Raw genomic sequence first — 118,653 nt, 5'->3', positions numbered from 1 at the left:
ATTTAAACATATTTTGAAAACTGTATTTATGGTTATCAAATCTATACACCAAGATGCAAAGGTCTTTTACTCCATTATGTTTAATGGTTTAAATGTTTACATTTAAATGTAATTAGTTTTCTTTGTAATCTTACGTATTTTACTTTGTTTTTTATAAACATGATTCTGAGAAGGTGTCCTTAGGCTTCCCTAGATGTTAAAAGGGTCTTTGGCACAAAAAGGTTAAGACTTCCTGCTAGTCCATTATGTAGTTATGTACTGACTCCGTCATCACCAACTTTTGGTTTCTATGTGGTGCTGCTCTTATTTTGTTTGATATGTTACAATTGTCCCAAATGTTCCCCCAGGCAAGATAGCAATGTGTCTCTCTGCATTTTTCTGTAGATCTGACCACCTGCCAGTCTTTTGTCTTTTCACCTGGTCATCAAAAACCTCTTGTTTTGGAGAAAGCAAAATTAGCTCCGGCGGCCAGGGTGGCTCAGCAGTTTAGCACTGCCTTTAGCCCAGGGCCTGATCCTGAAGACCTGGGATCGAGTCCCACATTGGGCTCCCTGCATGGAGGCTGCTTCTTCCTCTGCCTGTGTCTCTGCCTCTCTATGTGTGTGTCTCTCATTAATAAATAAAACCTTTTTAAAAAAATTGGTTCAAGTATGTGTTCACTTGTTCACTTGCCATTGACAAACATTACTGAGCACAAGGTACTATGCTACCACTTGAGGGTGCAGCAGGTACCTCCAAGAGGTATTTATAGGAATTTATAGGAATTTATAGTTTGGGGAGTGGTCAAAAAAGAGGAGAGGCAGATTGAGGTACAAAGAGTTACTAGACAATGTGGAAGTTGCTTCATTAGGATATATAGAGGTTTATGGTACATGAGTTGCCAGGGGAAGACTTCATGCAGGAGGTGACATTGAAAGTAAAGAAAATGCCATTAAAGGGCTGAATTTGCTGAGACTGGATAAGTAATGTTCATGAGCCATTAACTCAGTTTTCTAAAATCTTGGACCATTAACCATAATGGAGTAAAAGACCTTTGCATCTTGGTGTATAGATTTGATAACCATATTTGATTGGCGCTGAGAACAAAAATTGAGGAAAGAAGTGAATATTTAGGATATTTTCTTCCCTCTATGCATTTGTACAGAGAAATAATATTCATAATCACCACAGATGAAAATATTAGGGAAACATTAACTTGAAAAGCATTTTGATATGAAGAATTGTCAGTTTTTCCTAGATGAGTGCATGACACCTGCTGGCCAAATTATATAATTTTTCTCTCCAAAGGAATGGTGAGTAATAAAGCTAATTAATTTTAATTAACTCTGTTTCTCTACCAAAGGAATTACAATTACATATTAGACTCAGGCTTTCCTTTAATGATCAGCAAGGGGGAGGTTTTTCTGAATGGTAAATGTGGTTCTTGTTTTGTTTTTCTAGCTTAAAAAGATCAAGAAGTTCAAAGAATTTAAATATTTAATGCAATTCTTTAACAGTGAGTTAACTAAGATTTGGAGAGAAGTCAGGCCTCACTCAAGGTCACATGCTAGTGGATTGGCCATTTGATACTAGAGCCCTTGTTTCTGTTCTTCATTCCAGAATAGGCAAGATATTCCAGGGCAAGGGTTTAGGTTAACTTCTCTTCTATCTCTCGTTATTGGACTCCGTTTTTCATAAGTTTTACTGCCAATGACATTACTAATATTTTGTATGAGTCTTTTATTTCTTCTTCTTGGCTAATTGCTGTGGTTAGGACTTCCTAATACTATGTTGAATAAAAGTGAGGAGAGTGGGCATCCTTTTCTTATTCCTGATCTTGGAGAAAAAGCTTTAAATCTTTTAAATAAATAAATAAATAAATAAATAAATAAATAAATAAATAAACCCTTCACCAATGAGTATGATGTTACCTGTGGCCTTGTCATTTATGTCCTTTTTCATGCTGAGGTACATTCCCTATATATGCACTTTGTTGAGAGTTTTTATCATAAATGGATGTTCAATTTTGTCAAATGTTTACTTTTTTTGAAAAAAAAAAAAAAAGCCTGGTTTATTGAGGCAAACTTTACGTGAAATAAAACTCACCAATTTTAAGGGTATGATTTAATGAATTTTGATATATTTAGTCACATCACCACCACCACCACACACAAGATCTAGAATGTTCCTATCAGGCCCCAAATTTCCTTCATGCCATTTGTACAGTCAAATCCCCCCTCCTACCCCCAGGCCTCAGTAACCACTGGTCAATTTTTTTCTACGGTTTTGCCTTTTCCAGAATGTCATATACATGGAATCTTTTGTGTCTGTCTTCTTTTACTTGGTTTAACTGATTTGAGATTCAGTCTTGTTGCTGCATGTATCAGAAGTCTGTTCCTTTTTATTGCTGAAAAGCATTCTAATGTATGGATAAACAAAATTATGTTTATTCTTTCACTAGTTGTTGGAAATTTAAATTGTTTTTTGCCTTTGATGGTTATGAATAAAGTTTCAGTACACATTTGTCTACAGGCCTTTGTGTGGATATAAATTTTCATCTCTCTTGGGCAAATACCCAGGCATGGGATTGTTAGCTTACATGGTAAGTGCATATTTAACTTTATAAGAAACTGGCTTTGGCTTTTGTAAAGGAAGCTTACACATATTTCTTTATTCTATCCCTATTTTAGACTAATTGTAATTGTGTCCCATATCATTGTTGTAGAACCCTTTTGTGCAAAATATAGCTTTAACTCCAATTATGACGAGAAAGCAACAATGAAAGGCTATTTCATGAGCCTCTTTAATACAAGCTCATGAAACAGCATTTTTAGCAGTGTATTTAGAGCCTGTATTAAAGAGGAGCCTGTATTAAAGAGGCTTGTGAAATAGTATTTTTAGAGATAAGAGTATTGCTTTAAGAGAAGAGTAAAACCTTGGAATTAGCTGCAGTCTGTCACTTTGATTTGCTGTGCAACCTTTATTTATTAGGCAAATTACCTACCCTCCCTGAATGTCAGTTACTGAACCCTCAAATGTGGGTGAGGCAGGTGTCTACACTGTAGGATTGTCACAAAAACTACATGGGATAATGGAAGTGAGTGCTCCTCACATGATAGGTGCTGCTGTTACTGCCATTAGATTAACAACTTTTGCTAAAAGCTCAAGTCTACATTCTACAAAACAAATGGTATCACACTCTAGATATTTTAGGATTCATTAGGAATTAATGTGTTTCTTCAGGGGTTGTAAATATGTCACACAGAGACAAATGAGTCTCGTTTGGCTCTAGCGTCTATGATGTGTGAGTTTAAAAACTACTGTTCTTACGCTTTACCACAGATTAGCATTTTGTACTAAATTACAATCATGTTTTTTATAGGTCACTGAGAAATGCTATTGTCACATAAATTATGATGAGAATACCAATTTGTTACAACTTATGTAATATGATTTACCTAGGCCAGGGCCCACTTAGCTTAGTAACTTCTGAGGGTCAGATAGTATTCTAGAGCTCCACTGAAGAAGATACTCTCAATCAAACACATTGACTGTAGGTTTCTAACTTTGCTATTTTAAGACACTTTTCATTTAGTATACTGGCAGGTATTTGAGTTGCTAAAAATGTTAATTAGGTTGCACTGACATCTGCTGGTCACACAGTAAATTCCATAAAAATAGTGTTTCATAAATGTCAATAGAATCTAATCATTTCATTTAGTCTTTATTTTTTTATTTGATTTTTTAAAAGATTTTATTTATTTATTCATGAGACAGATAGAGACAAGTAGAGACATAGGCAAAGGAGATCCCTGAACTCCAGGATCCAGATCCCTGGACCCCAGGATCATGCCCTGAGCCCAAGGTAGACGCTCAACCACTGAGCCACTCAGGTGCCCCTTATTTGATTTTTTAAAGGTTGAGTTTTCAAAACTTGTATCTGCATTTGGGTTTATCAAATTGGGGCCTGTACCCGATCATATCTGATTCAGAGTTCCATTTGATTCAAGTGGCTTGTTACCCTGTTGCATAACTCTGGGATCTTCATAAAGGCCAGGGCAAAAGAAGCTTGGTGGAGAAGTAACGTACCTTTTCAATAAATAGCAATCTCTTCCAGTCAGTGTTTACCACTGCCTGATGGCATAGTCTTCTTTGTCTTCATCATTGTCACATCACAGTCATTATGTCTTCTGGTTCAAAAACAATATGACAGTAGTGATGTGTATTAATTGAATTCATATTAAATTCATATGCACTTTGAGTAAAGGACTTCTGGGGAGATAGGCTGAGGGTGTAGGGAAGATAGTAAGGTCCAACAGACCTAGATTCTAAGGAATTATTTTTTTCTTGTTAGGAAGTATAACCTGGTTCCTTTATTTATATTTAAGATTGATTTATTTGAGAGAGAGAGAGAGAGAGAGAGAGAGAGCACATGAAACTGGGCAGGAGCAGAGGGATCTCAAGCAGACTTCCCACTTAGCATCAAGCTAATGTGAGGCTTGATCGCACAACCCTGAGACCATGACCTGAGTGGAAACCAAGAGTCAGATGCTCAAATGACTGAGCAACCCAGGTGCTCCTAACCTGGTTCTTTTAAAACCTACCAATTCGACAGTGATGTTGCATCAACAAATTTTACAGCAGGAGAGAAATTTACGGATCATTTAGTTCATTCCTCTCTTTTGTAGATGTGAAAACTAAGACCCAGATAAATTTACATAACCTAAATCATTACTTAAGCTTATATGAGAAAAATGTTTCCTAATTCTCCCACTGCAGTATTCTTTCCTATATAAATTGTCTTCACTAGCTGTTTATTACTTAAACCAAAAATACTTGAACACTCAAATATGATCATTTGAGAATTTATATTTAGCTTACATTAACTCAATCATCCTGACTTTCTCTAACTAGAGATGTGTTATTAAAATATACACTGTATTATGTAATATTGCTCAGTAGTGATTCAGAAATAGGTGTCTATCCATAGGTCCTCCCCAGAACCTGAAGATCCATTTCTTCAGATGTGAAAATAAAGATATGCAGATCAGGGTGGGTTGGGGGGAAGGCAGGAATAAATCCTAATCAGGGCCAGAAAAATTTCTGGCTCTTTGATCAGATTTGGGGTAACAATTATGTACCAGATGTCTTATCAGTAATATATGCACATTTCCTGCCCCCCTAGTTTTCTGTTCCAATAGGCACTGTTATATGGGATAAAACTTGAAAATGCAACTTGCATTGTGATAAAGTATGCACTCTATAGATAAATTACCAATCAAATAAACTATAATATAATGTCAAGCACATTTTTCCTCAACTTCAGCACTACTGACATTTTGGGATGCTTAATTCTTTGTGTTGTGGGGCTGCTGCATCAAGTCAGTAGCATGCCCCATTTTTTTTTAAAGATTTTTATTTATTTATGAGAGACACAAAAGACAGAGGCAGAAACACAGGCAGAGGGAGAAGCAGGCTCCATGCAGGGAGCTCGATGTGGGATTCGATCCCAGGTCTCCAGGATCACGCCCTGAGCCAAAAGCAGACGCACTTAACCACTGAGCAACCCAGGTATCCCGCATACCCCCATTCATAACAGCCAAAATGTCTCCAGACATTGCTGTGTGACCCCTGGGGGGGGAGGGTGATAAAAATCAGCCCAACTTAAGGACCACTGCTATAAATTAAAGCTCCTTCCCTCAGGTTTATTATGTTTTTTAACTACATAAAATATTCTGATCAAGAATTTGATTTTTTTAAAGATTTATTTATTTATTTATTTATTTATTTATTTTTTATTCATGAGACACACACACACACACACACACACACACACACAGAGGCAGAGACATAGGAGAAGCAGGCTCCAAGCAGGAAGCCTGATTTGGGACTCGCTCCTGGGACTCCAGGATCATGCCCTGGGCCAAAGGCAGATGCTCAACCGCTGAGCCACCCAGACATCCCAAGATTCTTTTTTTAAAATAAAATATTGCCATACAAAAAGAGAAGCCTCGAGTCATTTCTAGTTTAGATAAATACTTCATTTGAATATTCCATTCTGAGCCAGAGTTAATAAAGTGGGTTCCTTAAATTGTTTTCAGTACTTGCATATTCATTCTTGCTTCTTTTTATGCTCCAAGGTATAATTTTGACACAGCTACTAACTCACGACCAAGTTTCTTTAACTCTTGGCCAAGCTGCTCTTTCTTTATCTGTAACAGCTTTGGAAAAATTTGTGTGCTTTCCTAATGCTACAAAGTTTTCTCTACACTTTATGCCCTTTGAAACCAAAAGCAATCAGGGAAATTTTAGGGCAGGTATTTTCATCCCCATTCTCCAGATAAGGAAATTAAGTAGAGCCATGACTCAGTGCATGTTTCCAATGTATCAAATGTTCTTTTTTATTTCTTTTATATTTTTAGGTATTGAGAGAGCCTTCATGAAAGAAGAAAAGGAGTGATGGAAGTCAGGAGAAAAGGAGTAGAGAGAGCGAAGTTGGGAGAACCCTAACAGAGCAATAATCACTGGTTTATGAAATAGCTGTGGGGTAAGGAATGACTTCTCACCATTGAAGCACTAGCAGCCAGTGAAATTTGGCACCTCCCCTTCCCTCCTCCGTATCATGATCCTCCACTCCATCCTCCCCTGCCCATTCCCTCTACCTCCTGCCCTTCCCTGCATTTGAGAGCACAGCTTGCATACACACCTTTGGGTCAAAGCCTTGGGTCCTTCCAAGAGGAACAAATGTGAGTTGTTTTTTTTTTTTTTTTTTTTAAGATTTATTTATTTGAGGGGAGGAGGGGCAGAGGGAGAAGAGAATCCCAAGCATACTGTGCTGAGCATGGAGCCCCACGTGGGGCTCAATCCCATAACCCATAAGACCATGACCTGAGCAGAAACCAAGAGTTGGGATGCTTAACTGACAACCACCCAAGTGCCTCCCCCATTTTTTTTTTTTTTTTTTTTTGCTGGATCAAGCAAAGGGTCAGCAATTCATTAACTACACTTCAAGCCTGGGAACAAAGAGTTTCTAGAAGCACTTCAGAAGCTTCCTAAAACTTACACTGCCTTTGAATCTTTTATTTGACAGTTGTGCTGCCTGTTTTTCAGCCTTCTTAACAGAGTTAACATAACCAAATCCTTCCAAATCCTGCGACCTTCGAGTATTTTGTACGGGGAAAAAAGAAAGAAAACCTTTAAAGAATATGCAAAGTTGGGAAGTCCGATGGAAAATAAGTGTCTTCAGATGTGATATGAATAGTGCAGCTATGGCAATGTTTCTAGACGCATATAGCAATATGTATCAAAAACCCCCAAAACACACATACTACTAGATAGGTCCAGGTATTGAAATTCTTGGCCTTATTATAAAGGAATCATTATAGATGTGCTCAAAGGCAAGGGCACTTACCCAAATGTTGTCCTAATAGTAAGAAATCAAACAAAATGGTAATATGATTGATTATATAAATTAGTTTATCTATCCAATGAAATACCAAATTAATCATGCTATTAAAATATATGACTTGGAAAGTCAGAAGAAATAGACACAAATATGCTTAGCCATTGTTAATGTGGTGGTGTGCTTTTCATTTCTTCTTTATGCCATTCTGAATAATCCAAAATTGCTAGAATGAATATGTAGGGTTTTAAGAATAAGGGGCATTTGAAATTTTATTTTATTTTTTTTAAGACTTTATTTATTTATTGAGAGGCCGGGGGTGGGGGGCCAGAGGCACAGGCAGAGGGAGAAGCAGTCTCCATGCAGGGAGCTGGACGTGGAACTCGGTCCCAGGACTCCAGGATCACACCCTGGGCTGAATGCAGGCGCTAAACCACTGAGCTACCCAGGGATCCCCTGGCATTTGAAATTTTAAAAAATGACATGAAAATTGCCATAGTTCTCTGTCCATTATTATATAGGAATAATTTATTGAATATCCACATGGTGGGCCCAGGGGTTTTCTAATACTTGGGTGGCGAGTTACAGAATTAACTGCACTTATTAGCAATAACACACTCCAACAGTTCTCATTTATTGGCCATGAAAATGGGCAAGGCATTGTGCTATATTTATATAAGCTATCTGTTTTATTTCTTAAAGCAAACCCATTGGTAGATAGGACTCTCATTTTTACAGATGAGGAAGATGATGCTCCAGGAAGTTAAATGTGAGATCTAGGAAGGACTTCAGTCCAAATATTCTCCTGGCACATTTAGCCTCTAAGCTACATTACTTTCTTCATGTAGTTTTAAAGCTGAGCATCATCTCTTCTCCTGATCATTTGGAGCAAGAACAAGAGGGGTACAGAGGAAAGCAGTTTTAGTAGAATCACAGCCACAAGGCAAAGGTCTCTGTATCACAGAATGAACTTCACTTTGTGATCATATTTGCTCTATAATGTCTGAAAAACATGATATGATTAACTTATGTGGTGCTTAAGACAAGTTTGAGAACACAAAATGGGAAAGAAAATCTGGGAGTATTTTCCCACTGGAGAATTTCCTCCTGGGGAATGCAGCTAATGCCTCTGCTTTACCTGAGCAATATATTAGAATAATTAGAAATTCATAAAAATACAGACCACAAAAACATTGATTCTGTTTAATTAACAAAACATCTGCAAGGGAGAAGTTTATTTATCTGCCAGTGGAATTCCAAGAGGCAAAAAAAATCACTATCAAGGTTGGCCAAAGCAGATAATGAACATCATAGATTTTTAGTGAGGTTCTGGATTCTAATGGTTTTACCTGACTGCATTAAGACATGTACACATGCCAATGTAAAGAAAGAACATTTAACTGAACTAACTGCACAGAGACCTCATTGTTGGAACATTAACCATGACTATTATTGTATTTTTGCAGCTCTGCAAAGGTGCGGATATAATGACATCATGGGAGGAGGAGGGGGAAAAGGAAGGGGAAGGTGGCAGACACGGGCTTGATTAAGTATTCCTTGCTGCTAGTATGAACAAGGACCAAACACAGACACTGTGTGGAACACAGATACTAATTCACATAACAGAGTAAGCAATTTAACAATTTACCGATGCAGACTGCCTATAAAATTCCTCTGCTATGATTCAGTTCTCTTATTTTTTTTCCTCTATGTAATCAAAATATTATCATGATGAATAATGCCTTGAGTCTTTTTTGGAAAAAAAAAAAGCAGCAGCAGCTCTGAATACAAGAGATCAACTCTGTGTATAATACGTATAACTCTTTAGTATCCACAAGATAACCTATGCCCTAACAATAAGAATTTTTCAATACAAGGGTTTTAACTTCCATCAGTTCCTAATGAATCATTCTTTCAGAAGATTATTTTTTAAGTTTCTTAAACAACACATAGTTCATGTAAAATATAAGAATTAACATAAGCTCTCAAGGTCAGATTCAGGGACATAATGCATTGCCTGAATCTAGGAACACATTTGCTCCTTGCTGCATATAAGCTGCACGTAAGAAACACAGGCTGCACTTTTTTGTGATCCATGCAGTAAATGTTCACAAAAATCAAGCAAACAACTAGACATCCTTCAGCTACTAAAATGAACTCTCTCAGTCACAACAGACTCATCAACGAAAATAAAAGCACTGATGGCTGCATCAAAACCATGCTGGGCTGAGTTAGTGCTGGAAAGGGCTGGCTGGAAAGACCACAATGAAAGCACTGAGAGTCATGAGTTGTCCACTTGTTTTTATAAGGGATTGAAGATTATTCTCCTTTCACATGGCTTTTCTCTACACCACAGGCTTTTGCAAACGAGGCATTTCAGGCTTCAAATGAAAACAGTCATCCTTTAATGAAAAATCTGAGAAATGCTTTTCTGGAGTTTCTGATCCTGGAGACAACTTGCTATAGGTCCTTAAGGCAAATGCCAGGAGTCAAAGAAATTGTAGAACAGTCTCGGAATGTAAACAATAAAATCACTGACCAAGGAGTTCTATCCATGGATGAAAACTCCTCCAAAAACACCTATCTAGAGAGTACCAGCTTCTTGGTTTTTGAAGTTCGTGTGAATTTTATGTCCTAGAAGCACTGTACATTGTTTCCTTTGTAGAGACTTCCGTAGTGGATAAAAGTTCATGATGTTGCTTAAAAAAACCCAAACAAAACAAAACAAAACACCAACCCTAGCAAAGAGAAGCTACTCAAATACTAAGCAGTTCTGAGGTTTGTTTTTGTTTTTGTTTCATATTTTGCTTTTGTGGTTGGCATAGGGAAAACCAAACTGAGAAATCATAATATTGGAGTATTTTAAGGGCATGCTATTGTAGATATTAACAAGCTTATTTATACAGTAAGACCTCTGCAAAAAGTGCTCAGCTCGATGCCACATTCCAGGATAGCCACCATTGGATTCTTTTTCTAAATTGCCCATGTTTACAGGTTTCACAAATACCCCTGAAGTCTTCCCGGTGTGCTTGGCAATGATAAAATTCATGGCAATATCATCACAGTTTTGGATTTCATCTATCAAAGCATGGACAGCTGCAGGCTGCCTCTGAAACAAGTCAAGGTATTTGCTATTGAAGAACGAGGCTCCAATCAGCACCATCGAGTACTGGTCACCATTCCCAAACCCTGGGGTTTGCAGTTCAAAACCTCCATAACTGTAGATGCCTGATGAAGTAGAGACATGCTTTCTAGGAACAAATCCTACAATTTGATCAGGAAATTGCTGAAAAGATGGAAAAAGAACAATTAAAGGTGGCATTTCATTAGAACAGACATGGTGAAAAAGGCAATGATTTATTACAGAGAGAACTAAACTGATTTATCAACTTTCTTTTATTCCTGGCTTCTACCTCTCAATTTCATCTAATTCCAGGCAACTTCAGAAATCTATGTCCTGATACATTTGTAGGTCAAAATTCCATCACAACCCAAACTGTTGACAAATTTTCTAACCTTACAAATGCTATCTTAATTCAAATGTTATCTGATATTAATAAATTCTAGTCACCAAAGAGTCTGGTTCTTCAAAGCTGATAGTATGAATGCTATTTATTATGGAAAATAAGAAGATATAGTATAATTATTTTGAAAACGTTTCAATCTCTTAAGAGTACATAAAACTATGGATCTACATGTATGATTTTACTGTTTCCCCATGTTGATTTCAAATTCTTGAAAGCCACTGTTGAATTTAAATAACGCTATATTTCTCTCCCTTTTCAGCTTGGGCATTTCCTTTTTAAAAATATGAGTAAAAAATATATAACGAGATATTGTCAGGATCTTTGAAGAAAGGATAGTAGTAAAATCATAATACTAAAATGAGAGTAACTAAAAATGAAACAATAAGCCAACAAGAGAAAACCAGTGAAGCATGGAAAAGAAGTAAGAATTTACATAGTTAAAAGGTTTAGTTCAATCTCATAAGTGATTCGTGCTTTACTCATTTACTAAAAAGACATTAAACTAGGGACACACACACACACACACACAAATCAGGCTAGGTTAAACCCCATTTCAAAAAATTCATCATCTGGGAGGGGTAGGATCCAGATACGGGAACACGGAATTCCCACGCTATGAGATGGTTGTATGAGCAGTTGGGTAAGTGTTCCGAAGTACCGAGGACATGATGACAGCTGTGTTGCTGGGAGGCAAAGGGGAAAGTCAGTGGGTGGAGGATAAAGCCTGGGAGGCTTTGGAAAGGATATGCCATTTACATCATCTAGGAGAATGAATAAAGTTCCACAGATAGCTAGAGGAAGAAAAGTCACACGCTAATTAGTGGTAACGGGGGAGTGCAAAGGCACGCTAGATGCCCACTCCCAGCCTTGCCTGCCTATGTACCCCAGATCGTTAGACTACACCAGGCAGTGATGGGGCTGAACTTTAGGAGTCAGGTTACCTTGGGCAATGGATTGAAACTATTCTTGTTTATTCTTCTATGAATAAAACCTAAAAATCATATTTATCCATCTTTAACGATAGTTTACTTGGATTGTTCTAATTAACCACGATTCTATTTTCCCCCCTACCCTGACAGTTTAGGGAAACTGATTTTTTACCTGAAAGAGAAGTTTCACAGCTGGAGTATTACATTAGATTTTTTTTGCCTAAGAAGCTTTTATTTACAGGGCTGGAAAAACTGCTATAGGGGAAAAAACTTGTTGATCGGTATACTTGGCATAAAGTTTTGAGAGTACTGGCAGCTTGCAGAGTACCGCGACCACTTACCATTAATATCTAATGTTCTCATATCCCATGTAGCTAATTAAGGAGAGTTACTATAGTGCAAATTAGACCATTTATTTGGTAGCACAGTGTTTAATTATTTGACACAGCTTCAGAATACTGGTGTGCAGTCCTGGTTTCAGGTAATTGTACTGCCACTTGTAAAAGCCAGTTACTATTAATTAACAGATTCAATAGCAAAGAATTGTTTTTATAGAATAGCAAACAAGTTATGCCTGTTTATTCCAGCTAGGATTTAGGGGAAAAAAAAACCCAAAATAAATTTAAAAAATGCATACATAAATAAATAAAACTGCCACCACAAAGATGCAAGTGGAATTAGTACTGCTACTAATTCCTAAAAAGTGGTCCCAGCATTAGGATTAAATTTTGCAGGTGTAATAAACACTTTCTTTTAAAGAAAGTTATATACAATATTAATATAGAAATACACTTCTCATTTGAGACACGTATCTGTGGCCTTGTAGAAAACTATCTCTAGATTCTAGTCTTTGCTATACCAGATCATTTCCTCCTTCTTCTCTGGAAGGTAGTTCTAGCTCTTTTCCCCAGTATATCAAATATAAATCAAATACAGATAAAAGATACCAGATTTTGCAGGTTGGCTTAACTGAACATGAGCCACCTTGACTGCCATGCAAGAACTGTATCTGCCTCTTAGATAAATAGTGTCTATGCTGTTTAAGATGACTCATGTTAAACTACACTGGCCAACTAAACCGTAGGTAAAACTTTATACTGATGAATTCATAGAGGAAAAGCAACATTACCTGCCAAACTGAGAAAGCAAAGACAAGGTCTTGGGCACTAATTAGCGTGTCATCATCTACCATTAACACTGCTGCAACAAAAAAGGAAAAAAATAATTATACCCAACAGTTGGAAATGAAAACAAAGCTAGTAATATACAATGGTGTCTAGATAGAGCGTTCTAATGAATAATTTTCTAAACAAAATTAGTAAATAAGAAATGTATTCTTAGAAAAAGTACTTATTTGAAATGTAATTGATATTTATAATTGCTTGAGGGGAAAATTATCATGCAGCTCTCATCCATTATCCTAGAAACGAATGAATCTATAAATAAAACTGAGGGTCTTTCAAGCAAATTACAACACTCATGAAACTGCTCTGACCGGGAGGAAAAGGTGGCAAAAAAATACATTTAGCATAAGCTGAATGGCATTTTACTACTTTCTGTGATACAACAATAGGTAATTATAGGGGATCTTTCACATTAACTTCTTTGCACTGTTGCAAGACCTATGGGATTTCTTCCCCGCAAAACTGCTTCTTGACAGCTTGAAAACTGCCCCTTATGTTTTTCAAAGTGCTTTCTTTTGATTCACTCCCCCTGCTTTCTCCACATAATAGGACAAGTAGAAGGCCCGAAAACTACACATCCGCCCCTGGCTCTGGTTAGCTGCAGCCCTAGCCAGCTAGGAGCCCAGCAGCAACTCACCATTGGTTTCTAGTTCAGGAAAGACCTGGAGGCGATTTCTCATCCTGTTTGTTGTCTGTAGTTTGAAGATCACAGGGACGGGATGAGGCCCTAGAGAATTCCATAACTCATCTGGTCCCTTCTCCCCAACATTGTTCCACACTACAATCACTTTATGCAGATATGGCACAGCCTGATAATGATTTAAGAGTCTCAGTAAGAGATCTGTTCTGTTGTATGTCTGCATTATTAGAGTAAAGGAATCCAGGGTGGACTTGCCCTGGGATTTTATTTCCCTACGCAAAGTGAGCATCTTGTCTTCCTTGATATTTGGAAGTAAAGTGGTCAAAGCCCCGGCTACAAGCAGCAGCACGAGGATGACCACCAGAGAGAAACGAAGGACTCGAATGCCCATCACTCGTCCGGGAAGTTTGCAGATGTGGCAATACCTGGAATAGAAATGGAAATAAAATACAGAGTGTTAGCATTCTTACTAGTTACCGTGCTTTTGGTTTTGCTTTTTTAAGGAGGATGGAGGTAAATCTTAGTTTAGGTGACTTAAATTCAGTTCTCCCTGCCTCTTTGATAAGGCAATTTGGCCTCAGGGAAAAGTGGAAAGCGCAGTGAATCAGCCTCCCCTTGGGCCTGCTTGCTTCGCAGTTGTGGACAGAAGCTCATTTACACACAAGCCAGAAGAGTTAAGGAGTGTATTTTAAAAATCTGCCCTCATTTTAATATGAAGAATTTGGAACTGGAGCTATTTTTTCAAATGATATTACATTTCTCTTAGGAGTGTACTCATTCTTTAAACAGCTTTACTGAGATATTATAGACATAAAAATTGTATATCTTTAAAGTGTACAACTTGATGTTCCTATACATGTAGACAGCTGACCTTTGTACAGCACAGGGCTGAACTGCATGAGCCCACTTAATATGTGGATTTTTTTCAATAAATGCAGCCTAGGACTGTCCATGGCTTTTTTCTTCCTTAGGATTTTCTTAACAACATTTCCACTTTTCTGGCTTAGTTTATTGTAAGAATACAGTATATAATACACAAAGTACGTGTTCATTGAAACATGTATGTTATAGGAAGGCTTCTGGTCAACAGTAGGCTATTAGTTAAGTTTTGGGCGAGTCAAAAGTTATATGTGGATTTTTGACTGTGTGGTGTGTTGGCGCTCCTAACCCTCACATTGTTCAAGGGTCATTTATATTCCAGAGTACTAAATTTAAACATACTTCTTGGTAGCAAACTTTTGTCCCAAAAAAAAACCATATGCAGATAACCCTAATACAAGAAACATAATAATGGTAGCAACAGCAGCAACAAACAATTATGCTGAGTTTACAACTTATCAGGCCCTGTACTAAGTGCTTTGCATGTCATAGTATGTACTTATTCACTCAATAAAACAAATAGCTACGAGCACTCATCGTACCAGGCACTGTTCTAGGATCTGTAGATACAGCAAAGAATAAGATAGACAAAGTCTCTCCTGTTAGACACAGAGAAAATAGTAGACAAAGGCAGACAAAAAGTAAACCCAAAGATAATTTAGGATAATGCTAATGAAGAGAATACATCAGAGTGACATAAGCAAGGGCCAGATTACCAGGGATTTTGTCAGCTGAGTAAGGAGTATGGATTTTATTCTAGTTGAGATGGGAAGCCATTAGAAAGGTTTGATCAGGATAGTGACACGATCTAGTTTCTTCTACTATAGTCTGGAAACTTACAGAAGTTAAATATCTTTCTCAAGATTGGACCTGGAATCTACACCCAAGAAAATCTGCTGCCAGAGCCAGGCTGTTCATCATTATGGGCTAAGGGAGGTATGTACCGCTAGATTTAAATTCTGGTTGAATTGAGGTAGGGCTCTGGAGCTTCTAGATCACCCTCTCTCACAGCACAAGAGTATCAGAAGGTACTGTAATCAGCTATATACTCTCTTACCCCTCACTATACCTAAAGGATCTGCCTAAGATGACTACTAGGTGAACACACATCTCATGAATGTGGCCTGGACATTCATTGGTCAAACATTACTGGCTGATCAGACCTCTCAGTCATGTATGTAAGAAAAGACTGAATCTCACAGGCAGTATTGCAGAGACCCAGAGCTCTGATTTCCTACCTTCTCATACAGTTCACCATCACCCCTGCTGCTTCCTCCTGGAGCACTGTTGACTTTCAATTGCTGCCATTTTTTTTTTTCCATTCTTCTAGTTCTGCTTCTGATTCCAGACTTTATTTACTCTGCCACAAGCTCCCATAAGCTTTTTAGGTAAGTCCTTATTTTATATTTTGGCAGCTGAGCCTTCATATACATCTTACCATGTATACCTTAGAACTATTCAACTGTTCTGTTCAAGTATGAAAGCAAGAAATGAGGAAAAAATATTCAAAGATCCCTACCTATAAAAAGACTGAAAACAAAAATCAACCAGAAGTTTCTAAACATTTAGAAAATAGATCTTAAAACCAGAAAGAATGAGATATTTTCTTTTTTGAGATCTTATTCTTTATGCCTTTAATGGATCTATCATCTACCCTCTCATTATTTTTCATACAATTTCTCTTCTCAGACTATACTCTCATCTCATGAGAAAAATACTCTCATCTATTCCACAATAAGACAAACATGATAAAGCTAGAGGAGACTGCTCCCTCACAGCTGCAGTATGCTAATCACACTGAGCCACTGTCGCTGTTCTTCTCTGTGTATCATTGCCTCTGTATAGTTTATTTTTGGTTGTCTTCATCTCCTTAGAAAAATGTGCTGTGTATGGATACCTAAGCTCTTGAGTTCACACCCTGTGGCTAACTGGGCATGTGCAGCCAGACTGCCATTCCATGGGCAATCCTAAGACTGTAGTCTAAATCTTCCCATCTCACAGATTAGATTCTCAATGAAGTCACACTTCAATTTCCAAATGATGTGCAGTCAACCTTTTGTTTTTCACTGAAGAGATTTAGCAGTGGTGGAATTCAAGTGACAATCCCATGCCTGTGATCTTATTTCATGTGGTAAGGCATGTTTTGTGACTGTAGAAACAGTTTCTCTATACATAGTTCAGCAAGGACATAGACCATCTAGACCATGCCTTTAACATCTCCCTTTGAAGCTTATGAGAATGGGGAATGGAATTCTAACAGGGCTAGGGGTATATGCTCTATGATTGGATAGTGTGCGGAGGCATGTGTAAGCAAAGAAGAGCTTATTCATAAGATCAAGGGGAGGGTCATTGTCATTCAACAACTCACACTTTTCAATAGTCCAGATTTGGAAAGCAATGTTACCTTGCAGTAACCTTTTTTAGTGAGTTTTCAAAGATATTCTCTCCTGGACTTTCTCTGTAGCCTGTTCTGTTGAGAAAAGCAATTTTGTGTTTCTCCTTTTATCATGGCCTCACGCAAGATATGAATAAAATGAATTATTTTTGAAGTAACCTCAGCTTACTGTGATTATTTTTCAAGGACAGTAATTTAAGACTCTAGAATACAATGTTTTCATTGCACGCACCCCCTTACTAAACACATACTGTTAATATAGGCAACCAAAGACAAACCACTATGAATTAATAATCTTGGTTCAAAGGCCTTGAAAAATCCTTCTAATCTACTGAATCAAAATCAGGTCTCATAAAACATATTTCAGTTCTGCATAAAAGCATAAAAATGGGTAGCTATAAGCACTTAAGAGCGAAGAATCATCTGACAATTGCATTAAAATACACCCTGATTAAAATCTATGTGTTCATTTTCCACAGCTGAGTAGGAATACCAAATTGTAAAACTTACACAGAAGTACTTCTAGTTTCTAAAGCAGATACAGGTAACTACCTGGCAATTTTAGTGTAGAAAAAGTAATGAAGATTAATTACTATGGCCTACCATAAATACAATTATATAATAATTATATATTTATGTATACAATATATAATAATTATATGGCCTATTATAAACATACATTGTCAAAGAAACTCATGAATATTTCACTTTTACCTATACTTTTAAGTAGGATTTATCCCCATGCTCTTCAGAGAAATTTCCTCTTTCAGGTAACTTCTAATCCTCTATTTTTACCTGTATCAAAAATGTGTTGGGAGATATGAATAATTTATCTTTAGAAACACAGTGTAAATATTTCATGTGATATTTATTAAATAATGCAACCCAATAAAATTATGTACAATTTTTAATCTGTATAGAAAGGCAAGAAGAGCAAGAACAGAGATTGTGGTACAAGTGGCACATCAGTACTCTGAGAACAGGTAAGTCTGGAACTCCACTGTAGGCCCACTAAAAACAGTTTCAGATCAGTTTGGAGAAGAACAATGACTTCACTGGCCATCTGGATTTCATTTTATAGTTTTCTTCTGTTCTTTCTCTAGAGAAAGAACTTATCTAATTCATAGTTTTGAGCTTTGAACACGAGATATGAGTAAGTACATACCTGGGGCAGTCTACATAATGCGTAGAAAGAACCAAGAAGTAAATGCAGGCACCTCCCAGTTCTCTTGCTCTCAATTCCTGCACCTTCTTCTTAGATTTGATTTTCTTATTTCTTTTTAATGTCTGTATCTATTTACTGACACCTTGTCTCATTCTAAAAAGGATCTGTTAGCTCTTAGACTATTGCTTCTCTGCCTTTCTCCAGTCCATGACTTACCATAGATTAAATGTAACTTTAATAAATATGGTAAATGTCACCAAAACAAAACGTCTCCCTCTTCTGATCATCTGAAAAAACAAAGACTCCCAAATGACATTTTATGCACATATGTTAACGTATTAGTTCTTCATAGAGAGAGCACATCCTTGTAATTATTTTCATATTGTTCTTCTAGCATCTTCTACCCCAGGGGTTTTCAATGGGGATGACTTTGTTCTCCAGGTGATATGTGGCAAAAACTGGAGACATTTTTGATTGTCAGAACTGGGAAAGAGATGCTCTCAGGTGGGCAGATGTCAGAGTTGCTGCTAAAATCCTGCAATGGACAGGACATCCCTCCACAGGGAAGCATTATCTGGCTTATGGCAATAATGCTGAGGTTGAGAGACCCTGCTTCACATATACTTTACCTAACAAGACATACCTGGACATGATTGAGGGAAGGACTGCTAGCCAGATGGCCTCTGAAAACTCCACTGCTTTGGTTCTACTCAAATAAGGGATAAAGCCATGGATCCAAATTGCCCCAATATTTATATGCTTTGCTGTACAAACACATAAAATGAAAGAGAGCTCTAAGTCAACTTCCTTATTTCATAAAGAACAGAAGGTCCAGGCATAAGGAACTTGCCTAGGCTCATGTAGCTGCATATAGCACATCAGCAGCAGAGTCAGGACAAGAATCGAGATCTCCTGATGGCACGAAAGAGCCCATGACTCTTTCCACTGTACTATAGTCAATTCTGCAAGGATGTATAAAAAAATCAGTACATAAGACCGTCACTATCTGTAAGATAATATTCATACTTGGTATGCTGGGGTATTTTTTACAACTACATCAAGATTTGTTTCCTATACCTTAAATTTCACCCATTTAAAACACAATTGACTCTTGTAGTAGGGGTACCAACCACTCCACCCCACATAGTCAAAACCCCATGTATAATTTTTAACTCCCCCAAGACTTAAATTCTAGTAGCCACTACTGACCAGAAGCCTTAGCGTAACATAAACAGTGGATTAACACATATTTAATATGCTATACATATTATATACTGCATTCTTACAGCAAAGTAAGCCAGAGAAAAGGAAATGTTATTTTAAAAATCCATCTATAGCACTGTACTGTATTTATCGAAAAATATCTGCATGTAATGGGATCTGTGCAGTTCAAACCCATGTTGTTTAAGGGTCAACTAAACACTTCAGTGGCTTTCAGTATATTCACAGAATTGTGCAACCGGCACCACAAATGAATTTTATAACATTTTCAACACACCAAAAAGAAACCCCCAGACCCATTCATTAGCAGATACTCCCCATTTTCATCTCCTCCAGCCTCCCTCCCTGACCAGGAAATCACTAATTTACTTTCTGTCTCCACAGATTTGTCTGTTCTGGACATTGCATATAAATGGAATCAAACAATATGTGTCCTTTGTGTAAGGCTTTTTTCCCTTAGCAGAATATCTTCAAGGTTCATCCATGTCACAAAACATACATTAGTGCCTCACTCATTTTTTTATTGCCAGATAATATTCCATTTCCACATAGATATAACACATTTTGTTTATCAGTTGCTGGACATTTGGGGTGTTTCCACATTTTGCTATTATGAATATTGCTGCTATGAACATTCATGGACAAGTTTTTATATGACATATGCACTCATTTCTCCTGGGCATATATACTTAGGAGCAGAACTATAGGGTCACTATGTCAAAAATCTTTTAACATCTGAGAATTGAAGAGCTTTTGGAAGAGCATTATTTGAAATGTGAAAAAATTTTTCTTAAATGTGGGTATAAGAGTAAGAAAGTAAACAATGCACACATAGTCTATAAAGCAACAGTTGCAAATTCTCTAATGGGTATCTCTAAATAGACCAGGCAATTTGAATTTTCAAAGACCCACTATGCAGTTATTTACTTATATTATCTATCAACATTCCCTGGAAGGAATGCTGTTGAATGAAAAATCCTTTTTTCACGGCTAGTTCCTTCAGACTGAAAAAGCAACAATTATCCAGACTGAAGCTGAAAACAAATATGCCATAGTATGAACAAAGATTAGTTATGTCCTCTGACTCATAAAGTAGGGAAGTAGGGAGCAGCCTGACGTCGTGCATTGAGAAGCTGTCATTTTCATTTTGATGCCACAGATGGCGGAGGAATGATAACTCTCCTGCCATTTCACTACTAGATTTGTCTCATATCATACAGATTGTTTTCTCCTCTGGTTCATCCTGCAAAATATGTACTTGCCTAAAAACTGATGATCATAGAATATAGATGCTCAGAAAAGGGCCCTCAGCTGCCAAGACATAAAATCATCTTCAAAGTGGAACGCAGAGGCCAATTCAGAACCTGGGCTTTCCTTCCGTGAACATGTAAGACCTGGAAGAGACAGCTATGCAACTGGTGAGTAGTTTCTGACCAGGTTCATGGCATGCGGATGACACACTCACTGCTCAATCCCAGGCAAAGAGACACGTGGTGCCAAATTCCAGGACTTTCCTCTCATGGTATCAATAGCCAGGGTGCTGGCCTAGGACTTCAAGTGTTAGTACACGCTATTTGCCCCACCTACAAAGCCCATTCCTGTCCCCAGCTGACAAATTCCTATCCCCAGGGTGACTCCCAAGTCTCTTTCAAACATCCTCTCCCCTGCAAACACTCCTTGCACTCTCCATCTTCAGTATGCCTGAGAACTAGAACATAGTGCTACTAGGCTTTGTTTCCAGGTATTACAACCATTGACTATGCTCCTTTTTGAGTCTGATTGCATCTGGAAGGCAGTTCCCATCAGTCTTTGTAACCCAGAACAGTCCCAGGCCCATTTTCTGAGCAAGTGCTCCCAACTCTTTGTGGTTAAATGGGGTAGGGGCATCCCTGTTCAAATGGTCTTCAACTCTACAATGGATAAGAAATGTTTGAAACTAACAGAACAAACTTAAATTAAATGCGAATAAAGGCCCAGTTAAGACTAGCCCCAAGAAGCCAGTCCCTATGTAAAAGACCTGAGGATAGTATCCCCCATCTGGTGACCAGCACAGCCAGTCATGAAATGTGGTCTCAGGCACAAGCCACTTCTCCACCTTCAGTTCTCTGGCCAAGCTACTTTGATAAATAAAAGAGATCCCAAGACTCTCTCCTTTTTTCTTTTCTTTTTTTAATCTTTTCAGAGATATTCTGCATTAAAATACCTTTGCACATCCTTGTTTCTATGGAAGCTCTTAGAGAATGAGCTGATTTGCCTTGAGGGGGAAATCATCACTTCTTAGATAATATCGCCCTTGTGAATTTCCCCAAACTTTTAGAAGCTAACAAAAATTAGAAGCTAGATGACTTCATCTGGCAGGCAGCATACATGATTTTAAACCAACAGAAAATAAAATCTAGTTGAGAAATGGGTCCAGAAACTGACCAAAAAAACCCCTTAGACTTGAGGATGATTGGCAGAAAAAGAAAATGAAGTGAGAACACTGCCACCAAGTGTCATTCACTATTGCCCATAGTAAGCCTCTTCCATTAAAATTTGAAGCCGCATACACTAGAATTTACTTCACAGCAAAACACAGAATGCCAGAAATAGCACATGAAAGGTCATTTTTCTTTACAAGTCTTTTCTAGGTGCTACACAGTATTCTGGGAAGAGTTCTCCCTTTAGTATTTTCCACATATTCAAGAAATTCATTCTTTTCACTGTTATTTTAGAAGTGCCATACCACTTTTCTCATCCTTTACCAACTGCTATCTTCTGCTTCCTAAATGATTTTCCCTCATTTTTCCTCCTGAAGAACCCATCTGTTCTTATAAGGCTCTTCCTAACTCCCATTACTTTCTTCACAGGTCTAAATACATCAAAATAAGTTAAATCATTTTGTTACCAATAAATATTCTTTATTATTCGTATTTAGTAATAGGAAATTATTTAGGACTAGGAAAAACAGGAAAACAGACTTATAGTAATAATAAATAATAAAAGTGTTCATGCTGTTGGACTCCTCTTGTGATCCTCCTGTACTTATGATCGATTGTACAGTGTTCTGAATGGATCATTTAGATGACCACAATCTGGATCAAATTAGGATGAATACCATTAGTCTTTTCTAGTCAACTATACCTGACTACATGTATAAGATCACTGATAGCCGGGGATCCCTGGGTGGCGCAGTGGTTTAGCGCCTGCCTTTGGCCCAGGGCGCGATCCTGGAGACCCGGGATCGAATCCCACATCAGGCTCCCGGTGCATGGAGCCTGCTTCTCCCTCTGCCTGTGTCTCTGCCTCTCTCTCTCTCTCACTGTGTGCCTATCATAAATAAATAAAAATTAAAAAAAAAAAAAAAAAAAAAAAAAAAAAAGATCACTGATAGCCAATTTAAAGTCTTTCGTTCAGAAGGTTTGGTTTTGGCCCTCATTGCACTTTGAAACTGTAGTTCTGAAACAGTACTGCTAAAGCAGACTGATAAATAGCTACATTTATGCAATATCCCATTTGAATAGATATATACTGTGACAGTTCATTTCTCACTATAGACTATAAGGAAAGAATTTCTGTACTGGGCACATTAAAGATCAAGTCCTCCTGATGGCAGCCAGGCAGAGCGAGCCTTTCCTTTGTAGGGAAATCAGGTTTGATGAACACCAAGGGCAGCATTTTAAAGCAAGGATAACAGACTGTAAGTACCTGCATTTCCAATTCCCTCCCCAATCCCACCCCTTTATTTATAGCAAAAGCTGCCCAATAGTCCTGGCATTTTTTTTCTTCCTAAGTCTATACAAAGCATCAGATCCTTTTCTATATTTCCTCAGACAGCTATTATCAATTAACTAGATTTGCTTCATTATCACGAATTTAAGAGGAAATAATGTATAAATATCACATGGAAAGTTTTTTTTTAAGTACTGCCTTTTTAAATCCAGCCATTTGCTACTGAAGCAGACAGCAAGACAGCGAGGTCCTGTCTACCCTCAAAGGGCATGGGTTATGCTAGATAAAACTATCCTAGATAAAAGTTCACTTTAGCTTTGCATCTTTCTCACGGAAATGCCAATTAATTGTAGCTATGATGAAGATAATGATGATAATGATGTCTGGAGATGACCAATTCCTTGGACATGTGTTAGGGCAGGAGTAAGAATGGTCTTATTTCTAAGAGTAACATCCATGACTTGTAAGGATCCAAGGAGTCAAAGCATCCCAAGAAAGCCTAGAAATAGAAACGCATTTTTAGCTCAGTACAGTGCCATGCAAAATTAGTTCCAGAAATGGGTCAAAAAGAAACCAAGTACATCTGCAAATATATTACTTTTACCATTCTAGCATAATAGAGTTTTTCATTTGGACTTCTGTTTCAGTCATAGGAAAATGGAGAGAAGGTTAAGATTGTTAGGCAACAGATCTCTGGAATATGTTCTATGTAACCTTCTTTTACAAAATAGTGGTTTTCAGCAATAAACTCACATTCCAAAATTGCTAAGAGAAACAGACTTCATACATATGAATTATAATTTATGAATAGTCTCAAATATCAGACCTAACATCAAAGCAATCCTGATTCATACAAGCTTTCTAACTTTCTTCGAGGCAGGTCAAAATACCCATGGTGAATATCCATCAGGCAACAAACATTTACAGGTACTTATCCTGTGCCCAGCTCTGTCAGGCACTAGGGATGGTAATGCAAAGAGAGCCCAGCTCCTGCCCCCCCCCCCCCCCCCCCCGTCCCTCGGAGCTCAGGAATAGTAATGAAAACTGTCAGACCTCAAGCCACTTGTATGTTATATAATTTCTCAAATCAGTAATGTTTCAAATCTTCTGAGACAAGGAAACTAAAATCTATCCATCCCATTTTATAGATGGAATAGCTGAGATTGAGAATATGAAATCATTTTCCCTGAGCCACAGAAAGAGTGGTAGGTGACACCAAACTCCTGACTCTCACATTTCTTATCCTCAGCTTTGTTCTAATCTATAGGAATATTTCAATTTTAGGGGTATTGGCTTTATTACATAAGCTGAGCTATTTTCATGAGTAAAACTAAAGGTGTTGGCCTTACAGTGTTTTCTAACAGGCCCTTGGCTCAAGTAGGAATTTTATTTCCAAGGACATAAGTACCTCTAGAGGAAATAACTCTTCTCAGATAAAAATATTGATACTACATTCATGTTCACAGCAGCATTGTTCACAAGAGTCAAAAGGTGGGGGGCACCTGGAGAGCTCAGTCAGTTAAGCATCTGCCTTCAGCTCAGGTCATGATCCCCGGGTCCTGAGATTGAGCCCCCTCAGGTTCCCTGCTCAGCGAGGAGTCTGCTTCTCCCTCTGGCCCTTCCACCTGCTTGTGCACACGCACTCTCTCACTCTCTTAAATAAATAAATAAAATCTTAAAGAAAAAAAAAAAAAGAGTAGAAGCAACCCAAAATCCGTTAACAGAGGAATGGGTAAATAAAATATGAGATAATTATTTAGCCTTTAAGCAAAACAATGAAATATTATTTAGCCTTCAAAAGGAAGGAAATTCTATCACATGCTGCATCATGGATGAACCTTAAGAATATCATGATAAGTGAAATAAACCAGTCATAAAAAGACAAATGCTTAATAAGGTATCAAGATAAAAAAAAAATAAGGTATCGAGATTAGTCAAATTCATAAAGATAAAAAGTAGAATGGTGGTTGCCAGGGGCTGGGAGAAAGGGGAAATGGGGAGTTGGTGAATGAGTATAGCATTTCAGTTCTGTAAAATGAAAAAGTTCTGGAGAATGGTTGCTCAACAATGTAAATATTCTTAATACTACTTACTATACATTTAAAAGTGGTTTAGATAGCAAATATTATGTGTATTTTACTACAATTTTTTAAAAAACAAATAAAAAACCATACTGGTACTTACCTCATTATGGTAAAGTTTTAACTTTTTAAAAATTTTCTTTATGGCTTCTGTAACTGATAGGAACAGGATCTCTTGGTGCTATTAGGGGAAATCAAAGATTTTTCTGTGATGCTTTTTGTCAGTCAATGGGAAATTTTAAAAAATGCCTTTATTGCCATTGCCTATAGGCTTCAAATTATTTTTAGAAATTAAAATGAGCTATTCTGTGTTCTAAAAATTACATTTAGGCAGTGAGATAGGGAACATCCTCCTGTGAGGTTGGAGCTAACCCTGCTACATTTTTGTTTTCACTTTTGGGAAGTATGCAGAAGCAGAAAAAAAAAAAAAAACCTATCATCCCGCCTATCAATGTGTTTACACATCTGAAATCTCTATGCCATATATATGTGCCGTGGAGCAAAACCTTGGAATGTCCTAGCAATTTACACTTATATTCGATTTCTAGATTTTTAAGAATCTGTAGTTTTATCCACCATCACAGCTTCTTAATTCAGTCGAGGTTCACAGGGCATTCGATTTTAGTATCTAAAACAGCGTAAGGTTTAAAATAGGGCTGCAGCTAAATGCCAGGGTTGATTACTGAGGAATGACAGATGGCATCCTTCCTATTCCTTACTAACTACTGCCTCAAAGGAGCTGGAACTCTGACTGGAGATAAGCGTCTGCCTCTTCATTCTCCCTGAGTTCATTTCTCATGGTCCTCAATCACATGTCTGGGAAGCTGGGTTTTTTTTCCCACCGTACAGTTTGCCTAATTAATCTAATACAATTAATTAGTAGAAGATGATCTAAATAAATACTTAACAAGTTGAGGATGGAAATCCATTTATTAATTTAAAAATGTTCATGACTACATCTATCTTATAACCATGAAACCCCCATTTAGTTTTTTAAGACATGCAGGAATTAAGAATTATGATTGGAATCTTTCAAATTTTGATTGGAATCTTTTAAAATCCTGAACTGAGCTGAAGAATCATTTTTGATTTTCCAAAATAATGTTCTTTCATGAAAAAAGTTACTGAAGGGGCAACCAGATGCCTGGGACAAAAGACTTCAATATATATCAAAAGACTCACTGAGTGACAGTTGTCTCCCTTTGATATGCTAAGGGCTTACCTTGTGCACATATAAAACATCACGATTCTAAAATCCTAGACTGATTTGCCTGTTACCCTCTCTCCTCACATCAGCTTGTTCTGACCATAAAATTCTTCCAGGCAAAAAACTTTGACTTAATTGGCTTTATAATTATTTTTCCTCCTCCCACCCTGTACCCAGCACAGAGCCTAGCAGATAGCAGACACTCACTGAATGACTGCTGAATGAAAGAAACGAACTTTAACTTTGATATGACAATATATGTTGGCCAATATGTACGGAAGAAATATTATTTCAGAATGACAAAATAAGTGAGATGCAAACATTTTCAACTCCTAGAACTTTTCCTGCTTTAAATAGCGTCCAATTTGTATTTCCAATAAAATGCCTTTAGTATTGAAGTTAGTAATTATACCGTCTAAGAGTGAAAGATGTGAAGTGGCATTGCCACTTTTTGAAAGGAGAAAGCCCTCACGGGAATATCTTTATCTTTGAGGTAAGGAGTGAGGCAATTAGGGAGTCCCAGGAAACCAATATAACTGAAATTAAACTTCAATTTCTCCGACGTATGTCAAGAGTATTTGAAAGGGGTAATGCGGCTCCACAAACCACAAACCAGCTGAGCAATTTCTGGTTCGTAGCAATATAGGATAAAATGCAGAATTCATTTTCAAAGGCGGAATGCAAAAATACAGGCTCAAATTGCAGCTGACCTTGATGAATGGAAAGAGAATGCTAGAAATCAGTTACTGAAATTTGGTTATACCTCTACCGCCCTCCCCAATTACATCATGTTGAAATAAAGCCGTTTTGGAGAAAAACCCAATCACCATGGAAGTATTTACCTTTAATCTAGTTGGCCACCCGCTTAATATTTCCCCAGCAGTGCAGTAAAGTAAAAATCAAAGTCCGCGGCTAAGATACAGGCTTCCTAAAAAAAAATGTAAGTAAATTCTACTCATTTAAGATATTTCTGTTTTAAGTTAAAATAATGAAACACAGGACAAGAAAGGCAAAGAGAAAATATTCTTTAGAGAACTTAATTTCTGGGATCTAGCTGTTTTGCACATCAGTTTTAATTGACATGAGCATCGGGAAAAAATCACATTTTCAAAAATAAAGCCAACGAATCACTACGCCAGTCACGCACAAAGTTCCAGGAACGAGAGCAAAGCATGCATACATCCCCACGCAAAAAAAAAATTTTTTTAACACGAGAGCGTTTGCTCCCTCCTTACCTCGAGTGCAGAAGATTGCAGCGGGGCCCGCCGGCTTATTCGCTTGCAGCTTGGATCTCACAAAACGGAAGGGGCGTCTCGCTTGCTCATTTTTTGTGTTTATGGTGTGTGGGTTTTTTTGGTTTTGCGTGTTTTTTTTTTTTTTTTCCTTCCCCTAATCCCAGACGCGTGCACCCATCCTGCCTCATTCGCCGAGAGATAACCCGGGAAAAACACCGCCCGCACCGCGAGCGCCTGGAGCAGCGGACGGTCCCCCGCGGCCGCCCCGCCCTCCCGGTGACGCTCCACTTCCTGTGAGGCCGAGAGGCAGCTCCCGAGAAGCTCGGTTTTGTAGTTTCCAGCCCACGTCCACAAGCCAGCCCTCCTCCCCCCGCCTTCTTCCCCAAGGTAACAACTTTTAATCCTTCACGTGACGGACCACCTGACCTGGCCCCAACAACTTTCCGGAAGGGCGCCGCGGGCGTCCCGAGCACGGGGCGGGGCCAGGGCGGGGGCGTGGCCTGTGCGGGGGCGGGGCCGGGCCGGGAGCGGCCTCGGCGCCCCCCCGACGGGTCCGCTCCTCCAGCGCCGCCCCCCGCTGCGCGCCGAGCTTCCACCGAGATCCCAGCGCCCCGAGATGACCTGGAAGTGAAGGCGCCCTGCACGAACTCGAGAGTTTTGGGGCGGGGGGGTTCGCGGGTCGAGACTGTCCGGGAAGCAAACCTCAATTCCGACACGATCCCGCAGGGGGCTCCTTTCAAGGGCTTCTCCTGGGTTCACTTGACCTTCTTTCGAAAGACGTGTACTGATTTGCCCCCTTACCTGGCACTACGGAAGGCCGGGCGCTGGGACTGGGCGTACTAGGATTTGGGAGCCCACTGAGCTCGCCCCGCAGCACCATCACTTGCCGTCCTGCGGGCTGGGCGGCTGCAGAGCGCGCTGCCGCCTGGATCCTAAAGCAGGGCCATCGAAGCGCCGGGATTCATGCTACGGGGGGGAAATGGCGAGAGGGCAGGCGCTGGACGCCAGCGCATCCGGGCACAACAGTGGGAGGCGGGCGAGGCGGGCGACAGCGGGCCCTCCAGCCCCCAGCCACCCGGGCCGCGGGCCGCCACCGCCTGCTGACTGCATCCCAGGCCTGCGCACCAACCAGCTAGTAGTTGCCACCTTTTTCTGCCCCCGACAGCCCCCCGGGGGCTCCCCCGCCGCCCCCGCCGCGCAGGCCCCGCCCCCGCCGCGCAGGCCCCGCCCCCGGCCCCGCCTCCCCTCCGCGTCCCAGGACGCGTTGCGCGGCCCGGGCCGGAAGTCGGCGAGTTCCCGGGTGTGTGCCTCCGTCTGTCTGTGTCTGGAAGCGGCGCGCGGCCCGGGACAGACGCCGGGGAACCCCGTCGGAGGCGTCGCCGCTGCACCGCCGCCGCCCACGGAGCCGCTGGCAGAGCGGAGTAGACCCGGCCCCTCGCCGGGCAGAGAAGATGTTGCCCCTGTCCATCAAGGACGATGAATACAAACCACCCAAGTTCAATCTGTTCCGCAAGATTTCGGGCTGGTTTAGGTGCGGGCTGCTGATTTTGCGGGAAGGGGGTATCGGCCGAGGGCGAGAAGGCCCGAGGTCCGGGCGGGGGCGCCGGGGACACCTTCCTTCCCCGCGGGGACTGGAGCGTTTGGAGCGGGGCGGGGGGTCTGGAGAGGGGCCCGGGGCCCGGGTCCTGGCGCTCCCTTGACTCTCCCGCCTCTTCTCCACTTTTACCTCTGCCAGGTCTATCCTGTCGGACAAGACGTCCCGGAACCTGTTTTTCTTCCTGTGCCTGAACCTCTCTTTCGCTTTTGTTGAACTACTGTACGGCATCTGGAGCAACTGGTAACCGAAGGGGAAGGCAGGGCGGAAGCGGGCGGGGGGGCGAGCAGTGTTTGCCGGGTGCCACGTAGCTCCGCGCCGGGAGGTCCAGGTCTCGCTCTGCCGGCCGGTCCGCCGCCGAGCTGCTCTCGCATCCGCACCAATCTGGCAAGGCTACGTTGGCGATCCGGGGCCCGTCACGTGCAGCAGCGTTACGATTTGGGTTCCGCCCTCCCAGGCCTCCCGTCAAACAAGAGTGACAAGTCTCCCTTCATTTTGGCCGGTGGAGAGTCCTCCCTAACTACAAACCGTAGCTTTGCTCACTTTCTTGGAATTGGGAGACAACTGTGTCCTGCCTCTTTGGGGTGGGAGTGTTCCTTGCTTCCCTTGCGGGGGAGTGGCATTCGGATCTCACCCTTAAGGTTCCGACAGGGAGTAAGACCTGAGATGTTCAACTTGATTCATCAGGCCTTGGAATGGGAAGGAGCTCCGTAAAGGGGATTTCCGGGGAAATGTGTGTCATTCTCTTCTCCTTAGTTTTATGTTGCGACTGTCTCGTGATTTTCCTCCGGGCTTCCTGCAGAAGAAGATCCCGTATAGTTTCCCACAAACTTATATCTCTTGAGTTCATGGGTTTCTGTGCCATCTTTGGGTGGGTTCGTTTGTTTTTTGAGACTGCGTTGGGAAGAGGCAAATTCAGGGACTCTGGAAATGAAGTACCATTACCCGGGCGTTTGCTGTTGAGTAACTTAGGGTCTTTGTAAAACTGTTCAGCGAACAGTAAGATCATTACACTTCTAAGTGTGCTGATTGCTCTTTAAATCTCACGCTCATTTGAGAATCTGATAAAAACCAACACTCAGAATTTTATATAAAACTCAGGGTGATACTGGGTTCCTTGAAATCGACCATGAACCCTAGCTTAAGAGCTTATGCCATTTATGCTTTATTTTCTATTAATTGGAGTTAGTCTCCATATAGTCCTTTTTCAGAGAGAATTGCCGTCCTTGATCTTTATTGAGATTGAACAATGATATTAAATAAGATCAGCCATTTTCTGTTGCATTTTTATATGAAAAAGTGGACTTCTTTTCAGATGTCAACTCAGTTTTATAAAAAATACCCAGCACATTATTGAAGGTTACTGATTTACTCACCACTTTAAAATTGAAACATAATAAAATCTTGGTATATGTAATAACCGTTTTGAAACCTCTGGGAAGCAGATATGTGTATTCCATAATACGAATATCCTTCAACGTAAGGTGCATGTAGTGATCGTGCTTTATTATAAATACACAGTACAATATATTTTGCTCTTCTTAAATTAAGCCATATTGTGGCATATGTACTGGCTGTATCAAGACTGTAACTTGGTTGCATATGTACACTTCGGCTACATTATTATATAATTGCCTTATATTACAATACATTATCTTTCACTATGGCCTTCCATTACGTAAATTACTATGTGAAATGCCTTGTTCAAGGGAATTATATTTGAAGTATCTAAACCACTTCTTTCATGGAAAGTTAGGTATAAAGTAAATTTTTTGATCTGTAGGGATCTATTGAGGAAATTACAGTTGGCGTTTGAACAACACGGGGTTTAGGGGCATGAACACTGTGCAGTCGAAAATCTACATATAAACGTTTGACTCCCCAAAAACTTAACTTCAAATAGCCGACTGTCAGCCGTAAGCCTTAGTGATAGCATAGTTGACTAACCCGTGTTTGTATATTATGTGTATGATGTACTGTATCCTTATGATAAAGTAGGCTAAAGAAAAGGAAATGTTATTAAGAAAATCATAAGGAAGAGAAAATACATTTATGGTGCTGGTGCTGTAGTGTATTGAAAAATATCTGCCTGTAAGTGGACTCGCGCAGTTCAAGCTTGTATTGTTCAAGGGTCAGCTGTACTAAAGCCATTGTCTTCTAAGCCATGCGTCAGTATGCATCAGTACATAAGGAAAACGTCAGTGGTACATGATTTTTTCTTCTGCCCTTTGGTGGCTTTTTCCTCTGATCTTACGATCTGTTTTTCCTCCAGTTTACTCTTTTCGACTGTGATATTTGTATCTTCCACATTTGAAATCTATTTCTGACCTAGTGTCTTATACCTAAACCATTCAGTAGGTATTCATCATTATGTTAACCTCCATATCCACTTATTCCCCAATATTAATTTTTATCAGTGGATTGGGAATACAACCACATTGTTCTTGAAGCCTTGGCAGATTTAAAAATTGCTTGGGCCTTTTCATAATCTGGATTTCTGTGTCTTACTTAGATATCACAGTTTTTAGTCCCTTTTGTTGACTGATCAACAATTTCTTTATATGACTGGATTATCTATTCCTAAAGTTTCAATTAGATTTTAAGTTCCTTGAATAAATGCGTCACCAAAATTCAGTTTGTTTGTCATAGTCATTTCTGTGTTCATTTTCATGCTATAAGAATTAAGTTTCAAGATGTTATGAACATGAAATGTCAATTTTTTCCATTACAGAATTAAAAGATGGATAAAACATGCTCTTTCTTCACAAGTAAAGCTTTATAGGAACGGTTGGTCTAGTTGCAAAAAATGTTAAATAGTTCTGCTTCTTGTTTAGGGCCTTCATTATTTAAAGAAAGAACTTAGGGATGCCTGGGTCGCTCAGTTGGTTAGGTGTCTACCTTTGGCTCAGGTCCTAATCTCAGGGTCCTAGAATCAAACCCGATGTCAGGCTTCATGCTCAGCGAGGAGTCGGCTTCTATCTCTCCTCTGTGTGTGTATGTTCTCTCTCTCTCTCTCTCATATAAGTAAATAAAATCTTTTAAAAAAATAGAGGAAGAACTTAGTTATAGTTGGTTTACATTTTTGAAGGTGAGAATGTGTCATCAGTGGAAGCATAGCTAAACTCTTTGTGTGTTTTCCCCCATTAGATACCCAATGCTTTTTACTTTTCCACTAGAATGTAAACTTTATTAAAGTAGGGATCTTTTCTATCTTACTCAGGCACCTCAATACATGGCACATAGTGTGCTTAATACATATGTGCTGAATGAAGAATGAGCGAATAAAGAATGTATGGAGTTAATCTACCTATACTAAATGTACTAACTAACCCTGTTAGAAAGGAAGAAAACCATTAAACTTTTCTCTTATTTTTTGAAGTTAGTAGGAAAGGTAGGAATACCATATGTGATCTTTCCTTCTAGGGTTCTTTTTCCTTTTAGTATTTCATTTTTATTGCTATTTATTGTTGAGTAACTAGTTAATCTCAAGTTAATATAGTATAAGTATGTGATTTTGTACCATCTAGGATTAAGTTCTTTTTCAAGCTACAGAAAAATCTCCAAATAATGATTTCTTAAATAAGACAAAACTTTGTTTCCAGGATGGCTGTTTTGAGTTCCAGCCATCCTTACCATCGGATTATCCAGAATGGAGAGAAAAAGAGGTAAAAAGTGTACATAGTGTCTTTTAAGGAGATTTATCTGGACAGACTTAGAGGACTTTGACTTATATTTTAGTGGCTAAACCTTTAGTCATTTTGGTCATGCCTAGTTGCAGATGTCATCATTGTTCCAGTCAAACAGGTATTCTGCTGTAAGTCAAGGATTCTTTACTAAGAAAGAAAGGGAGTATCCGGATACTGTAGGCTCAGGAAGTGGGACTAGAAAGAGATAAGCTAGTCTCCTATAGATAAAAAACTGAGGCCCAGGGTTTTTTTCCAGAGTAGCAGCAGAGCCTAGAAGCACCTGTCATCCTGGAGGTTTTCTTTTTTTTTTTTTTCCCCCTGCTAACCATGATTCTTTTCTAGTATTTCTGTATTGTTTCCTTTGTTCTTATGCTCTTTTGTTCTATGTACTTCATTGTCTGTTAGAAAATTTAATTTCAGTAATATTTCTTACCAAAGGTGTTGCAGTCATTTTCCCCTTAGGCATAGAGCGAATTCAGATAATTCTAAAGGTAAATGTCTTTGTATTAACAAAGTAAATATTTGTTCAGGAAATGTTTTAGGCTATACCGGACATTGATTTGTTCCTACTTCTGGATAGTATATCATAACATATGTTTCCAGTGTAACTCCTTGGTAAAGAAAACGATTCTATTAATCACATTTTTCTATAGAATTAAAACAGATACATCTTAGTCTTTTGTCAGTTTTCCCCTCTCAAAAGACAACATTAATTACCAGTTCCTGGTGATGACTTTTGCTTTCCTCAGGTTTTCGTTTTTTCTTTTTCTTTTTCTTTTCTTTTCTTTTCTTTTCTTTTCTTTTTTCTTTTCTTTTCTTTTTTCTTTTCTTTTCTTTTCTTTTCTTTTCTTTCTTTTCTTTTCTTTTCTTTTCTTTTCTTTTCTTTTTCTTTTCTTTAATATTATTCATGAGAGACATGGAGAGGGAGGCGGAAACACAGGCAGAGGGAGAGGCAGGCTCCCCGCAGAGAGCCCCATATAAGACTCAGGACTTGATCCCAGGACCCCGGGATCATGCCCTAAGCCAAAGACAGACGCTCAACCATTGAGCCACCTAGGCGTCCCAAGGTTTTATTTTTCACCTTAAAAATGCAGATAAATGTTCCATTTTGCTGAGAATTTTCTTAAGTAAGGGATTATATAATGGAATGTAGTGGAGTTGAGGGTTTTTCATCATAACTCTCCTTAGTTTAGCAACTTATGCAAATGTCAGGATTCTAATTTCTTGCTAATAAATTGGTAGTTAATAGTTTTTTCCACCTTCCCAACTCTTGGGATCCAATCTTGATTATTCCTTATCTTCAGTTTTGAATTAATCTTTAGCAACCATTATAAATATACTGTTAGCTTAGTTACCAATAGACTTTAAAAATTTTTTTTACTATGGGGACGCCTGGGTGGCTCAGCAGTTGCGCACCTGCTTTTGGCTCAAGTCATGATCCCGGGTTACGGGATCGAGTCCTGCATTGGGCTCCTTGTGAGGAGCCTGCTTCTCCCTCTGCCTATGTCTCTGCCTCTCTTTTTCAGTCTGTGTCTCTAATGAATAAATATATCTTTTAAAAAAAAATTTTATTATGGAAAATTTTAAACATAGGTAAAAGTAGAGAGGTTAATAAACCTCATGTCCCTATCACCAGATTTAACATTTATAACATGTAGCCTATTTCATTTCCTCTTGCTTTTACCTTCCTCATGCTCTTATCTGTCCCACCACTGGGTTATTTTAACACAGATACCAAGTATAATTTCTTTCAAAACTACTTCAGTATGAGTCTCTAAAATATAAGAGCCCCCCTCCCCTTTTTATACATTACCCAATGCCATTCTCATCTTTAAAAATTAGGAATTTATTAATATCAAATGTCCAGTTAGTGAGTGTTCAGATAACTCTTATTATCTCATAATTTCTTTTTACAGTTGGTTTTATAAATAATCCAGACAAGATCCAATCCAAACAAGATCTATAGTATTGGATGGATATGTCTGTTAAGCCTCAATTTATGGGCTCTCTTTCTTCCTTTCTTTGTTTTTGCCTCCAGTAGACCTTTTTTGAAAGCTTCTTTTGCTAAATGTTCTATTCATGTTTATTATATTTTGCTTCAATGATCAGATTTCTCTTTTATATCCTAAGAAGTTTTCATTGTTAAAATATCTTTAGAAAATAGTCAATTTTAAAAGAGTTTAAAAATTAATCTTAGAGAAACTAGAAACTGATAGTGTTTATAGATCAGAGCCTAAAACAAGAATGCTGCTTTTAGCAACTCATTTTTCTTCATCAGGTTACATTTGGTATGTAAATCAGAAAGCCTGAAATATTCTCTATGCTGTTTATATTTATAAGGAAATTTATGCCATGTAATTTAAATGATAATTCAAAATAAGAAACATTTGCTGATACTGAAGATGAGCAATAAAATTGACATTTCTCATGAGTAGCCTTTTGATACATGATAGCTGAACAGAGAACTAAGTAGACTTTTTCTTATTAGTTTGCCTACATGGTTGCAGTTGAGCAATTTTCAAGTCACGATAACAGTTTTAAAGGGCAGCCCTTGTGGCTCAGTGGTTTAGCGCTGCCTTCAGCCCAGGTTGTGATCCTGGAGACCCGGGATCGAGTCTCATGTCGGGCTCCCTGCATGGAGCCTGCTTCTCCCTCTACCTGTGTCTCTGCCTCTCTCTCTGTTTCCCTCATGAATGAATAAATAAAATCTTTAAAACAAGAACCAAACAAACAAATAAATCGATTATATTTCAATGCTTTAAGAGAACATGATGTTCTTCCATTTTAGAAGAGGGGGTGGTTTTTCAGGTAGAATCATATTTTAGGGGATCCCTGGGTGGCGCAGCGGTTTGGCGCCTGTCTTTGGCCCAGGGTGCGATCCTGAAGACCCGGGATCGAATCCCACGTCGGGCTCCCGGTGCATGGAGCCTGCTTCTCCCTCTGCCTATGTCTCTGCCTCTCTCTCTCTCTCTCTCTGTGACTATCATAAATAAATAAAAAAATTTAAAAAAAAAGAATCGTATTTTATAATATACTGAAAATGTTAACATTTTAATGAAAATTAAATCCACTTAAAATTTAAATAAAATTGGGATCCCTGGGTGGCGCAGCAGTTTGGCGCCTGCCTTTGGCCCAGGGCGCGATCCTGGAGACACGGGATCAAATCCCACATCGGGCTCCCGGTGCATGGAGCCTGCTTCTTCCTCTGCCTATGTCTCTGCCTCTCTCTCTCTCTCTCTCTCTGTGACTATCATAAATAAATAAAAATTAAAAAAAAAAAAGAAAAAATTTAAATAAAATTAATATCTCCTTTTGATGAGTATTAAAATTCCCAAGCTATATCTATGCCTTTTGGAAAGGGAACGTAATTGCTGGTTTATACAGAAGAGGTTTATCATTTTTCCCCCTTAGGGCAACATTTGGTGTCTACTAAATATATTTAAAATGAATTTGTCATAAAAAAGATAGTGTGTATTAATTTGCTAGGGCTGAGAACCCTGGGTGGCACAGCGGTTTAGCGCCTGCCTTTGGCCCAGGGCGCGATCCTGGAGACCCGGGATCGCATCCTATGTCGGGCTCCCGGTGCATGGAGCCTGCTTCTCCCTCTGCCTATGTCTCTGCCCCTCTCTCTCTCTCTCTCTCTCTCTCTGTGACTATCATAAATAAATAAAAGTTAAAAAAGAAAAATAAATTTAAAAAAATAATTTGCTAGGGTTGCTGTAACAAAGAACCACAGTAGAAAGTTACTGTCTTGTAGATCTGGAGACTAAAATTCTAAGATCAAGGTATTGGCCATGTTAGTTACTTCTGAGGTCTGCAAGGAAGAAGCTGTTCATGCTTTCTCTTAGTTCCATTTGCTTCTCTGGCAGTTTTTCACATTCCTTGGCTTGTAGAAGTCTCATCTGATACTTTACTCTCTTTGCACATCTATCTCCACGTTTCCCCATGTTATAAGGTCAACAGTCATGTTGGATTGGGGTCCACCTTACTGACCTTATTCTAATGAATTCTGTCTGCAGCGACCCTGTTTCCAAATTAGCTCACACTCTGAGGTAGTGGAGATGTAGGACTTCAAATTAAGAATTTGGAAGAGGACACAATTCAACCCATAGCAGGTTTTACTAAATATATATGTACATCAGTGTATCAGTAAACATTTTTAAATTTATATTTACTTAGAATGAATGTCCTGCCTTCTTCTACAGCTAATTTATGGCCACCTAAAAGAAAAGTCTCATATATAATAAAATCCTTAAATTAAATCCTTGAAGTAAAAATGTCAAGACCCATGGATAAAGTGGAAAAAATAAGCATACTAAGTATGTAAGTTAATGTAATTACTGAAATTGACTTTTAAATTTAGTTATAAAATTTCATAAAGTTAAGGCAGGATGGGTAATAATTCTCATTGTCAAGTTTTACTCTAATACAACTACATTGTTTTTATCTGTAAAGAGAGGTAATTTTCTGAAACCTAAATTTTATTTTTAAAGATTATTCATGAGAGAGACAGAGAGAGATGCAGAGACATAGGCAGAGGGAGGAGCAGGCTCCATCCAGGGAGCCCAATGTGGGTCTTGATCTCAGGACTCCAGGATCATGCCCTGGGCTGAAGGCAGACGCTTAACTGCTGAGCCACACAGGCGTCCCCTGAAACCAAATTTTATTTATTTATTCATGAGAGACACATTTTATTTATTTATTCATGAGAGACACAGAGAGAGAGAGAGAGGCAGAGACACGGGCGGAGGGAGAAGCAGGCTCCATGCAGGGAGCCGGATGTGGGACTCGATCCCGGGTCTCCAGGATCACACCCAGGCCAAAGGTGGAGCTAAACCACTGAGCCACTGGGGCTGCCCTGAAACCAAATTTTAAAAGTAACTTACCAGATTAGTCCTTTATCATAGCATCGAAAATAAAATCATAATGTCTTTATTGTTGGTTTTATAATACTAGAGCTGTTCTTCAAATGGGTCTTTCATACTTCAAAATACAATAAAGTTATCTTTTCAGTGTTACGTGACTATTAAGGTTCAAGTGTGTAGTGTTGTGAAGATCCAGTTATTCAAGGAAAAATTTTAAATAACAGATCTCGGAGAATGGCATGAATAATAAGACCTTTACTGTGTCCTCCTCAGGCATCAGTTTTCTCATTTAGTCTTTTTATTTATTCCTTCTCATTCTGCTTTGAGTTGGGTATTACATGGGCACAGACAGTGCTTAAACCTATTATGCATCTATATTTGAATAAGATGTACAAAGTTCATGATAAAATTTAAGACATTTTCCAAAATATTTTGTGATGACTTGAAGAGTCATCTTTTATAAAAGATAATTTATAAATTTATAATTTATAAATTATAATAATAAATTTATAATTTATAAAGTCATCTTTTATAAAAGATAATTTATAAATTATCTTTGGGGGAGCACCTGGGTGTTCAGGCGGTTAAGTGTCTGACCCTTGGTTTCTGCTGAGGTCATGATCTCAGGGTCTCAGGCCCTTTGGTGGGGCTCTGCACTGCTTGTTACAGCCCCTCTGCTTCACCTCCTTTGTGGGCTTGTTCTCTCTCTCTCTCTCTCTAAAATAAATAAGTAAAGTCTTTTTAAAAAGTTATTGTATTTTTTGTTGTATTGTTTTACTTCAGTTTCTAATTTTATAATTATTCCAAATTATGAGAACATTTTAAAACTGCCTTTTCTACTTAGGTGAGGAATGTTTTTCACTTTTAGTTTGTAGCACTTATAATTAAGGAAGACTAACCAGATTATTAAGAGCTATAGGTCATGCTGAGAACACTAGATATTATGAGTTAATTAATATTTAATATAGTGATTGATTGATAGTAATGGTAATAGGAATATTGATATAGCTTTAATGTGGCAAGCACTGTGATAATATGTTTCACTTATATTAATCATTTTAACATTTATGACACTTTTTATTATTACCTTAAGTGATGGCTGAATTGAGGTACCAAGTAGTTAAGCAACTTGAGATTCACAAAACTAGTAAATAGTGAAAATGGGATTTGAACGCAGGTACTCTGACTTCAGAAGTAGTACTCCTAACCACCCTAATACTCCTTGGTTTTAAATATTGAGCTGTTGATATGCTTGCTTTCAGACATTTCTATTGGGCTGTCTTCAAGTTCACTGATTTCTTTTCCTCAACTGTGTCCAGTCCTCTCATAAACCAATTGGAAGAATTCTTCAGCACTGATAAACTTGTTTTTTGTGTCTTCCTTTTCCATTTAATTTTAATTTTAAAAAAAAATTTTGTAATAAAGGTTTTATTTATTTGAGAGAGAGTGCGTGTGTGGGAGCAGAGGAAGGGCAGAGGAGGAGGGAGAGGGAAAGAGAGAAACCCTAGTGGACTCCTCACTGAACGTGGAGTCCCTCATGGGGCCTGATCTAACTACCATGAGATAATGACCTGAGGAGAAACCAGGGGTTGGATGCTCAAACAACTGGTGCCCCTTCCATTTAATTTTTTAAAAAACATTTCAGGTGCTCCTGGGTGACATAGTCATTGAGCATGGGTCTCTTTGGTTTTGGCTCAGGTTGTGATCTCATTGTCATGGGAGAGAGCCCCATGTTGATCAAGCTTCTCACTCAGCTCGGCATCTGCTTAGGATTCCCCTCGCCCCTGCCCATCCCATTCATGCTCACTCTTTTCTTTCTCTCAAATAAATATTTTTTAAAATTTCATATTTTTATGCTGAAATTCTCTAGTAAGTCTTTTTTTTTTTTGTAAGTCGTATGTTTTGTTCACCTTTTTCCATAGATTCTTTAACATATTAATTACTATAGTGATAGTTCCAGTATCTGAGGCAGAATCTTGGTCTGGTTCTGTTGGTTGCTTTATTTCTTCACAGTGAGTTCTTTCTCTTGCTCTTTTTTTGTGTATCTTGAAACTTTTGACCAAAGACTGGATATTAGGAATAAAGAGCTATGATTATTGGGGTAATAGTATTTATAACTAGAAATAGTCCTCTGTCAGGCCATAACTGGGTTAAGTTTTTGCATGTGTCACAGAAGCTCTCCATATTCATGGCATTCCCACCCCCATCCCGACTCCCCCCAAGCTGTAGACTGCTGTTTCTTGTCACTCAGGGTTAGGTTTGTGGTGAATGACTAGGGGCATTCATTAACTTAATCCAGCCTCAGTCTTAGGCAGGCCCTGTGAGCCTGGGCCTTGAGAGTATGGTTTTGTTTTTTTTTTTCTCTCAACATTTTTGCCCGTCCTGTGAAAGCAAAACTCTGCTGTGTACATGTGGATAGTCTTGGGTGAGAGTGAGTTTCCTGCTCTTTTTCCAGTAGTAGTAGAACATCTGCTTTGTATTGATACAGAATTCTGTGTCCCTCCTTTAGTGACTTTTTTTGGTGGTTACTCTAGCCTGCATAATATGAATTTTTAACAGAAATAATATGTTTATCTTACAATAATATACTCCTATTTTCATCTATTCTGTGTGCTTTTATTGTCATTTATTTCACTTTTATATATTTTAAGCTCCACAATATGGTACACCTATGTTTGCTTTATACCAGCGGTTAGTGAACTTTGTGTAAACAGCAGATGGTGAATATTTTAAGCTTCAAGGGCCCTAACGTCTCTGTCATGATTTCTGTATTCTGTTAGAGCACAGAAGCAACCATAGACAGTATTTAAACAGATGAGTGTAACTGTGCTGTAGTAAAATTCTGTTTACAAAGATAGATGGTGCTCTGGGTCATAGCTTGCTGACCCCTGCTTTAGATAGTTATCATTTTAAGAAACTAGCTTTATTGAAATATAATTCATATACTATACAATTTACCCATTTAAGGTAATGGCTTTTAGTTGATTGGCTATTAGTATACTCACAGAGTTGTAAAATCATCCCAACAATCAATTTTAGGCAAGTTTTATTACCCTGAAAGGAAGCCTTGCACTTGTAGCCATCACCCTCTAATTCCTGTCCAGATTTACCCTAATTCTAAGCAACCACTAATCTACTTTTCTGTCTCTACGTATTTGCCGACTCTGACCTTTTTATATAAATGGTGTCACGTAGTGTATGATCCTTTGTGAGTGGTTTGTTACACTTAGCATAATGTTTTCAAGGATCATCTGTATTCTACATGTATTAGCATTGATTTATTTTTATTGCCAAGTAATATTCCAGCAGCGTGTGAGAATTCTGCTTTCTCCACATCCTCACCAACACTTGTTATTGATCTTTTCTTTTTTTGGCGGGGGGAGAACCAGCTCATATTTAATTGTAACATTTTAAAATCGGACAAGTGTTTTGACATCTGCCCACAACCCCATCCCCCCGACATATTTAGTCTCTTTAAAATGACAGGAAAACACCAACCAATCACAGGGTCAATGGGTTTAATAAGTTTACCCCTTCAGTTCCTATTTGCAGCACCCAGTAATCCTTTGAAATACCAGACAGACCTGGCAGTGGCCAGCAGTACACTTCAGATCTCCAGAGTTAAAAGTTCAGGTTCTCTGAGCCTACGGTGTTGCAGTGGCACTTGTCCAAAACTGGTACCTCCCTACAGCTGGGGAACTTAATGTACCAGTGATCTTTGATTTAGCTATGGTAGAGTGGGTATAAAGTTTTTTCTCATTGTTTTGATTTGCTTTTCCATGAAAGGTAGTTAATGATGTTGAGTATCTTTTGTGTGCCTATTAGCCATTTGTGTGTCTTTATTCGGGTTCTCCGATCATTTAAAAAATTGGATTATGTTGGGTCTTTGGGCATAGTTGATTAAGTGACCGCTTAGTTTCAGCTCAGGTTGTGATCCCAGAATTATGAGATCAGACACTGCATCCAACTCCATGCTCAGCACAAAGTCTATATAAGACTCCCCTCCCTCCTGTATGCTCTCTCTCTCTTTTTCAAATAAATAAATGTATCTTTTAAAAATATTGGATTATTTATCTTTTTGAAGACTTTTAAGAATTCTTCATATAGGAAGTGCCTGGCTGGCTCGGTCAACGGAGCATGCGACTCTTGATCTCAGGGTTGTGAGTTTGAGCCCCATGTTGGGTGTAGAGATTACTTAAAAATAAAATCTTCAAAAAAAATTAAAAAAAAAAAAATAAAATAAAATCTTCAAAAACCCAAAATAGAGTTCTTTGTATATTCTGAATATAAGCCCCTTGTCAGATATATAATTGGCAAATATTTTCTCCCATGTGTGTATTTTTTTCACTTTTTTAAAAAAAGATTTTATGGGGGTTTATAGATTTAAACCACTATGGCTTAGTGGTTTAGCGCGACCTTTAGCCTGCGGGTGTGATCCTGGAGACCCGGGGATCGAGTCTCACGTCGGGCTCCCTGTGTGGAGCCTGCTTCTCCCTCTGCCTGTGTCTCTGTATCTTTTTTTAAAAAAATATTTTATTTATTTATTTATTCATGACACACACACACACACACACACACACACAGAGGCAGAGACACAGGCAGAGGGAGAAGAGGGATTCTGACATGGACTCGATCCCGGGTCTCCAGAATCACACCCCGGGCTGAAGGCAGCACTAAACTGCTGGGCCACCAGGGCAGCCCTTTTTCACTTTTTTAATAGTATTCTTTGAAGAACAAAAGCTTTAAAATTCCAGTGATGTCCAGTCTGTGTTTTCTGTTTTTTCTTTTGTTACTTGTGCTTTCGATGTCTTATTGATATAAGAAACTATTGCCTAATCCAAGGTGGTGAATGTTTTTAGTTTTCATGTTTATTAGGTTTTTGATCCATTTTGAGTTATTTTTTTATGTATTGTGTGACATAAGAGCAAAAATCATTTTTTCATTGTGCGTATCCAGTTGTATCAACACATTTGTTAAAAGTATTCTTTCCATCTTGTCATTCTTGTCAGAAGTTAGTTGACCATAAATGTGAAGGTTTATTTCTAGATTCTAAATTCTATTCCATTGCTCTATAGGTTTACTTTTGTGCCAGCACCACACTATTTGATTACTGTAACTCTATAGTAAACTTTGAAATTGGGAAGTGTGAGTCCTCCAACTTTGCTTTTCATTTTCAATATTTTGTCTATTCTAGGTCCCCTTTTTTCTGTATGAATTTTAAGACCAGTTTCTTCAAAGAAGTCTGGGAATTTGATAGGATTGAGTTGAATCTGTAGATCAATTGAGGAAGTATTGAATCTTAACAGTATTGTCTTCTGATTTGTAAACATGGTTTTTTTTTTTCCATTTATTTAGGTCTTTTTAAAAATTTTCAACAATATTCTATAGTTTTAGAGTATAAGTTTTACACTTTTTCGTTAAATGTATTTTTTGATGCTATTGTAAAGGAAAATGTTTTTTTATTATTTTTTATATCACTACTACATAGGAATACAGTTCATTTTTGTTTTTTTTAATAATAAATTTATTTTTTGTTGGTGTTCAATTTGCCAACATACAGAATAACACCCAGTGCTCGTCCCGTCAAATGCCCCCCTCAGTGCCCGTCACCCATTTACCCCCACCCCCCGCCTCCTCCCCTTCCACCACCCCTAGTTCTTTTCCCAGAGTTAGGAGTCTTTATGTTCTGTCTCCCTTTCTGATATTTCCTACCCATTTCTTCTCCCTTCCCTTCTATTCCCTTTCACTATTATTTATATTCCCCAAATGAATGAGAACATATAATGTTTGTCCTTCTCCAATTGACTTATTTCACTCAGCATAATACCCTCCAGTTCCATCCACGTTGAAGCAAATGGTGGGCATTTGTCATTTCTAATGGCTGAGTAATATTCCAGTGTATACATAAACCACATCTTCTTTATCCATTCATCTTTCGATGGACACTGATGCTCCTTCCAGTTTGGCTATTGTGGACATTGCTGCTATAAACATCGGGGTGCAGGTGTCCCAGCGTTTCATTGCATCTGTATCTTTGGGGTAAAATTAACAAGGCAGGAAACCGCAAATGTTGGAGAGGATGTGGAGAAAAGGGAACCCTCTTATACTGTTGGTGGGAATGTGAAATGGTGCAGCCACTCTGGAAAACTGTGTGGAGGTTCCTCAAGAAGTTAAAAATAGACCTGCCCTATGACCCAGCAATTGCACTGCTGGGGATTTACCCCAAAGATACAGTTCATTTTTGTATGTTTATATTGTATCCTGCAATCTTGCCAAACTCAATTATTCTAATAGGTTTTTAGTAGAGTCTTAAGATTTTTATACATGATATCCTGTCATCTGCAAATAGTGATAGTTTTACTCCTTCACTTCCTATCTAGGTGTCTTTTATTTCCTGCCAAACTTCCCTTGTTAGATCCTCCAGTACAATGTTAAATAGAAGTGGTGAGAGGGGACATCTTCATCTTGTATCTGATCTTAGGGGAAAGCATTTAATCCTTGGCCATTAATGGTGCTGTGGGTTTTTTGTAGATGCCGTTTAAGAACTGAGCAAATTCTCTCTATTCCAAGTTTGTTGAGTGTTTTTATTACAAAGAGAAGTGTTAAATTTTGTCAGACTCTTTGCACCTGTTGAAGTGTTCATGTGGCTTTTGGTTTTAATCCTATTGATACAATGGGTTAGATCAATTGATTTTCACATTATTGAACCAACCTTGCATTGTTGGGATTAATCCCACTTGGTCATAGTGTGTATTTTTTAAAATATATATCCTTAGATTCCATTGGCTAGTATTTGTTGAAGATTTTTGTATGTGTATTTGTGAAAGATTAGTCTGTTTCATTTCTTGTGGTGTCTGTTGTCTCATTTTGGTATAAGGGTAATAATACTGCTTTTAAACAATGAATTGGGAAGCATTCTTTCGACATTTTTTTTTTTTTTTTCGGAGTCTTTGTAAGGGATTGATATTTATTGTTCTTTAAATGTTTGGCAGAATTTACCAGTGAAGCTGTCTGGGCATGGCCTTTTCTTTGTTGGAAGTTTTACAATTGTTCATTCAATCTGTTAGCTTGTTATAAGGCTATTCAAAAAACTTTCTTGAGTCACTTTTGCAAGATTGTTTCCAGGAATGTGTCTTTTTCATCTATGTTACATAATTTGCTGGCTTGTAACTGTAGTATTTTCTTATGATTCTTTTTATTTATGTAAAGTCAGTAGTGTATTTTTTTCATTCCTCATTTTAGTAATTTTAGTCTTTTCTCTTTTTTCATGGTCAGTCTACTTAAAGGTTGTGAATTTTGTTGATATTATCAAAGTTTTTGTTTTTTTCCCTCTTTTTTTCCAATGATCTTTTAAAGTTACTAAAAATAAGAAAAAAAGATCTTTTGTATTTACCCACTAATTTTCAGTGATCTTTGTTTCTTTACACAAATCTAAGTTTCCATCGTAACATATTTCTGCTTGGAGAACTTTAATTCCTTTAACTCAGATCTGCTGGCAATGAGTTCTCTCTGCTTTGGTTATCTGGAAAAATCTTTGTGTTCATTTTTGAAAGACATTTTGCTAGATACAGAATTTAAGGTTGACATTTTTTTCCCAATGCTTTAAGGACATCACTCCATTATTCTGTCTTGAGTAGTTTGTGATGAAAAATATACTGTTAGTCTTATCTTTGTTTTTCCTTTTTCTGGCTGTTGTCAAGATTTTCTCTTTCTCTTTGGTATTGAGCAGTTTGTGAAGTGTGGAGAGATTTTCCTCAGCTTGGGATATTTTATTTTATTTTTAAAAAGGTTTATTTATTTTTTATTAATGAGAGATAGAGAGAGGCAGAGAGACAGAAAGAGAGAAGCAGGCTCCATGCAGCGAGCCCGACGCGGGACTCGATCCTGGGTCTCCAAGGATCACACCCTGGGCTGAAGGCAGGCACCAAACCGCTGAGCCACCTAGGCGTCCCAGCTTGGGATATTTTAAATGTCTTGAATATGTGGTTTGTTTTTAAAAATTCTCAAGCATTTCCTCTTTAAATACTTTCTCTATTCTTTCTTCTCCAGTACTGAGAGTCCAAATATTTGTATTTTAGTCTCCTTTATACTGTTAAAAACTTTTACTGCTTTGTTCTGTTTTTGTTTTTGTTTTTTTTTTTTTCTACTCCTTTTCTTCTTTGTGTTTTACTTTGGATAATTTCTCTTGACATGATTCTTTCGTGTTCCTTCTGCTCAGAAGCCCATGTAGGTTATTATTTATCTTCAATATTATGATTTTTTAAAAATGTTTTTGTCATTTCCATTTGATTCTTTTATAGTTTCTATCTCTGTGAAAAGTCCCCAATTTGTTCATGAATTTTCTCCAACTTTATGCAACATCCTTTAACATATTAGTCATATTTGTTTTAAAATTTTTTTTTAATTTTTATTTATGATAGTCACAGAGAGAGAGAGAGGGAGAGACGCAGACAGAGGGAGAAGCAGGCTCCGTGCATCGGGAGGCCGACGTGGGATTCGTTCCCGGGTCTCCAGGATCGCGCCCTGGGCCAAAGGCAGGCGCCAAACCGCTGCGCCACCCAAGGATCCCTGTTTTAAAGTCTCCATCATAGTCCAATCTCTAGGCCTTTTCTGATTCTGTTGATTGCTTTAGCTCTTGACAGTGGGGTTATTTATTGAATGTTGGATATTATGTTTAAAAAAACAAAGGGACCAAGGTTTTTTCTGTTTTATTTTGTTTTGTTTTTAAGACTTTATTTATTCATTTGAGAGAGCATGAGCAGGGGAAGGTAGGGACCAAGGTTAATTGTATTGATGCCCAGAAATGTGCACACTTATTATTTTGTCAGGCCATTAATGTGAGGTTTTGAGTCTGATCAATAGTTGACTAGCTGGGTTTGTATTTTTGTTCTTGATAGTTAATTTCAGTAAGTCACTAACTTATTTTTTAGTGGCTTTTTTAAAGTGAGTTTTACCACCTTATGTTTAGTGTAGGGTTTGGGACCCTGGAGGGTTTTTCTCAGTGTTCTTGCTCCATTGTCAGTTTTCAGCAGGCCCTACACACCTTGCCACAGGGGAATCTCTGTGCTCTTGCTCAGCTCTCAGAGGTAGATTGCTCTGGTTTTATATTCTAGTCAAGACTTCGGTTACGGAGGAGAGAGAATTTGGTTCTCCTCCTGGAGCCTTAGTTTTAGGCAGTCCCTTGACACCTGAGTGCCAGAATGGGCATTATTAATGTTCCTTCCCCTTCTCCCACCTCTCTCTACAGCTTGGTATCAAGAGAAGGAAAAACTGTCTTATCCCTCTTTAAACAGCAGCAACCTTAGCTTTTTATCAGTGTAAGATCTTGGGCCCAACCTGGCTTTAGACTGCCCCCAACAGCAGGTGGCTGGTTTTTTTTCCCTCTCTTTCAGTGACAGCTGACCTTTGCCAGTGACCAGAGGGTGGGCAGATTCCTGCCCCTCATCCAGTAGCAGCTAGCTTTGTTTCTACCCATCTTTCACCAGAAGCTCGGTTTTTTTCTTAGGCAACGGGCGTCAGAGTCCTCAGATATTTAAAACTTACCGTTACTATCTCTCTGTGTATCATATTTCAGGGTTGTCTATTTAGAAGATTAGTTACCTGGTAAGCACAGGACATTTAAAGAATTAGAGAAGAATGCTCACTATTTGATTATTGTTATAATATGCCAATATGTCTGTTCTTTTACAGCTTAGGCTTGATTTCCGACTCTTTTCACATGTTTTTCGATAGCACTGCCATTTTGGCTGGATTGGCAGCATCTGTTATTTCAAAATGGAGAGATAATGATGCTTTCTCTTATGGGTAAGACTTTTAAAAAACTTTTTTATTAAAGTGTAAGAAATACAGAAAATACACAAATCTTAAGCACATGAATGTTCACAAATTGAACACATTTGTGTAACTTGAACCTTTAAAGCCGCTTCTCATGACTCCTCCTCATTTCTTCCCATGTAGCACCCCAAGGGTAACAACCACTTCCCTAACTTAGTAGATTCATTTTTACCTATTTTTGAATAGTCTTTAATTGGAATATACAACACATACCTCTCTTTTTATTTTTTTATTTTATTTTATTTTATTTTTTGTATCTTAAGTACTTTTGCTTAAAGGTAAGACAGATTTTTTGCTAGATGGGGGATTTTCTTAACTCTTAACCTATTTTTTTTTTTTTTAGAAGAAGAAGATTTCAGTATATGAAAACAGTCATGTTTCTTTTTCTGTTGTAAAGGGATATTTTGCTATTAATTTATTTAAAATAATTGTTTCCTAATATGATTTTATATTACTTACCCTCTTCAGCTCTGCTTTTATGAAAAATACTCCTTTTTATACTCTTGCTCAATTTGGATAATTAATCAAATATTTGGAGAGTGTTTCTATGCTGGAGAGACTATATTGGAACATCTGCTCTCACTTCTGAACCTAGTAGTATTTAGAGGCCAAGTTGGCCTTTTGCCATCTCTGATTGGGAGAAGCAGTAGAGTGTCCAGTGTTTGACTCTGCCCTGAGTGTTTTCTTTTTTGAAGTCATACAATATTTTGCAGTGCAATTATTATTTATGTGTACAGCTCTCAAGGATAATATCCTCTATCTCTGTCTCCCCCCTCCTTCTCTTCCCAGCTCCCCATTCTCCCTTCTCACTTGTTGACCCTTTCCTCTCTGTCCCCCTTCCTTGTGAGTGCTTTCTCACAGTCTCTCCTTTCTTTCCTCCCCTGTTTTCTCTTTCACTCTCATCCCCATACTTATCCTCTGTCATCTCTCCTGAATTCCCTTCTCCCCTCTCTTGTTCTCTCTTCCCTGTTCCTTGTGTCCGTGCTCATGGTCTTTCCAGAGTCCTCAGCCTTCCACTCTCCCCTCCCTCTTTCTCTCCTGCACATCTCTCCCTCTACCTGTAACCACTGTATCTCTCAGGCTCTTTCTTGTTCCCCCTCCCTCTCTCTGAATGCCTTAGTCCTAGTTCTTTCCTATTCTCTTTCCTTCTCTCACTGATCCTCCCCTGAAGTGTCTCTCATTCTCTCCTGCCTGCGTCCATCCACTGTCTTAGGCACACTGCCTTTTGTTCTCTCTTTTACTCTTGTTCCTTCTCGGGTTCCTCTTTCCCTTCACCTTTGCTTTTGTTCTTGAGCCAGCATGCATGCACTTTCTCTTGTACATGTTCTTGTTCTCTTCAGATATTTATTGAGAGCCCACTAGGAGTCTAATCTTTTGCTGCTTATAAAGACAAATAAGATATGGCTTCTGCCTTGGAGGAACTTGTGCTCTAATGGGAAAATAGTGCTGTAAAAACATAGTAACTATGTTGTGACAAGTGCTGAAACAAGGGTATATAAAATTCTGTGACAGAACTTACTGATTTGGGGTTTAACTGAAGTGATGTGGTTATTTGTAAAATTACAAAAAGTCAGACAAAAACCACTAATTCTAGTGTTTTTGTAGACTACAGTGAGGGATCTGTATATCTATAAATTCAAACAGCTCAAAAGAGAACATCTTCCATGACTATGCAATCAAAAAATTATTAGTATATTTTGAATCATTAAAGAAAGATTGCGTGTAAGATTCTAATCTTGTGTTGGAAAATTAATAATTTATATATATTGTATATCAAAAATCTGATTAGAATATCTTAACAAGTTTTTGAGAAAAATTTTTTTAAAATTATTTTTCAGGATAAACAGGTAACTATAAAAATTCTCAGTTCCTTAAATCTAAGTGTATCTATTTTCTATTTAGAATACATAATCTCCCACTGTAAGATGGTTTTTAGGAATAGCTTTGAATACCTTCAGTACCATAGCAGGTTTTACTATTCAGCGTTAACTAGTTTATATAAAGGAGTGATATGCCACCTTTTTTGCCATCTTTTTGTTTCTTGTTTTATCTTCTTGTTTGCTTTTTTCTTTTGAGAAGGGAAAAATTAGGGAGTAAAATCTGATGCAACATTTGAATCTATTAATCATTGCTACAGTAGTTAAGTAGCAGAGCCAGTAAAATGTTAAGTACCAGTACATCAAAATGACACTGAATAGGCTAAGCCTAAGGATGAATCCCCAATACCTGCCCTGTCTCCCACCCCTGGTTCAGTATGATCACAGAAGCCAACTGACTGCAATAGAAAAATAATAGCAGAGGGGCACCTGAGTGGCTCAGTGGTTGAGCATCTATCTGTGTTTGGCTCAGAGCCTGATCCCGGGGTCCTGGGATCGAGTCCCACATCACGCTCCCCACAGGAAGCCTACTTCTCCTTCTGCCTCTCTGTGTCTCTCATAAATAAATAAATAAAATCATTAAAAAATAATAATAATAGAAGAAATCTGAGAGGCAGAAGACTTTTCTGTATTTGTTTATAGAAAAATCATCTTTGTGTCTGGTCACACTCCTATTTTTGAAATAGTAGTGCCAGCATAAAAGTAATATATGTCTGATAGCTACATGCATATGTACGTGCCTATGTATATATGTACATACACTGTATCTTTTTTTTTTTTTTTTGCCCTGGCTAAAGAATTCAGATGTCTTCATACTTAATGAGGCAGTAGCAAATTTATGAATGTGGTATGTTTTAATTCCAAGACTCACTGTGTTCAAGTAAACAGTCATTTGTAAAGGCAAGTATGTCTAGTTTTCACAAGTTTTTCACTTGAATTCTGTAACCAAGTTCAGCAAATATCTTAAGCCTAATTAAATCACTTTAGACCAATAGTTTGTCAGAATTTATGGAGTACCTACTGAGGTAGACATTAGAGACAAAAAGATGCCTGAAAAACATTTCTACCTTTGATCTTGAAGTCTAATGGAACTCAAGGACAAAAGGCTTTTGCATTAACTATGGGAGTAGAAGAGTGGGTTAAAAGAAAATGCTTTTCATTTTAGGTTACTAACTCTGCTGATATATTAGATAAGTTCCTAAGTGTTTGCTATGGAAAGCAAGCTGAATTTAATGAATGTTCTCTCATGAAAGATAAAAAGGCATATGTTCTGACAAATATTATGTAAATTTAATTCATTTGTATGTGTTAGAAGGTAGAAGTATGCATTATTTCTGAGTGCAGAAATATATGCTATGTTGGAGTGTACTGACAGAGCAAACTCCAATGTAACTGAATAGAGTACATTTTAAAGAGTTTGTTCTCTTAAAACATTTTTTATAGTAAAAATTGTATTATCTAGAAGTTGACATAGAAAGCTAGAAAAAGCGGTATTTTTGATGCTCCTATTATTTTGTTTATGGACCAGAGTAATTAACTGCTGTCAGCACCCTTTGAATAATGTTAGGACATGTAAAACTGCCAGGTTAAAGTTGGTTCTCATGACTTTAACTAAGCCAGATAATACCTTATGGAAAAAATAAAATCTTTCTCCGATGCTTCATGCAGGTAGGAAGCAGAAAGCTTCAGAAGTCCATGGAGGAAAAGACAGATCTTTTAAAAATAATTTAAGTAGTATCATATGAAGCTAGAATTGATTCTAAAAATAGGTAATTGAAAATTTTTTGTTAGATTTATTAATTTTAGAAAAGAGTGGTAGAAGTATAAATCTCAAAGTTGTCTCTAGGATGACTCAGAAATAATTTTATTTTCCTTCAAATCAAAATTCCATTTTCCAGAGATTTGAAAGCTGAAAGGTACAAAACAAAAAGTATAAGAAGTTCTTAGAAAAGAAGCAGTAAGTTCGAAAAACCCTTCTTTTTCTTCTACTTTTTATCTCTCAATCTTTCCTTCTGTGCCTATTTGTCTAGTCCAGGGGCGACTTGAGATTTACATTTCTGTGGAAGAGGTCTTTCTAAATCTACTTACTCTAAGAAGATCTTTTGATTGGCTTGTAGAAGTGAATGTATTTTGTGGTATTGTGCTATTATACATAATTTGTAATAATTCATTTTCTCATTTCTACTATATATATAGAATAAAACACTATATTATAAATACTAGGACTTTGCTGGCTGCTTATATAATGTGGTTTAGAATCTCTGATTGTATATAAATTTGTGATTTGATTTTTAAGAAATGATAATTCAATTGTTTACTTTGCTCTTCCTTAGGTATGTTAGAGCGGAAGTTCTGGCTGGCTTTGTCAATGGCCTATTTTTGATCTTCACTGCTTTTTTTATTTTCTCAGAAGGAGTTGAGGTATTGTAAATAATGATTAGAGTCAGTAAATTGCATTTCTGTAACAAAAATGTTTATGAACTAAAGATACATGTGCACTGTTTTCACACTATTACTGAGGACAGTCTTGGGTTAGATAAATTATTGTATAAGAGGAGCTTACAAAAAAAAAAAAGAAGAGCTTACAAAGTAGTTGAAAAAATTAAATATATGTGAAACTACTTGAAATTCAAAACAATTAAATGGTATGAATGAAGCGTTAACTCTGAAAAGTAAAGGCACAATCCGGGTAGTGAGGTCTGTTGGGAAGAATTCTTAAAATAGAACCTGCGAGTTTTGCCAGTGAACTTTTGTATTTGGTATATTTAAAAAGAGAGAGAAAATTGAAAAATCAATGAACTTAAAATGAATGGCAGTATTATTTAAGATACCAAAGAGGGATGGGTTTAAGACCAAATAGTCATGCTTTTAAATATTGGTGTTTATTTAAAAATAGTAACTGTTACCTTGTCTGCATTAAGTGAGCACTGTTTTTTTTTTCCTCTATAGACTGTTTGGCATATATTTTTAGAATGCTTTTCATTTTGAAAATAACTGAAAAATTTTAAAGATTGCTTTTTGTTTTTACCAGTTGATCAATCAGAAATTATTTCAATTCCCTTTTTTGTATTATGTGTTTTCTAGAGAGCATTAGCCCCTCCAGATGTACACCATGAGAGACTGCTTCTTGTTTCAATTCTTGGGTTTGTGGTAAACCTAGTAGGAATATTTGTTTTCAAGCATGGAGGTCATGGACATTCTCATGGCTCTGGTATGATGGTTAGAACCCTTTGTTTCTTCATTTTCTCTTTTCCATCATAATTATCACTTTTGAAAATTGATAAATTCAAATTCTACGTTGATCTTTAATAACAGAAATAATATGTTAATAGATTCTTATTTATGTCTTCCAAAACCATCACTCCCACTTCTCCATGTTCTTCCATCTGAGTATCATCTCAAGATTACACACTATCAGTTTGGTGTGGATCCCTCCAGACCTCTGTAGCTTATCTGTTTAGTATGACACCACTTATATAAAACCAACAAATAAACTTTAAAAATCACAAAATAAATCTAGCTAGTAAAAACTATAGTGTTTGTGGGTATGAAATTTATTATACCATCTGTCTTTGAAATCCTGCTATTTGGTATGCATCAGTCCACTTTCTCTTGTTAACACATGAAACTCCATGGTGTGGGATACTGTGGCTTATTTAACTAGTCTTCTGTATATAGACTTTTTAAGTCCTTTCCATATGTATATCCTTGTGAACATATGCAAGTGTTTTTCCAAAGCTGTACTGTCCAGTTTGGTAGCCATTAGTCACATGTGACTGTTTAAATTTAAATTACAGTTACTTAAATTTAATAAAATTAAAAATGCACTTCTTCAGTTACACAAGTGATAGTTCAAGTGCTCAGTAGCCACATAGGGCTGTCATATTGGATAGCATATATAGAACATGTCCATCATCACAGAAAGTTCTTTGAATTGCACTGTGCTGGAATATAAATAGAGTTGCTGGAACACGGGAAGTACAGTTTTTAGTTTCAATAGACAATAGCAAATTGCCCTTCCAAAATGACTGTCATCCACATTTACCCTGGCAATGAATGCCAATGCTAATTTCTCCCACTCACATTAAAACTTATTATTATGGGTTTAAAAGTATTTTGCTAATACTTTGATAAAAATGATACCTCATTTTATTTATTATTTCTCTGACTAGTAATGAGGTTGAAAATCTTTATGTTTTTAGGCCATTCAAGTTCTTCCTCTTCTAAAATTGTCTATTTATTTTTGCTTGTTTTTCTATGGTCTTCTTAATTTATAATGATTTTTATATATCTTATATATTTATACATTTTGTATACTAATCTTTTTATGTGTTGCAAACATCTTTTCCCAATCTATGGCTTATCTTTAAACTTTTATGTAGGGGTTCTTAATTTAGATATAGTCTTAGTTTTTCTGTCTTACATTTTTTCTGATATGTTTTCTATTTTATTTGAGAAGTTTCCTATTAGTCATAAACATATACTCTTGTACTTTAATAGTGTTAAAATATCAGGGTGTTTCTCCTCATCCATTTTGCTCCTTTGTATGTAATTTGTTTTTGTGTTGGGGTGAGTTACGACTTAACTTTTTTTTTTTCAGTGTGAATAAACAGTTTTCCAAGCACCAATTATTAACCTGCCTTTTACCCCATTGAGGTAAAAGAACACTTTTAGCCTATTTTAAATTGCATTTCAAAGTTAGTTGGGCCTGTCTTGCTTAATTGATTTTTTTCATCAGCTTGTCAAGTTGTATGAAAAATCTTTTTGGGATTTTGATTGAAATGTTTAAAAAAATTTTTGTCTTTTACTAAATTGTCTTAGCTACTTTTTAATATTTTTATATTTTTTGGTCAGTTCATTTTTAGGTAGTTGAATGTTTTTATTACTATCAAGAATAAAAACTATTATTCCTGCTTGTCTTTTTACATAACCAGGACCTCTAGCACAGTGTTGTAGAAGAGACTCTATTTGTTGTTAAGTATTTGTTGATTAGAAATACTTAATTTGGGGACGACCTGGGTGGCTCAGGTCGTGATCCTGATGTGTCAGGCACCCTGCGGGGAGCCTGATTCTCCCTCTGCCTGTGTTTTTGCGCTCTCTCTCTCTCTCTCTCTCTCTCTCTCAGTCTGTGTCTCTTATGAATAAATAAATAAATCTTTTAAAAAAGGAAATACTTAGTTTGTATCCTTGTATCAACCTGGATGATCACCTGAGTAACTTAAAAAAAAAAAAAAAAAACTGATGCCCAGGTTTAATCCCAGAACATTTTTATCAGAACATCTGGAGGAAGACCCAAATATCAGCATGTTTTAAAGCTCTCCAGATGACTTTAATATGCATTCTTCATTAAATAAATAAAGAATGCTAGTAAAGTTTTGCCATTTGGTCTAATGTTTATGGTTTGTTTTTGATGAAACTACTTTATCAAATTAAGGATATTACTTTAACTGCATCTATTGAAGTAATATTTTCCTCCTTAATTAATTTAAAATTAGTAATTACATTGATAGATTTCTTTTAAGGAACCATCCTTAAATTTTATGGTTAAAATGTATCCATTTAGATGTGCTTTGAGGTATATGGTCCATTTTCAGTCAATTTTTTTAAATGGTGTGTGACAACTGTATACAAGAAAATGATTTGGGGGCCAATATATATATAAATAGATCTCCAGTTGCCTCAGTACCATTTGTTAAAAAGATTATTTTGACACAGCAGACTCTCCAATGAACTCAGAGCCCAAAGCAGGGCTCAATCCTGTAACCTGGAGATCATGACCTGAGCGGAAACCAAGAGTCCTACATATAACCAACTGAGCCACCCAGGCGCCCTGCTTCTTCAGTACAATATTAAATAGAAGTGATGAGAGAAGACATTCTTTTTTTCTTGATTTTAGGATGAAAGCATTCAGTCTTTCTTCATTAAATATGTTAGCTGTGTTAGCCATGGGTTTTTCAGAAATGCCCTTTATCAGGTTGAGGAAGTTCATTTCTTCCTAGTTTACTAGGTGTTTTTATTACAAAAGGGTATTGAGTTTTGTCACAGCTTTTTTTTTTTTTTTTTTTGAGATGATTAGTTGGTTTTTATCCTATATTCTATTAATATGGTGTATTACACTGCTTGATTTTTGGGTATTGAACCTCTTTTTCATTCTTAGGACAAATCCCATTTGGCCATGGTTGCTGTTGCTTTACTTGGTTTGCTAGTATTTTGTTGAAACTTAGTGTCTTTGTTGTTAAGGAATTTTGGTCTGCAGTCTTTCTTTCTTTCTTTCTTTCTTTCTTTCTTTCTTTCTTTCTTTCTTTCTTTCTTAAAGATTTTATTTATTCATGAGACACACAGAGAGAGAGAGAGAAAAGAGAGAGAGAGAGAGAGAGAGGCAGAGGGAAAAGCAGGCTCCCTTTAAGGAGCTCAATACGGGACTCTATCCTGGACCCCGGGATCACGCCCCAAGCCAAAGGCAGTTGCTCAACCACTGAGCCACCAAAGTGTCCCTGGTCTGCAGTTTTCTTTTGGTGTCTTTGGATACCATTGGTATCAGGGTAATACTGGTCTTATGTATTGAATTGGGGAGTGTTCTCTTATTTATTTTTTTAAGAGGGTAGGTGAAAAAGAGTGTGAAGTATTAGGTATTCTTTTTTTTTTAAGTATTGGTATTCTTTAAATGTTTGCTGCAGTGAAGTCATCTGGGCATGGATTTTTCTTTTTTGGAAGTTTTTAATATATTCTTTTTTTCTCTCTTTTTTTCTTCGTTTGCCTGTGATAGGTCTGTTCACATTTCTGTTTCCTCTTGATTCTGTTTCAATAATTTCTGTATTTCTAGGAATGTTTGTCCGTTTGTCCATTCCATCTACATTATTTACTTGTTTATAAATGACTTTTTAAAAATTTATTCTATTTCCATAAGGTCAGCAGTAAAGACCTCTCTTTTCCCAGTTTTAGTAGTTCATGCTTTCTGTCATTTTTTTCTTGGATAGTCTATTTAAAGGTTTATCAATTTTATTTTATTTTTTCAAAGAATTCCCTTTTGGTTTTATAATTTTTTTCCTGTTGTTTTTCTCTTCTCTTTAATTTTATGTCTGCTTTAATATTTTTAAATGTCTTTTCTTCTAAGTACTACTGAATTATAATATGTAAGTTTGATATGTCATGTGTTTTCACTTCATTTTCATTAAAGTATTTTTCATTTTCCCATGTGATTTCTTCTTTGTACCATTAGTTATTTAAGAGTGTGTCTTTCATTTTTCTTCTGTTGTTGGTATCTAATTTAATTCCATTGTGATCAGATGACACTTTAGGATTTTAGGTTCTTCTCAATTTATTGAGTCTCTCTCTCTTTTTTTTTTTAAGATTTTATTTATTCATGAGAGAGAGAGAGAGAGAGAGAGAGAGGCAGAGACACAGGCAGAGGAAGAAGCAGGCCCCATGCAGGGAGCCCAATGCGGGACTCAATCCTGGGTCTCCAGGATCAGGCCCTGGGCTGAAGGCGGTGCTAAACCGCTGAGCCACCAGGGCTGCCCCAATTTATTGAGTCTTGTTTTATGACCTAGCATTTGGTCTGTATGGACAATGTGCACTTGAGAAGAATATGTATTCTGTGTTCTATAGATGGTCAGGTATTCTATAGGTATCTGTTAGGTCTAATTTGTTCATAGTGTTTCAGTCTTGGTTTTTTGATCTGTCTAGTTGTCTATTTATTATTGAAAGTAGGTATTGAAGTCTCCAACTATTGTTGAATTGTATATTTTTTTAGTCAGTTATTTTAGGTTTTGCTTCATGTATTCTTTTTTAAAGATTTTATTTATTTATTTATGAGAGACACAGAGAGGCAGAGACACAGGCAGAGGGAGAAGCAGGCTCCCCACTGAGCAGGGAGCCCACTGCAGGACTCGATCCAGGATCAGAGGATCATGCCCTGAGCCGAAGGCAGATGCTCAACCACCAGGCCACCCAGGTGTCCCTACTTCATGTTTTTTGGAGCTGTGGTGTTCAGTGTAATATGGTTATAATCATTATATCTTCCAGATAGATTGAACACAGTATTATATGATGCCCTCCTTTTCTTGCAGTGATTTTTGGCTTATAGTTTGTTTTGTCTGATGCTTTGATAACCATTCCAGCTTTTTTTTTTTTTTAACTGCTTGCATGTTGTATTTTTTTCTGTCTTTTTACTTTCAACTTCTTTGTGTCTTTGACTCTAAAGTGTATCTCTTAAAAAAAAATAATAAAAGTGTGTTTCTTGTAGACAGAATATAACTGGGTTATATTTTTTTTAAGCCATACTGACAATTTCTGTCTTTTGATCGGGATATTTAAACAATTTACGTTTCATGTTATTACTACTAAGGTTGAATTTACATCTGCCATTATAATATTTGTTTTCTATATCTTCTGTTCTTTTTGTTACTCTAGTCCCTGATTCCTATTTTTAAAATACTTTCTAGTGTGCCTTTTAATTCTCTTGTTTCTTTTACTATATATTTTTAAATATTTTCAAAATTGTTGTCCTCAGGATTATTAAATAGTATCTTTTTTTTTTTTTTTTTTATAGAAGGATACCCACCATACCTTTAACATGGAGGGTATTTTTTTTTTTTTTTTTTTTTTTTTATGATAGTCACAGAGAGAGAGAGAGAGAGAGAGGCAGAGACACAGGCAGAGGGAGAAGCAGGCTCCATGCACCGGGAGCCCGACGTGGGATTCGATCCCGGGTCTCCAGGATCGCGCCCTGGGCCAAAGGCAGGCGCCAAACCGCTGCGCCACCCAGGGATCCCAATAGTATCTTTTTTAATAGTATCTTAATTTAAAATAATTTAGTTCAGATGAATAATAATTTAGTAATACGCAAAACCTTTGCTTAAATACACCTCCATGTTCACCTCCCTTCTTCATACTATTATTGTCATACAAAACATGTATTTATGATGTTCATTAATACAGTTTTATAGTTATTACTTAATGCAGTTGTCTCTTAAAGTATATAGAAGAAATGAGTCGCAGATTTAAAAATACATTTATATTCTGTCAAAATTGCTTTTATCAGTGCTCATTATTTCTCTGTGTGGGTTGTAGTTACTGTTTAGTGTTTTTTCACTTCATTTGCAGGTAGTATTTTTGTTTATGGGGTAATGTCTTATTTCTCATTTATTTTTAAGGGAGAGAGTTGAATTTAGAATTCTTAGTCAACTTTTTCAAACATCTTGATTTTGTTATCCTACTGGCTTTTGACCTCCATGGTTTTTGTGGAGAAGTCACCAGTTAATCTTAAGTTCTGTTATACATGGTAAGTTATTTTTATCTTGGTGTACAACTTTCATCATCTCTTTGACATTCATCAATTTGACTACCATGTTTCTATTATATGGCTCTGTTTGAGTTTATTCTTTTGGATTTTCCTAAGTTTCTTGAATGTGTAGATTAATATTTTTCATCAAAGTTGGAGAATTTCTAACCATTATTTCTTCAGTTTTTTTTTTTTTCCTGTCTCTTCTTTTTGGGGGACTCTTAAATGCTTAATTTGGTATACTTAGTGTTTCCACAGGCATCTAAGGCTATGTTTATTTTTCTTAATTTTCTTCTTTTCTGCTCCTCAGAGTGGACAGACTCTGTTGATCTATCTTCAAGTTTAAATAATTGAAACTGAGATCTTTTGTTAAGCACTTCTAGTAAATCTTTTATTTCAGTTATTATATTTCTTTAACTCTAGAATTTTCTGGGTTTTTTTTTTTATGATTTCTCTTTATTGATATTCCATATTGGTGAGTCATTGTTATACTTTCAGTCTTTAGATATGGATTTCTTTATTTCTTTGAGCACTGTATAATGGCTGATTTAAATAAAGTCTTTGTTAAGGCCAAAATCTGGGTTTCCTTCAGAAACATTTTCTGTTGGTTGCTTTTTTCCCATGTTTGTGGCATACTTTCCTTTTTCTTTGCATGTCTTATAATTTCTGTTGTTGAAAACTGGACATTTTATATTATAATGACTCTGATATCATTACCTTATCTTCTCCCTTCAAAGTTTGTTGTTGCTGATACTGTTGTTTTTCTTGTTGCATGACTGTCTTGGACTAATTGCTTTCCTGCAGTGTGTGGCCACTGAATTTTTAGAGCTGACTGACTCTAATAATCACCACATTGAGAATAGAGATTTTTCTAGGAAACTGCAAGTTTGGACAAAATACTAATTGTGCTCTGGAGATGCTCTTTTTAATAGAGCTTCCAAAGAAGTCAGATCTCTCCATTGTCTGCAGTGCTGCTGGCTTTTAGCTACTTTCAGCTGAGCTGGGCAGGAGGTGAAATGGAAATAGCCCCAAATAAAAATGGCAGAAATGGGATCCCTGGGTGGCTCAGCGGTTGGGCGCCTGCCTTTAACCCAGGGCGTGATCCTGGGGTCCCGGGATCGAGTTCTGCGTCAGACTCCTGGCATGAAGCCTGCTTCTCCCTCTGCCTGTGTCTCTGCCTCTCTCTCTATACATATATATATCTATCTATCATGAAGAAATAAATAAATAAAAGCTTTAAAAAAAAACGGCAGAAACCCTCTAGTCTTACAGAGGTTTGGTAACTTCTTGGATGGGTGCTTTTTAGTTTATTTTCTGGTTTTGGTTTGGTTAATTATGAGTTCTGAACTGGTTGATTTTTAATGTGTCCCTTATAGTTTCTTGTTTTAGAGAGAGAGCTAATTTGCCAGTATTACCTCTCCACCATTTTGGAAGTTGATCTCCCCTATTCATTATTTTTCATATAATGCAATGCTGGATTTGGTTTACTGGTATTTAGGATTTTTGTGAACATTAGTGATGTTTTTGAATTGGGTAGCATCCAGTCTTTTTCTTCGCTTTGGAATAGCTTGTATGTTTCTTTGATGGTTTAGTAGCTGTCAGGTCTGATAGGGACAGATGATTGATTCTGCATTATTTTGTTGTTGTTTTAAGGATTCTACTGCTATAATGTAATTCTGTTCTTTTACCAAATACAGAGGCTTCCCTGCGTCTGCTGCATCTGCCTCAAAGTGACCATATGCATACATTTTGTTCTATCTTTGATAGTATATGTAATAGTACTTTACTTTGCAAAGCTTTTGCTAAGATTTTTGTCCGTGCTCTTCACTGCATTATCTGCAGTGCCTAGAACAGTGCCTAGAACATGTGTTCCAGATAAGTATTTCCTAATGTGAATGAATAACATTGTCTAATCTCTAAATATTTCTTTGTACTTCTCACTTATTTTCATCTCCAGTAAAGTCTGCCAATTCCCTCCATACTTTCATTTCCTTCCCATACTCCATGGTAGGAACTCAGTCAGTTTTAATGAATCTATAACACTTTTTATAAGTAAATCTTTATTTAATTGAATTGCTTTTTGGAGCCAATTCTTTTCACTGATATCAGTATTATTGTAACCATTTATATGATATATTTTTAAATACTTCTTGTTCTACCTACTTTTTAGGCCATGGACACAGTCATTCCCTTTTTAATGGTGTTCTGGATCAGGCCCATGGCCATGGAGATCATTGCCATAGTCATGAATTAAAACATGGTGCTGCACATAGTCATGATCATGCTCATGGACATGGACACTTTCATTCACATGGTGAGTATAGCCGAAATAGTTTCAAATGACAGCCTTTCATATGCAGAAATTTTGTATAGATTACTTTTTTAGTTGAAGTAGTCTCTTGAAAAGGTTTTGTAATCAAAAAGGTTTTGTAATCAACTTCCTTTCTAATGAATCAGATTAAATGGTTCCCAGGGTTAGTTCATTTTTAGTATATAATGAAAATAACTCCGTATAATGCCATAGATACTGCTTTTTTTCAGTGAGTATATTGTACTATGTACCACTATTTTAGATGAGTGTCGGTGAATGAGAATTGCATTTTAGCAAATGAAAATTATAATTTTTAAAGTATGTAGGCCTTTTGTACTACTGATATGCTTATAAAAATACAATAGGAGTTTTCAGTTTTTCACATTTTCATTGTAATTTTTGGTGAGTATCATCTGATACCTCTCTGTTTCCTTAGAAATCTGTGTATGCTGGGGCACCTGAGTGGCTCAGACAGTGGCTAAGTGTTTGCCTTTGGCTCAGGTCATGATCCCAGGGTCCTGAGATCAAGCCCCACATCCAGCTCCCTGCTTAGCAGGGAGTTGACTTCTCCCTCTCCATCAGTCCCTCCCTGCCGCTTGCTCATGCTCTCTCACTCACATAAATAAAAATCTAAAAAAAAATCTTTGTATGCTACTTATATATAGCATTGAGTACTACGTTATAAGGTATTTATCAACTTAATATTTTAAAATGATATTTTAAATAATTCATGAAATTTCAATGTATAGCTTAATAAAAGCTGCTTACATACCACAGTCTGATTTATCTTTTAAAAAATTATATGTCTAAGTATTGTCTGTACCTGCCATGTAGAATCCTCAAACTCTTGGTTTGAAAATTGAAAAGGGTCTTGGAAATTAAATATTAAGTCCCTAATTTATCAGTCTCTAAAATTTACTAATTTTTGTAACTGTTACACTGATATGTTTTATTTATTTATTACTTTTTGTTTTTACTTTAATTCCAGTATAGTTAACATATAATGTTAAATTAGTTTAAGTTGTATACTATAGTGATTCAACAATTGTATACATTATTCAGTGCTCATCAAGATAAGTGGACTTTTAATCCCCTTCTGCTGTTTCATTTATCCTCCCACTCACCCCCCCTCTGGTACCATCAGTTTATTTACTAGTTAAGAGTCTATTTTTTGGTTTGTCTCCTTTTTTTCCCTTTGTTCATTCGTTTTGTTTTTCCTTGAAAGAGCAAGTGAGCATGGGCAAGTGGGCAGGGAGAGGCAGAGAGAGAATCTTAAGCAGGCTCCATCACTTGATGGAGCCTGATGAGAGTCTTAACCTCATGACCCTGAGATCATGACCTGAGCTGAAATCAAGAGTCGGATGTTTAATCAACTTGAGCCATCCAGGTGCCCCCATTTGTTTTGTTTCTTAAATTTTTTTCTTAATTAGTGTATGGGTAAATGACACCAGCATAAAAACGATTTTGGCAGTAATTCTGTTCCTATTTTCTAGCTTTTTGTGTAAGTACTAAGAAATTTTAACTAGAAGAAGTTTTGTTTATAGCAGTTTCAGTCAATTCTTCGAACACCTTCAGAATTACATTCTAGAAATTACATAGTGATCTGTTATCAAAAATTATTTTTGATCTATAAATTGACAGTTTCATTAGCTAATCTTTGTATTGTATTAAAAAACAATTGGAAACCGTGTTGCCTACAAAAAGATTTGTTACCTAGTCAATAGAGTCATTATTTCTGTAACATTACCACCAATATTTGTAATTGACCCCTTGTATGTGACATCAGGGTACATGGAGATCATAGTAACTAGTAAAATGAAACACTAAGCTTCAAACACAAATCTGACTCTGGGGGCGCCTTGATGGCTCAATCCGTTAAGCATCTGCCTCTTGTTTTTTTTTTTTTTTTTTGTCAATTGAGTGTCCCACTCTCGATTTCAGCTTGGGTCATGATCTCAGGGTCATAGGATTGAGCTCCATGTAGGGCTCTTCATTCATTGGGGAGTCCGCTGGAGATTCTCTCTTCCTCTCTATCCACCCTTCCTCCCTGCACTTTCTCTCTAAAATAAGTAAATAAATTTTTTTTAAAAAGGAGAAGTCTGACATCAAAATCTTCTCTTTTGCTATTATTTTTGCCTTCAGTGTATATTAGCCAATCTGAGGTACAAAAATAATAGGGCCATGATTCCATATTGCCCATAAGAGACATCATAGTCTCACCAGGAAATACGATGAGCTTCTTATTTGTTGAGATGCTGCACTGTCAGTAAAGCTAACTGATTTTTTTGTTTGCTTGGTTTAACTGCACGTATCTTAGTGACTCAAGCAGTAAAAGTTTATATATTGCTCTTGGGTTGATGGGGTAAAAGAGGGTGGGTGCTCTTTCTCATTCAATTCAGGGATCCAGGTTCCTTTTATCTCTGGGATTCTTGAGCTTTGGAATCCTCCACTGGATTCCCTGCATCTACCTTGAGATAGAGTACATAGAAGATCATGTGGAACATTCTTATTAGCCTAGAAGTAGATTACCTGTGATATTTCTTTGCTTAATACTGTTACATATAACTCAAGAAGTCTGGGAAATGTAGTTTAGTTTTTACCCAAAGAAGAAGAAGAAATGGGGGATAAACACCTAGCCAGTCTCTACCACAGATAACAAATTTTATGTCTGAAAGGACCTTTCAGATTTTATACATAGGTGAGAGTTATATTATTTTACATATCCATTATTATAGTATAGCAGAATGTACCTTTCCAAATAATTCTGTCAAAAATTATTGTCTTTATCTGGACCTACTACCTACAGACAAAGTCTTGCCTTGATCAGGAGCTGGATTTTTAGAACAGTTAACACTTTTGACAATCAGCATGATTTTTCCCCACCATAGCAGTGCCATATCCAGACAGAAATCATTGTGCAGCCTTAGGCTTTTATGTGTATTCTGGCATTTTTACAGTCTGTGTCAAAGCTGTAGTAAGGATATGTCAGCTCTTTGGTACCATGGGCCAAGAACCATGACGTCAGGCAAGCTTTCTGCTAGACATATTCAGAAAACTTGTCAGTCTTCCTCATGATCTCAATATTACTGATCTTTTATATTATTTACCAATGTTTTCTGCTTTGATGCTAAAGTATCTTCAGAGTAAGTATAGAAATTGCAGTATTTTTAAATTTTTCACCATAAAGGCAAAATTAAAAGTATTTTTATCTCTTCTGTTTGAAAAGCTTACCACATCCATCTAAAAACTATGGGAAAGGGATCCCTGGATGGATGGCTCAGCGGTTTAGCTCCTGCCTTCACCCCAGGGCATGATCCTGGAGTCCCGGGATCAAGTCCCACATCAGGCTCCCTGCATAGAGCCTGCTTCTCCCTCTGCCTCTCTCTGTGTCTCTCATGAATAAATAAATAAAATCTTTATAAAAAATAATTAATTAATTAAAAAAAAAAAACAAAACTATGGGAAAATGCTTCTTTGCCACAGTCCAGTTACCCTGGATGTTGTCCTGGCATCATTTCTTGGACTTCTTGTAACTTCAACAGTAGATTTGTTTTGTCTGAGTTTTCCAGTTATAAAAGTAGTGTAGCAAACTGTAGTATAAGGTATGTTAGGAATAGTAAAAGGCTTTCACAATGTTTTTAATTTACTGTTTTTTATCAGATTGCTTGATATAATAATTTCCTAAATACTGTGTACCACTGATGCATTTTGAAATTGCCCATGTCTGTCTCCATTAAATTATTTTATTAAATTTAAAAAATAATTTTATGGGGGATCCCTGGGTGGCGCAGCGGTTCGGCGCCTGCCTTTGGCCCAGGGCACGATCCTGGAGACCCGGGATCGAATCCCACATCGGGCTCCCGGTGCATGGAGCCTGCTTCTCCCCCTCCCTGTGTCTCTGCCTCTCTCTCTCTCTCTCTCTCTCTCTCTGTGACTATCATAAATAAATAATAATAAAAAAAAAATTAAAAAAAATAAAAAATAAAAATAAAAAATAATTTTATAAGTCTGATGTGGCTGTATAATCATGCATCCTTCATGATATATTTGAATTAAAATTTCTCTGAATTGCAAAAATTGAATTGGGAATTGAAGATATATTTTAAAATAATTTAACTTAACTCTCTACAGATGGTCCCTCCTTAAAAGAAACAGCTGGACCCAGCAGACAGATTTTACAAGGTATGACAAGCAGTTTGTCTATTTCTCAGTTTTACGAATCAGGTTTCATTGTGTTGAGCTATCTGAAATGTTCCTTTAAGAAAAATATATAACAATATTTGTGTCTTAAAGTATTATCTTTCCTTATGACTTTGTAAATATATATTATTGGATATATTAGCATTCATTCTTTTAACTATCACTTGGCTATTTTCTTATATTTAATAATAAGATTATAATATTTAGAAAGTATACGGCTTACCTATAAATAATACCCATGCCAATGACTATGGTAACACCATAATGATATATTTGCCTCCATAGGATTACTAAATATTTTTTCCAAGTTCCATATTCAGTATGTATTTATATTGTGGAAAAATTTAGAGGAAAAAGTATATAATGTGTTCAGACCCTTAGAATGTATCACCAGGAGTGAACTAGGATTACTAAATATTTTTTCCAAGTTCCATATTCAGTATGTATTTATATTGTGGAAAAATTTAGAGGAAAAAGTATATAATGTGTTCAGACCCTTAGAATGTTATCACCAGGAGTGAACTCTAATGTAGTTGGACTTTGGATAATAATGACATATCAGTATAATTTATCGGTTGTGACAAATGTACTACTTTGCTAGTGGATTTTGGCAATTTGGAATGTTATGCCCAGGACAGGGGTATATGGGAAATCTATGTACCTTCTGCTCAGTTTTGCTATGAATGTAAAATTGCTCTGAAAAGTTAACTCTGTTATATTAATATTAGAATATACATAATGCAAAGTGAGACCTTTGTCCTATCCATAGGCATCAGATGATGATGCCTAAACAGGAGCTTACATGTCATGTAAAATGATAATTACAAAATTTTACAAGACAGAGAAAAATCAGTTTTGTCTGTGAACTATGATAGTTTCTTTTTGGGATATGAACCGATCTTTGGCTCTCAATTTCCCTTAGACTTTATAATTCAAAGTTTCCTAATTCCCAGCACCTCACCTTCCTCCTTTTATTAACTTTTGACTTCAGTCTGACTTTCTCAATAGCTTGTGATCCAAACTCTACTCTGCCTATTTTTCTCCACTATTTCTTGATATAGCTCTTGTTTCCCCACCGCCACCCCCACCACCACCACCACTATGAATGTGCTCCTCCATACTGAGGAGTTTATTTCCGGAGGCTTAAATGTGTCTTCCAGTCACTAGTTTTCCGTTTGCAAAATATATAGATATGGTTCAGAACAGCATTTGCTGAAATAGCTTGTAATCATGCATATGTAATTCATCTATATCCAATGCTATAAATTAGCCTTGATAATATGAGTTTATTTTTAGTTTTGGAAATCATTACAAGTTGAGGGAAGGGTGGTTAGATTTGCCTTCCTAATTATCTTTTTTATACAAGCTGTTAGGAAAATTACTTTATATTTTCTGAGTATCCATTAGTTTATGGTGGCTGCAGCTCAGTAGATAGCTCAAGGATGGGAAAACTGTCTGGCATTTAAAGTTTCCACGCAGATACTCATACGTGAAAACTGAGTTAACTGAATTTTTCAGTTATGTGCAGCATCTTCAATAAGACCTCTGGCTAGAATGTTTTTGGCGGTATCCTACCCAGTCTTCTAAGGCTTTCAACTTGTATGTAAGTTAAGCATATTAGTTTAGACCTCTGTCTTTACTGACTTTTCTTCTTGAAACAGTTACTAGAAAGTAAGAAGGGCTTAGGTAATTATTGATACTTGCTAATAAAGCCAGCTTTCAGGTGGGCATATAAGATGTAGTCAGGGACTTTTCAGTTAAAGAAGAATCAAGAACAAAAATTTTTTTCTTTTTCCTTTCAGTATTTAGAGCTGTTTTCATGCCTGATTCTACTAAAACAGTGACTAAAGAGTATATAGGCTTAAAATCACTTGTCACTTAAGAGTTTTGAAGCTTAGGTACCTTCAATCCACTTTGATGGGCATTTTTCTTCAGTTTTATTTTTTTCTTAACTTTTTTCATTTTTTTTTCATTTTTTTTTCAGTTTTATTTTTTAAACTTAATGTGGTCTCAGCACTTGTTAGTCTGTTTAATTCTTTGCTATTTGAAATACCATAGAAGAAGAGTTTTTTTCTGAGTATGCTTTGGCATAATATTTTTGTTAACAGGAAACAGAGCCATTCGCTTTCTGAAGAATAGTTATAAAGGTCAATAATCTGTACGAATGAAAAAGTATATCAGGTACTGCGGGATGAATTATATTTGGTATAATACTTGATATAAAATTACACAGTAGTAGATGAAGTGAAGCATATTTTCTTAGAGCACATTAAGATTTTATTGGACCCAGTAATAGTCTGTTTTTAAATTATTAGAAAGTGTTTTCAAGTTTTAGTAAATCTGTGTTTTATGCCTAAATAATAAATGGTTTGTCTTTAATTGTCCAGAGAATAATGAAGAAGTAGAATAAATATAAAAGACATATGCTTTTTACATATTTCTTTTCAGATAGAGTAAATGCTATTTTTAAGTGTCTTATTTTTAGTAACATGGTTTAAGTTTCACAGACATTGTTTTGCTATACAGTAAATTTTACCTATTAGAAATATAAATGTTGAATAATTTATTGCCTTAGTTAAGTCTTTTTAAGAAATAATGTATTTTAAACTTCTTGATATTTTTTAATGTCTTTTTTAGTCAATTATTAAATAGTTAATATTTAATGGGTTCTGATTCTAATCCTACTTCTGACCACAACTAGGATTCTATGCCCAATTCCAGAGGGGGAGTGAAAAATGTACTTTCATACAAGCAATCGATTCTCTGATACCTAGAGGTCAGAGGAGCCTGGGACTGACAGTTCCAACCTCCTAATCATATGATTGGTTCTCCTAGAAGCTAGCCCCCATCCTTAGATGGGTCCAGAAGTATATTAACATTAACAAGAGACACCTGTTACTTAGGAAGTTCCAAAGATTTTCCAGAAACAAGGGTGAAGACCAAATATGTATTTCTTTTTATAAATCATAATATCACAATGTTATAGCTAGGTTTTAAGACAGAGTATCAGTATCCTACGAATTTAATATTTATATTTACTTTAAAATATTCAGATCTCTTTTCTTCCATATCAGATTCAAGCTTAGTGTATAATTTAGGTAACAAAACTTTCAGGATAATTAATAAGTATATCAGGATTTATAGAGTTACGGTCCAGAGGAAATTTAGTCTCAAGCAGTAATAATTTTAATTACCAGCAGAGGGCTCTGTATGTACATGTATTTGTAGTTATAAACTGTTTCTTGAACAATTCTTCAACCTAATTCAGTTTTACTTCTAAATCATTAATTAACTTATGGGCTCTTAACCAGAGATGAATGTGCTTAAAATCAACTTACTTTTGTACTTCCTCATTTATGTTATATTAAAATATTAAGGATCATTAAGAACAGCTATAATTTATGAATCAGATATTTTAACCCCTGGTGATTTGAAAAAGGAAAGATTATTTCAGGGCACCGGTGGCTCAGTGGTCAGGCGTCTGCCTTTGGCTCAGGTTGTGATCCCGGAGTCCTGGGATTGAGTCCCACATTGGGCTTCCTGCAGGAAGCCTGCTTCTCCCTCTGCCTGTGTCTCTGCCTCTCTCTGTGTGTCTCTCATGAATAAGTAAATGAAATCTTTGAAAAAAAAAAAGATTATTTCAATTCCCAGAAGTACTATTATTTCATTACTAAACACTAAAGAATGCATCTACATTCTTCCCAATTTTTGGATTGGTATTTAGTTTTTTATGGATAAAATCAGGAATATAGTTCTAAGATGAGACGCCTGGGTGGCTCAGCGGTTGAGCATCTGCCTTCGGCTCAGGGCGTGATCCTGGAGCCTTGGGATCCAGTTCCACATCGGGTTCCCTGTGAGGAGCCTGCTTCTCCCTCTGCCTGTGTCTCTGCCTTCTCTCTGTGTCTCTCATGAATAAATAAATAATCTTTTTTTTTTTTTTTAAAAAAAAGGAATATGGTCTAAGAAATATTTATATTTTTCATTGATCAAAAGATACTATTTTAATTCTGATTATGCTTTGTTTCCAGGTGTATTTTTACACATTCTGGCAGATACACTTGGGAGTATTGGTGTAATTGCCTCTGCCATCATGATGCAAAATTTTGGTCTGATGATAGCAGATCCTATTTGTTCAATCCTGATAGCCATGCTCATAGTTGTAAGGTAAGGGTTATATGTTACTTTCAGGTATTAAAATGAAAGGTGAGAAATGTGCTACTTAAATTACAGATCTTCAGTACGAATTATGATGATTGTATTGACTTTCCTTTTGCCTTTAACAAATTCCTATGTAGATTATTTCTCTTTTCATCTTCCTATATATTTCTTGCCTAGGTTTTGATGTTCCTTTTGGTATTTAGCAATTAAACTTTTGAGTTTCTAACTCAAATTAGGATTTTTTTGAATCCAACATTCTATCTGTAGAATAGAACACTGATAATAAAAAATGTATTAACTATAGTTAGAATCTTATTCTGTATCTTACACTATCAAATGCAAAAGGATTTTAAAGTTTCTTCTACAACTATTTGATTTAGAAAGTTACATTATCATTGCAGAAGTCTTATAAAAATGCTTTTTGAGGTATATAAATATCTGTCTCTCTAATCTAGGTTTATAAAATTTTGATGAATGAGTTACCTCTTAGTTTATCTCTATTGTGCTAATGTGTATATAAAGTGGGTGTTTGTATAAATTCTCAAATACTTGCTGAATTAGATGGCATAGTATCTCAAGTTTATCACACTCTGAGATACATTTTATTATTGCTTTAATTTTTATCAGAATAATGGAATACTGTGTGTCTTTCACAGTCTTGAATTATTTAATATATAAATTATATAAACATATGTCTTGATTTGACTCTCTTTGTTTTATTTATCCATAATAATTTTACAGTCAATAAAATTTGCTTTCTAATAATAACTAGAGGGCAGACTATGAGGATTTTTTAGGTTATGCTTGAATAGGATACCCTTAATTTGATGGAATTATAATCTTATAAATTAGTCATAAATATAGATTTTGAAGTTCTTGCCCTTAAAAAGATACACACTTTAAACATGGAGATTATTTTTTAAGTTTCTTCAAATTATTTGTATTAGGAAGCAACTCTGCTATGTAAAAGTCCTTTATAAAGTTTGGAACTTTCTTCATCTTTGGAAATCCTTTTTTTTTTTTTTTCCTTTTGAGAACATACAAGTGGTGGGGAGAGGGAGAATTTTTTTTTTAAGATTTATTTATTAGAGAGCACAAGCAGGGGGAGGGGCAGAGGGAGAGGAAGAAGCAGATACCCCACTGAGCAGGGAGCTGGATGGGGGGCTTTACCCCAGGACCCCAGGGTCATGACCTAAGCCAAAGACAGTTGCTTAACCAACTAAGTTACCCAGGAGCCCCTTCAGGTCTTCTTTTATAGGGTAAGCCATCATTGGTGCATCATTGTCACCTGTCTATAGTTCACATTAGGGTTCCCTCTTGGTATCATACATTGGAGTGTGCATTGTTCACTCAGGCACCCCCATCTTTGGAAATTTTAACTATGCTTCCTTGAAAGTTCAGTTTACATGTCACATAATTTTATGAAGCTTAACTCCTGATAGATTTGGTAACTTCTATACCTCTCAATTTGCATATTTAATGTTCATTTTATTTTGTATTATAATATAGTTTTAGTTGCTTCTAATACTTAGAGGTGGATCTTCCTAATGGTTTTTCTTTTTTTAAATTACTATACTAATTCTATCTATTGTTGCTTGGAAGAGATTGGCTTCTCTGTCTCTCTCTAGACTCTTCTGCACCCTGTGGCCACAGTGATCTTTTAAATGAAGATTATGGTACAGGAAACATCATCTTGCTTTAAATTCTTTAGTGGCACTTTCTTACCCTCAGGAAAAGTCTAAACTCAATGGGGTGTTATGATGTTACCCATTTATTTCTTGGTCTCTCTCTTGCCCTTCTCAATTTATATTCTCTCCAGCCATGTTAAATTACTTTCAGTTTCCTGAAAATATGTAATGAGCTGTCAGGACTCTGGGCTTTTTTTTTTTTTTTTAAGATTTTATTTATTTATGAGAGACACAGAGAGAGAGAGAGAGAGAGAGAGAGAGAGAGAGGCAGAGACACAGGCAGAGGGAGAAGCAGGCTCCATGCAGGGAACCTGACGTGGGATTTGATCCCGGGTCTCCAGGATCAGGCCCCGGGCTGAAGGTGGCGCTAAACCGCTGAGCCACCAGGGCTGCCCAGGACTCTGGGCTTTGATCACTTTTCCTTTCCCCAAAATACTCATCATGAGTGCCTGTCTCCCTCCTTCCACAAATATGTCCATTGTAACTGCTCATCCTTCAGATCAGATTTCAGTTTTAACAGCACTTCCTTCAGGAAGCATTTCCTGATTGTCCACCTCTCAGGCTGGGTTAAATATACCTATAGCACTTTTTACTATTCCTTTCATGGCATTTACTTACCAAATTAAAATAGTTTGTTTATTCTCTCTTAAGCTCCATGAGGGTAAATTGTTTTTTCATTGTTTAAAGTCAACACCAGACTCCATCAGGCAAAAAGTTTGTATATTTTGGATTTGAAGCAAAATAAATTCATGTTTTTTTCAACCTTGGAAGAATTATTTTCTCTGTTCCCAATTAGGGAATTCTTACTTAGTTCTATTCCCATTCAGTTAGTCCATAAATATGAATAAATAAAAAAAATACATGTACCAACTTTTTTACTGAAATAGAACATGTTTAAAAACTGCACAAATCATTTTCAACAAATATTTATTAAATAGGCCCTCTCATCAGAGTAGTGATACAATACTGCTTTAATCTTACATTATAATAGAGAGAGAGACAACAAACAAATTAATAAACTACACAAATATCAAGTAGTTATTTGTAGTGTGCAGAGAATGAAGCTAGGATGATAGTGATTAGGTTGCTACTTTAGATTGAGAGATAAGAGAAGTCTTCTGAAGAGGGGGCATTTAAACTGAGATTTGAAGATCACAAGAGAGCCCGTCAGAGGAAGAGTATTCTGTAAGGAACAGCAAGTATAAAAGTCCTGTAGGGAAAACAATGTTGGCCAATATGGTGGAAGTGGAAGGAGTAAGATGAGAGTGGATTGAGTGAGATAAACTCGGAGAGACAGGTCTGGGGAAATGAGCCAGGGTTAGGAGTTTGGGTTTTATTTTAATTGCAGTGGAAACCATGAGGAAGTGACATTATTTAATTGGTATTTTTAAAAATTACTTTGGCTGATGTGTAGATAATGGACTATAAGGGGCAAGAGTACAAAAAGAGCAGCTAGAAAGCTATTAGAGTTGATGAATGAGAGGCCATGATGGCTTGGTCTGAGGTAGTCATCTAGGAGCTGGAGAGATACACATAAAGTTAGAAAATGCTTTGGGCTTAAACCTAATAAATATTTGCTTCTGGATATAAATTTTTAGGTCAGGGTTGAGTGAAAGAGAGGAATCAAGGATAATTTCTAGAGTTTTTACATGAGCAATATAGTAAAGGAAAGTGTCCTTATGAAAGGAAAGACTAGGGGAAGAAAAATGTTTCTTTTTGAAGGACACTGCAGATCAAAAGGTCTGTTTTGGGTATGACTAAGTTTGAGATCTCATTAGACGTTTGTATAGAGATCTCACGTAGGCAGGGATGTACAAATGTGGAATTCTTGGGAGAACTCAGCTGAAGAGGAAGAATTGGAAATGGTATACACATAGATTTAAAGCCATGGAGTGGCATTTATTTGGCATGAATCACCCCTTCCATTTTCCTGGAAAACATCCTTCTTTTCTGTAGAACCCAGTTTAGCTCCAGGGTCAGGGTCCCTTTCAATATAGTGTTTTAAGCAGCCACAGCCAACCAACTACAGTTGGCTTTCAAGATAAAACCTGTTGGGGACACCTGGATGCCCTGGGCTCAGTGGTTGAGTGTCTGCCTTCAGCTCAGGTCGTGATTCCGGGATCCTGGGTTGGAGTCCCGCATCAGGCTCCTTGCAAGGAGCCTGCTTCTCCCTCTGTGTCTCTTATGAATAAATAAATAAAATCTTAAAAAAAAAAAAAAAGTTAATATCTATATATCATCCTTATCTAAGTCTTACTGGTCTGTTTATAAAGGTTTTTCTTACTAGTTTACATAAACATAGTTTCTAATTCATATAATTTGATTCTTTCTCATTATTGTTAGACTTTTTTATCTGTTGTTTTCCTTTGTTCTGATGGTAAAAGTAATACATTTGACTGTAAAAGACTCAAAACATTACTGAAATGTACAACTTATCTATTGAAATGTTCTCGTAATCTCACCTCTTAGAGATAAACCAGGAAACTTTAACCATACCTTAAAATCATTCAATAAATGTTTTAGTGCATACTCTGTGCTAGACAGTAAACAACATAGGCAAATACCAAACCCCTGTGGAGCTTATATTCTAATAGAGGTTATAGTCAATAAAGCAGATGAACACACAAAGAATATAATGTGGTGGTGAATTTTATGAAGCAGGTAAGGGAGTGCTATTTTAGAAGGGCTTGGAAAGTTCTCTGCATAAGGTGACATTTGAACAGAACCTTTAATAGTGAAGGAGAGGGGCAGGAGACTGTTCACAGGAAGATTAGAAGGTATAGGGAACTTCAGATAATCCCAATAAGGTGGGAACCTTCCTGGCATGGGTAAGGAGCAGTGAGGAGGGCAGGGTAGCTGAAGTGCAACATACAGGGCAGAGTATAGAGTATCTAGAGTTCGGGGAGAAGGTTGGAGTGGAAAGATAAACTCTTGGGTGTCACCTGCTTATGTATGGTACTTAAAGCCATGAGATTGGATGAGTTTTCCCAGAGAATGAGAACCTGTAGAGAGGAGAAGCAGTCTGAGGACTGAACCTTGAAAGGCGAGGCACAGGAAGTAACTCCATCCAAGGAGAGTGGCCAGTGGGTGGACGAGAGACGCAAACGCACATTGTCTTAGGAGCCCAGTGCAGAAAGTGTTCCAAACAGGAAGGAGTGATCAATCCTGTTAAATGCTGCTGTGACTGGTAATTGTAACTTAGACAAGACAGTCAGAAGGATAATGAAAAGGAAAGCCTGTTCAGAGACGCTGCAGGAGGGAAAGGGAAGGAAAGAAATGGGGGTAGTAGCAACTGTAGTCAACTTGTTAAGGCCTTTGCTCTAAAGGGCGCAGTGTGATTGCCTGCCAGCGCTGACAGCCCACTTTGAGGCTTGCGGTCATAAATTTAAAGTGAAAACCACTAGCACTGTTGTAGGTTTTTCTCTGGTCTTGCTCAGCTACTTGATAAAAGGTATGGGAGAGACAGAGAGATTCAGCCGGTTTGGGGTTTCCTCAGAGGAGCACTGACAGAGTGAGAAAGGAGCATAGCAGGGATCATGGCTGTGGAAAATGGAGATTTAAAGGTGGTAGTAGATGCTGAAAAAGGAGAAAAGTGAGAGTTAGCAGCAGGTCGGAGCTCTGGCAGAAGGATGAGTAGAACGAGTAGGGGGTGCACAGATTGGGAGGGGCCTGAACTTGGCATCTGCTGGTCTCTGGTGTGGCGGCAGGGGTGGATCCGGGTAAACGCCTCAGACAGGCCAGGTGTGCTGGATGGACTGCCCGCATGGGTGTGTAAACCGAGAGTAATGAAGAGGGTGGAGGTGGAAAGAGAATAAGCCCACAGCCCCACTCGTTAGGGACGGAGCAGAGCTAGCTAGAGTCAGCGCTGGAGTCAGGATGGGGGGAGCGTGGAATAATCCGCCTGCCCGGGCTTTAAAGGAACTATGTTTTGGGGATGGAAGTCGGAGGAGCAAAGATCTGGAAATAGTAGTGAGGACGTTTACCTGACCACAAGCTCTAGCAGTACGTGGAGTGTGGGAGAGAAAGCAGTGCTGTAGAGACAACAGTGTCCTCAGGCAGTAGCCAGTTTTCAGGAACAGCATGATCATGTTATGGCTATTCAGTGAGGAAGCTGAGGATTTAACGAAAATTATGCACTTAAGAGTATCTTTTAAATTGTGGAAATAATTATATCAACAAAGAAACTTGGTATAGAAAAAGGATAAGAGAAAAATTACTCATAGTTCCACCAGCCAAGAGAACTATGTTAATATTTTTGTGGGTTTTCTTTTGGTGTTTTTCTTTTATTCATGAGCCCCTTTAAAGACACACACACACAATTTTCGTTTGCAGTATTATATAAAATTACACTGTTAAGAAAATTGTTTTAGTTTTTTTCTCTAATACTATATAGTCATTACAGAAAACTAGGAAAATGATGAAAAAAGAGGTTAAGAAAAGTCAGTCTGGATCAAATCTAAAGGTCACATTACCACTGTTAATAGCATTTCTTTACAGTCATATCTAGACTCTTATGTATTTATTTGTTTTTTACATTCAGTTTCTACTGTATATGCTGATTGTTAAGCTTGGTCAGCATTAGAGCATTCAAAGGTTCTAAATGAAAAATAAAAGTACTTTAAGTCAGTAGAGTTTCAGAATGATTTATTAAGTAGCAAGTCTTTCATTCAATGATAGATAAAACAAAGGTTAAAAAAAAACAAAGGTACAGGGCAACACATACAATGATTCATTATTACAGAGTCTATATCTAAAGTATATATTTCCCATTATATGTATCAGGGGAAAATATCAGAATATATATATATATATAATATATGCATGCATATGTGTGTGTGTATACATACATACATTATTTGGGTCTTTCTGGGTGGTGCCATTGTATTTTTTGGGGGGGGGGTGGGGTGATAATAGTTTTAAAATTGTGCTTCCTTCTTAACATCTCTAAGGCAAACCAACATTTATTTGGCAAATGTTGGCAAACCAACATTTATTTATTTACTTATTTTTTTATTTTTTTAATATTTTATTTATTTATTCTTGAGATACCAGAGAGAGGCAGAGACATAGGCAGAGGGAGAAGCAGACTCCATGCAGGGGGCCTAATGTGGGACTCCATCCTGGAACTCCGAGATCATGGCCTGAGCCAAAGGCAGACTCTCAACCACTGAGCTGCCCACACATCCTCTATTTTATTTTTAAAAAAAAATTTTTTTAAAGATTTTATTTATTCATAGAGATGCAGAGAGAGAGAGAGGCAGAGACACAGGCAGAGGGAGAAGCAGGCTCCATGCAGGAAGCCTGACGTGGGACTCGATCCACGGTCTCCAGGATCACGCCTTGGGCTGCAGGCGGCGTGAAGCCACTGCGCCACCAGGGCTGCCCTATTTTTAAATTTTTACTTAAATTTAACTAATTGACATATATATTATGGGTTTCAGAGCTAGAGCTCAGTGATTCATTAGTCTTCTATAACACCCAATACTCAATATCACATGTTCTCCTTAATGTTATATCACCCACTGACTATGTCCTCCTGACCTTCTTCCCCTCCAGCAACCCTCGGTTTGTTGCCTATGATTAAGAGTTTCTTATGGTTTGTCTCCCTCTCTGATTTAACCTTGTTTTGTTTTTCTCCTCTCTTCCCCTATGATCCTCTGTTTTGTTTTTTAAATTCCACATATGAGTGAGATCATATGATAACTATCTTTCACCGATTGACTTACATCATCTCCTCTAGTTCCATCCATGTCATTGCAAATGGCAGGATTTCTTTTTCTTTCCTTTTCTTTCTTTTCCTTTTTTTTTAATGTCTGAATAGTAGTTCATTGTATATACACACCACATCTTCTTTATCTGCTCATTTGTTGATGAACATCTGGGCTCTTACCATAGTTTGGCTATTGTGGACATTGCTGCTATAAACATTGGGGTGCAGGTACCCCTTTGGATCACTACATCTGTATCTTTGGGGTAAATACCCAATAGTGGAATTTGTGTTGGAATGGAAAGTGAATTCATAACAGCATGCAGAAATCTGAGTAATTAGTTGTAGCTTTTTTGGGGTGCAGGTACCCCTTTGGATCACTACATCTGTATCTTTGGGGTAAATACCCAGTAATAGTATTTGTGTTGGAATGGAAAGTGAATTCATAACAGCATGCAGAAATCTGAGTAATTAGTTGTAGCTTTGAATCACACTGTGATTTATTTAAAAGTGGTGCCCTTTACATAGAAGCTTTTTGAGGAACCTCCATACTGTTTTCCAGAGTAGTTGCACCAGCTTTCATTCCCACCAACTGTGTACAAGGGTTCCCCTTTCTTTGCATCCTTGCCATGTCATTTCCTGACTTTATTTTAGCCATTCTGACTGGTGTAAGGTAGTATCTCATTGTGGTTTGATTTGTATTTCCCTGATGCCAAGTGATGTTAAGCATTTTTTCTTCATGTGTCTGTTGGCCATTTGTTTGTCTTCTTTGGAGAAATGTCTCTTCATGTCTTCTGCCCATTTCTTGAATGGATTATTTGTTCTTTGGGTGTTGAGTTTGATAAGTTCTTTATGGATTTTAGATACTAGCCCTTTATCTGAAATATCATTTGCAAATATCTTCTCCCATTCTGTTGGTTGTCTTTTGGTTTTGTCGACTGTTTCCTTTGCTGTGCAAAAGCTTTTTATCTTGATGAAGTCTCAATAGTTCATTTTTGCCTTTGTTTCCCTTGCCTTTGAAGCATGTCTAGCAAGAAGTTGCTGTGGTCAAGATTAAAGAGGTTGTTGCCTGTGTTCTCCTTTAGGATTTTGTTGGATTCCTGTCTTGCATTTAGATCTTTCATCCATTTTGAGTCTATTTTTTGGGAAACCAACATTTCTGACTTTGTCTTAAAAACAATTTTCTTAAATGGAGAGCAATAAAAAAAGTAGCTCCAAAGTACAAAAACAAAGACATTCCAGTTGTCTATTTTTATGTTAAGAAATCAAACTTAATTTACTTAAATGTTCCTATGATAATGAAGTATTTGTAAGCAGATCACTCAGAGGTTTCTTAAGTTGAGTAAGTTTGCCCGGTTAGCCAAAACTGATTTTAGGAAATAGATAAAAACTCTTACAGACTCAACAAAATAGAGTATATAAAGTCTTTACCTTTAATTTTTATATATATTTGCAGTTCACCACGAGCAAAAGAAATAATAGGACTCTACATGTTTTCTGGACCTAAATGTTCCTCAATTGAGAACATGCCGTGGAAATAGACATCTCTTCCTTGTAGGCTGCCCCATGAAAATGTTCCATTTTCATTTTCACAGTGAAAATGAGATCTTAGAAAAATTTTTTCTCTCCACATTTTCTGCTATAGGCAAAGGATGCTTTAAATTGCTCAGTAAAACTGAGTTGTGCTGTGGATTTTGTTTCCCAATGAAAAGCAGGAGATCGAATATAACAGTAAGAGTATAATATTTTTATCTTCTGAAAATACATTTAAGAGATTTCAGAGTTGTTTTGCTCTTTTTTTTCCTTAGTATTTGTGTTGGAATGGAAAGTGAATTCATAACAGCATGCAGAAATCTGAGTAATTAGTTGTAGCTTTGAATCACACTGTGATTTATTTAAAAGTGGTGCCCTTTACATAGATCTGTAGTGTGATTTTTGATTCACTTAGGTAAAGGAGGAACCTATGCATGATGGGAAAAAATACATAAACAGGATGCAGAAATAAGCTTTGTTTCAGGTGTGGTATTTTTGAAGTTGTGCTAGAATTTTTTTTTTTTATCAGTTTTCTACAACTCACCAGTTACCACCTTGTGGTGCTTTGTACCTTTTTACCATAATCATTTATAAATACAAAGAAAAACTTTTAAACAGAAGAAATTGTTGTTTTGTTAGGTGTGAAAGTTTTTCAAGTAATATATTTATTTCTTATCATTTTGAAGGAAAAAATAGCCCAACTTACAGAGGCAAACTAAAGTACAGACTTTAGAAATGGCGGTAATGGTCATAAGTAGAGATATGAAATGGAAAGAATATGCACTAATTAAAAGAAAATTTATATACTTGAAATATAAATCATATTGTTAGTGAATATAGGTTTTGGAACAGATACTGATTTCGATAAATCTCGTTGATTCTGTGGTTAAATAGACAATTGTACATATATTAACTAAAAAATAGCATTTTTTAAACATATAAGAAGCTGCCATATCTTCAAATAGTCATATATGAAGATTATGGGGTTTTTTTTTTTAAAAAAAGGTTTTGCCTAATAATTTCCTTTATGGCTCATCTTTCACTTTCAAATGGTTATAATTTATGAACTGTATTTCTTGGGTAAAGTAAGCGGTTCCTTAAGATTTTAACTTGTTTGTATATGTGTCTATACTGTAAAACAAATGGGAAGAACATCATTGTATAGTAACTATTTCTTAATCATATATAAGACTATCATAGTGAAAGCATTTATAAATACTAATTAGTCTAATAGCCTTTCTCACCCAGCATTCTGGGAGAGAATCCCTAAGGCATTCATTTGTTTGTAAGTATTAACCTCGCACCTGTGCATTAGAAAAGTACTGGTTATGTTACCATCCTTGGTGGCATTCAGAAGTAGTCACTCAAACTATTTTGTGTGTTTGGTAGTTCAGAGCATGAATCCTAGTTAAGAAAGGGTGGCAAAACGGTCTTAGAAATATTGGAAAGAGGGCGCCTGGGTGGCTCAGTCAGTTAAGCATCTCCCTTTGGCTCAGGTCATGATCCCCAGGTTCTGGGATTGAACTCTGAGTTGGGTTCCCTGTCACTGAAGAGTCTGCTTCTCCCTCTCCCTCTGTCCCCTCCAACTCCCCCCCCCCCCGACCCATGAGCCCAAAAGAACTCATGCTCTCTTTCTCAAATAAGTAAAATTTTAAAAAAATAAAAAATACTGGAAAGAACAGAGCAAATATGGTAATGTGTTAGTGATCATTAGCATATTGAACAAGAGAATATTTGAGACTACTTTAGACAAGAGAGTGAGACTTAAAAATTTGAAAAAAGATTATTCTTTTAATCAAATCTATGGTTTTATTTCTGTAAAACTCATGAAAATAATGGAAAAATTATGACAAGCATAATTTAGTACAGTCACAGATGTAAAATTGGTGTACAATATTAATACTCATATATAACCAAAATCCAGTGTATGGTATAAAATGTGTAAAACCTGTGTGAGGAAGTTTTTAAACATTTCTAAAACACGCAAATGGACTTTACTGAGCCTCTTTTGTTTTTGAAGAATCAACATCATAAACATGTTAACTCTTACATTTATTTATAAACTTAAAACTATTTAAATAAAAATACCAAGCGTTTTTTTCTGAAGGGTTATAGTAAAAGGTTCTTTTATTTTATTTTAAAGATTTTATTTATTAAAAAAAATAATAATAAAATAAAGATTTTATTTATTCATTCAGGAGAGACACAGAGAGAGAGAGACAAGGGAACATGCAAAGGGAGAAGCAGGCTCCCCTCAGGGAGCCCAATGTGGGATTCAGTCCCAGGACCCCAGGATCATGCCCTGAGCCGAAGGCAGGTGCTCAACCGCTGATCTACCCCGGTGTCCCAACAGTTGATTTTAAAGTTTATAAGGAAAAACAAACAAGCAGGAGGAATGCCCAGGAAAACCTTGGAAAAGAAAATATAAAATGTAAGGCCTTTATAATTAAAATAGTGAAGTGCTTGAAGAAGTAAACTAATGGAGCAGATTAGAAAGTCAGAAGTAGATTTATGTGCAAATACAAATTTAAGAACAAAAGTGGCATTTTAAATCAGTGAGGAAAAGATGAGCTTTCTAATAACTGGATAGCCATTTAGAGAAAGATAAATTTGGAACTGTAGCTCATACTATATATACTTGGGTGAATTCCAAATTGATTAGAGTTCTCAAAGTAAAATATGACACCTTGCTAATACTGGTAGAAAGCATGTCTGAATTGTTTTATAATATGAGAATATTAGAGGAATAACTATGGCTCAAAACCTAGAATCAGTAAGAAAAAAGAAGCATCAAAAGGGAAGTCCAGCTCTTTTTCCTCAGGAAGGTTGCAGTGAGAGCAGCTGTGGTGCTGGTCTCTGAGCTCTCCAACTCCACTCTTGTTGCCATAGTGACACCTGCACTCACCACTGCCATAACTGAGCAGATGACACTTCATGGCACCCAAAGTCCCACAACATTTGGGTAACCCAGATCCCTACCAGTCCCCAGTGATCCTGTCTGCCTCTTGAGATAAGACCATCATCATGTGGAAGCTGACCAGGGATGAGGCTAACTATGGCATCCTGTAGTGCCCTTTAGGGTCATTCTCCCTTTGTTAGTGATGTGGTCAGCTCCTCAGATGGCCAGTTTGCCCTCCTAAGCTCCTGGGATGGAACCCTTCACCACAGGTACCACTGCATGCAGATTTGTAGGCCATACGAAGGATGTGCTGAGTATGGCCATCTTGGACAACCAGCAAATTGTCTCTAGCTCCTGAGATAAAACCATCAAGTTGTGGAATACTTGGACAGTGTGCAAATATACCATCCAGGATGAGAGCCATTCAGAGTGGGTGTCTTGTGTCTGCTTTTCACCCAATAGCAACAATTCCATCATTGTCTCCTGTCGCTGGGACAAGCTGGTCAAGATATGGAGCCTAGCAAAATGCAAGCTGAAGACAAGTCCCATTGGCTGCCTGAACACTGTGACTGCCTCTACAGATGGATCCCTCTGTGCTTCTGGAGGCAAGGATAGCCAAGCCAAGCTGTAGGACCTCAATGAAGGCAAGCACCTTCATATGCTAGATGGTGGGGACATCATCATTGCCCTGTGCTTTAGTCCTAACCGATACTGGCTCTGTGCTGCCACGGTCCCCACCATCAAGATCTGGGACTTGGAAGGCAAGATCATTATAGATGAACTGAAATAGGTAGTTAGCAGTACAGGCAGCAAGGAAGAGCCCCCCACCTCCTCCAGTATACCTCTCTGGCCTGGTCTGCTAATGGCCATACTCTGTTTGCCAGCTATATAGAGAACCTGTGGGAAGGTGGCAGGTGACCATTGCCATCCCCTAGAAGCATATGGCAGAGCTTTAGAAATAAGACATTGGCTTTCTGACTTTAAAAAACAAACACAATTGAAAGGGAAGTCGAAGGCATAATAAACTGGTAAGTATTTGCCACTTAGAACGTGAAAGGCTAACCTCCCTAATATAGAGGTTAGCTCCCTAATATAGAGCTCCCCCCCCCAAAAAAAATAAAAGACTAACAACTTGATAAACAAGTGGGCAAAAGTGTTAAGTTCACGTAGTTCATAGGAAAACAAATACAAGTGGCTTTCATATAAAAGTAGTTTATCCTCACTCATAAAAAAGAAATGCCAATTAAAACTACATTGAGACAACAGCTTTCATCTACCAGGTGGATAAATACCCAAAAGTGTGTGTAATTTTTTTGTCAAGGCTATAGGTAAAATAGGCAGAACATTGCTGCAGAAATGAGGATGGTACTGTCCCTGCAGAAAGAATGTTGACATTATCTATCATACATAAATGTGCATTTATCTTTAATTAAGGAGGCCTACTTCTAGAAATACTTGTATCCTAAAGATGAACTGGAAAAAATATGAAAGGATATATTTATAAGGTCATTCTTTGTGGCTTTATTATAGCCCCAAATTGGATAGAACACAAATGTCCATCAGAAAGTTTTGTGCAGCCCTAAAAAAACAGGGTAAGTTGGGGGAAGAGAGGTGACATTGGCAAGACAGCAGAATAGGAAGCCCTAGATTATCTTTCCTTCATGGAGGACAGAAATTTAACACAGGAAAAATAACAAAATATCTCTGTAGAAATCCTGAAACCAGTTCCAAGGGTCCTGCACCCCAGGCTAGTGGTAAACCAACCATGTGGAGTCTTGGTAGGAAATATGACACTTTGTTCTCTCTCTAATTAGAGCCACTCCTACCCCCACCCCCCATCCCTCCACAGGGTGGAGTGTTTGGGAGGAAAACCCCAACTCCCACATTCTCCCTGGAAGAGGGAAAGGAGTTGAACATAACTCCAACTGACTTTTGGGGGTTGCTGTCAGAGAGACAGTGTCTTTCTTTCTTGTATCCAAGTACTGATGGAAACAAGATACCGGCTGGCTTGGGCATCCCTAAGAACGTCCTGCGTTAGTCTGCAGTACCACAGACCGACACTAGATGGAACCCCAAGACTGGATTTACTATAGATGAGATGGTTGCAATATTACAGACACGCACAAAGGGGAGCTCCTGAGTAGACGTGGACAAATCTCAAAGAGGACTTGCAAAAAAGCACAAAGAGGACACATACCCAGAAGAGACTTTTCTTTCCTCCAGAATCTCTAGCCAGACCGAGTAAAAAAAGTCATCCTTGTATGAAATCAGACTACAAAGTTGGGAGAGTTGATTGATTCTTCAGACGCGCAAATCCCAGGAACAAAAAATAAGACGTGTAAAGAAACAGCAAACTGTGATACATTTAAAGAAACAAATTAGATCTACAGAAACCAAATCAAAAAAGGGGAAGGGGATATAAATTCCCAGGTAAATAATTCAAAATTACCATCATAAGGATACTTTTAATTAAAAAGAAAGCATAGATAGACAACTAAACAAAATTAGGAATATGATGAAGGAACAAAATGAGAATAAGAACAAAGAGATAAAAACTAGGAAGAAGAGCTAAAAAATTCTGGAACTAAAAAATAATAGTACTAAATTGAAATATTCACTGGCAAGACTCAGTAAATTTGACCAGACAGAAGATAGGACCAGTGAACTTGAACACAGAACTTATAGAAATTACTGAAGCAGAGGAGTCAAAAACGAAAAATGAAGAAAGCCCAAGGGATTTATGCACAAGATGAACAATGAACAAATATGGGAGTCTCAGAAAGTGAGGAAGGGAAAGATTAAAGAACCTGTTGAAGAAATTTCACATTTGAGAAGAGAAATGGGTGTACAAATCAAGAAACTTAAAGAACTAGGATAAATCTAAAGAGGTGTACACTGGGATGCATCATAATTAAACTGTCAAATATCACATGTAGAGTGAGAATCTTGAAAGCAGCAAGGGGAAAACAACTTGTCACATGCCATGCTAGCCACAAAGAAAATGTCTATAGAACGTACACAAAGGGAAATGAGAAGTGAATCAGAACATGTCACTACAGAAAATTCAAACACCAAGAGAGGAAACAAACAAAAAGCTATAAGAAAACAATGAACAAATGGTAATAGTAAGTCTTTTCATACCAGTAGTTACTTTAAATGTTAACAGATTAAACACATGTATTAAAAGACATAGGCTGGCCGAATGTATTAATAATAATAATAATAATAATAAAAAAACATGGGGTGCCTGGTAGCTCAATCTGTCAAAGTCTGACTCTTAATTTCAGCTCAGGTCATGATCTCAGGATTGTGAGATTTAGCCCCATGTCCAGCTCTTTACTGGGTATGAAGCCTGCTTAAGATTCTCTCTCTCCCTCTGCTCCTTGCCCTCTAAACAAAACAAAAACAAAACATGATCCAGTTTTGTTCTGCCATAAAAGATGGACTTTAGATCCAAATTTACACAGACTAAAAGTGAAAAGGTGGAAAAAGACATTCTGTGCAAACAGGAACCTAAAGAGAGTTCAGAGTGGCCATACTTCTATCAGACAATATATATATATATCTTTCCACTCAATAACACTAGACACATTTTTCTTGAAACATGGAACAATATCCCAGATAGACTACATGTTAGGTAACAAAAAGTCCTAACATTTTAGAAGATTAAAATCATACAAAATATCTTCTCTGATCAAAATGTAAAGAAACTGGAAATCACTAGCAGAAGGAAAATATGAAAATGCAAAATTATGTGGAAATTAAATAATATATTCTTTAACAACCAGTGAGTCAAAGAAGAAATTACAAAGGAACTTCGAAAATATCTGCAGACAAAATGAAAACAAAAATACAACATATCAAAACTTACAGGATACAGTGAAAGGAGTAGTAAGAGGGAAGTTCATAGTGACACATGCCCACATTAAAAAAAAAATCTCAGCATATTCACCTGACTTTCTTTTATCTCATTTTAGTTTTGTGAAGAAAAAAAAAAAACCTCAACAACCTAACTTTATATGTTAAAGAATTGGAAAAATAAAACTAAAAAACTAGAGTGTTAGCAGAAGGAAGGAAATAAAGATTGGATCAGATATAAATGAAATAGAGAATAGAAAACATCAGCAAAACCCAGAGTTGGTTTTTTTAAAAGATCAACAAAATTGACAAACCCTTTGGTAGACAAACTCTAAGAAAAAAAAAGATTCAAATATCTAAAGTTAGCAACAAAAGAAGAGACTCTACAACTGATATCACAGAAATAAAAATATATATATAAGGAACTATAATGAACAATTATATGCCAGCAAATTGGAAATGGATGTATTTCCAGAAACATCCAACCTACCAAGACTGAATCATGAAGAAAAAAAAATCTGAACCTACAACTAGTGAGGAACCAATAATTAAAGAATTGAAGCACTAATCAAAAACTTTCAACAACAACAAAACACAGAACTGGATGAATTTACTGGTGAATTCTGAGTATTTAGAGAAGAATTAACACCAATTCTTTTTTCAGACTCTTCCAAGGAATTAAAGAGGAGAGGAGACTCTCAAACTCAGTCTGTGAGGCCAGAATGGCCCAAGTACTGAAACCAGACAAAAACATGACAGGAAAAGAAAACTAGACGCCCCCCACCCCAAAAAAAAGAGAGAAAGAAAGAAAAAGAAAACTAGACCAATTATTTCTCATGAATATTGGCAAAAGGGTCCTAAACAAAATAATAGGCAAAATTAATTCAACAGCACGTTAAAAGGATCTTGCATCATGACCAGGTGGGTTTTACACTTGGAATGTAAAGATAATTCAACATATGAAAATCAATTGATGTATAAAAAACCCAGTTAACATCATACTCAGTAGGGAAAGACTGAAAACTTTTCCTCTAAGATCAAGTACAATGTGGGCACGTCCAATTTCAGAAAGACTGTTCACTGTAACTACTGAACTACTGTTCACTATAGTACTGAAAATTTTAGAGCAATCAGACAAGAAAAAAAAAGGCATATAAACTGAAAAAAGCAGAATTAAAATTTCCTGTTCACACATGACTTGTTCTTATACGTAGGAAATCCTAAAGACTCCATTAAAAAGCTGTTAGGACTAATAAAAGAATTTAGTGAAGTTGCAGAATCCAAAATCTACACTCAAAACTCAGTTGTGTTTCTATATACTAACAATGACTGATCTAAAAATGAAATTTAGAAAATAGTCCCATTTACTGTAGCATCGAAAAGAATAAAATACTTAGGAATAAACTTCATCAAGGAAGTGAAAGACTTGTACACTGGAAACTACAAAACATTGCTAAAGGAAACCAAAGAAGATATGAGTAAAGGGAAAGAATCCTCTTGCTTATGGATCAGAATTTACTATTTAAATGTGTATACTACCCAAAGTGATCTACAGGTTTAATGCAATCTCTCAAAATCCCATGGATGGCTTTTGCTTTAAAAAAAAAAAATCTTAAGATCTGTATGGAATTTCAAAGGATGATGAATACCAATACAATCTTGAGAAAGAAGGCCTCACACTCCCTGATTTCAAAACATACTACAAACCAACAGTAATTAAGATGGTGTGGTTCTGGCATAAAGATAGGTATATAGACCAATGTAGCAAATAGCCCAGGAATAAACCTTTCCATATATAGCCAAATTATTTTTGACAAATTTATTTTGCCAAGGCACAGTGGGGAAAAAGGCAGGCAGTTCTCTTCAAGAAATGGTTTTAGGAAAACTGGATATCCACAGGCAAAGAATAAAGCTGGGCCCTTACCTTACACCACTTGCAAAAATTAACTCAAAATGGATTAAAGACCTAAATACATGATCTAAAACTGTTGAACTCCTAGATGAAAACATAAGGGGAAAGCTTCAGGACGTTGGGTTTGGCAGTGCTTTCTTGGCTATGACCCTGAAGGACAGGCAACAAAATAAAAAATAGACAAATGGGACTTCATCGAACTTAAAAGCTATTGCTGTGTCATAAGAAACAATCAACAGAGTAAAAAGGCAGCCTACGGAATGGGAGCAAATAATTGTAAATTATATAACTGATGAGAATTAATATGCAGAATATATTAGGAAAATCTACAACTTAAGCAAATAACAACAAATAATCCAGTTAAAAAATACGCAAAATATTTGAATAGACATTTCTCCAAAGAATGTGTACAACTAGCCAGTAAGCATATGAAGAGATACTCAAACAGCACTAATCATTAGGGAAATTAAATTATGAGATATCACCTCATCCATCAAGACAGCTTTTATCAAAAGAATAGATAATATGTATTCATGAGGTTATGGGGAATTTGGAACTTTTGTGCAGTGTTGGTAGGAGTGGAATGGTACAGCCATTATGGAAAATATGAATGTTCTTCAGAAAGCTAAGAGTAGACTTACCAGTAATCCCACTTTTGGGTATACGTCTAAAAGAACTCAGAGCAGGAAATCAAAGAGAGATTCACATTCCCAAGTTCATTGCAGCATTACTTTCAAGAGATAAGAGGTAGAAGTAACCCAGACGTCCAACAGATGAATGGATAAAGGAAATATATATACATAACAGTGGAATATGAAGCAGTCTTTAAAAAGAAGGAAATGGGGGCACCTGGGTGGCTCAGTGGTTAGGCGTCTGCGTTGGGCTTTAAAAAATAAAAAAGGAAAAGGAAATGCTGCTACATGCTAAACATAGGTGAATCTTGACATTATGCTAAGCAAAATAAGCCAATCCAAAAGGGGCAAGTACTATATGAGCCCATTCAGATGAAATATGTAATGTAGTCAGAATTATAGAATCAATGTAGAAAGGTGGTTGGGAAGGGCCAGAGACAGTGATTAATGGGTATAGAAGTTCACTGTTACAACATGAAAAAGTTGTAGAGATCTTTTGCACAACATTAACGCTACCATTACTAAAAAATGTTTAAGATGGTAAACTTAGGTGTTTTATCATAATAATAAAAGAATAGGGAAGACCTCTATATAGTAATATGTGATTTTCAAGATATATTACTAAAAAAAACACTTTGAGGGAGTGCCTGGGTGGCTGAGTCAGTTGAATATCCGACTCTTAGCTCAGGTCTTGATGTTGGGGTTATGAGTTCAAGTCCTGTGTTGGGCCCAGCATGGAGCCCACTTTAAAAAAAAAAAAGCAACACTTTGATAATGCAGCACGTGCATGCTATACAGGTGTATAGCTTAAGACGTGTAAAAGTAGCTCTGCTACCTTTAATATAAGCAGAAGAGGAGATACACATATAACATGCATGTTTTCTTACAAATTTCCAAAAGAAACTCTAGAAGGGTAAACCAAAAGCAAATATAATATGTTTACCTCTAGGCAGAGGGAAAGGATTAGAAGTGAGACTATGAATATTTTTTTTAAATATACTTTTGGCTTTGGAATCATTGACATTTTTAGCCTTTAAAAAAAATAAAACTAGGGTGGGGGAGGGGTAAGTGAGATAAAGGGGATTAAGAGTACACTAATCACAATAAGCTCTGAGTAATATGTAGAATTGTTGAAACACTATATTGTGCACCTGAAACTACTATAACACTATGTTAATTGATTGGAATTAATATTAAAATTTTTTTAAAATACAATTTTTATTGTTTTGTTATTATAAGTTTTTAAAGGTAAAAACCATATTAAGTTGTTTCAACTCTGATACACTTATTCATACACTTTTTTTCCTTTTTTTTCACTTGCCGCCAAAAGAAAAAAAAGAATAGTCCCTCTTGGTTTTTCAGTTTTAATGTTCATTGCTAATTTGTGTGTAATTAATTTCTAACTCTCTTCCATTAGCTATAGCCTGCACTTAAGTTACTCTGTTCTTGTTTAATTAATCCTTAGAAAAACATGATTTCTACCCCTATCTCAGCAACTAAGTATTTTCATGTAGTCAGTATCCAACGTAATGTAGCACTTAGAAACCTACCTTGAGATACTCAATAAAAAGTCTCTTCTCACAGTGCTTTTTTAAAAGTTTGATTTGGGTAAAACAATTTAATGAGGGTCCTTTTGCCTTAGCTTTGTATTTCTCATGTTTGGTTTACTTTTCACAAACATGAATTTGGAAGTTATCATTGAGGATGGGCCCTTCATGGTAACTAGGTGTCAGGGATTTGCTTCTGTTCAAGTTTTGACAGTACCAATCAGCTCTCAGCTGGTGGAAAACATTTATATCGTTATTACTACTCCTCTTTTCCTGGGCTTTTAAATTTCTTTTTGGGGTCCAGGCTTCCTGTACACTTTGAAGATCAGCTTTTCCTATAAAGTCAAACCTCTCGTATAGGCAAAGGTGCTCTGTGAGTACTAGCAAAGCCATGTTGGTGACTTCATTGGAAGAAATATTGTGCAGTGGTTAAGAGCATTTGCTAAAAGCAAGTGCCTAGGTTCAAATCCTGGTTTCACCATTTAGCTGTGTGACCTTGGGCAAGGCGCCTAAGCCTCTCTGTGCCTCAATTTTTCAACTTCAGAGTGGGGTTAATAGTAGTACCTACCTCATAATTTGTCATGTATGGAATAAATAGGTTAAGATATATAAAGTCTAGAACAAATTGGTTTAAAAAAAAAATTGGGAAGCATTGTGTGTTAATTGCTTGCCTACCTTTCTTCCCAAAAGGAATGCTTTTGGAAAGCAGGTACCACCATTCACTTAAATGGTCTCTCTGTTATGATGGTTAACATACCCTTTTTTTTTCCTCCCAGTTAACTGACCTTCATTCCTTCATTATCAAGTGGGGAAAAAAGAGAGAAAAGAGGGAAAGAATAAAAAAATACAAATAGTTGGGGACTGCCTCCTTCATTTAAGAGGGCAGGGAAGTTGCTGCATATTAACGACGCCCCTTTGCTACTTGTCTCTGGTATCCTTCATGGATGCTGGATTTCTTCAGAGGACCACACTCTAGAAGCAAAGCTCCATTACTATACGGTGAGGAAATATTATGGTTTGAATACCATGTAGATTGAATCAGTTACACGTAGATCCTTCTTTAACTCACATTAGACAGATACAGTTTAGCCCAGATTCCTCATAACCTTGTTGAACCTAGAGATTAATCAGCACTTTGGTTCCATTCCTTTTGGATTTTTCTTACTGACCTCAATGTCTTTTTGTTCTGAGTTAAAACTTGTGATCATTGAAGCTATCTGAATGATAATTAATTTGATTTTGATAGTTGTGATAAATATTTCTTGCCATCTTATCTGGTTTTTCTAAGCAAGATCCCGTGTCTTCACCTCTGTACTGTTTTCAAAATACAAATTTCCTTAAAGGACTTCATCTGCTGCTTTTGTCCATTCTGCAACTGCATTCAAATGGGTTGTAGAAATAGTGAGGAGGATCTTCCAGTTCTCATTATCTTTTTAATACAAGTGTTACCATATTTAATTCACAAATAATGTGAATTTATTCCTGCACAGTCTTCTCAAAACTATGTATTTTGTGGCTCTTTTTGCCCTCTTACTTCATTGGTTCCATTGTCTCTTCCCAGTTCTTACCTCTTGACAAGACATCAGTGTAAATTTGCATTCATTTTTTTATCTGCACCTTTGTTCATTATGGCTGCATCATAGATCATTTAATCAATTCATTCTTACATTGCTGGTGTGGTTTTAGTTTCTTATTCATGAGAATGAAGAAAAGAGCCTTTATAACATAAATCGCAAATCAAGTATTGGGAATGATGATTGCTTCTTCCTAAGCAATTCTTTCTCACTTGTACTTGAACAGAGGATAAGATACTATTGCTTCTATCTGTTAGGAATTCTTTTGGGGAGTGACTAAATTGAGGGAACCTTTATTGTTTTGTTATTTAGCTGTTACTTTGAAGGGTTGAAAGTCCTATCAAACAAAGGCTGTTCTATATTCTTAAAATCTTCCACTGTGTTTGAAATTTTAAAATAGATCATACATTCAGCAGACATGTGCCAAGTACTTATTAAAGTCCAAGTCCTGTGCTGGGCACTGGGAATAACAAGAACCATGACATGATCTCTGACTCTAGAAGACTTAATCATGATGAGACACTGTAGCGTAGTGCAGAGATCTTTAGCGTTGGAATTGGCACATCCAGCTCTGCCTCTTACCAGTGTGTAACAAAGAGCAAGTTGTCTTAATCTCTCAGAGATGGTTTTCTCTTCCATCAAATGAGAGAGTTGGCCTAAGTATCTCAAAATCTTGCCTATATCTGACATTCTGTCATTTCAGAATGGGATGTTTTCATTAAGGTTCCTTAAGGCTGGTGTGAAGATCAAATAAAAAATTTATAAAGCACTTTAAAAACTATTAAGTGTTGCCTAAACAAAGGCATTGCTAATTATTTACTAATTTGACATTATTTACTAGTGCTTTTGGTCCAAAGTCCAGACGCATTATGTGTTATACCGAAGTTCCAGAAGTTTAAGGAAAAGGAGGACCTTTTCATGACTTTGGCTCTGAGTTCTGGGGGTATTTTTATGGTATCTGATTATCACCATTATTGGCAAAAGTAGGTACTCTGTAAATGTGCATTGATTTAAACCATAGGTTTTGAAACTCAGTATAACTATAAGGTAAACCACAATCCCTGTGGTTTGGAGTTCTCTTCTATATTAGCCCCACGCTGGGCTTGGTCTCATAACTCTGAGATCATGACCTGAGCTGAAATCAAGAGTCAGGACCTTAACTGACTGAGCCACCCAGTTGCCCCTGCATTATAATTCTTGAAATTCTGGGTTAATATAGGTAATTGTTCATCGCTATGAAATAATTGTATTTGTGCAAATATGACTGCATATTTATAGCTTGCCATTGGACTACTGTGTCTAAACGTATATTTCAACTTTGGGTCACTTTTCTTTGGCTTTTTTCCACTGAACATTTTCAAGTATATGACATATATCAGACCTCTGAATTTATGGGTTCTTTAAGAAGTACAACTATCTTTTTCTAGGTTCATAGATTGCAAGAACCCCTAATAATATGGAGAAGGACTGAGCCCATAAGCCAATTTAAAATGTAATCATGTTTTAATTATTATAAGAGATGTTTATTCTCAGATCTAAGTAGTAGTTTCAGCTCTCTGAAATTTTTTATTGCTAAGCATTACAATTATCACTAGTGTGTTCTTCAAAAGTTTTCATATGTATGCCCTTTTCTTTTGTTTGGCTTGTTCATAATTACTGCTAGATAATTTACTGTTGAAATGGTGAGACTTTCAGTAAAAACTACTTCTAAAGTGAAATTTGAATATAGTTTCATTTGCAAAGTTACTGGCAATAAAAAGTAATAACTACTGCTTATCTAATCTGTTAGCATTTAAGCCTACATTAAGTTTATGTTTATGACTGTATGATTATAAATTTGATTTACCTTCAGCTTTTGAAGAATAAAACCATTACCCTGTTTTACTGGTAAACTCATATACCTAATGATTCATGTCTTTTATATATGCTAGGAAAATGGTGTTTCATTGTTAACATTAGAATTGAGTTAGTCAACCAGAAGTGAACCTCTAATTGTTTCCAAATGCTTACTTTTTGGGTTTGGATGCAGCTCTAAGTGTTAGCTCAGTCAGGAATTTGCTAAGCTTGTCTTTTTCCCCATATCCTTTCATTATGGGTAGATAGATAGATCCATGCTAAAATCTGTTTTATGATTTCCCATTACGATAGTTAATCAGAAAAATATGGACACAAACTCCTGAGCTAAACACAATTTTAAAAGGCAAAAATAAAGTTTCTGCAGGTTTCTTTTACATTTTTATGATCTTTGAAATTGTTATAGAAATTGACCTTGGTTCTAAATTACGTATCACCATGAGACTTAGCAAGCACCTTTCTCCTTCCACCACAGTTTCATGACCACAGTATCGTTATAGCTGAAATGCTTACATAATTTCAGAAGACAAAATTAGACAGAATTAGTGTGACACATCAGTGTGCTTTCATGAAATGCTTGCTGCTGTTGAATGTAAACATTTTATTAAAATCCTACTCTTTAAAAAAAAAGAAGAAAAGGGGCAGCCTTGGTGGCCCAGCGGTTTAGTGCCGCCTTCAGCCCAGGACCCGATCCTGGAGACCTGGGATCAAGTCCCACGTCAGGCTCCCTGCATGGAGCCTGCTTCTCCCTCTGCCTGTGTCTCTGCCTCTCTCTTTCTCTCTGTGTCTCTCATGAATGAATAAATAAAATCTTAGGGAAAAAAAAGGTTTGAATAAATTTATAGATGGTTCTGGATGACTTAAGAGACTATTAGGAGAATGTCCTTAAGGTTTGAAGGTTGATCTCTTCAAGGATTATTAAAACTTGGACTCAGTCATCTCTTTATTGTGTTTTAGCTCACACAAAAGTTAGAAAAATTACACTGTACCTAGGTATTCTAAAATATTAGGTATTACAAAAGTTATGATACCCTTTTTTGATATATAAAAGTAACCTTTTCTTTCATTTCCACATATATTCGTGCACTAGTATTCCTTGTAGTTTGACCATTTTTTTCTTATCAAATGAAAAATGAAGATGGAAGAAATTGCCTATTTAATTCACTTCCTTGTTTTACAGATGAGAAAACTGACGCTCTAGAAGGCTGTGCAATTTGTCCAGTTATTTAATGGCAGAATTAGACCCCAAGTATCATGTTTTCTATTTGAATGCATTTTCCACCTCAGATATCTTCAGGCATCATTAGCAGTTCCTTGGGATAAAGATTGAAGAGGAAATTATCAAAATAGTTTAATTTTTCTATATGCCTCCTAGACAGTCATAAAAACCCCTCTATTTTCTCAAACTTTTTTCTTATTCTAGGAGGACCATTTTGGTGCTTCATTTTCTAAAAAGTACAGTAAGAGGGGATCCCTGGGTGGCGCAGCGGTTTGGCGCCTGCCTTTGGCCCGGGGCGCGATCCTGGAGACCCGGGATCGAATCCCATGTCAGGCTCCCGGTGCATGGAGCCTGCTTCTCCCTCTGCCTATGTCTCTGCCTCTCTCTCTCTCTCTCTCTGTAACTATCATAAATAAATAAAAATTTAAAAAAAATACAGTAAGGAAAGTAGGAAAACATAAAAATTGTAAGTTAGATATAAAAACATTCCATGACTGATCCTTCCTTTTTCCTGAGAAATGATGGAGAGAGGAAAGAAAAATGTCATAATGGTTGAATTGTACCTTGTGAAACTACCATCATGTTTTTCTTTGTCTTTTTTATAAACCCAGGGCATCCTTACCTGTATAATACCAATAGATAGGAACAAATGCAGCTCTTCAGGTCAGATGAAGGAATAACTGATATTCTTTTATGTCAAATCCTTAATCCCGCTTCCAGTTTCTATCCATTTCCTCATTTTTTTTTCCCTCTAACATTACCATAGGCATCAGAATTTTTTTTTTTAGGGGCACAGAGAGGACATTTCATAAAGTTTGGAGAACAGTTTGGGATCCGGAAATATATCCTAGAAGGGGTGACACTTGAGACTTTAAAAAAAGAATAGAAGCCAGAGTAGGGCAGTTTAGGAACATTCTAGGCAGAGCTGACAGCATGAACAAAGCATAAAAAGAAGGAACAGGCAAAAGTAAAGTGCAAATGTGTTTGTTTAGAGGGCTTAAAATATGGGACTCCTGGGTAGCTTCATTGGTAAAGTGTCTGCCTTCAGCTCAGGTCATGATCCCAGGATTCTGGGATTGAGCCCCACATCAGGCTCCCCGGTCAGTGGAGAGTCTGCTTTTCCTTCTTCCTCTGAACCTACCCACTGCTTGTGCTCTTGCTTGCTGTCTCTCTCTCAAATAATCTTTTTTTAATCTTTAAAAAAAGGGGGGGGGCTTAAAATGTGAAGTGAGAATTGATAGGAAGGGCAGCTAGCTAGGCGAGGCAGATCTAAAAATATACCATTTTAAAGAGCTTACATTTAATCCCCAAGGTATTGAGGAGCTTTTCTGGGATTTTTTTAATGGGGAAGGGATAGGATCAGATACTGATTTTAGATAGTCTAATAGTTTTATAAAGAATGGTTGTAGTCATTACCTAAAGATACATAACAAATTATACAAAAACCTAGTAGCCAAAATAACAGGTGTTATCTTATAGTTTATCTTGGCTCAGGAACCTGCTCATAGCCAATAAGGCTCTCTGGCTCAGGGTCATTCATAAGGTGGCAGCCAGGGCTACAGTCATTCCAAGGTTCATCTGGGAGAGAATCCACTTCTAAGCTCACTGAAGTGGTTGTTGAAAGTATTGAGTTCCTTTTGTGCTATTGGACTGAGGCTCTCCATTCCTCTCCAGAGGCATCCTGCAGTGCCTTGTCACTTGGGCCTCTCTGTAGAATAGTTGAGAGCATGACAGCCAAGAGTGAAAACTAGAGCAAACAAGATGGAAGGCAGAGTCTTTTAATCTGATTTTAGAAGTGTCATCTTGTCACTTCCGCTGTACTTTTTTCATTAGCAGCAAGTGCAAGGTCCAGTCCACACTCAAGAGTAGGGGATTACACATGAACATGAGTACTAGGGAGGCATGGGCCATTGGGATCCATCTTCGAAGCTGCCGATCACAGTGGACTTGAAATAAGACTAGAGGCAAAAATGGCCCACTTGGGAGGCTATTATAATAACCCAAGTGAAGATGAGATTATTGTAGACGTGTAGTAGAATGAAGGGGAGGGAATGGAGTCGGGAAGTATTTAGGATGTTACATCATGAGAATTTGGTAAGTTAGAGCATGGGAGTTTTAAGGGAGAAGGAGGATTGAAGGGTGGCATCTGATGATTCTTAGCTCTTAATCTGACTAAAGAATGTTTTCATTTTGAATGTGACTTAACCTCCTATCTGCATTGAGTTTTTCATCTTCACTACTGCCATTCCCTCCACACTTCCTGTCTTTCGGATTTTGTCTCTTGATATTGTTTCACTATTTTTTTTTTTTAAGATTTTATTTATTTATTTGTTGATGAGAGACAGACAGAGAGAGAGGGAGAGAGATAGAGGGAGAAGCAGGCTCTTTACAGGGAGCCCCATGTGCGACTCGATCCCCAGACTGGGATCACACCCTCAGCCAAAGGTAGATGCTCAACCGCTGAACCACTCAGGCATCCTTGCCTGTTTCACTATTTCTTCACTATATCCAGTTAGACACCAGTTATTTCTCTCAGTATCTGTTTGATTTTCCTATTTGTTTCTGTTCCTGTCTTACTCATTATCCGAGTACTTATCACTGTGCACAGAAAGTGTGGGAGTGGACTTGTAATTGCTTCCCTGTAGCCATTGCCTATCTTCAGTCTAGATTTCTCAAGCATCTAATATTTATATACCTATCATTGATTTAACCAACAGGTATTTATTGTGGGCCCACTTTCTGACCAGAACTTTACTTGGCTTCCTTGGGAATATAATTGTGAACAAGACAAGCACTGTCTCTGTTCTCATTGTCTTCGTTCTTTTAATGTCTTCTTTTCCTTTCCACCTGTCAGAAATATCACTAAGTTTGGGAGCACCTGGCTGGCTCAGTCACAGGAATATATGACTTTGATCTAGGGGTCCTGAGTTCGAGCCCCATGTTAGGTGTAGTGGTTACTTAAATAACACTTTCTTAAAAAAGAAATATCACTAATTTGTGTGGTACATTTTAACTTCTGCCTTTCTTGAAATGTATATATGTTCCGTTTATCTCCATCTCCTACAGCTGTAACTAGGAGGGGTTTTACTTTGGAAATTTTGAGATTCTCCAAGTGTAAAAGAGAACACTAGCTTAAGCTATTAAGTTAAGGAAGCTATGTCTGACCTTTCTCTCAGTCTGGGTAGAGCAGTGCCTTGCCACCCTGACTCACTGGAATCATGTGGAGAGCTTTTTAAAACCAGATGCCTTGACCTTCTCTGAAAGATTCTGATCTAATATGTCAGAAATAAAAACAAGTAAGAGTAAGGTGAATTTGATGTCTAGATACTAAGAGAACTATTGCATTAGAGTCACTCTCATCATTATACTGTTAATTGTTTCTGTACATTTATCCAAATAGCTTAAAGCAGTAATTTCCACATACTGCTGGAAGACTAGCTGCATCAATACACACAGACATTTGGGCCCTATCACTAAAGGTGTTGATACACTTAGATCTGTGGTTATATCCAGGCTTCTGTATTTTTTATTTTTTTATTTTTATTTTTTTAAAATATTTTATTTATTCATGACAGACACGGGGGGCGGGGGGGGGGGGGGCAGGGACACAGACAGAGGGAGAAGCAGGCTCCATGCAGGGAGCAAGACTTGGGACTAGATCCCCAGTCTCCAGGATCAGGCCCTGGGCTGAAGGTGGCGCTAAACTGCTGAGCCACCCAGGCTGCCCATGTATTTTTTAAATAATGAAAGAAGACTGATATAAATTTTTAAAAATTAAAGAAAAATAAGGGATACCTGGGTGGCTCAGCAGCTGAGTGTCTGCCTTCAGCTCAGGGTAAGATCCTAGGATCCAAAATCAAGTCCCACATTGGCCTCCTAAGGGGGAGCCTGCTTCTCCCTCTGCCTGTGTCTGGCCTCTTTTTCTCTGTGTGTGTCTCTCATGAATGAATAAACAAAATCTTTAAAAAAATTTTTTTTTAATTAAAAAATGACTGATATATAATTGAGTTGTAAAAATATTAGATGAATGGACTAATGTACCATATTAATTTTGTGTGTGTGTATTCCTTTACATGCTCTTCAGTAACATACATGTAAATATTTGATAAACATTAAGGACCAGTCAGCCATGATATGCCTTATGGACTACTGTGGAAGATTCTGGCCAATTGAAGCCATATTTTAGATAGCAGTTGAGTAACTGCTATGTTTAGATTTTTAGATGCTCCAATACTATTCAGTAATATGGTTTCGTGTTTTATACATTGATGCATTTTATCTGGCTCTTTTATTTAAGAAAAAACTTAGTGATCACATGAAAAATTTAGAAAGACTATCTGCTTTTTCCTCATACTGTTCTGATAAATCTTGTTATATTCTAATATAGAGAGTTACATTATTACTTTCTTGCAGAATAGGATTGTCAGAATGTAGCTTTAATAAATTTTTTCTTTCTTTTCTTTAGTGTTATTCCTCTTTTAAGAGAATCTGTTGGAATATTAATGCAGAGAACTCCTCCATTGTTGGAAAATACTCTGCCTCAGTGCTATCAGAGGGTAAGTTTCAGAGCTTCCAAACCATTAGATTTTATGTTGTTTCCAAGCTGTTAGGGTTTTTAACTTTTACAAATATGGGTAGCATATGTGTATAATTTAGTATTTCTTCCAAGATTGAATACTAACCATGAGTGCCATTTAAACCAGAATAAAATCATTGGAAAATATTGAGCTTTACTAAAGAAAATGTGGTAGAAATTGTCCTCACTTAGAATTTGAACAGTTCTTTTAAAATATAGATACAAATTCCAGATGATATAAGTATTTATTCAACATATTTTTTTGAGTTCCTACTTTGTCTCAGATATCCTAATAAGGTACTAAGGGTGTAAGGAAGGATAAGCAAGACAGACGGTGTGTCTGTGTCAGTGTTTGCGATCTAGTGGCGAAAAACAGGCACTAAGCAATAAATTGATAAATAAGAAAATATCCATGATAGTTACTGTAACTGAAATAAAACAAAGTCATATGGTAGACATGGATGATTACCTTAGATTCACTCAGGAAGTCATATTAAAGAAAACTGAAACCTTGATGACAAGAAGGAGCCAGCCTTATGAAAATCCTGGAGAAGAGTATTTCAGGCAAAGGAACACTTTATGCTAATGCAGAAGTTCTACAGCTGGAACTCATTTAGAGTTGTGAAGAACAGAAGAAAAAGCCACTGTGGCTAAAGGATTTTTTTTTTTTTTTTTTGGCTAAAGGATTATCAATAAAGGGATGAGTGGCTGGAAAGAATGGTTGGGGCCGATCGTACAGAGGTTGTGGTCTTACTAGGAGGTTTAGATTTAATTTTAATCCAGTGGGAAGTATTAGAAAGCTTTTAGGCAGGGAGAGTGTCATAAAACTAATGTTTTTAAAAGATTATTCTGCTTGCTACTGGAGAACAAATTCTAGAGAGAATGAAAGCAAAGAAAATCAGTTATAAAGCTCTTGTCATCTAAGTGGGGAGAAATGGTGGTTAGGACTACAGAGGGAGTAGTGAATATGGAGGTAAGGACACATCTGGGATAAATTTTTAGAGATGGATTATATTAATGGAGGGGAGAAAAAGTGTTGACTCTCAACTAGGTAGATGCTGGTACCATTTGCTAGGGTTAAGGTTGTGTTGATGCAGGTTTGAGAATGGAAAATCCCCCCAAATCAAGAGTTCTATTCTGGATATGTTAAAATTGAAATGCCTGCTATATTCCCAGGGAAAATGTCGGTGAAGTAGTGGGATATACAAATCTGGTGTTTTAGAGACAGAGTAGTACTAGGAAGAATTTTGAAGCATCAATAAATGAATAATTTTTAAAATATGAGGATTATGTGAGATTCCCTTCGGAGAATTAAGCTATCTTCTTTTTAGCTCTCCTTTCAGCTCCAGGTTTACAGCACAGGTGGTGGAAAGGCAGGGAAAGGAGTGGCTAGGAAGGGAGCTGGAAAACCAGAAGAGCGGAGTCTCTCAGAGCTGAGGAAGGAAGCAGTAGTCCACTTTCTGTAGAGCAAGCAAGGTAGGAATGGAGAGTAATTATCAACTGACTTCGTGAACTCAGCTAATGACCTTGATGAGACCAGTTTCAGAGGAGTTTGGAGAGGAGAGCATGATTTGAGTAGCTTAAGGAGAAAATGAATAGTAACTACAGACAATTTTAAGAAGTGTTGTTAAAGGAAGCAAATAAGTGAGTTGGCAGCCTGAGTATGGATGTAGTATCAGAGCAGGGGCAGTTTGTTTTTAAAATAGGAGATTCTAGAGTACTGCTATCCCATAGAACTTTCCCCAATAACAGAAATACTGTATAGTCTACACTGCCCAGTATAAAAATCACAAGCAAAATGTGGCTGTTGAGCACCTGATGTAAGGCTAGCACAACTGATCTTTTAATGTATTTTAATTCTCCTGTATTTAAACAGCCATATGTGTCTGGTGATTTCCATATTACACAGTGCAGTTCTGGAGCATGTTTGTTATTGATAGGAAAGGGCCATCCTAGAGAAAGAAATTGATGATACGTTAGTAAAGGTTGCAAGAATGAAGCTCTTGAGAAGATGAAAAAGGATTGAACCATGGGTACCTGGATAGCTCAGTTAGTTAAGCAGCCAACTCTTCATTTCAGCTCAGGTCATGATCTCAGGGTGGTGGGCTGTTTGAACTCCGAGTAGGTACAGAGCCTTTCAGATTCCCTCTCCGCCCCTCCTTCCTGCCTTCCCTCCCCACTTACATTCTCTCTCACTCACTCTCTTAAAAAAAAAAAAAAAAAAAAGATAGAACCAAAAGCACTGTGGAGAAATTCAGTGTAGATGGGAGCCAGGGATAGCGTATCCCTGGAAGAGAGGCAGAAAGTGCTGACATATTTGAGGATCAACTGGTAGATTTGGTGGTACAGGATAAGGGATTTTTTTTTATGTACTTCTATTTTATCATTTATAAGGGAGTGTAATAAAAAAGATTAGAATGCCAGAGGAAAAAGGAGAAGGTGTAAAAGGGGTTTTTTTGAGATAGGGAAACTGAATTGTTGCCCATTTGACATTTGTGGTTATGATTTTAAGGTAGGGTAGTCATCATAACTGTGGAAGAGGAAGGAGCAGTTTATGGATGCTTACTATAAGCTGCTCCCTGTACTAATTGTTTTATGTATATCATTTCTGGTCTTCATTACATCCACACAGGCTAAGTTTTATTTTTCTTTCTATAGTAAAATTGAGGTTTAGAGAATTTAAGTAACTCATGCAAAGTCACAAATGCTAGTGGCTGGGCAACCCAGATGACTCAGCGGTTTAGTGCCTGCCTTTGGCCCCAGGGCGTGATCCTGGAGTCCCAGGATCGAGTCCCACGTCGGGCTCCTTGCATGAAGCCTGCTTCTCCCTCTGCCTGTGTCTCTGCCTCTCTCTCGGTCTCTCATGAATGAATAAATAAAATCTTAAAAAAAAAAAAAAAAAGCAAACAAATGCTAGTGCTGAATCAGGATTCCAATCCATATCCATCTGATTCGGAAGCTCATGCCCGTTCTATTTTACCCACTGTCAGAGTAGGAAAAGCTTCTATAACTAAACTTCCCCCTATTTTTTAACTTGAGGAGAGTTAAAGCCAGTTTATATAGGAACATTGCTTAGTCTTAACTACAAGAGGACTTGCATTCTTAGAGGTAGAAGAGCTCTATTTATATTTAGTTGGTTGTTTCATTCACAGGAGACCATCCCATGAGGATGCCATTCAGAAAAATGTAGGGTGATAGCAGGTTCAAGCCACTATGTCATCAGAGTCCTGAAAGAGAAGAAGTCCACCTTGACCTTTTCCCAGTAAAAGCATTTTAAAAAGGGCACAGTGGATGTTGTCTCAAATTTCCTACCAACTGCTTAGGAGTCTATAGAAAATAATGCCTACATTTATCACATTCTGATAAAAATGAATATGTTTGTTAGATCTCAGTTCAACTTTTTAATTAACATCCCAAATAGGCTGCTTAAAAATTAGAGAATCTCAGAATTGAAAAGATCTCGTCTTTTTGTTAATAGGTATTCTACCAGGTGTGAGGTGGTATATCATTGTGGTTTTTGACTTGCATTTCCCTGATGATTAGTGAGTTGAGCACCTTTCACTGTTGGCCATCTGTATATCTCCTCTGGAAAAATGTCTATTCTGATCCTCTGTCCATTTTTCAATCAAACAGTTTGGTTTTTTACTATTGAGTTGTGTGAGTTCTTTTTATATTTTGGATATTAACCTCTACCTTTTCAGGGGTTTTTTACCTTTTCAATTTTTAATGGTCTTTAACATTTTCTATTTTTTTTCTCGTAATGGCATTTTCTACATCTCCAGAAACTTATCCATTTTGTCTGGGTTTTCAAATTGTGTGGTTTTGTGTGTGCATGTGTGTATTATATATATACTGTATATTGTATATATATTATACACACAATTTACCAAGCACTTACTTGGGTTAGGCATAGTTTTAGATGCTAAGGATACAAAACATAAAAAGAATAAAAATAAATCCCTGCCCTTATCAAGCTTAAGTTCTGCTGGAGAGACAGGCAATAAAAAATGTAAATGATAAATGAATAATGCAGTGAGTGAGATTATGCTCCATAAAGCAAAACAAAGCAGAGAAACATAAAAGTGAAAACATTATTTTAAGTAAAGTAAGAGAATACCAAGAGTATGAGAGTTACAGTAACTGACTGAGAAGATGACATCCAAGTAAAAACCCAAACAAGTGGACTGAGTAGAAATCTGGAAGGAAGGACACTTCAGGCAGAGGGAATGGCAAGTGCTCCGAGGCAGGAGTGTGCCAGACTTCTCAGCCAATGGTGAGGAGGCTGGTTTAGCTGAGGAAGAAGGAGCAAGGGGACGCGGAGTAGGAGAGCATGTGATTAGAAAACAAGCAAGTCATGTGACAGCGGGTCCATGTAAGTCATTGTGCACACTTTGATTTTCATTCAGAGTAAGGTGGGAAGCCGTTGGAGGATTTTTGAACAGACAAGTGGCAGCATCTGACCTAAAGTAGCAGGATCGCACCAGGGATACTGTGAGGAGAATAGATGGGAGAAGTCCCAGACCAGAGACACACCGGGTTTACACTACAATATTATTACACTGGCTCTGTTACAATAATCCAGACGAGAGATAATGCTGCCTTCAGCTGGGCTGATAGCAGTAGAGACGGTGAGAATTTGTTTGGATTCCACTTAGTGGAGATACTTTGTATATTCACAAGCTACACATTCATATAATATTCCCTTTTATGGTTTTTAAAATCCGTTGTTTGTAGCCGTTCTCCGTTTTTCATTCTGGTTTCTGTTTTTGTTTTTTAACCTCCATTGGAATTTGTCTTGCCAGTGGTTGTCAGCCTTCGGTTATGGAAACTGTAAGGAACCACTGGAAACACTAAGAGATGTCACTCTTCTTTTTGTTGTTGCTTGATTCAGAGAAGGGTGTATGTTGGCATTTAGCTCCTTGGGGGCTTGGGGATGCAGAGGGTCCTGTAGTTTCTGACACAGGGAAGAACCGTCCTGTCCAAAATATGTTCCATTTGAGAAGCACTGACTTCTCTACTTCCTTGATCTTCCAAAGAACAAGTTTTTTGATACTGTGAATTCTGATAGTTTCTAAATCTCTGGACCATTGATTTCTGTTCTTTATTTCCTTCCTTCCTATTTCTCTGAGTTTACTGGGTTGTTATTCTTCTCGTTTCTCAGCTCTTTTGTGTTTATACATGTTCTCTGATCAATGTACGTGAAAATGTAAATTTCCGTCTAGGAGCTGTCTCAGCTGTACCCTGCAAAGTTTGGTATGTGATTATTCACAAACACCTGCCATGGTACATAATAAGTACTCAATAAGTATTTTTTAATTAATTAAAGCAATCTCTGACCCCTCCTTTGAACTAGGGAATAGAATCTGTATTTCCTGATATATTACGTAATAATTTAATAGTATTATAGCTAATAATCTAAATAGCAATTTAGCGAACTGTGGCATAATAATAATAATAATAATGATAATTAATAATAAAACAGCGTACATAATAAAATGAGGGGGCCCTTGTATTTGATTGTGATGTTCATATCTGCCTTTTCTGTTTCAGGTGCAGCAGTTGCAAGGAGTTTACAATTTACAAGAGCAGCACTTCTGGACCTTATGTTCCGATGTTTACGTTGGGACCTTGAAATTAGTAGTAGCCCCTGATGCTGATGCCAGGTGGATTTTAAGCCAAACACATAATATTTTTACTCAGGTATGACTTTTTCATTAACTTCTTAAGGATTTTTTAATTTATCTTATCAAATATTTACTACTTAACATATTAAATATATAAATATATTTAAATTTTTATAAATACATATTTCTATAAATATTTTATATATACATGCATATATATATCTGTATGCACAATGCTGTGAGGAAAGCATAAAAGTACCTTTTTTCAACCATACAGTCAAAATTGGGAATTCTTATTTTAGTTCTTAAGATAGTCCTGTTCTCTCATTATGCTGATTTGAATTCCTTTAAGAAAAAGTAGATTCTCCTTTACTGTATATCCTTTATAAGACATATTAAATACTGTTTAAAGCCAAGAACTAAAACAACCTTTGGAATGAGAATAATGCCTTGTCAGTGGCTTTAGCTAAAAGTAGATAGACTATTTTAACGTTTTTTGTGTGATAGCAAAGCCATAGTTCTGTGTAATTTAAAACCTTAATATGGAAAAATAAATAATAAATAAAAGCTTAATATGCTGTTGTATTTGGGATCAATTATTCAATGAATGCCTACAGCCAAATTATTTTCACTCGATGCTTATGCTGTCATGAGTTGACATAGTCATGTGACTGATAGTCAATTTAAGAGGGATATATGTTATCCTATATCTGTTGGAAGAATAAGAACATCATGTCAAGAACATCTAGGGAAAGAGTGAGAGAATACAAATTCTTTTTTCATTCTAGTTTACTAGAAATATTTGGCGAATAATCTAGCCAAAATTATCTAATACATAGATCTAAAGAGGAACTGTTTCCATGCCTTAAAAATCTGTGCTTAAAAACTGGTGTGTGCCTCTTGATGTGATGTAGTGAAAGTGTGTGGTACTTTTGCCAGAAATGGTTAATGTGAATCTAATCACTAGCAAACAACCAGACAAATCCAGCTTGTAGAAACTTCTCTAAGACTGTTAGCCTAGATTCTTACCAAGTATCATTGTCATGAAGGGGCAGGGGGGAACGGTGGGGGATTATGCTAGATTAGAGAAGACTTCACAATTAAATGCAATGTGTTATCCTTGATCGAATCTTAGATTAGAAAAAAAAAACAGGCACAAAGGAAATTATTGGGTAATTGGAAAATCTGAATATGGACTATGTAATAGTTCATAATAATCGTGTAGGTATGATAATGGATTGTGGTTATCGAAGAATGTTCCCATTCTTAGCAGATCCATGCTGAAGGATTTAGTGGTAAAGGACCAGGATGTCTAATTTTCAAATATTTCAGCAAAGTAAAAAGATTACAAATAAATACACTTACAGAGAAATAAAGGAAATGTAGCAAAACATTAGCAACTGGTGAATATGGGTGATTTTATTTTTTCAAAATAAAAAAGTTAAAAAAAAAATTAAAACTTTGGAGGCTCCTCATTGCCACCAGGATAAAACCCAAACTTTTTAGCATGACCCAAGTAACTCTTCAGGCCTCCTGCTATTCATTCCCATATACTTCATACCCCTCCAGATTATTTATTTTTCTGTGTGGGACAAAGATCCTGCTCTAACATAGAGGTCCAAGTCAGTTTTTCTCTCTCTGAGTCCTAGAGACCTCTCTAAACCACATTACTTTATCTTGTGATATACATATTTATCTGCAGGTTTCTTCCAAACATCATCATTTTGCATTTCCAATGCTTAGAAAAATGTGCATGTATAATAAATTTGTTGAAAAAACAAAGTCTTAAAACTGTATTTGACCAACACCATCTTTACTGCTAAGTATGGAAAAATATGGTTGGGTTCCCATTCGTCTTTTTAGCCACAGCATGAAAAGATCGTAATGATACACAGAAATAGAGAGATTGACAGAGACAGACGCGTAGATGGAAAGGAGAGAGGGAAAGGATGAGAGGGAGAGAAACAGGACACACCATATTTTCAGACACAGACAACAGAACATAATATGCGTTTATTAATTTTTAAAGGTTTTATTTATTTATGAAAGACACAGAGAGAAGCAGAGACATAGGCAGAGGGAGAAGCCAGCTCCATGCAGGGAGCCCAATGTGGGACTCCATCCTGGGACTCAGGGATCATGCCCTGGGCTGAAGGCGGCGCTAAACCACTGAGCCACCCAGGCATCTCTAATATGCTGTTTAAATTCAGGATCTTAGCATAAATTAAATGATCTCTCTTCTCTAATAATGAGAAAGGTATGGTTACGTTCCTTTGGGAATAAGTAATGAAATAATTTTGTGTGTAGACAACAGCAAAGCTAGCTGCTACAAAGCAGTATGCTGGTACCACTTACTCCAGAATTTTAAGAGCTGGGTCTCGGGACACCCGGGTGGCTCAGCGGTTTAGCGCCACCTTCAGCCCTGGGCATGATCCCGGAGACCCAGGATGGAGTCCCACATCGGGCTCCCTGCATGGAGCCTGCTTTGCCCTTTGCCCATGTCTCTGCCTCTCTCTCCCTGTGTCTCTCATGAATAAATAAATAAAATAAAATAAAAAAATAAAAAAAAGAACTGGGTCTCTTCTTGAACAGACATGCTAAGTCTGCATGACTTCCATGTCTTCGGGACACATGCAAGAGCTTCACAGTGTGTCTCTGGCCTTCTCATACCTTCTTCCTGTTTTAGAGGCAAGAAGAAAATGTGGCTGCAAATAACCTTACTTTTCACTGTCATTTCTACATCATCATTCTCTCCTTGACCTTTGTCTCCTAGTTATCAGAGTCCTTCCACCCTCCCAGTGTGAGCTTCTGTTGACCTCCAAGCCATGCCACCATCACTCTTTCTGAGGCTTGGGCACTGAGTCATGGTTTTCCCTCTGAGAACCAATGCCATTATGTCTAAGTTTAGAAATGCACAAGCAGCCGTGTCTGTGCTCAGGAACTGCTGAAGTTGTAACTGAAGTAGGTGGAGGGGAGGCCCTTCTGGTAACATTAGACATCGTGGCTTTTAAAATGGCCTGATCTGAAAGTTTATTCAGCTGCTTCTTTGGTTTTGGAAACTGTATTTGGGTTCTGAAATTTTTAAGCCCTGAAAAATATTTTCAGCCTTCTCATCAGCCAAGGTCAAGCCCGCTCTGTTTCATTCCTTGTAGAGCAGAGGGCCTGGCAGTGAAGATGGGTTAACCAATTTTTTCTAGAGGGGAGGGGGAATCATCCTCCTAATGACTTTTAATCCGTGCCATTAATGAGTTTTTAAAAAGATTTTATTTATTTATTCATGAGAGACACAGAGAGAGACACAGAGACATAGAGGGAGAAGCAGGCTGCTCCAGTGGAGCCCAACGTAGGACTGAATCCCAGGTCTCTGGGACCATGCCCTGAACTGAAGGCAGACACTGAGCCACTAGGCAACCCCTGTTAATGATTTTAAAGCTGCTCAGGGATCATGGTTTCAGTTCTGACCTATGCAGGACTGAAGTTCGAAGGACCCAAAGAAGGATTTACTCAGTAACAAGTTCTACCTTTTGGTTTTATGGCATTTTCAGGTATCTTTCTTATAACTGAGCTTAAATCAGAATTTAAGTCATAGTTTTTGGTTTAAAAAGTTGTACTTGGGACGTTTGGGTGGCTCAGGCGTTGAGCATCTGCCTTTAGCTCAGGGTGTGATCCCGGGGTCCCAGGATCGAGTCCCACATCGGGCTTCCTGCATGAAACCTGCTTCTCCCTCTGCCTGTGTCTCTGCCTCTCTGTGTGTCTCTCATGGATAAATAACTAATGTTTAAAAAAAAAAGTTGTTCTTGTTAAAATAGAGATATGAAAATAAGTTTAAACTGAAAAGACTAACCTCAGCTTAAGAATTTCAAGTTTGTATTCTGTTGATAAAACTATAAGCTTCAGGACTATTTTAGAACTGTCCGTTTTATTCTCATTTTCTATGGTATCAGCCTTTAATGGCCAGCTAAGGCTGTGTGTGCATGAATATAGTAAAACAAGTGAATTGGTGAATTTAGATTCCTTTGGGGTTATTAGGTAAGGGATAATCCAATTTTTAAACTACGGGGTTTTCTTTTGGCATAGAAAAAGTTCTCTCTCCCATTCTCCCCTAACTTTTTAAAAATGAGTTCTTGGTTGGGAATTGATGAAATACAAAACTTATCTTTTATATTTAGTCTATGAACAAGAGAAAGTAGGATACTGGATTAAGATGGCAATTTAACCTTTTATGGGTCTCTCAAACTTGCTGATATCATCTGTTAATTTTTTTAATATACTGTTTTGTTAGAAATACTGTTTGAAGAAAAATCTCGAATGTACTTCCGCTTCATTGCCCTCTTCAGTTCCACAAAGCAGAGAAGACAATCCAGCCTAAGTCATGCTGTTTACTCCCTGATAGGACTTCGGTCTTGGTTTCTTTCATCTCTTCTCCTCTCCTGCCTATTTGTTTTGCATATTATAAATCCTGAGCCCCCAGCTTCCTGCTGCAGCTTTTTGTGTCCTATCTACTAGCCTCAAAATAGAATTCACCCTGATACCCAGGAAGGAACCAGAAAGCCTCCTCACATGCCCAAATAGGAGTTCCCCAAGTTTCAGGAACCTCCCGGTCCTCCAAGCTGCTGATCCCTTCCTGCCGCCGGAGCTTGGGCAGCGGGTGGGAGAAGCTGCCGCCACGCTCGCGGCCCTCCGGGCTGTGGAAGGTCGTCATCTTTCCTAAGTGGCAGGGTCGGCGTCCGCCTGCCAGCCCTCCCCTCCCCTCCCCCTCCCGTTTTCCCTCCCTCCCCTCCCCGTTCCATATCCCTTCTGCTCCCCCTCCTTCCCCTCCCCCTCCTGTTCCCTCCCCTCCCCCTCCTGTTCCCTACCCTTCCCCTCCCTTCCCCCTCCTTCTTCTGTTCCCTTTCCCCTGCCTCCTCCCCTCCCTTCCCCCCCTTCCCTCCCCCTTCCGTTCCCTTCCCTTCCCTTCCCCCTTCCCTCCCCTCCCCCTCCCGTTCTCTTCTCCTCCCCCTCCCCCATCCCCCTCCCCCATCCCCTTCATCCCGGGTCTGCCAGAACCCAACCTCCCGAGCAGCCTGGGGGAGGCCAGCAAGGCCCTGGGTTTGTGGTTTGTATTAATCCGAGCCTCGAGCCCTGGTCGGGCTGGTAGGTTGATAGAGCCCGGGGGGGGGGGGGGGGGGGCAGCTGGGCCCTCGGGGAGCCCCCCCCCCCCAGCGCTGTGACCGCTGCCCCGCGCCTTGGTCACGACAGGTGCTGCTGTTCGCGGGTCCCGGAAGGAAGCCGGGCCCAAGCTGCTGCTCGCAACGTGTAATTTTGTCACATTCACTCACCGTTTCGCTAATTCCGAGATGGTTTAGGTTTCACACGGAAGACTAAGGCAATTTTCAAGACCTCATTTTAAAAGCGTGAAGATTAATGTTACATGTTCCGTCAGAAACTAAAGTGGAACGTTTCTGTGGAATTGTTAGTATAAACCAGTAATTTTCTACAGCCATATTCTTGTGTATTTTTCCTTTCTTTTTTTTTTCTTTTGCTTCTGATTTGTTTTCCTTTCCACAGCATTGAATTGAATATTTATAAGCCTGGGGCACCAAGTTAATATTTTTTTTCTTAAGAGCCCGCGTGTTTAAAAGAACAGGCTTGGGGCACCTGGATGGCTCAGCGGGTTAAGCGTCAGCCTTCAGCTCAGGTCATGACCTCGGGGTCCTAAAATCGAGCCCCACATTGAGCTGAGCAGAGAACCTGCTTCTCCTTCTCCCTCTGCCTCTGCTTGCTCTCTTTCTGTCTCTCTCAAATAAACAAAATCAAATAAACAAAATCTTTAAAAAATTATAGTCTTAACGATTTTAAAAAGTGTTGACTGAATTATGGTTTACATTACTCTCCTGGCGTAAGACACAATGAATATGATATGGTTTTCACTTTTTAAAGAAAGGGCTTTTAAAGACCAGACTAGGCTCTGACTCCTGGGGCCGTCCTAGTGGTACCAAGTTTGACGCAACCAAGACCTGTTCTGATCTGCTGAAGTATTTGTCTCATATTTATGGTCTGGATAAACTGTATAGAAAACCTAGTTTGCACTCAGGGAGGAGGTGACTCACTATAGGATTCTTTGGAAATTTTGCTTCTCTCTCTACTTTGAAGGACATTGAGAAAGGAACATGGGAAGCTGGAAAACTTGAAGCCATCCCCCTCAGGACAGCTGGTTGAAGCAAAATGACTTTTTCTGTCAGACTGAGCTTTTATGTAAAGCTGTAGCCCCTCAGGGGAAAGATATAAGCTTGAGTAATTAACTCATGATTATGCAAAGAACAATTTACCTAGCCTCTTTGTTTTTCCTCTTTTTTATTGCCTTGGGCTAACCTCATTTCTTATTATCATCTTCATTGTATTGAGGGGGGGGTGAGGGAAGGGCAGGCACAATAATAGGAGCCCAACTTATTTTGACCATTTTACTTTCATTAACAATTTTGTTAAGAGAGAAAAGGAATTAGCCAATTTACTTGGGCAGTAGCTTTTTTTTTTTCCTTAGGATTAGATACACAAGAATTTCAAAGAAGAGTTCCTTAGTTATTTTGGAGACCATCTGTAAAATCAAATAGACTTAGGATGAATCATAATAATTTTTAATAGCCTTTTATAGCATATGAAATCCTTTCTCATATATTCACATATATTCCTTACAGTGGTGCCTGAGATGTAACATGGGTTTATTAAATACTTGTCAAATTTTGGATAAACATAGAAAAGTTTTGTGAAATAAGTAGACTTGGTATCTTTCAGTGCTTTTTTAAAATGAGAAAAACTAAGGTTTGGTTTTAAATCTTAGCTCAAAAATCATACAGATATTACTCTTTTTTTCCTGCCATAAGCCTCTTCAAGGAAAGGCTGCTATTAAGTGTAGTTTCCATAAATTTGAAGAACAAATAACAATTTTGAATAACAACTTTAACTTGACCACAGCAAGGATTTTTAAAGTTTATTTTATTTACTTATTTTTTTAATAAGGAAAGAAAGCTAAAATGTTTTCTATGTTAGTGACCTTCTAGGGTCTAACCAGCTTTTTATTCCATTTGAATATTCTCTGCTCTTCTCACACATTCATTAGTGTTGTGCAGAGCCCATCCATTTATGCTAGGATAAAAAAACATGCTAAGAAGTAGTGTTGATATATTTTTATCCCCCACTCTGTTTTTTTTTTTCCTTTCCATTAATATTCTAATATACCTTTCATTCTATGGTACTGAAAAGAAAATGCTTATTATAGCTACTGTATGCTTTAATTTTTAAAAGTTATTTTTATTTGAAAGAAGGAATTTAGTAGAATTTCTGTTCATCCAATAAACAACATTTATTGATCACTTATTATGTGCCAGGCACTATTTGAGGTGCTAGGAGTCAGCAATGAAAAAAAGACAAAATCCTTTTTTTTTTTTTTTTTTTTTGTAGAGATTACATTATATAATGGGTGAGCCAGAGTAAATACAGCAATGGAAGTGATGTAATGTGGTCAGATTCTGGGATTGTGCTATTTGAAAGTAAGGCAAGCAAGTTTTTCCTAATAGGTTGGGTGGTGAGAGAAAAAAAGGTCTTTAAATTGTAACATAAAGGATGGAACTGTACAAGATCACCAGGCTTGAGGGGAGGAAAGAGTTTTGTTTGGCTCTGTTTTAATCCTTGTCAGACACCCAGGTAGAACTGTCAGGTAGATGGCAGGTGGGTTCCAGTGTAGGAGTGTAAATAGGGGAGGTGTGAGCATACAGATGGTGCCAGAGGTCTAGATACTAGATGAGATCAGATAGGGAGCAAATGTAGAAAAAGAAGGAATCTGAGTACTGAGCCTTTGGGTATTGGCAGTGCTTAGTGCTCAAAGGTAGAAGGAAGAACCAGCAAAGGAGATTGAGGAAGACTGATAATCGAGGTAAAGGGTCACCGGCGAGTGTTCCCCAGAAGCCAAGCCAGAGAAAGCGTGTCAGTTGGAGAGAGTGAGCGCCTGTGTCCTTGTTGCCCATAGAGTAAATGCTAAGAGGCCCGACGGATGAGCACTGATCTGAGCAACTTGGAGGTGACCTTGACAAACAGCTTTGCAAAGTGGTGGGTGGCAGTAGTTCAGTTGAAATGTGTTCAAGGGAGAAGAGAGAAAAGGAACTGTAGGAAGCAAATATACAAAAATAATATCGGAGCGCTGGGAGCAATTTTGAGAGCAGTCCTTGAACAGCAGGTTCATATCCAAAACTGAAGAGAGGCGTTAGAATGTGAAGTAATTAAATAACCAACAGATGGTCATACTTAAGTATTTACTAAGCATCCATCCCAGGAAAATTGAGACTGGATCGATTTATGATTTTAGTAGCCAATTAGGCAAGCACTGTCATGTTCTCTAACAGAGTGATAGAAGCTGCGTAACCTCATTGTTCCAGATTTCACTTGGACACGGTTTGTAATCAGTAGCGTGGCTTTCTTCTGTAGAGGTAAATGGAGGATCTTTTTGCAATTATGAATGTACTTATTTCTAAGATAAAATTATTGGCCCTTTCTGATGAAAAATGGAGAATCATTTTCCAGAGGCAGAAAAGAAAAATAATGCTTTCCTTTTTCAAAAAAAAAAAAAAAAAAAAGAGATTGTTTTCTATTACTTTTCTGAAATGTGTAGTCTGCTATTGGTTTGTCTGATTTCCTGATTTTTTTTTTTTTTTTGACTTTTCAGGCTGGAGTGAGACAGCTTTATGTACAGATTGACTTTGCAGCCATGTAATGAATGAAAAGAAATGATCCTTTTTGGGGGACCTGATATTTCCGGTACTGTACAATCCAAAACCTTGTACCTAGCTTTTTAAAACAGAAAAATCATCACTCTAATTTCCCAGCACCAAGTAGGCCAGGTAGCCTCAGCAGTTGGTGCTCTGCCGGGAGCTCACGGCTAAGGGATCAGAATTAAGAGGATCTCTCCTGGACTTTTGGTTTTGTCTTTGTGCTCTTCCCTCCAAATCATTTTGATTTCTGAGGTTTGCAGTTTTGTTCCAGGATGTTACTTTTTATTTGTTTACTCTTTTTTTTTTTGGTCATTTCAAAAATGCCCTTACTTGTAGTCGTCATCCTAGCCAGTAAGAATTCAACTGATGGGCTTCCAGTCATCTGGAAATGTCTTCACTGAAGCTGCTGGAAACCACTGCTTTCATTTCCACAAAATTAGTGTTATTAAAAAAAAAAAAAAGAAAGAAATGGATATTGTTTTATATATAATGTCACAATGGTTGACATTCTTCGGTATAATTTTATGTTTGTAAAATTGTTTGTACCTTGCAAACTTATGAACCAAACCATATTGGGTTTTCAAAGTGCCTTTGTATCAGAAAATGTATTTGCCAGCATAAAAATGTACCGTCAAAAGGTCATGCATATTTTTTTTTTTTTATGGATGGTTCTATAATCTGTACAAAGTAAGACTTGGTAAGTGATGTATACAGATTGTGTACTTCCAGCATAGGTTTAACTATATGAAGTTTCCTCTTATTACTCTATATCATCAAAAATACAAGGTGTTTGGCTTTCTAAATCAATTATCACATTAAATTATTCTGTGGACTGTGTTTTCAAAACTTTGCAAATGCATCTGTTATATAGACGATTATTTTGACTTACTTAAAGCATCTGCTAAGTCCCAAATTTCTCTGAAAGCTACTGTGTTTGTGAAAACTTCCCTATACGTCTCCTTGTTGTTTTTATGGGTTTTATTTTATTTTTATTTTTTTAGGTAGAGAGGAGAGAGAGCAGAGGGGCATAGGGACAGAGGGAGAGAGAGAATCTTAAGCAGGCTCCACACCCAGTGCAGAGCCCCACAGGGGGCTGGATCTCACAACCCTGAGTTCATGACCTGAGCTGAAATTAAGAGTTAGACGCTTAACCAACTGAGCCACCCAGGCACCCCTATGGATTTTATTAATGAAAGGCAATGTAGAGTGAAAACAGAAATGGTTGTGACATTACTTTGTTTTTTCATTCTTCAAATGCCAAGTCATTCAAATGCCAAGTTTTATTTTCTGGTGCAAGCATTGTACAAATACAGTTGCTTTAAGAAATCCTAAAAGCAGCATTTTATTGAGTTTGAACTATTGAAGATACAGATCAATTGTGAAAAACAGGTGTCTTAGAAGTTAATAAATAAGTTGATTTCTAGGTTCTTGTGTATTTGAAAAATAAAATTGTGATTTGAGATGACAAGTGCTTGAACAGTCAGATATTCTGTTTTTGAAGAAATATTGATCTGGATAGACATTTACCCATTGTTCTTCATTTTATCATAATGTATGTTCCCTTTTAACTTTAAAAAACTGAAAGTTCTTTGGTAGAAAAAACTCTGTAGGCTGGAAACAATTGTTCAGAACGTACACCCATGATCCTTTTCTCACCGAGGAGGTAGAAATCACTGTTGATTTTGTCTCTTTCTCCCAGTTTCCGATCTACAATTTATGAACTAAAGTGTATTAGGAAAACTAGACAACTTTATGCTTCTCTGAACTGCTGTGGATTACTACGAGCTGTTGACAGCCTCCTTTTTGCGGATTAAGCAGTATTCTCAAAGTCTCCTTACTTACTGCCAGCCAGTTCTAAAGCTAAGAATTCCTGCAGTAGAATGTGTTTAACTAAGACAGTTGTTGCGACGTTTTAGGAGGGAAAGTATACAAGGCAGTGTCCTGGCCGTGTGCTGCTTTTTCATTGTAAGTGTAAGTGGTCATTTGGAAGTGTACGTCCGCTTCAGAGCAGAGCCTGATAGAGGCCTGGGAGAGTCTGTGGGTTTCGGCATATTGTGGAAAATGCTTGGATGTGTGCCTTTATTTTCTTTTCTTTCAAAGATTTTACTCATTTATTCATGAGAGACATAGAGAGAGAGAGAGAGAGAGAGAGAGGCAGAGACCCAGGCAGAGGGAGAAGCAGACCCCCTGCAGGGAGCCCGATGTGGGACTCGATCCCCGGGCTCCAGGATGGCGCCCTGGGCCGAAGGCAGGCCCTCAACCGCTGAGCCCCCCGGGCGGCCCTGGATGTGTGCCTTTAAAAGCCGATATGTAATCGTACGGATTGTTCACATGTGGAGACGGGGCTTGCCCTGGCCTGTGACCGTGCCCAGTGCGTAGTGAAGCCGCAGTTGTGCTTTCCATCGAGCCCTCCCGTCCGCACGAAGTCCTCGTGGCAGCAGGCAGCCCCTGACTGTGCTCGCGGGACACAAGTGCACGGCGCGTGCTTCTGCCTCTCATACGGCCGAGCGCGCCGATTCTTAGCCTGCTGTGGAACTCCAGCTCTGCACCTGTTCCGAGAGGTTTCCAGCTCCTGTCATTTGGCAGGTTGGCGTCGACTTTCATGCTTTAATTAAATGTCCTGAAACCCGTGTGCGCGGCAGTGACAAATTAGTGTGCGAAAAAGCAGTTTTGTTCTCGTTCTAACAAACAGTCTGTCTTCTAGGTGGTTTTGGCACAGACCTACCGCTCACGTGGATAATTCCACTGACAGGTGCTACCCGATGTAGTAGATTTGAGATGCTCTGCCGTTGAGCTAACTTTTGGGGCGGCGGTGGGCGCGGGGGCCTGACTCTCCGTAGTTCTGCTAGTATTTGAAAAATCCAAATATTCTCTGGAGAACAAATTTGTTTTGCTGCGGGGGAATCACCTTGCTAAGTAAACATCCCCAAACCGAAATAGACCTACGTTAGCTCTGTGTCTTAAAATCTAGGCTGCGCGCTCGCAGGCCTTGCGGTGCGCAGGACGCCGCCTTGCTGCCCCTGCCCTCCCTCCTGTGAACCAGGCTGGCTCTGCAGAGGCCCGAGGCAGCAGGAGCTCCGCATCGCATCTCCGAGCCGCCGCGCCCACCCCAGCCAGCAAAATACTGGGCCTGGGCACCGTCACGGAGCAGCCCAGGCGGCGACTCCGAGGCGGGTGCCCAGCGTTCCACAGCGTTTTCACCTACTATGGAATAATCCGTTTTCTAAAGATTATTAATACGGTGGCATCCTCCTACAACGCTGGCACGTAAGATCAAAAATACTTGATTGCTTAACACAGAATTTTACATCTGAGGGACTGTCCTTAAAAGCAGTCTCGTTCTACCTCTCATTTTACAGATGAGAAAAATGAAGCCCAGAAATGCTGTCATTTACTCAAGGTCACAGAGGTAATTAGTGGCAAAGCCAAGACCAAAATCCAGGTCTTCTGACTCCAAGTCGAGTTCTTTCTTCTCTACTGTGCTGCCTCTCAGTGTAATATTTGCCTTTCTGTAAATGTGATGAAAAAGCATTTGTAAATAAAGGAAAGCTGACCTCCATTTTTGGTACATTAAGGCACTTTATAAATGGAGTTTTATTGTCTTATTTTTCATAAGTAATGACGAGGTTTAGAATATTATTTCCATTACGAGGTTTAGCATATTCTTTATGGAAGATATAATTTTTGTACTCCTTTACTTTTTTACTCTTATGAAACCAATTCCTGATTTTTAAAATATGATGACATCTGTGCTTTGGATACTTTTAACTTGGGAGTGAATTTTTCTGTTAATTGCCCAAGGCTAAATCCAATTTAAGGATTGCTTAGTTTTCTTTATTTTGTATATATTCTGTGAGCTGGTACTTTTCAGAAACCAGGCTAATTCTCACAGGTCAAACCATTTCAGTCTTGACACTTTAGTTTTCACTTACTGGGGCTTTTGGATTTTTAACATTCTCAGAGCCACACAAAATTGGGCATTAAATGAAATACAGAACAAAACAAGTCTTTTAATTCAATAGAATGCCAAATGTTAAATTGCTTACTTTCAACAAGAAAGCATTACCTTGATAAAATTGAACTTTTTTTTGTCACCATCTTCAAAAAAGAAATTATCTCCAGTTCACAGAGCTTTGGGGAAAAAATTTATTTTTTGAAGAATACTCATTAAAAGTTTTATTAATGGAAGAATATTGTTTCAAGACAAGACCCACCAGAAGCCTTAGTGATCCAGATCTCTACCATCGAGAGATAGACTTACATACAATGAAAAATTATGTATCAAAAGTATCTGCAGAGAAGTATAGTTATATTTAAAGGCCAAATGGATGTCAGTCTTTTTGATAAGGGCCTCTTTGGTTTGTGTCCAGCCATTTCCCGACTACAAATTATATGGAAAGGGTGGGAGTCCACCTTCATTAAGTATTCCTGTGTCTTTGTGTGGCCTTTGCCATGTCGTTGTCACATTTGAAATTCTCACATTTCAGTAAAGAAAGAAATCTTGCCTGCTTTTATGATTGACAGAGCATTTTCAAATTCCTTCCCTGGGGAAGGAATTCATAACCACATTTTACAGATGAGGAAGCTGTTGTAGGAGAATTTAAATGACTTGCCTGAGGGATAGCCAGTGGTAATGCACTGACCTTAAATCCAGTGCTTTTTCTGATGACTACTCTGTTTTATGTGTGTCTTCTACAGTGGTTTAGAGATCAAAGAAGTTGTAGCACATTTGAACAGACTCTTCAATAAAATCAGCAAACAATTACCGTGACAAAATTGATTATGGGGTAGCAGTTGTTCCATATACATGGCTTAAACTCATTCCTTCATTCATGCTCTCCTGCTTATTTCCATATTTCCTACCTTTGCATTGAATTTAAACTGTGCAGACTCAAAAGAGTAAGCAGATCTCCTTTAAGTATGTTTAAAACCTTTAAAAAAAAAAAGTTGTATTGATGTTCACAGTAAGCTGCTTAAAAGAAGGGACAGACTCTGAAGTGTCCTTGCCAGTGTAAGTAAGGAGAAACTGAATTCATCCTGGCTAACAGGTTAATTTAATTGATGAGGGAATTAGCTTTCAAGAACTACAAATAATTTTTGCTGCTTGAGAGGGATGAGAGGGACCTGAGAATGTACAACATTGAATTTCATAGACACCTTTTCCAGGAAGAAATCTGTTTCATAATCAGTAGTAATCTATGCTTAATGATAGTATTGAACTTTGAACGTTTCCCATGGCTTTGAAAATTTAGAATCTGCAATTCTGATGATGTTGGAAACGTTGTAAAAAAGAATGTCTTTGTCTCATCATCTATTGCATTATCCCCAAATTTAGTATGAACTCACATGCGCAGTAAGTGCTGGTTAACTAGTGAGTAAATACTGTAGATAGTAGCGGATACAAATGTAAGGGCTGGGGCCAGATAGAACCAGTAATTTATTGTTTATTACAGAAGATGCCTCAGCTTTTCTTTGGCATTTTTGCACAAATAAGTGACTTCGTATCCACTTTGGCCATTTTTTTCAAGGAGCCCTGTGAGCTGCTTCTCAAGTTTAATCCAGGAACAGTAGACATACAGAGATGTGATCCATGTTGTTGGATAGAAATTTGGCAAAACTAGGACTTGTGGAAGCTCAGTGTGGAAGTCACTTGAATTTTTACATCATGTATTGCCAAATGAGACACCACACTGCCTCCTTGGTTTCTGTGGAAAATTGCCATATTTATATTATTACTTTAAGGATCTGCATAGAACATACCTTGTTTCATTCATTCCCGGATCTATTATTATCCAAAACTCCTTGAGTGGTGTTCTATAAAAACATGAAGGTGCTTCTATGAAAACAAACACTACATGTATTCATTTAGTGATTTAAATATTCCTAGAATAGTTTTTATCCTTTTTTTTCTCTCTTTTTCCCCCTC

At 37.4% G+C, this 118,653-nt stretch overlaps 2 protein-coding genes and 1 pseudogene across 13 annotated transcripts; 2 read left to right on the top strand and 1 right to left on the bottom strand.

Moving 5' to 3' along the window:
* Window positions 1-8,583: 8,583 nt before the first annotated feature.
* On the bottom strand, window positions 8,584-28,485 carry EXTL2 (exostosin like glycosyltransferase 2). Of its 12 annotated transcripts, XM_041748354.1 has the most exons (9): window positions 27,556-28,474; window positions 27,163-27,248; window positions 25,217-25,294; window positions 18,744-18,864; window positions 17,650-17,730; window positions 16,945-17,010; window positions 13,659-14,086; window positions 12,967-13,037; window positions 8,584-10,667 (listed from the first exon to the last, which is right to left on the bottom strand). In XM_041748354.1, exons 7-9 carry the CDS (start codon window positions 14,050-14,052, stop codon window positions 10,179-10,181), a joined length of 954 nt encoding a protein of 317 aa, XP_041604288.1. In that variant the 5' UTR covers window positions 14,053-14,086; window positions 16,945-17,010; window positions 17,650-17,730; window positions 18,744-18,864; window positions 25,217-25,294; window positions 27,163-27,248; window positions 27,556-28,474; the 3' UTR covers window positions 8,584-10,178. The 12 variants fall into 12 exon arrangements, with proteins under 12 accessions (XP_041604288.1, XP_041604287.1, XP_041604283.1 ...); XM_041748353.1 differs by lacking the exon at window positions 16,945-17,010; XM_041748349.1 differs by lacking the exons at window positions 16,945-17,010; window positions 17,650-17,730 and having other exon boundaries at window positions 28,357-28,485.
* Window positions 28,486-28,950: 465 nt separating this feature from the next.
* Window positions 28,951-114,192, top strand: SLC30A7 (solute carrier family 30 member 7). Its single transcript, XM_041748345.1, has 11 exons — window positions 28,951-29,086; window positions 29,291-29,392; window positions 47,391-47,504; window positions 51,745-51,832; window positions 52,496-52,622; window positions 60,865-61,008; window positions 65,137-65,187; window positions 69,234-69,369; window positions 98,252-98,342; window positions 103,913-104,062; window positions 112,682-114,192. Exons 1-11 carry the CDS (start codon window positions 29,007-29,009, stop codon window positions 112,727-112,729), a joined length of 1,131 nt encoding a protein of 376 aa, XP_041604279.1. The 5' UTR covers window positions 28,951-29,006; the 3' UTR covers window positions 112,730-114,192.
* On the top strand, window positions 81,083-85,166 carry LOC121486914 (annotated as a pseudogene).
* Window positions 114,193-118,653: the final 4,461 nt, after the last annotated feature.

The sequence above is a fragment of the Vulpes lagopus genome, chromosome 3 (genome assembly GCF_018345385.1).
Source record: "Vulpes lagopus strain Blue_001 chromosome 3, ASM1834538v1, whole genome shotgun sequence".
Taxonomy (NCBI): Eukaryota; Metazoa; Chordata; class Mammalia; order Carnivora; family Canidae; genus Vulpes; species Vulpes lagopus.
This window is presented reverse-complemented; position numbering and strand designations above follow the sequence as displayed.

What these genes read in the sequence shown, in the direction of transcription:
- SLC30A7 (XM_041748345.1), top strand. Translation starts at nt 29,007, where the DNA reads ATGTTGCCCCTGTCCATCAAGGACGATGAATACAAACCACCCAAGTTC. An exon ending in TACGGCATCTGGAGCAACTG is followed by an intron (nt 29,393 to 47,390) that starts GTAACCGAAGGG and finishes GTTCTTTTACAG; the next exon opens with CTTAGGCTTGATTTCCGACT. An exon ending in CACATAATATTTTTACTCAG is followed by an intron (nt 104,063 to 112,681) that starts GTATGACTTTTT and finishes TTGACTTTTCAG; the next exon opens with GCTGGAGTGAGACAGCTTTA.
- EXTL2 (XM_041748346.1), bottom strand. Translation starts at nt 15,798, where the DNA reads ATGGTGAACTGTATGAGAAG. An exon ending in TCCTGAACTAGAAACCAATG is followed by an intron (nt 13,038 to 13,658) that starts GTGAGTTGCTGC and finishes TTTTTGTTGCAG; the next exon opens with CAGTGTTAATGGTAGATGAT. An exon ending in TTGCTTTCTCAGTTTGGCAG is followed by an intron (nt 10,668 to 12,966) that starts GTAATGTTGCTT and finishes CCATCTTTTCAG; the next exon opens with CAATTTCCTGATCAAATTGT.